Source organism: Anser cygnoides, chromosome 1 (genome assembly GCF_040182565.1).
Source record: "Anser cygnoides isolate HZ-2024a breed goose chromosome 1, Taihu_goose_T2T_genome, whole genome shotgun sequence".
In the NCBI taxonomy this organism is placed as follows: Eukaryota; Metazoa; Chordata; class Aves; order Anseriformes; family Anatidae; genus Anser; species Anser cygnoides.
The window spans coordinates 138437228-138545000 of NC_089873.1; the positions used below are offsets into that span (position 1 = coordinate 138437228).

The 107773-nt window shown below is 41.1% G+C and overlaps 4 protein-coding genes across 11 annotated transcripts in view; 3 read left to right on the forward strand and 1 right to left on the reverse strand.

Annotated features, from left to right (window-relative positions):
- Positions 1-14645: 14645 nt before the first annotated feature.
- On the forward strand, positions 14646-49454 carry P2RY8 (P2Y receptor family member 8). 5 transcript variants are annotated; one of them, XR_001206941.3, is made up of 4 exons: positions 14646-14794; positions 16525-16588; positions 18319-18405; positions 20285-22399. XR_001206941.3 is itself a non-coding variant. In XM_013180719.3 (4 exons), the coding sequence occupies exon 4, from the start codon at positions 44478-44480 to the stop codon at positions 45549-45551; it is 1074 nt and encodes a 357-aa protein (XP_013036173.1). In that variant the 5' UTR covers positions 14666-14794; positions 16525-16588; positions 18319-18405; positions 44412-44477; the 3' UTR covers positions 45552-49454. The 5 variants fall into 5 exon arrangements, 4 of the variants coding, with proteins under 4 accessions (XP_013036175.1, XP_013036176.1, XP_013036173.1 ...); XM_013180719.3 differs by lacking the exon at positions 20285-22399 and adding an exon at positions 44412-49454 and having other exon boundaries at positions 14666-14794; XM_013180721.3 differs by lacking the exons at positions 18319-18405; positions 20285-22399 and adding an exon at positions 44412-49454 and having other exon boundaries at positions 14664-14794.
- Positions 49455-58231: 8777 nt separating this feature from the next.
- ASMTL (acetylserotonin O-methyltransferase like) lies at positions 58232-87363 on the forward strand. 2 transcript variants are annotated; one of them, XM_048081167.2, is made up of 13 exons: positions 58232-58590; positions 59707-59838; positions 61598-61645; positions 62257-62321; positions 64491-64552; positions 66608-66716; positions 71904-72330; positions 75295-75457; positions 76669-76853; positions 78840-78969; positions 80014-80157; positions 80699-80821; positions 86530-87363. In XM_048081167.2, exons 1-13 carry the CDS (start codon positions 58498-58500, stop codon positions 86742-86744), a joined length of 1896 nt encoding a protein of 631 aa, XP_047937124.2. In that variant the 5' UTR covers positions 58232-58497; the 3' UTR covers positions 86745-87363. The 2 variants fall into 2 exon arrangements, with proteins under 2 accessions (XP_047937124.2, XP_047937123.2); XM_048081166.2 differs by lacking the exon at positions 86530-87363 and adding an exon at positions 81847-83005.
- Positions 87364-89638: 2275 nt separating this feature from the next.
- On the forward strand, positions 89639-93204 carry SLC25A6 (solute carrier family 25 member 6). The gene is made up of 4 exons (XM_066983068.1): positions 89639-89833; positions 90635-91121; positions 91947-92087; positions 92563-93204. Exons 1-4 carry the CDS (start codon positions 89723-89725, stop codon positions 92718-92720), a joined length of 897 nt encoding a protein of 298 aa, XP_066839169.1. The 5' UTR covers positions 89639-89722; the 3' UTR covers positions 92721-93204.
- A 1258-nt stretch (positions 93205-94462) lies between these two features.
- The window catches only part of LOC136786937 (granulocyte-macrophage colony-stimulating factor receptor subunit alpha-like), a 23575-nt gene continuing 10264 nt past the window's right edge, over positions 94463-107773 (reverse strand). For 2 of the 3 annotated variants that reach the window (XM_066983033.1, XM_066983035.1), the window contains 10 exons: positions 106774-106891; positions 106471-106604; positions 105366-105486; positions 102078-102207; positions 101810-101985; positions 100483-100622; positions 98498-98536; positions 97961-98093; positions 97256-97349; positions 96178-96656 (listed from right to left, as the gene is read on the reverse strand). In XM_066983033.1, the coding sequence (XP_066839134.1) occupies positions 96470-96656; positions 97256-97349; positions 97961-98093; positions 98498-98536; positions 100483-100622; positions 101810-101985; positions 102078-102207; positions 105366-105486; positions 106471-106604; positions 106774-106891 (1272 nt within the window). In that variant the 3' untranslated portion in view covers positions 96178-96469. Of the gene's footprint in view, positions 95275-96177; positions 96657-97255; positions 97350-97960; positions 98094-98497; positions 98537-100482; positions 100623-101809; positions 101986-102077; positions 102208-105365; positions 105487-106470; positions 106605-106773; positions 106892-107773 lie in introns of those variants that run through there. The other variant, XM_066983039.1, reaches the window with a different exon arrangement.

Here is a 107773-nt window from a genome sequence, read left to right on the forward strand (position 1 = left end):
CTGCACCTAGCCAGAGCCTGGAAATGGGGAAGAAGCTGGGGGAATGGGGGTTAAGGAGAAAGATTTTGAAATCAGCAAATTTGATTTTCCTGAAGCTGACCTGGCACAAGTTACAACAACAGAGAAGCTCTCATAGCTCTTGGAATAGAGGCCGGGTCGGCAATCCCTCCCGCTGCTTCCCTTCCCTTCTCTGGGACAGGAATTGTCTTGTTTTGGCAGGAGCAGGAGGATGTTTTTGATGCCAGCTGTAGCTGTTCGGAAAGGACAGCACAGCTGATCTCGAAAGTGGGGTAGGCGGTGGTGTTTGCAGGGAAGGAGAATCCTGCTGCACATGGAAGTAAGGTTTTGGGGTTTCAGGCTCACAAAAGTGCATGCCTTCATACGAGGGAGGAAGGTGCCGTCAATCAAGGTTTCTATGTGTGTGATGAAGAAAATCAGCCTTCAATAGAATTAATTTAAATGCATTAATTGTAGCCCAATGAGCTGAAATTACTAACGTACTAGTGCTAATGTTTATCCTGTTTTCTCAAATTCTTTCTCATTTATAAGTTTTGGTATTCCCTAATGGTTCCTTGCTAGGGAACGCAAACTAACTGTGTCATAAAATTGCTGATTTAGAAAACATATTTCATTTTTTCCCATTGTTACAAAAAACAATACGTGAGGCTGAAACCTACAGGAAGCATCTCTTATCATTTCCAGCCACAGACTCATTAAAGACTCAGTGTCTCACATTTGCGGCTATGTTTCTCAAACCAGAAATTACAAACAAGTCATTGCACTTTAATAAACGGTGAGGTTGCCCCTCATCTATCTGTGTGGGAGTCAACATGGAAGGCGAATAATAACCCCCATATCTGAGGTGGACCAGGAGCAATATGCAGGGTAGGAAGACTGGTAGAAATCAGTTCGTGCTGTGGGAGCTGGGGAAGCACAAAATATTTTGATCTTGTGAAGTCTTACGGGTGCTCAGACACTTGGAAACACACCTGCCACCTAGCTGCCACTGCAGCTCAAGGTCCTTAAATTTCCCACCAAGGCCTTAAGATTAAAAATACTTCAACATCAGGTGGGGGAAAAGAAATCAAGCACAGAGAAAAGTTTCCTTCAGGTTCTAGCGGAGGTATTTTATTTTCACAAAGCCATAGGGTTGGACTGAATAGGAAACAAAGAACTCTCAAAAATGAATGTGTGTTTTGTTTTGGTTTAATCTGCTCTTTTTTCATTTGTCTGCTAGCTGATTCTTAGGCATTTCTTCAGCGCTTAATTGCTCAGTAAAGACCAAGGAAAATGCTGCTGCAGATGCTTTTGGACTGAATTTTACTCACTGTCAGCCAGATAGGCTTGTTGTTTCTCTGCCGCTGTTTTTTTTTTTTTTTTTAAAGGAACCTAAGTCATGTAGGAGAAGTAGCAGCTCAGAGAGGTCCAGCAGTGTGGCCATCTCAACTGGGATAGTTATTTGTGTTCTCAGCATCTTCATCGGTGCCACACAAATATACTGGGGCATCCCCCCAAAGGTCTTCAGATTCATATTCACACACCCGGGTGTATTTTACTGCAGTGATTGCTCCCACACCTGCTGCCAGTGAAAGAGCTGGGAGCCTGCTCAGTGACCTGCTCCATTGACCTCAGTGTAGGGTGAATAGGTTCAGGCTGGCATTTGGCTGCTGTTCTCAGGCCTGTAATATTTGTGGGTAACAGCACACAGCCTGTGGGAGAGTTTCAGTGGCCCTCAAGTGCTTGAGAACATCTGCACTTTTCGCTGCAGGAGCTTCACGTTATTGCAGAAGTCACCAGGAGGCACTGTTACCTCTGCCCGCACAAGTCCGCTCATCTGGCTGGAGGCACACTTCATACCTCGCTAACTTTGTAATAGCAGGAGGTGTGGCGGATGTAAAAACAGATCTCCTGGGGTGTGGGGTGGGTCCTTTTGGGGGGACAGGAGAAAAAAGGGAAATTCCACATTACTCATGGGGAGGAAGGGCAGGACATTCACCACTTTTGCTCAGGGAAGGTGTGCTTCTTACCCTCAGTTCCTCCCACCCTTCCCCTCCTCTTGCTGCAGTGGGGTGGTGAGCAGCAGGCAAGTCACCCCCACCTTCGGGCTGGCAACAGGAGGCAGCAGGGCAGAGCCGTCCTGCAAAAACAGGAGCTGAATGTTAGCCTGGGTGGTCTAAAGAGCAGAGATGGTCATTAGCAGGTTGTCCACCTTCGGTCTTGAGAATGACAGCTCCAGCACAAAGCAAGAGAGGCACTGCAAAAATATTCTAGTAGCGACCAAGTGCTTCCCCAGCGGGACCCCAGAGCTGGCTGGTGCTGGGGCTGCCCTATTCCCCCTCCACCACTTTTGCAGGTTGCAAAGCCATGTGCTCTTTGGTTGCAGGTGTGATAGCGAGGAGAAAGGCACGCTGCAGTGCTGGCCAGAGGTGCTCTGATAAAGAGTACAGAGACCCCCTTCCTGAGTAAGTAAGCAGGTTTTTACCCCCTTTAGGAAAACATGCCTTATCCAGAAAAGCATAATTTTAAATCCCACTAAAGTTAAGCAATTTAAACTTTGCGACCAGAATCCTGCTGGCAAGAACCTGACTGAGACGATGGAATTGGGAGAAGAGAGAGGAATAATTGAGTGGGGATAAAAACATATATTAATGTAAAAATTTATTTAATGGAACAGGTATTCTAAGTATTTAAGAGAGCACCTTATGTACCTTATGCATTATGTACGTATTGCTATTACAGCTGGGAACACTGCAGAAAATAACAAAAACAAATGAACAAACAAAAAGATTTATGGATGAAATGAAAAGGTTTCAGGTAACATGCTGCTTAAAATTATATAATTAAGCTTAAAATTATTCAGGTAAAGTTATGGTTCATGTTATCTGTTAATGTTATAAACATTAATTATGGTAAAATTAAAATTAAGCTTAAAATTATTCAGGTAATATGTCAGATAACTTGCTGCTTAAAAGCATACAGTTTTTTTCTTGTTATTATTATTTATTTATTTATTTAATAAAGCAGGTTTATTCTTTACCCATTCAGCCTTCTTTCTTAAAAAAGACCTTCTTACTTAAAGGAGCAATTTCAGGAGAGGTCACCAACCCCATCCGTGGCAGCAGCATTACGTCGCAGGACAGGGAGCACATGCTGGGCACTGCACCTCCCCACCAGCCCCATCTACCAGTGGGCCTTCATAGCAGCCCCCTGCCTTGGCCTCCCCTGTGAAACTCTCCCTTCACATGAACAGCACAACCCTACCTTTTCATCTTGTCTGCTGCCTCCACAACGTAACCAGTTCTTTAGCAGCACTCTTTGTCACCCTGTGGCTGCTGTCTTCTGCGGAAACCAGCCGTGCTCCATTTTAGGCCTCAGGCAGCAGCCTCCAGCACTGGTGACAGCTGGGGCTCGCCACCAAATTCTGCAAGCCAATAAGATGTTTAGCACGGCTCTGCTGAGGCACGTCTTCAAATTTTGGCTTCCACTTATGGAAATGCACCTCACTTTTCCGTGCACAAATGGCGAGCAGCAACTGGCTTAGAGGTGTTACCCCAAACTGTGTCTTCCTCGAGGTATGCTGCTTGCCCTGGAGATGCTGCAGTGGCTCACAGGCCTTTTTGTGCTTTCTCCCCCCAACTATCAGTGGCATCACAACTATTCAAAAACTTCTGACTGAAAACTTCTTACTTCCCCCCTCGTTTGGCGAAACCAAGCAGAGCTCTCGTGCTTTCAAACTGGTTTTCTGTAAGATTTTTATGGTGTGCTATATGCATGATATAGTGATAACGGTAATCCAGTTAGCCTATAGGGCCAAACTGAAGAGTTTGTTTGGGGTTATATAGGCTTTTGTTGGCATCAAACAGTCTCCATTGTGGCTTTGATCCCATTTTTATTGTTGTGTTGCAAAGAGTTTCAACAAAAGGCACAAATGAAGATCTGCAGATGCATTCCTGAGACATGCAATGGAAATGAAGATATGCCAGGAACTTCCTGAGAGAATTGCAGAACTGAAAATACACTTAATCTGGAATAGATACACATTGCAGTTTTATTTGGGACCTGAAAAGACTGCTATTTTAGAGCTCAGATTGCAAAAAACACAGAAAAGTGTATGCTGCGCTTTGCCAGAACATGATTGCAACTTCTTCAGGAGACAATTGTTGTCACTAAAAACAGCTCAGTGTGGACAGCAAAAAAAGCTGACCTGATGGGGAATCAGAACGTTATATCATAGGAATGGCTCTGACTTAGAAAAGCAAGATGTACATCAGTGCAGGGGCCCTGCGCTCTGCTCTGTACCACACTGCTTGGGCTTAAAGAAATTCTTCTAAAGCTTCTTTCCTGTTTGCACCATTAAAGGAAATGACAGAAGACAATACAATAAGCATTCGGTCATGCAGCAAAGGAATATCTGGACTGAGATCAATGTGCATTGTTGCCTGGGTCAAGGATAAGTACAGATGAGTTGACAGAGTCCGCAGTTAAAAAAACTGAATGGCAAGAAGGCCCACAGATTAGCTTTAAACTGTCTGCGTATGCTTGGTTTCCTCTTTGTGATTAGTATTTGCATTGTTGGTACATTTGGTGTTAGCACGTTACATGTACATTGTCTAATAGTGTCGTGGCTTTTGTCAGCCGTTTATGGGCACAGCCCATCACGTAACGTGGCCCCTGATGTCTGAAAAACACGGCAAAGCTTGGCACAGCCAAAAACTAGCCTGGTGCTCTGCACCTCCAGGTGCCGGCCTGGCTGCTCATGGCTCGGCCTTGCTCTGTCCCCGCTGATGAGGAAAGCTGGCTGTGAAAGCAGCCCTGCAGGCAGTGGCAGCACCCATGGGAGCCCAGGCTGCCCCCGTGGAAGCCCAAGGCTTGCCATGGCTGGAGCACCTGAGCCAGCGGGCTTTCATGTGGGGCCGCCGCTCCTCTGGAAACACGCAGCTGAGAGGACACCTGGCCCAGCGAGCACCCGGCACGGCTCTCCTCCCCCAGCTGCCTGCCACTTGCATAAAGGCCTCCCGAGCTGTCCTGCTTCCTTCCTCGCCTCTTTCCCCTCCCCGTGGTGCTCGCTGCAAGCCCGGACATGCTGCACGGGTGTCCAACAGCAGCTCCGGCCTGCGGAGAGTGGAAGAGGCCCACACCACCCCGCTCGCACCCTGCCCCAGTCTGAGCCCTGCTCCATGGTCTCTGCCACCTCCGCTGCCCAGCGGGTGACCTGCTGCGGGATGCCACCCCGTCCCAACAGCACTCCTGGCCATCAGACTGCTCAGGGAGAGCCCATGCATGAGCGGGGCTGTTCCTCGAGTCCCCCCCAAGAACCTTCGCTGCTCTGCGCAGGAGGGTTTTGCAAGCTCATCCCTGCAAGCCAATGTGGACTTAAGGAATAAAATCATAGCCACGTGTAAGGGGAATTAATTATAGAATACCTCCCGGAGCTGCAACAAAATTATCCCAGCCTTCACAGAACCAGGAACAGCATTTCACCCTCACTTTTTTCATCCGGTGGTCTTGCAGGAATAATCACAAGACTAAGAGTGCTGACCGATGCTTGTGTTGTAGAACTAGGATCCAGATTTCTGATTTGGGCTGCGATACCGAGCCCTTTGGAAACGCACAGCACCAAATCTCATTTGATCTCCCATTCAACTTCCTTTCTGTGAGAAAGAACGCTAAATCTTTCTGTATCTTGGTGAAAGGATTTCTTAGCAAATGTGCGGCTGGAAGTATCAAAAGCTTTTCTGGCTGTAACTGCCATAGAATTAATAATTAACAAGCAGTAAAATCATCTGCTATATTTCCCCCCTTTTATTTTTCTTAAAAAGAAAGAAAACAACAGTTTTCTGTTGAGACAGTGATGACACCTTTAAGCAACGGTGCATGATAAATTAAGAAACTGGGTGGAGTGCTTCCTTCCTGTTACCCGTTTGTAATCAGTGAGAAGTAAGAGACAAGCAGGGTATCTTACATAACATCTGAAATACAGACTTTTTACACTGAAAGAAGGGGGTCTCTCACCTCCAAGGCTTAGCTCTGGGCCTAATCCTGAATCTTCTTAAATGCTTAGGTGACTCCCGCCTGCCTCGGCATGTGGGATCATTGGCTCTGGACCTGATAACTCAGGTTTTGATTTCTCTTCTTACTCTGTAGGCAGGCTTTCTTCTTGCACACCAGTCACACCTAGTGTTGAGGGTTGAAGTAAGCACATCTTTGGGTGTGTTTTCACAGCAGCCAAGACTTGAAAGCATCTACTCATCCAGACACAGGGGAATGTATTTTCCCGGCAACCATGTGATACAAAATGCAGTCAGAAAGAAATGGAAAACTAGAGGAATCCTACCTCTCTGTAAAAGATAGCTACAACCTCATGTTTCAGCAAACGGTGATCTGGAGATGGTGGGTACTCCAAAACATCTACTTGACAGATTCCAATTTGTTACATCCTACACCACAAGGACAAAACCAAAAACCAAACAAAAAAAACCCTCCCAAACAGGTGCAAAACACAACTGAAACATGTAATTGTAAAAAAAAAAAAAAGGCATTAAAACCCTATTAGTTTTAACCACAGTCACAGAGTCATAGAATCATACCATCACTAGGGTTGGAAAAGACCTCCAAGATCATCTGGTCCAACCATCCCCCTACCACTAAACCATCCCCCTACCACTAAACTATCACCCACTAAACCACGTCCCTAAGCACCACATCCAGCCTTTCTTTAAACACCCCCAGGGACAGTGACACCACCACCACCCTGGGCAACCCATTCCAATGCCTGACTGCTCTTTCTGAGAAGAAATGTCACCTAATTTCCAACCGAAACCTCCTCTGGTGCAACTTGAGGCACTTGAGGCCATTCTCTCTAGTCCTATCACTAATTATCTGCAAGAAGAGGGTGACTCCCAGCTCACCACAACTTCCTTTCAGGTAGTAGTAGAGAGCAATAAGTCAAATATGTTGCTTCCATAAGGTGCATGTATCAACCTTTTCAGGAGCTGGCCATTTTCTTGCCTGTTTTGTCCAAGAGGTAGAGTTTGCGGCCACAAGGAATTGAGAAGGTGAGCAGCTTGAGGAAAGACCTTCCCCTTTGCTCTTCCTTCATATATCCAGCAGCTTGGTTAATTGGGAAGCAGGCGGGCAGGAAGCATTGGTTTCCTGCCAGCCTACCCACCAGTCAGTCAATTGTCTGGGTTGGTTGAGGTGTGGCAGGAAACAAGCCTTGCTTGCGGCTAGGGCAACGGAGCTCCCTTAATGACCACCACAGATTTTCTGGAACCTTTATGTGTCTAGTAACATAGATTTTGACTAAAGCTTTTCTACTATTGACCTCAGTTGATCAGTTCCCATGTGTCTCCCACCACACACCCTGAAACTGAGTCCCTGTAACATACCCATCTGGGAAAACATTGGCTGAAGTGGTCCTATTGGCAGTTCCTGGGAACTGTGGGGCAAAGGACCAAGACAAAGTCCAGTTCTAGGGCACCACTCAATTGCCTCAACTGCAAGAGTGTAGAGGGACCACCAGACCACTGCCTTCTGCAGAACCACAGATACTTGTCTCTTGATCTGACTCACTCTTTGGGAGGGCTTCAGAGAAATGAGTAAGTGGTTGTGTAACCAGAGAGCATCCCATCTACCTAATCTAGGGGGCCCAGCTCAAACCCATGCATGGAGAATGGCAACAAGTGAGTACGTTTTCCTCCAACCCTAATCAGCTGAGCTCCTGATGACTCCGCTTGCCTCTGCCTGGGAGAGAGCTGCCCCTGCAAAATAGTGGACTGAGATTTGGATCTTGCTGCCTTCCAGCCCTCCTTCCCCAGAAATAACACTTGAGGTGTTCAGTCCTGAGTTCAGTCCTTAATCTGCAATTTAAATATGTCTTTAACAAAGAAAAATGACAAACAGAATTGGATTTTATGTGACTGGTGGGAAAACACCTCCAAACATTAAATACAAAGGAAGAAATTCTGATTCCTTTTCTTTTTTTCTGTCTTTTTGTTGTTGTTGTTTCTGTTTAGTGTGTTCAGTGGCTCTTTTACACTGCCAGGAAAAAGTAAGGGAGACACATATGGGGATGATACCCTGAAATAGCAATAATAGCGAGAGGAAGTCACTTTTAAAGTTTTACTGAGCGTCAGGATTATCAAACTGAAATCTGCCTAGTAGGGGTTAGTCAGGCCAGCAATTAGTCAGCAACATGTAATTTTCTAAACGATTTCAAATGCAGTTATTAGTTTTCTTGAAGCTGAGTCAACTCAGGCTAAGGCTGTAGCCAGTTTGTGCTGTGCAGGTGGTTTTATTCACAGACAGCTTATGTACTGATACACTTCTCTGCAGTCTGCAATAGAGGCAACTGTGCTGGTCATGCTGGAGCAAGAAAAACCTTTCACAAGGATAAATTTCTCCCAGACTTCACGTTACATTCTCACAGCAGTGACTCTGGTGTTTCCAGCTCTGCACTGTGATTTGGTTTTACCAGATGCTCTTCTAAACAAGTCAGAGAGTTTTTCATGACAAGGGAAGGGGAACAAGGAGCAGAAAACATGGGCCAAAAACATAGTCTCCGTGATGTCAGAGGAAACCTTGTGCAAGATTTCGTGTGCTGTCTCTGTTGTAGGTGGTCGTGACATTGTGAGGTTTCTGCATATCAGGGCCATGGATTCAGCATGCATCAGATGCATCAGATGCATGCTGTGAGGCCATTAGCAGAGCAGGGAGAAGCTTACATCTTAAGACTGCAAAAAATATTGATTTATTGAAAGGGTAGTCAAAACCTTAAAATCCTCATTATACTAGGGTCAGGGATAAACATTTCAAGATTTTTCAGTGAATCAAGAGGTGCACATTTTATTTTGAGCCAATGAAAACTTTATCTTCAGTCCAAACACATCTTTATGTTAAAGATTTTTTTTTCTAAGTAGTCAGTGCTACAGGGACCCTGTGAGGTGGCAGCCACAGGACTGGAAGCAGAGGTCTGGTGCTTCACAAAGGGAGCTTTAGTTTCAACTGCAAGAAACTGAAGCACCTTTTGCTACTCAACCCAAACATCGCTTCCCTCCCAGGAACAGTCACCAGTCACCAGGCTGCAGATCCATTCTGCATGGAGAATAGTTTAATATTTTGTACAACACAGACCAGGAAAGATGATGAATTCTGCATCTGAACTTGTGCTTTGATGCATGCCACAGTACTTCTGACGAGCCTGGGTCCTTAGCCCTGTTTTTCTCTCATTCCTGATTTGCAAGCTATGGCCCCTGCCTATTCCTGCCAAAGAGATCTTTCTCCTTTCCCCTACTCTCCTGCTTTGCCCTCCTCCTCGCACACCATAGACTATTCACTCCCCTCTGCCATCTATCATCACTCTCCCTCTCTCTCTTCCAGCCTTTCTCACATTTCTTCCTGCAATAAGGTCTCACTCACCTCTTCCCACTCTCCTTCCACACAGCACAGGAAAACTTAAAAGAAAAATATAAGCAGGAGTCTCATTTGGAGAATGCCTCCAGTTTTGCATAGAAACCAAGGGACAAGTTTGAGTGTGCTTGGAGAAGAAGAGACTGAATGTCTCAAAGTCTTGAGATAGTTCAGTTCTGGGGTGTAGCCAGGACATTCACCTCAATGTAAAAAGCAAGATATATTTCTGGATGAGATGGAACAGATGTAGTTGGAGAGATCCTGGCTTCAAACTACATTGCAGTCCAGTAGCTGAAAACCTCCCACAAGAAATGCAACACCCTTTTCAAGCAAAGCAAAGACCTATACCATATACTACTACTATTGTTACTGAATTAGGCAGTACTCATTTCCTATGACAGAAATTTCCTATGCACACAAATGTCAGATTGAAAGCACTGAAATGATTCACTTTGGCTTTGAGTTTTTTCCCTTCATTTTCTATTGGGCAGAATTGCATGAACGTGCATTTTGGAGAATGAATAACCAACAGTTGAAACAGTTTGACACTATGAAAGCCTTGCAGTTGGACAAGGAAACAGGTCATATCTCCTTGTGCAAGGCAAAAGTGTTAGGCAGGTTTTATCTCCCATCATACACCTGATCACGTACATAGCACATTGGGATGCTGAATCTAGGTTTAGAAGAAATGGGCCAAGATTGTTTGCTTATTTTCTGGAGAGTTAGGATGAGTGTCTTCTTTCTGGGGAGCTCCATAGATTGTGGCATGATAGCACTGAAATGGATAGCTGAGGTCTGAAGTTTCGCTGGATGTGTAAGGGCATCATAGTACAGCCAGCTCAATGGCATAGGCAAAAATGAGATTTGGCACCTGGACGATGAGGGCTGAAATAATGTATTCTGTTCTTGTCAGTGCTGGCATCACAACTTGGTTCCAAGCTCTGGTGGGTGGGTGTTAAGGAGTGTGGAGATACCAGGATGGCTGTGGGGAGGGCCTCTCCTCCTTCTCTTGACTGGTCACCTGCTTTTCTTCCATCCCTGTGAAGAGCTTACCTTGCTGTGGGACATTTCGTGCCCTGGCAATCTTGCCTGCCTAGAATGTACAAAAATGTTTATGTCTTGGAGACTTGCCCAGACCTCCTAGCGCTGGACGACAAAGAAGCAGAAGTCTCACAGAATAATCTTCTGCTTTCTTTCCCTTCTGCTATGATACAGAAGGGACATCTGTTCTGCTTGTCCCCTTCCCACAGTTGTGGGACTTGTTCTGTCAGCTTCCCTCGCTCCCACCACCTCCCTTCACTTCCCTTCCCTCTCTGCTCCTCCTTGCTGTACAGATTCACCTTCCTACCTCCTCACTCCCAGCACACAGGACTTCTTCCTCATGGTTGCCCATCTACCACCACTCTGTTCACACTCCCACATTGCACAGACCTCCACGCACACATACCGCCTGCACAACCTCTCTTTGCCTCCTAACGCACCTAGAACCAAGATGAGGAACCCTTTAGGAAGAGTGCAATGACAGCTTGCCTCTCCTATTTTTATTGCATCACAGCTAGCATCATGCCACATGCTCCAATGGTCAGGCCTTCCTCTGTTCATGCTGACTGCCAGGCTGGGTCTGTCAGAGGGACCCAAAGCGGGTACAGAATTACCCTGTAACTGCACATTTGCTCCTCTGGGAATAAATAACCACATTTAGCCTTAGTGCAGCTCCCCAAGACCATTTATTTTTTTTCTGCTTTTGTGCAAGTTGTCGGTATGTCTTGAGGCCAGAGAGCCCTCAGTGCCTTGTGTAACTCCTCACTCCACTTCATATGGGCACCAGGAGCCAGGGGCACATTCAGGTCACCCTCAAGACTGGCATGGATTCACGCTAGAGGAAGATCTTTGCAGTGGCTCTATAATTAGGAGCTTTCTAACATCACTTAAAAGAAAAAAAAAAAAAACTTTAATTACCAGCGTACTCCTAGATGACTTACAGTAGCAAAATCACAACCCATTCTCCCAGGAGAATGTAGTCAAAGTGCAGATTCATACCAACAGAGGAAGGAACACAAATATTCATAAACTGCTTGAGATGGCTCCAGGGAAGACTCACAAGATGAACTCTTGACCCTACTGAGCTCAGTAAGAAACTGACTATGGGCTTGCAAAGGGCCACAACTTCACTCAAAGGAAACCAACCAACCTATAAAAATCCATAGCATCACTCATAATCATTCTGAAAGACGTGATCGGTTTTCAGGGTAATGCTTTCTTAGCACTTAATTGCTTTCTCAGGAAATCTGAAAGTGGGCAAATGGGTCCTATCATATGGATTATCCTGAAACAACAATTATATTACCCATTATATCATATAATACTACAGTACAACTACATTTTGTACTTTTTATCAAAAGTAAATGCTGATTTATTTATTTATTATTTTCGGAAAGTTCCTTTAGGGGGTGAAGGTTCTTTAAAACAGGTAGTGAATTAAAGTTATAAAATCTGAAATATCTGTAGACTAAAGGATCAAAAAGTGGAAATGGAGCTCTATTTCTAAACTGCCATGTTTGAGCTGAAAGAAGACTTGTTAAAAAATAACAACCTAGGAAAAAGAACAAATTTCATTAGCTTTTAGGATGCCTGATTCAATATTTTTGTATGCTTTGAGGTTATGAGACTGAAACTCCTTCCTGTTTACCTGTAGGCCCATGGTGAGAAGCGAGTCCGGCAGCTGACACAGACTGACAGTTGATTCAGTTTTTGTATGTGAAAGTGAGAGGAGTCAAGGCAAGAAGAACTTGAGTCTCTGTCCTCTAACTGTGTTTTATATAAAACTCCCAGATGCTTCTGCATGTGAAGCAGTATAATAAGTAGCCCTAGCTTGAGGAATCACCTGAAGGTTTTGTCCTTATTTATTTATTTATTTATTTTTCCCAAAAAAGAACCTAAACACTCACTTACAACGAAAACAATGAGTATCCCCATTAGTTCTGAGTGTGAAAGGATTAACATCTAGGGCAGATCAAGATCAAGAGATCAAGAGCCTTGCAGGAGCATCCACCTTGAGTCATTATTACTGGACATAATCTGAAGGATTTTATTTGTTGGTTTTATAAAATGCTGAATTTATTAAAAATTATGCAAATGTATATATATAGCAAAAGGAACTCTTTCTGGCTGTTAAAACTCTCAGAGAAAGGGCCTTCCAAATGTCTGTTTATTGCCTATATTCAAGGTGTCTTGAACGAGTAGCTCTGGTGCAGAAATCCAGAGTGCAAGCGCTCAGGGCCAGGAGAGACAACCCTAGCCCTGCCTCAGACAGCCCAAAAACAGGTCTCTCCACAAGCTCAGAGGCTTTCAGGCTGCAGGCTGAGGTACCAGCCTCTGCTGCTTTCTGTGGGAGGGAGGAAGCGCCCACGGTGTTTGCCTGCTTGGGGGAACCTAAACCCTGTCCAACACGAGTGCAGCACTGCTCTCAGCACCAGGCACAGGAGCTGTGAGCAGCGCTGGGGAGTGTTCTCAGCCACAGTCACCCACAGTACTGGTGGGAAGAGTGGAAGATACTGAAGTCTGAACATTTTCTGGGTCCCTGCTCCCATGTTTGGGGATAATTCCCTAAGCGCACAGCTGGGATGTATACCTTTCCCAGCCTTTTTGCTGAAGCTCAACTACTCTGCAAAGAGGAATCCAAGATCTGAGTGACAGTATCTTGCAAGTATTAATAATCTAAGAAGAAACACATTTCATGGAAACCACCATCCACGAAGAGCTGGACAATGCTGAGCACTGATCCTTGTTACTGAAGTCATTGATAGATGTAGTTCATACAACGCATCTCCCGTGGAAAATTCCCAGAGCACAGTCTTGCTGACACTTTGAATCTTGTTTTGTGTGTTCAGCCTTGCTGAGAAGCTCGGACTAGACCCACTTCTGTAGTTCCTGTGGACTTTTGACACATTTTAGACAGGACACTCTTTGCCCTCGGAGCAGCACCCAAACCTGAGCCTCATCCTCAGCAACCTGTCTTCCCTCCTTGTTTCCCCTCCCCTCCTGGTGCCCCCAAAAAGGTGTGAGCATCCTGTTCAGGAGAGGGAGAGAGACTTGTCCCTCCCCTACACCTCCTACTCCATGAAAAGATGCAGTTTGCAGGTTCAGACATTGTTTTGTGGGCTGCACAAAACACGGATTTAGTCTGTGTCAAAGACAAGCCAAAACCCAGGCCATTCCAGCTGGGCTCTGTAGCTCTGAAAATGTCGTACAAAAGGGCATGCTGGGGACATTTCTATTCTTTTCCTCTACCAACATCCCAAGTGCAGGAGTGATGTTTCCCTCCCCCATAAGGTTTTTTAAAATAAAACACACATGTGCCTAGGTGAGAAGACTTCAGAGCTGTGGAAGGCACATACATGTGTGCATGTCCAGGACTTGTTTACTAAATCATACGAAAAGGAGAATGGTACAAAACCCAGGTCTGTGTTCAGCGTTGCCATCCAGACTGTTGGAAATGTTTTCTTCCTTGAACTGCTGCTTTTGGGTGGGAGGAATTCATTCTGGGGTGCTGATCTCCCCTACGCCTGTGTGCAGAGAGCCCGAGTGCCAGCACGGATTCAGCATGGAAGTGCCAGTTCCCCAAAGGCAGCTGTGCACCTGGTGGGACTGACCTTCACAACTTCCAGGCCAATGGCTTTATGTGATGCTCAGGCTCAGAAATGCCTCAGTTGAACGGGTACATCCAGCAAAGGAACAGCCTTTTAGGGGCAGAAGGTTTTTATGTGCACGGGACCTAACTCCTGATGTTCCAGCATTCCCAGCTTTCACCCAAAGAACCTACGTGCCAAGAAGTATTTCAGACCACATATGCACCAAATGCCTGTCCAGACTATAATAGCTGCTGCTCTCTAAATAACATTTTTTTTCTTGCTCTGCTGGGAGACACATCCCAAGTCATGTTGAGAATATTGCTCTAAGCATCTTCTAAAACTGAGAACTAGCTGCTCAAGCCATTACTTAGTCATTTCTATGTTTCGCCACATAAGCTTCACACAACAGTAAAATGTACTTTGTCACAGTTATGCAGAAGACGCTGCAAATTCTCTCTTCCATGGAGGAGATCAGAGTCATCTTCTCTGGCCACCTGCATGTTCTCAGTGTGAAACAGAAATTGTGTGTAAAGTATGGCATTAGTTACCAAACTGCAGTGGAAGGATAAGATTTTTTTAAATTTTTTTTATTGTACTTGAAAAAGTGAAGACATTAGTGAGGAAGGAGTTAATCATTGCAAAATACAAGGTCATTTCCTGAGCCCTGTGGTTGGATGAATGCAAACTTTCAACTATTTCTAATTCTTCTCTGTCATTTAAGAGGCTTTCAAGGTGCACTGTACATCCCAGATCAGGTAAGGACTGCAGATTTTCACTTCTTGATTGTTTTTTTTCAAAATTGCTTTTTAGTGGAGTCAGTCTCAGCCAGGACTGATTTGTTCACCCTCCTATTATTTATATCTGAAGGGAGAACAAAGTTCATTGAATCCAAGAGCTGCATGTATGTCTTTGTCCCAGATGACTGTGGGCATTACAAATAAAGTTAGAACTGTATGGGTTAATAACAGAGCAGATATAACGAAGAAGGTATGTTACTACTAGTCAGAGGTCAGAATAATCACAGCAAATACTGCAGTAGAAGACAAAGAAGACTCTTACCGCCAGTTTAAGGAGTTCAGTTTGCAAACCATGATCAAAATAAGGATTCTCAGGTGTACAGTTTGCTTTAGTACGGAGGGCAGTGATAATCGTAGCGTGTCCTCAAAGGTCTTTTTTAAAAAGAGGAAGAGTGAGCTGCTACATGCTGTAAGAAAAACAAAACCAGATAATTTTGGACCAGTTTTATTCATAAAACTGGACCTGATACTTATCTTTAGCTATTGCAGAGTCACATATTATAGTCATCCTGAGACTGTTCCTGAGGTTTGCAGCAACTGAATGTACGCACAGAAGTGAGGGTGGAAGCATATCATAAAAAGATATAATTTCATCAGGGTCTTTTGATGCATAAAAACTGAGCTCAGACAGAGCGGCACCAGAAGGAAGTCTCGCAGCAGAGTGCACTCTTGCATACTGCATTTGTTGTCTCTTAATAGACAGGGAGAGAGAGTATTTGTGTGAACGTTTTTTTTTAATAGTTCAGACACAAACATAAAATAGCCTTCCGCATGGCAGTTATTGTAATAACGGGCTGTCACCAGGTCACCCTGCAGAAAGTGATGAGGATCCCTGGGTGAAGTCATATACTGGAGATTCATTTTTCTGGCATTTGTTTTTTATTTCTTTAATTATTTTTGCTTGTAATCAGTTTTAATGTTTGGAGATTAGCTCCGCAACCGTGCCTCATGTTTGGTATAAACGCTTTCTTGATTTTATGCATAGTGGTTGGGAGAATCTATTTAAGGTTTTCAAGGCATTTGTTTTATTTGGAAATATAAGTCCCATCAACTTTTGGACTTCATTCCTAAATCACTGGCACCCTACTTGTGAGATGGTAGCACTTGGCCTTCAGTAATGAAATTCACCCTTCAAATACCCTATGGAGCAGAGATTTGTCACTGAACCCAGATGAACCCAAAGCCAGCTGACACCAGGCTTGTGCCCAGGGTTTCCCAGCTCCCTAGTGCAGGTGATCTGAACCCTAGCTCTTCCATGGTGAACACAGCCAGGGAGCATGTCAGCATGCTGCTGGGGAAGAGACTACAACATGGGGAGAAACATCTGCATCAACCTTAGCCTGATCAGTTTGAGTATTGATGCTAAGCATTTTGCTGTTCCTTAGATTTGTGTTTGACCTTAGCTGGTAAATAGTTGTCATCTATGCTGAAGCGTGTTGCTATTAATACTGCGGCTTGCTAGATGAAAGCTGGCCGAGGTATGCCTACCCATCCTGCAGTTGCATTTCCCACTTATTGCCCAGGCATAGCTCAAGTGAAAGTACACACCAGCTTTGTGGGGGGAGAGCAAACTGAACCCAGGACTTCCCTATCACCAACAGCAGTTTACCCACTGCTTCTGCCTGCAGTTTTCAACATCCCTTCAGGCGCATTTATTGAAAATGTTTTATTCACCTTCTGTCTTTCAGGGTGGATTTGGTTTCATCCCTGATGCATCTGCCTGGGCAGACAAATTGTCTCTCTCTGATGACTGTAAGTGTAGAAAATAGGATGTTGGCTTAGGTGGTTTAAAATGTTTGCTCTCAGCATTCTCTCCAGCTTCAGCATCTTTGTTTGGTGTGGGAAAAGGCTGTACTCCTCCCGCTCTCTGTCGGAAGGAGGCATACCTCGTGTGTAGCAGCATAGCAGGATGGAAAAGAAACAAAACCTAGAAAACCCATTCATTGTATGGTAAGCGTGGTCTCTCCTGGTAGCTGCTGCCTTCTGGCTGAGTGGCTAGAGGGTAGAAACCAGCATCCCACAACCCAGCCCTACGATGTTACTGTGTGGTGGGCTCCCTCTCTCCTGCTTGAAAGCGCAGAGACACACAGTGCATTTAAGTGATGTAGTGGTGTTTTGCATGCCTACTGCAGCCTAATAATTCCACTTCATATTTGCATAGTTTCCACCTTGAAAGCTGTTTTGAAGCAGAAGTCCAGAATGCTTCACCATTGACAACAAATGTTTGCAAAGTCTCAAAATGGGCAGAAGGACCTTTTTGACATCTGACATATTTTTCTGACGCCATTCTTATGTTTTTCACAGTGTACATGATGAGCTTTAAAATGGAGTTCTTCTCTGAAAAATGATTTTGTAGAAATAAGAGGCCCTTGATTTGTGCCTGAAAAATTTCTGGATAAAATGTACTCATGTTATAAGTAAATATTATTGGGACTTTGCTTTGGTCTTTTTTTCTCTTACTGCCAGCATCTCGTATTCTGATTGGAACTGGAAAGTCAAGTTGGTGTGCCTCTTGGGCTTACTATTTGTACACAGGAGACCTGAGAGGAACTTCTCACCCGACCATTAGGGTTGTGATTTTTAAATAGGTTTAAAATGGGAAGTATAATTTTTTTTTCTTGTCTATATTTTGTTGTTAACCAAAGAGAAATATCCCACAGGGTTAATTTTCTTCATCCTTGGAATCTGGTGTTGTCAATTTGATCTGGTCTCTTCTCACACAATTTTCGTAGGAAACCTTCAGTCCTTACTGAAAGTTTCCGTTGGTACTCATATGTATGCTGAGTATTTAACTAAAGCTAAAAACTAAAGCTCTCAGAAAGAGAAAGAGAGCGAGAGAGAGATCCTGTATACTCTTCATGTAACTATATGTATATATATTTAATGGATGTTAGCCATTATTGATATCCTAAAAGAGAGATTCTGCATTTTTGCTCGCAGACTGAGGAAGAACCAAGTGTTCTCCAAGCTGGGGCAATGCATCTATGAGCTTGTTCATCAAAAGCATTAGGTTTTTGTCATGTTTTTACACTACTGTATGAGGAATTTTTGTTCAACAGCTGTTAAATTGAAAATAATTTTATACTCAGGCCCTTGGTCTCCCAATTCCTCATTAGGTCTTGAAATAATGAGAGATACTCTGCACCGGTACAGTGCATATGTGGATATGTGATGAAGCAGCTAGGGTAACTTACTACCTGCGTCTTATTCATGCTGCTCCTGATTCAATAAGAAAAGAAAATATAAAGTCACCAAAAATATGTGCTCTTTTATCTTCTCTTCTTCTTCAGATGTGGATATTGTACATCGTTAGCAATCTAGCACAGGTATGTTTCACAGCTAGCGAACCGTGTTTTACAACTAAGAAAGGCAGCATTATCAGTACTTGCCACTGTTCGGCATCTTTAGATGTGCTCTTTTTAAATATATATTTTTTAGAAGCAGCTGACTCTTAAAAGATTTTTCTTTGGTCCTTTCTGCAGCTCTTACTCAGAGAGGAAATCTGATCTGCTACAGCACGGAAACTTCAGTGGTGACCATGGCTAGACAAATTCCTTAGGGAGCTGCCTGTAAGTCTGATCAACATTTGAGATGAAACGTGTTGCATTTTCTTTGGCAGGATGTTACATGCAGAGTTTAGATATGTGAGGCAATTTCTGAGGCAATAAGGGAATATTCAGGAACACAAGTCTCTGCTGTTAGGTTAGTAAGCACAGAGAAAGGAATCCTCTTGTAAAGACTGTCATTGGTTTTTGTTGTTGTTGTTAGTAGCGGTGGTGGTGGTAGGTTTGTTTGTTTGTTTGTTTAACTACAAGTTTGAAAATATATAGTTAGTTGTTGAGATTGTCTAAATTGTGCTCAACAGAAGTTCTGTTATCCCAGGATCATGGACACACTGAGCAGACTCCATTTCTGTGCTACAGTGGTTCAGCAGCTGAAGGCCTGGAGAAGCCTTTCGTGCTTTTATTATTTCTCCTTGTGACAGTCAGTCGGTGTGGAAACAAAGGGAAATCCTCCTGGAGTGCGGGGGGAGGGCAAGATAGGAAACTGTGGACAGGCAGGAACAGAAATGCTGAGGGGAAAAAAAAAAAAAAAAAGGAAAAAAAAAGAAACAAAAAGAAACAAAAAAAGAAACAAAAAAGAAAAAACACCACAGGAAGAGAACTGGCAGTCCAGTCCAGGTAGATGAGAACAGAGACATGTCTGGACGGCAGCTAATGGAGGGAAAGATAGACTTTGGGTTGCGTGTTACAAATGATGTAAGTGGGTTGTAGAGGACAGCAAAACGTGATCCTGCCAGCTCATTTCCTCAAAGACTCTAGAGAAAAACCTGAAATATCCATGCCTCTGTAACCTAAAAATAAAACTTCAAGGCAAAGTACGTTTGCCTACACCCTCTAGTGGTCTAGCCAGAAAAGGCGTTTTTACCTGATGCGGTTAGTAATTCTGCTCTACATCCATGTGCTGGGACCAGTCCTACTCTGGTCCTCAGCTGATCTGACACATCTGTAATAACAACTGTTCCCTGAAACAGGATGGCTACACCCAAACTCCTTTTCAGGAATGGTCTTTGGTCTATGATAACTCCTAAGTTGCACAAGTTGCTTGAGAGAGCATTAGTTGGTGTGAATCAAAGCTGTGCCAGAACTGTAACCGCAGAAGGAAGTGAATTTCATGGCCTGAACCCAGGCTCTGACAGTGTTTAATTTACTAATATTGACTTAGCCTTAGTGCCGTAACAGCTCCCTTCCCTGCATGTGGAAGATGGCACAGCCCTTGGTCATCTAAGTGTAGATACTACAAAATTCTTTGACACACAAAAAAATCAGCCATCTGCTCATTCAGAGGGAGACTATTGCCTGAGAAAACCCTGATATGCTTGATGCTGGAGGACACATGCTGACTGAGAGGGAGAACTGCAGGAAAAGACAGAGTAGTTTTATGATTTTGGTGCTTGAGTTGTCTTGGGAGACCAGATTCTGCCTGAGAGTCTTGTGTGATGCTGAGAAAAGAGCATCTCCATAACAAATAGATGCAGAAAAATGTCTGAAATGGATCTGAGGTGGAACTTCAGAGCTTCAGCCCCAGCTGGGGACAATTCTCAGACAGCCACTGACTATAATCCCCTAAGAACTGCTTCTAACATAAAGTAGCAGTACTCAAGGTACTTAAAGACGAGTATAAAGCAGATATCTATTTGCAATTATGGAGCAATTGGGTTTTGACAGGACTGAGAGAGTTGGCCTCATGCCAGTAAGGAGCATGCTTAAAGTACATCAGTAAGATTGGATTTCCTTAAAAATACAAGTACTTTCTTTTCAAGCACGTGTAACTCCTCTTCTAGAGCACTCCCCTAGGAGAAAGATCACGCACATTTAGTGCTCTCTTTGGAAAGTATTCAAAGTCTTAACCACTTCCTTCCTTGAAAGTATGCTAACTACTACACAGGTCTGATTTGCACCCGACTTGTTGAAGCTGCAGCTTTGATGGAAGATGAAGCAATGGCCATTGGACAAAAGAGGAGCAGACACCTGAAATACAGTTCATCTAGAAGGCAAAATATCTATCCTCTAGTCTTGTCTTCAAAGACACTATTTCACTTTCAGTAGTCATTGGATAACCCCAAAGGCCAATCTAAAGTGTAAAGATCAGGCTATGTCCGCTCCCTTATGGATGACTGCCCCTGTGTTTAGGCTAGGCTAGGCTAGGGAATCTTTTGCTGTTGTGCATGTTGTGCATTTTTTCCTAAGCTACCATGTCAATAATTTCTTTATTGCCTATCTTTGATACGATATATGGGTAGTACCCAGCCGTTTTGTGGTTAAAAAAATCTCTTGATCAGATAATAATTTCCATGGTCAGACTTGGGAGGCCCTATTTCCTGACTGTAACCACTAGTCTGTCATTTAGAAAGGGAAGGGAAGTGTTTTTCTTCTATCAATCATCTTAAAAGATTATAGAAAATCATATTTAGTCCTCAGAAAGAAAAGGAAACAGGGAACATTTATAAAAGGAGACTTCACAAGCTGACCGAAGGCTTTAGGTGTCCCAGTAGTCATCCTGAAGAAGAGAGAGCGTTCTGGGAAACTCACTAAGATTTTTTTCCAAGTTTTCACATTTCCAAGAGCCATCCATAGTCTCCCCTAGATGAGTGCTAAGTTCATACTATTCCTCATCGTTTTGCTGACTATTTCAGATCTCATTTTGAGACACCTAACTCTTCATTGGTGCCTTAATCTTTGTGATTCTCATCTCATAGATCACGAAATCTTTTTTCAAATTTGGCTTTAAAGAGTTAAACTTTCAGAAAGGGCCACCAGTTCCGAGTTCCTCATTTTTAAACATGTATTAAAAGACACCTGGGTCTTTCTTGCAGAAGTATTGAGCACTTATAGATCTAGGTGTAGTCAACAGAAACGTGGCTTTGAAACAATACAATTTTATGTAACGTCAGGTGCTCTGAGAACTCAGGTACTCAGATCTTAGGCAACCTAGGGTGCCTCAGGCTCTCCATTGCCTACTTTCCTGTTTGCAATACGGTTAAATAATTTTCCAATTAGAGAAAGGCTTAAAAGAAGAAATTTGCAGGTCTTCTGGGAGCACTTTGCTTCAACATTGCATGCCACAGAAATGCTGAGAAATAAATTATTTGCTTGGCATTCAACAAGGGGTTGAACAACGCACTGTCCATAGGGTATAGTGTCATTCTTCTAACAATGAGGAGAACAAAGTCTAAAGCTTTCTGGTGGGGTATTTTGCCTTTGGAGAATTGCTGGGAGGGCACCAGTTCCAACACAGATATGATGGAAATGGGCAGGCTTAAACTTGCCCGTTTTCCATGCACCTGACTTGTAAAGTTTCTTGGCAGCTGGGCTGATTAGCTCTCTTCAGGTTATCGACTTCCAGCATTTAACTAACAGGATCACTAAACTACAAAGCAACCAGGGGAACCTGCCAATGAAATTCTGACTCCCGGGTTCTTCAGCAGTTTATTTGCTGTTAGAGTAATAACCTGCCTAAGCTGTATGATCATTATGAGTATTTTGACAAGGAAGGGAAAGAAAAGACATTTTCATAAGGGACACCTTCCCATGTCCTCAATCTCAGGTCACTGCAAAGATGACAACCTCAATTATTCAGTACTTAAATAATCAGTGTGATGATCAGTGCTGTTATGGTCATTAGAAATACATTGTTAGTCAAAAAGTTTGCAGCTTTTTCATGAGTGCAGCTAGCACAAGTTGGTTGCTAATATAAGAGTATGAGATGGCATTGAATAGGAGCAAGATCAAGCCCTTTGTTTGAACTAAACTCTGCTTTACACATTGCATACAATGTCTCTTTAGGAACCTAAATCATGACATAAATCTTTACATACTTATCAAACAACATTTCTGGAACCTTCTCTTTCATAAGATCTGCCTTCTCAGTCACAAGTTTCTCCTGCAGGTTATAAAGATACTGTTAACGCCTCTAAGAGGAGGAAGAATGAAGTTTCCTGTTAAGTGTCTGTTTTTAATGATCTCAGCAACTCTGCTGTATCAATACATTACCTTAAAATATGGTCTCGGTGGATAAAATAGCCTCACAAACTCATCACATTTCAGGTTCAGTCTATATTAAAAGTTTGAGATTTTAAATAATTTTTACGTTTGAAAGTTTTTTTTCAGCTTTTTTAATCAAATGTTTTCCATCAACAATACGTCTCAGATAAGCCAACAGGACAATGTGCAGTTTTACATGTTATAGAAACACAGAATCATAGACTGGCTTGGGTTGGAAGGGACCTCAAACACAATATAGTTCCAACCCCCCTGCCAGGGGCAGGGATGCCACTGACTAGATCAGGTGGCCCAGGGCCTCATCTAACCTGGCCTTGAACACCTCCAGGGATGGGGCATCCACAGCTTCTCTGGGCAACCTGTTCCAGCGCCTCACCACCCTCTGAGTGAAGAATTTCCTTCTAACCTGTAATATAAATCTCCCCTCTTTTAGTTAAAAAACATTCCCCCTTGTCTTGTCATTATCTGATTGAGCAAAGAGTCGCTCTCCATCTTTTTTATAAGTCCCCTTTAAGTACTGAAAGGCTGCAATGAGGTCACCCCAGAGCCTTCTCTTCTGTAGGCTGAACATCCCCAGCTCTCTCAGCCTTTCTTCATAGGAGAGGTGCTCCGGCCCTCTGATCATCTTTGTGGCCCCCTTCTGGACGTGTTCTAACAGGTCCATATCCTTCTTGTGCTGGGGGCCCCAGACCTGGATGCAGGACTCCAGGTGGGGCCTCACAAGGGCAGAGCAGAGGGGCACAATCACCTCCCTCGACATGCTGGCCATTCCTTTTAGTGCAGCCCAGGATGCAGTTGGCCTTCTGGGCTGCAAGTGTGCACTGCCGGATCCTGTCAAGCTTTTCATTCACCGGAACCCCCAAGTCCTTCCCTGCAGGGCAGCTCTCAATGAGTTCTTCTCCCATTCTGTGCTCATGCCTGGGATTGCCCCGACCCAGGTGCAGCACCTTGCACTTTGACTTGTTGAACCTCATGAGGTTCACGTGGGCCCAAATCTTAAGCTTGTCCATGTCCCTTTGGGTGGCATCACTTCCTTCTGTTGTATCAACTGCACCACTCAGCTTGGTGTCATCTGCAAACTTGCTGAGGGTGCACTTGATCCCACTGTCTGTGTCACTGGTAAAGATATTAAACAGTACAGGTCCCAGGACAGATCCCTTGAGGGACACCACTTGTCACCAGCCTCCACTTGGACACAGGGCCATTGACCACCACTCTCTGGGTGTGACCTTCAATCCAATTCCTTATCCATTGAATGGTCCACCCATCAAATCCATATCTATCCAATTTGGAGACCAAGATGTCATGTGGGACTGTGTCAAAGGCCTTGCAGAAGTCCAGGTAGATGACATTGGTCAGTCTTCCCATGTCAAGTGTTGCAGTCACTCCATTATAGAAGGCCACCAGACTGGTTGGGCACGATTTGCCCTTGGTGAAGCCATTCTGGCTGTCTCAGATCATCTCTTTGTCTTGCATGTGCATTGACATTGCTTCCAGGAGGATATTCTCCATGATCTTGCCAGGCACAGAAGTGAGGCTCACTGGTCTGTAGTTCCCCATGTCCTCCTTTCTACCCTTTTTAAAAATGGGAGTGATGTTTCCCTTTTTCCAGTCACCAGGGACTTCGCCTGACTGCCAGGACTTTTCAAATATCATGGAGAGAGGCTTGGCAACTTCATCAGAAAATTCCTTCAGGACACTGGGATGCATGGCATTGGGCCCCATAGACTTGTACTTGTTTCATTTCATCAGCTGGTCTTGAACCTTCTCTTTGCTTACAGTGGGTGGGACATATAGCGGGCTGATATGTTTGACTCACTTATCTATTCCCACCAATGTCTGTGGGCTCTCTTGCATGACTACATGTACCCCTGCATGAGAAAAGGAAGAGATCAGAGAGTCAGAGATCATAACTGATCTGGATATCAATAGTGTAGATGGTTGATCTACCCAGACCTTGAGAATGTATACACTGAGTACTGAGGGGGGTGGATCTTCGGCACATCCCATTATTTTCTGCTGCAGTACTGCAAAACGAAAACACTTTGGAGTGTCTCACAGCAGCGCTTGGGTATCCCTTTGTTGTAGGGGAAATGTCATCAGGTGGAAAGATTATTGCTGTGTCAGAAAGCTGGAGGAGAGAAGAGAAAAAAATGGACTGCAGAAATATTGGCTCCTTTGGTTGTGCCTGTGCTTCTGGTTGCTCTAACTTGGCTCTGGGACTAGTACAATCATGAGTGTAGGAGGAAAAACAGGCCGGCAGAGACATTTTTACTGTGTTCTAAAGAACATGGGAACACCTGGGGATTTGACTTCCTTGGGTTTGAAGTCAAAAAGGTAGTGCTGCAGCTTCTTGCCATTGCCACCAATTTCACAGTTCAGATTAACCTGCTAGTCTGCAGGAACTGTACACACTCCTCTGCCCTCCCCTGCCTGAGCAAAGAAAAAAGGGCTTACCTTCTGTCTATCATCAGCTTATACATTTGCAGTGTACCTAAAAAAAAAAAAAAAGGAAAAGAAAGAAAAAAAAATCATAATTAAGGGTTTTGTTCACAAAGAACTGGACAGAAATTCAAGGGGTCTTGGCCCATTCATACATTGCATCTGTCACGTGTTGAGTCAAGTGGGATCTAGCAAAGGATTTCCAGGCCATTTTTTGTGATCATATTAAATACTCTGCCATTTATTCCGAACTATGCTTCTATTTCTTGATCCCAGGCTGCAAAAAGGATGTTGAGAAGATTTTTGAGCAGTTAGCATGTGAGTCCCAGAGACAAATGCCCCAAAGGGGCGAGTGCTGTGTTCAACAAGTCCTGTGGTGGTTCTGTGAGCAGAAGAAAATGATAGTTTATTTTCTTCATACAATTCTGTGATTTATGGTGGATTACTAGATAGCTGTCTACAACCTTCTCCTCCTGAGCTATTACAGCTATGACACACAGGAAGCCTATACAGTTGCAGAAACCAGTCAAAAGAACACTTTTTGTGGAAGTGTAAATGTCTGAATCTCAGACTTTCATCCAATTGGCAAGATATTTTAATGCAATGCACAGAAACTTAGTTAATCTTGGGACCTACACCCTTCATCAACTTTGCCTGGAATTAACCAACATGCTTACATTTATTGAAGGTGATTCAGAAAATACAGACTTGTGAACATAGCCCAAAGCCTCTTTTCAAACAGAAGTGAACAGCAGCTGGCCCCAGTAGCTGTTTGCTTGCCATTTATTTTCTTGCTTCTAAGTTATTGATAATGTTAACAAGTAAAATTGTTTGATGCCTGGGCTGGCTGACAGTCACCCGGGACCCACATCTAACACACTGAAGAAGGGAATCTACCCTTTTGGATTCTCCCACATCACATCCTTCCCCTAAAAATGAGGCCACGTGCCTATCCACAAACCTTATTCATCAGCTAAGAAGGTGTACTGAAAAAACAGAGTCTTTCACTTTCAGGCATGAGCAGCCTACGCTGTTCCTGTGAACTGCATTTATTCATTGGCTCGTATGAGGTATTGCATGGCCTAGTGTCTTGGTGTGCCTTCTCCCTTTTGGTCCACGATGGTCCACAAAGCCCTGGACCTCACCTCCCAGATCAGCAGCCCAGTGCTGATGTGACCTTTTACTTTCTTCTGAGAAGAACATGAGCATCAGAGCCTCCCCTGAAATACTTTCAGTCTGTGCTGTTTGTGTCAACATTAGTGTCTAAATGTTCTCCTCCCCAAGAGAAATGTGCTGTAGAGATTATCTTGTGGGTGCTTATTTCCTTTGAGATCGAAGCTGAATTCTCTTGATTTGTAGCTATCAAAGGCGGTGAAGATAGACAACTATCAGTGATGCCGTTAAATAAAAATCACTTCTGATTGTTTACAGACTGTTAGGCACTGGCTTATTGTTCCATGTACAAGTGTTAAATAGGATTGTGCAGAAGCAGAAAGTTAAGGTTGTGGCAGTTAAACTATTAAATATCTTTGAAGATTGGGATTAAATATTTCCAAATCTTTAATTTTATTCCCATTTATTTTGCTTCTGAAATAAATTAGTTCTAAACTCTCAGTCCTTTCCTACAAACCCTCACACAGGAGCAACATGTTGCTGTAGATTTTGGCAATGCCATATATACAGACAACGACACTTTTCTGAATGCTCTTCTTCAAGACACAGTGACTTTGGTATCAGAAAAGTTTTTTCTAGGTCAGTACTACAAAAACTACACCGCTGCTGTATCCCTGCTGTCAATGATGAGAAATGACAAGAGTATTTCCCCAGTGGAGAGAAAGCCAAATATAGCATAATTTTAAAGAAGTCAGCGTAGCATTGTTAGATCAAAATAATATATTATGAAAATGTTCTTTGAAAGAAGTTTGCATTTCTCTCTTTCATGTTGATAGTTCAGCTGCCTTTTGTAGTAAGTCTCAAGGTGAAATACTTTACTATATTTATTTTCTTCCATATTCTTTTCATCTAACCCATCTCAAATTAAATATCTGAGTACAAAAAAGTGGCACTACCCTACAATGGAAGGCTTTGGAAACCAGCCTCTTCTCAAAATTACAAATGGTGCCTTTAGTTTTCAACCTGGCTGGGTGAGAAACTTGTGCTTGTTCTTTGGCTAACTGCAGTTCCCATTTCCAATGTTGCCATTAGACTTTCCACTCCTTCTTAATGCCCCCACTCCTAGAAAAATAAATAAATAAATAAATAAATAAAAGAAGACCTACTTTGGTGCTCTTCTGTGTTGTTTATATACTCTGTTTAAAATGTTATCAAGTTCTTTCACAGGTTTTGTATGCTTAAGAGCAGATTGTTTCAACCACTACTTCCTTATTTCTCCTCCCTTCCTCTTAACTCTTTAATATACAAGCTGTTAGATACTCTTGCCTTTCTTTTTTTTTCTTTTTTTCTTTTTCTTTTTTTTTTTTCTATGAATAAGTGGATCTATAGATCTCCCCAGCCATCCGGGAGTATGAAAATCATGCAATTTTTCATCTAGCTTCTCATCAGAAAAGCATGAAGGAGTTGAAAAGATGACAGCAGTTTGGGAGGAGTGGAATTTTGTCAGGCTTTATCTGCCAAGAGCCTTATGTTCTTCTCATTCATCCTTCTAATAGTGTTTTATTTTGTCAAGCCTACCTTGCTTATTGCATCAAAATTATCAAGATTGCTTGCCTGCTACCATCACACAACACTAAAAATTACCTGATCATCTGCTACCCTGCCCTTTACTGTGATGCATCTGTATACCCACTGATATGAATTAGTCACACCAGCCGTGACAGGATGTCACGAGAAATAGTTGAGAACGAGGTGTTTGTAAACTACTCCATTTATATCCTGTGAGCCTAGTTCTGTAAAAAAAAAAAAAAAAAAAAAAAAAAGCATTAGGTTGGCCTCAGAAATGAGGCCTCACATTGTACCTCCATGAGCACAGCTTTCATTTTTATGCCCATAGGGTGGCGGGGAACAGCTTTCTAGGTACCTCCCCTGAGTAAGTGCCCCTCTTATCCATGGCAAGGTTAGTTATTGCAGCAGGCAAATGTTGTAAAGTGTAAATATAGGATCTTTATATGGTCCTCCTCCCATGCTGGCTTGCAGGGAAGGATACATAAAGGATCTCAGCAAGAGAAGTAGAGCAAGCAGATCTATAAACATGTGTACCTGTAGCCCTGTGAGCAGTCTCATCAGCCTGCTCTAAACCACTGAATAAATCAGGCATGCTTGTGCAACAAGAAACAGCCCTACTTCACGCCTGCCTGTCAGAAGGGAAAGAAACACAAATGCTCAGCCTGGTAATTGGGAGTAAAGGCATCATACCTAACTTCCAGGCTTACTTCTAGGATTGAATTTGTACCAGTTTGCATGCTGCAACTGGGGTATAGCCTGAATGGGTGAGAAAGAAAAACTGTAGTATTTTGTTCGGTACCTAAAGGGAGAAGGTGTCCTACGCATAGTTCCTATTTCAATCCAATTCTATGTTTTATATGAAGTGACTAATAGAAGATCTTACTGTTTCGTGGGAGGTGTAGATTCAAACTTCATTTATCTGAAGAGAGAAATAAATTCATATCTCCCACATCCCTATTGAGTGATATTTGAGGATTATGGGCAGTACTGTTGTTTCTGTTTTCCATCCTTCAAGGGATTTTTTTTTTTGCAATAAAACCAATGCAAGCATCTCAGTCCAGGGGAAATTTCAGTTGCAATACATGGCTGTAGCTGGAGGTCTCCTTGAAACCCTCAGCAAAGTGTTGAAAGCTGCAGCTTTCTCAGGGACCAAGATGTTTCCTGTTGTCTAGCTTGCTTACTGCGCGGTGTCCTGGTTTTCTGGATCTCATTCTAAAATGCCTGATTGTGAATCGACAAGGTATGGGACATCTCAGCTGGGGACTTGGAGACTCCTGGGCAGGCAGGTGTCTCTGTCTACTCGTGCTTCTACAACCTTGGGTATAGGAGGTGCAGATGGTGGGTGTGCTAGGCTCTCTCTGTGGATTTGCATTCTGCATTAGTGCCTCTTGATACTTGTTGCTTTCCTGTGTCTGTCTTTCTTTATGATCGAGCAAAACTAACCACAATCTCTTTTTACACCCAGTTTCTAAAGAAAGTCTTTTAACTGGTTTTCAGCTGAAATTCGGGGTACTGCAGCTTTCTTGAGCTTGTCTTGTACCAAAAAAAAAAAAAAAGGCATTAGAAATCCTTTGTACAAAGTCAGACTCTGGCTTTTGTTACAGTAGGTACTAATTACTACGAGAACCAGAAAATTGAGTTGCACCTTGCACCTTGCAGATATTTTTCCCTTTAGAATATTCTGGTATTATTATAATTTGGGTGAAAGAAAATCGCTACTTACACAGCAAGGATTTTCTATTTTGATAATTGATTTGGGGTGTCTCCTTATTTGTGTATCACAATTTAAGGTACAAGGAAATGCTTATTTTGAAAAAAATAAATCTGAACACAGTTTTGACAAATGCAGTCTCTTGAATATTTCTGGAGCGGGGCATTCAAAAAATGTCTCAAAAACTCACTATGATTCAAGACATTTCCATCATAAGTTTTGATTAATCAAGCTTACAGCTTTGTTTTAAGAAGTCACTGAAAGGTTTTCAAACATTATAGTGTAAGAGAGCTTGATGCCTTGTTTGAAAAAAGGTATCAAGCAAGTGAAAGAGATAACACTGGAATTCAAAACAGTTTGATTAGCATTCTCAAAGACCTATTTACAGTCCGTCTATGAAATCTCAGCAGAGTTCCAGTTCTTAATTCTCTATCTCTTGCTATTCCAAAGAGACATTTTCCCAAAATGAAGTCTACAACATTTTCATCTCCGTATTGACATGGCTTTCTGCATGAGTGATAATGAGGAAGCTCAGCATGGGTGTTGGCTTCGGCCCATTGCATCCTAGCACTTAACCGTGGAAGTGCTCTTAGGCCAACTTTAGCATCTTTTCCAACTATTGTTTGAATGAATAAAATTGCTGCAGGTTCTTAAAGAAAGAAAGAAAGAAAGAAAAAGTCTATAAGTACAAGACAAAGAAACACCCCACCTTTAATTAAATCAAAAATAGCTATTTTGACTCTGCTTCTGTCAGATTATGAATTTGAGCATAGCAAGCAAGAACAAGGCAAGAATGAAGTATGGTCCTATTATTCTTGAAGACTGCAGAAATTATTATTTCATTTACAATTAAAATACAAAGAGTTGTTGGCATGGAGTTGGCATGTGACGTGACCTAAAAATAGGGCACTAGTATAAACACATGTTCAGCCAAAAAAGTTGTCTGTCTTGTGATTACTGTGACCATTTCAAAATATTTCCTGTTGTGATTGTATAACCTTTAAAAAGAAAGGATAGGTTTTAACTGATGAATTGCTAGATTTCTCCTCTTTCTACTAGTACTAAAAAAAAAAAAAAGTTTTCTTCTATGTTAAAAAGACAGGCAAACAAAACTAAACAGCAAACCATGTTTTTGCATAGGGTATTCTATAACGGAATGTAACAGAATGCTATAAAAGCTATCAGTCTATAAGCAAATAACTTTCATGTGCACCTTATAGTATGTCTCAGAGGCAACGTCTACAGAGATGGTGTGGGAGTGCTGGGAGGTTTTGAACCGAGGAAGCTTCTTTTGAATTATTATTATTTTTTTTTTTTTGTAATTTTTAAAAAAGAGTTTCAGAGAACTGAAAGAGGAACCTGCACTGAGCAGCACGTCCTAGCTTGTACAAAACTTTCCCCACAACATGTGATGAAAAATCTTTTATCACTGTGCTCTTATCTTTGCTGTCTGAGATGTTCGAGCACTGTCTTTGCTCACCTGCGTGGCCGGATGGATGGTACTAGAAGGGGCCATAAGAATTTGTTTTCCCTTTGTAGGCTCTTTTATGAATATCTAATTTTCAAACTTTACTTAACAAGAAAATTTATATATTTTAAAGCTTAAAACTCTGCTTTCTGTTTCTTCCTCCCTGTGTACATGTGTTTATGACAGTCAGGCAGAGCAAGAGACAAAAATGCGCACAAGAAAAAAAAATACTAAAGCTGCTTTCCTGAAATTTATATCGCCTTTATACTTTTATAAGAGACTCTTGCTGAGATATTTAAAATAAAAGGGACCTGGAGCCGTTTCCTTCAGCTCCCTGAATGACTTTCAGAACACTGCCTTTTTCCACCACTTGCCTGCCAAACCACAGTGAAAGCCCCGCGTGCGGCGATGCTGGGTGACTATCACAGGCACGGATGACTCCATCTCGCACGCCCCACCAGGCCTCCCTGTTGCATGCCTGCTGCCACACGGAGACTTGTGTAGAAACCCTGCCACGGCCCTGGGTAATTTCAGCAGGGCTGGGCAGCTCTGTGGGAAAACCCAGGGACGGTTCCATGTCCCGTGAGCTTCCCATGAGCAAGCACGAGCCACGGTCCTGAAACAGAGCTGGGAACGAAGCCATAGAAAAAAATTAAATGACTTCCAATTCTCCCAGAAAGAGAAGTGAGGAAGTTGTTGGTGCTGGTCTTCCCAAATGCATTTGCAGCAGAAGGAGGGTGGGCTGTGTTTTGAGAGCATGGTCCTGTCTCTGCTCCCATGATGTAGAGGGCATCCTCGGGGTTTCAGGAAAGAAGGAGGCTGCTGAGAAGAGGGCTGTGAACAGGCTGCAGCCACTGCCAAAGCACCAGGGGCCAGGCAGTGAAGGAGCTGCCAGTGGCAATTCTCTTTTGAGACCCATGCCTCTACAACAGAGTGAAAAAGGGAACGAAAACCTTTCGATAGGGAAGCCCTCACGAGAGTCCAGGTTTAAAGCTTGCAGTTTTATTCTACCAAGTCTCATTTCTTGTCAGATATTTCCATGCATTCTGCATTTCTCTGGGGACAGCAAGCTGTATTTTTATGTTAAATCAAAAGGAAAAGTCTTTGGTCACTGGAACGTGGCTCTGCACTGCTAATGCATGACAGCTCCAGCTGGTGCAGGTTTCGGTTGTGCTAGGTAACTTCTCCCCACGGATTCCCAAGCACAGAGCAGCAGCAGCTGGTTCGGGCCCTGGGCTGTTGCGATCAGGCAGGTCGTGTGCCATTTCCCTGAGGAGAAGGCCTGGTAACGTGGCACAGGCCAGTCCTGGCCAGGTGATCTCCATGCCAGGGGATGGCCCCAGGCACACGGGGGCATCCTGATGGGGATGCAGGAGACCCCAGGTCAGGGCTCCTGCCACTAAGGGGGCTCAGGAGGACAGAGAGAAGCCTGAATCACCAGCTGCTGACCTCCTCTGGGAAGGAGCTCCCCGCTGCTGGTGCCTGCACACGGGGGTCATGCCTCTGTGCACTTGTCCAGTCTATTCAGGGGCAACTGAAGGGTTTTGCTATTTCCATGGTTTTTGAGCTCGCAGCCTTCTTTCTCTCCTAAGCACATTGCTGCCACATTTAACCATCCTCGTTATGTGATTGATGGTACAGTCCAAGAAGTTATAGCCTTCCTATTTAGGTATTTCACTCTGTTAAACTCCGCATCATTTGTTGATGCAGCTGAATTGTCTGTTGGATGTGACACACAGCTTCCTGCAATACAATTGCACCAATCCTTCAGAGGCGCGACCTACTCTGGCAGTGCTGTGTCAGCGTGTGTCCTGGCCACACAATTTCCAGTGGCTACCTTCATTCATCAGACTTCTCAGATGGCCGAATGAGGTCAGGTTGCCACCTGTAAGATGGAGCAATCGCCCTCAGCATTTTCACACTCTTCACATACCTGTATAGACAGAAGTATTTGGGGTTTGTTCTGGCTGTTTTACGTGATCTGCTTCAAACGCTGTAGAAGCTGTTTGTCTGGTTCCTTCCTGGGTTTTATTAATATCTTTTCCTGTCCTTTCTTCTAAGAATACAGAGGATTTAATAACATTCCCACCCCAGAGTATGTGTCATCCTGAACCATATGCTTTTCTGTGCCAGTTGGCTTTCTTTAGTCTTCAGTTTAAAAACTGTAACCTTAACTTTTAGCAACAGAAGCCTTGCCTGTTTTGGTTTAGGTTGAACGATGTTTTCCTGTATAGGACCCATCTGTGTCAAAGTTTTCCTTTATTCTTTGTACATTCATATCAGTTTCCTATGCATCAGTTTCCAGTCATACATTGACACTCCAGGAATGTGATGATATTTCAAAGCATGTCACTTAGAGGTCTCTAGGGGTCCTAACAACCCACATTTTGCCTCCAAAGCACCATCTCCTACTGCTCTATTGTTATTAGTGTCTAAGCAGATCATAATTGTACTAGTCTTCGAAACTACCTTGGAGTTTTATCATTAGATATCCCATGAATTCCAGTGTCTTCACCTCTGGCACACAGTTTTCACTGTATGATTGCTTTCATTTCATTTCAAGATTTATCATTTCAGAGCTTAGTATCCAAATAGCTGAAATTTCAACTGTAGTTCTGAAAATAATTCTAAACACAAAAGACTGTTATCAACTGTAGATATACAATGAAATGAGAAAATAATAGCATACATTATTACCTATTACTGTACAATATATCATATATGATATATAATAGTGTGTATCTATTTATATGATGAATCAGTAACACAGGCTAAAATTCTTGCACTTGGGGTGTTGATTATGGGATTAATAGATATTTCAATTTGTGGTACCAGTAGAAATAGATATTTATCTCCTATCTATCTCATATAAATGATTAATATATAATATTAGATCAGTATATAACCATATGTTATCATAATAATATTACATACATAATATATATTTTATAAAATGGACAAATAAGAATACTTGTCGTCATAACAGCTTCCCACCTCTCCTTTACTTTGCTGGTGTACCCTGTCCTGAGGCCCTTCCTGTATCAGAATTACACCAAGGCTGGTCTCACCTCACACTGACGTGTGCTACTTGCTTGTGGTCAGCATATAAAAGATCTCTCTGCTGGATTTATTTACCTTAAGTGTGTGGGCAAGCAGACAAGTCATGGCAGAGACAAAGCAGGGCATAACCAGGGCATACTACCAAGTGCATTGGCTGTGGTATAGCATGGACTATGGTATCATAAAGAATACGTCTTCTCACACGGTAACCTGGAGCTGTTCCACAGCGCTTCACTGCAGAAGGGTAGGCAAGCTCCTGTGCCTCTACGGCTGCAGTCAAATACATAGAGTAGCTGATATGATAAGGATTCACACCTTCACTTACACTGCAAGAAAGTGTTTTCTTGACCATGCCCTTAAAGAGCAGATTACAGTTGAATGTAGCAGAAGAGATTTTGAGATACAGACTGTCTGTTTACAAATTGAATACCCAGAATTAACTCTATCAATCAGAGCTAAATGCCAGGGTTATAAAAACTACTGTTAAGACAATAATTTTTAGTACACTGGTCAATAAATAACAACCTTCAAAGCAGAATATCTTCATCCTCATTATTTTTTCTCAACATTGCAAAACTCGGGCAATGATTCGTATGGCAACTATGGTCCAGATATCTCAGGGCATATTGCTAGCGGTAAAAGGGAACTCAAGTAAAGCCAATAGCAAGCTCTTGCAATGTATTGTCTGCTGATAAGAGTACAGGCTGGTCACCCCCACACCCCAAATTATCTACAGAGTGTAATGTTTGACTCCGACTCCTGCCTGTGATTATTTCACATAAAACTTATGTATAATTACATGCCGGCATATATCTTGATTAAAATTAGGCTACTTATATACTTCTCAGTGCAGGAAGGCTGTGTTAGACAAGAAGAATCCTTGGAAGAATCCAATTTTTACTTTATTTATGCATTTATGCATTTTATGCATTAAATTTTACTTTATTTATGCATTTAAGTTACCGAAATGCAGTGGCATTTTGAGGAGAACAAAGACTGAGCAGAAGGACACTTGCAGCTTAGTTCAGCTGAAAAGACCTGAACTTCCACCTACTGTCTCACCTGCATTCGAGGACTTTCAGAAGAATAAAACAATAGCAGATGTGGTTTCAGGGTGCTATTCCTGTCGTACCTCTGTGTGTTAGTGTGAAAGCATACGTAGTTACAAAGAAAATGAGCAAGAAGAGGAGCTTTTGTTAGAAATCTTTCTATTATTTTTTTTCCCCCATTTTATGATCTTCAATTCTTGTACGTTACCAGTCCTACCTCTAACTGGTATCAAATTAAGAAGTCAGGAAAAAAGTGTGAAGTCAGGAAAAAAAAAAACAACAAAAAAGCACCTGCTCTTGGCTGTGTCTTTTTCCTTTGTGTGCACATATAACGCTGCTTTTAAAAGTAGGTCATGCAGTCTGTAGGCTCCTGTAGTTAGCTGAGTCTGGGATTCCTGTAACCTGTGCACAGTGCCTTTTGGGTATATCTGCTTAGTGCTATTCAGGGACACACGAATTTGTTCTTTGTCCTGTGCCAATCACAAGCAGCACAGCTGCAGTTATCAATGTTTGATATAAGCCAAGAGCTTTTGCAGAGAAGCCAGCTTTCAGTTCTTTCAGCGTGTGAATGAACGCACTGAGTTTGCATGAGCAGGGTGAGCTGGCTTCTCCCTGCTGAGCAAAGAGCCCTGAGGTGCTGTGCACACAAAGCTGCCTCAGACTGTGATGATGGGAGTTACATGGATACAAGGCTTTCAGGACTGTTCACAAGATAAGTGAATCCTGTTCTGGGCTCCGTAGTAGTCATGCAAGTGCCCTAAATTGCTCCTCACATAATATGACCATAACTGAGAAGCAGAATCATCCAGGGTGGCTCATGATAATAGCTTTAATGCTACTGACTGCTGAGGGCAAAGCTGAAAAAAGCAAAGAATCATTCTGCAGCAGAGAATTGCAACCATTTGTAAGGCCATGGGTGACTGAACATCACTCAGAAGAAATACAGTGATATAGCCGAGTAGTACAGAGATGATTCAGGGCTCACACTCTGAGCTGTGACAATGAGCAGTAAGAGAAACTGTGCAAAGGAAAGAGTTGTGACAGTGCAGGAACTCTTTTGGAGGTGAGCCCCAACCACTGCTCCCTTCAGGCAAGGCAAAAAAGCATTGCCCAAAGTGCTAGGGAATTAGGAAATCTCCAGGTTCCTCCACACTTTCACATCACTGCTTCCTGGCCCTTCGGCAGCCCAGACACACCTCTCCTGCTGGAATACGTGTGAGCACCTATTTTCAGTGGTATTGACAAGGGGTCCGGAGGAATTAGCAGACACAATTAAGAGCAGTTCCAACAAAAGAGCTTCCAACAACCTAGTTTTTGTATCAAAGCCTTTTGGTAGGTCATGGGTTGATAGAAAGTGACGCTTATTCTTTCTGTAGATCTAGCTCTTCTTGCCCACTCAGGAGCAGAGAATCACACTTGAGAGAAAACAGACAAATGCATGTTAGTTTAACTTCTACAGAGGCCCTCGTGTCATGCATTTTTCAGCCAAGACTGTTTCTACTGGTCCTGATGTGTTAACCACTTCTAGCTGAAGTGTGAGCCAGGAGAATGCCCAGTCTGTCAGGAGTTCACCATCAGTACATTGCAGAAGGAAACATCTGGGGAGAAAGCAAAGCAGTCAGTCTTGCAGGTGAGCTGTCAATAAAGGCTAAACAACCTGTGCTGAGCAATTACAGCAGTGAGACCAGCAGGAGACAAAATAATTTTTCTCCTGAGTCCCAGCTGTGTCATCTTTGCTACACAAAAACACAGACATGCTTACATAAAGCCGGCTGTAGCTTTTGAAACACAGGTGGAAGATGGAGGGTAAAATCATGCATTAGGTCCTATTCTGTACCACTTCATTTTCACGTGGAAGCTGGCCAGGTCGCTTTAAAGTGGCCCCTGAGTGATCCAAGTGTAAAAGGGGACAATTATGTTCTAGGGGACCAATATAGACTTTGACAAAATCCAGGCAATTAAAGGCCTCCAGGAAACCAGGATCTGAATCAACGGGACGTTCAAAATGAGTTGGATTCAAATTCAACCTTCTGCCTTTACAAGGAAATTGACTACATATGAGCCTGCTACAGTCACTGGAGATCCACCCAGTATAGTCAGTGGCATTTAGACTTTCCAACTCACCCTAAAATAGACCCTGAGATTTCTACAGATGCTTCTCTACAGCTGTAGCAAGGACCAGGGAAGCAAGATGCCAGCTACACTCAAATCCTGCTACTTAATGCTTCTCTCTGGGAAGAGAGTTGGGATGTTCATAAAGATCTTAGCAAGAGGAACAATGGTTCAGCCTGCATTTAGAGTTACCAGTCGTTAGGGATCCTGATGTGGCTTTCTGGGACGTGCCTCTGTATTTATCTAGGAGGCAATATCATGTTTTGTACATACTGAGCCCAACTAGTGGAAGGAGGCCTGTCTGGAGATAGTGTGGATGCTTAGCCAAAGAGTTTTGACTCATCACTAACAAGATCATCTCCAAGTTCTGACACAATACCTTATATTAACCCTTTGTTCTAAAAAAACATGTCCCAGATACCATGCCAAGTTATCCTTTCAGCTACACCTGCAAAACATGGTTGAGTGGCCTGGTTTTGTACTCCAGTGTATGTTAAATCAATCAACAGCTACAGGCTCTCATATCCTTAACGCAACTGCAAGAGAAAGCAACGTATGAGGGTTGTTCTTTTTTTTTTCTTTTTTTTTTTTTTTTCAGTGTGTGTGTGTGTGTTTTAATCTGTAAAGATAATCTTCAAAAACATGCATACAGCTCTACCTCAATTCCTTTGTGGACTGAACAGGAGAGGAAACATTCAATAAGAGTTTCACAGAAGAGAGAGATGAAAAGATAGAAAGTACATATTTCGAGCAGAATATATATATAATATATAATATATATAAGTAGAATATTTATTTATTTACTGTAAAATGCCAATCATACCACACAGATTCAATATAAGACCATAGAGTTTTCAGAAGACTGAAGGATCCTCTGGGAACCTGTCATATTGTTTATCACAAATGGCCTCTGCCATTAAGCTTTGATTCTTTTCCTGGCGTTTGAGGTCAGAAGGGAAAAGGTCGACTGCTTTTTCCTCTGACTTTCAAAAGGACTATGTGAAGTAACTGCAGACTGGAATCTATTGTCTGTCAATCCTGGACATAGGCAATATTTAAAAGATGCAAAGTTATAAAGGAAATCAGTTCATGTACTATTTAAATTTAGACTTTATTTGGCAGTTTTTGTGGTCAAAGTTTATAAAAATATCACCATTTTGTTGTAACTCAGTATTACTTAACAATATTTTAGGGGCAAGCTACCTGCAGGAGGGCCCTATGGCACAGGGTAACTCCATGCTACCGGACACCCATCAGAGTGTGGTTTTTTTGCAAGCTGGTTGTCCATCGCCACGTACCCCGGGTAGCCACCTGACAAAAAGTGGAGACTAATGATGTCAAGTTCCCTGACAGGCATCAGCAATTTTTCAGTAACTGCTTGCATGCATGCTTTTGCTCCATGATAAGTGCAAGGTAGCGCTATTTCATCAAGAAGCGAGTTGCCTTGTGCTGTTGGGTAATAAGAGCACGCACATGGAGTGTGACCACAGAGGAGTGTGAGTCCTGTAGGAATTAATTCCTGAACTGTTGTATTGAATCCTTATAAAGGGCTGTTATAACTTTGCTAATATAAGATAATTATATTAAAATATCAGCCTTAAATAAAAATAAGCTTACAAAGTCTGTGTCTATGGGAAAGATGAACATACATATTATATGCTAGCACTCTCTAATAGGCAGAAATTATAGGACTACTTTTCTTCAGTTTTGAATAAAGCTGCTTTCATCTAGATTGATACAGTTAAAAAGCTCTACAGGCACATATTTCTCCAGTACACTAAACCTGGTAACTTTTCTACATTTTTTCACTTTAAAAATAGAGGGATTTTCACCTCTCAATGTGAAATACTTGTGGAGAGAAGACACTCATGTTTTACCTTGCCCTAACTATTTGAGGTCAGAACTATAACCACCATAGGGCTTGCTTTGACCAAATGTACTTAAATAAAGACTGAAGTTTGTCTCTGCAAGAGGTTTTTTTTGTGTGTGTGTGTTTTTTTTTTTTTAAATATCAATATAGAGATTCTGAAGTCACTCTTTCGGTGTAAAAATAAGTCATCATTTTCAGTGAAGGCATAGATATGGTTTTCTTATGTACTTTATCTGAATAATCTTCAGTGAAAAATATGAAGATTTGTTTGTCTTAAACTAAATGACATAGAAGGTCAGGAATATTGCAGCTAGTTAGATGTTTTCAGCTTTGTTTGCTCAGAAATACAGATCAGTACTTGCACACACAAGTGCATAAAGGTGCTCATTTCCTGAAAGTATTCATTTTTAAAAGAAGATAAGTGAAAGATTAATGTGAAATAATGCCATTGTGATAACATAGCTACAGACTCAGCAACATTTAGCGATTGCGAGAATGATGCTCTGAACAAAACAACCGAAACAAAGAAAAAAAAAAAAGAAAAAAAAAAAAAGAACTCAGCAAAAAGAACAGGGAAGGGAAGGCCCAATTCAAAGAGGTTTCTTAGAACACTTATGTTCACATCTTGACTGGGTGAAGGAAACCCTTGGCTTGTAGAGATGTAACACTAAAAGTTAAAATTTCCACAAAAGTTTATTGAAAGGGTGAGAAAGAACATCCAAACAAAACCTTTGGCCTCTTTCAGCAAAGCCCACCCTCGGCGTAGGGAGTGCGCAGTCAGCGATGCACTTATTGACATTCCTCGGCTGGGGGAACGTGAACATTTACAGAAATAAGTGTTTCTCTGAATCACATCAGTAACGCTTGGGGAGCAAGATCTAAAATGTGTTAAAAAAGGAACTTCTTCTTGTTCCTCATATTGAAACCCTTTTCTCTATCTAAATATCAAAGTGTTTGTCATTTTTCTCACAACTCAGAATGCTATCCCTTTGCCTTCCTTGCTTGTTCTTTTCTTCATACGCAGTGTATAAAGGAAATTGTTTGTTTTCTACACTGGTCTAATATTCTGTCATCTGACCAGCAATTCAGATGGTCCATGAGAGGCTGAATCCCCAGAAGGAATATTGCACATAGAGAATTCCAAAGTTTTCAGCAGTTTTAGCTAAATTTAGTGAGAAATAAACTGTTCTAACACTTTAGCTCTCATTTCAGTTTTATAAGTCATAAGAAGAGCAAGAAAAAATTTCAATTTTTTTGCCAAAAATGTACTGTCTTGATAAAAATAAAATACATTCTTTAGTCACATTTGCTTTGATTAAAAACAGCTAATATGACTTTCTTAAGTGCTTAGAATAAAATCTCTGCTTTCATTTTATTTCATTCTGAATACATTTGCAATTGAGTTCAGCATTTCATGTTTGTATGTTTGTTTTCCTGTAGTCTGAAGTATGCTGTCCTACATTCTTCAACTGGAATAGTGTCTTTCTAAAAGTGCAAAGATATCAAAGGATTCAGGAAATTAGACTTATTTATTCTAGACAACAGAGCTTTAACAGACAGAGAACCAAAATAATGAAACAGAATAGGCTTTGGAAGGCTTTCTGTTGCAATGAATGTTTTGAAATTTATTTTTCCATCTCAAATCACAAACTTTTTATAAAATGGTATTTCTGTTTTTCAGTCAACTCACAGGCTTTTCAGTCTTGTTCACAGGTGCACTTGACATTGATAACAGGAAAAGAATAGATGTGAGAAAGGAAATATATCAGTTTTATTTAGTAGTCTCCTAAAAAAAAAGGTTGACACATTTCTGTTTTTACTCTTCCATGACAAAGAAATAAGTCAGTCATCTTCTCTTCTGCTTTTTTAATCTTTCTATTTCAGTATACCTTCTACTGTTTTAATCGCCATGTTTTGTCCACTAAAGGGAAAGGAATCACCATCCCTGTCAAAAGAGGCACTAAGCAGCTGTCACCTTAGCTTATGGTTATAGCTCAGAAAGAAACTGACGTTACTGAAGTTCCAAGTGAGCTTTCTGTGTAGAGTGACATGAGTGACAGGGTATGAAGAAGAGCGAAAAAATCCTCCCTGGATTTAGTGAGGGTTGCTCCAGAAGATGCAGGTGCTCTTAGTACCTAATATTGAACTGAAATACATCTGCTCACTAAATGTTCTAGAAATGAGGCAGGCAGAAGAGCTTAACATTTCTCTCTCTATGTCAAAATCTCTAGGACCAATGTAATTGGCAATAAGACTGGACTTTCTCACTTAAAGAATCCTTACTGAGTCTTTCTTTCAGTCTATCTATATGTTCATTTGTCATAGTACAGATCTGGCTGTTGCTAAAATAAAAGCAAAACAATGTCTTTATTACAGGGATATTTATATAGAAAGAAATGTATTTTTACAGTTTATGTAAACATAGCTGAGGGTTGATATTTTAAAATTATTCTACAGGAAAATTTCTTTTGCAGTGTATCATGCAAGATCCACAGATTTGAATTGTGTTGTAGGCCTGAAATTGCAAGAAAGCAACTCACAAATGTATGGCAAATCTAATTCTAATGCTTATAAAAAAATACTTTCTCACTTTATTTATGACATTTTCAACTAAAACCACAAGTGATAGACAGATGCTGTGGTTGCGGTGGAGGAAGGACTTAAAAGTACCCTGAACGAGATAGAAACATAAATACAGTGCTAACTAAACCCAAATAAAAACAGTAATGGGAGAGCTGAAGAACTTTGAAATGCTATGTTGTGAGTCCAGCAGCTTAATCTGGCCATTTAAAAGGCAAAGTATCAAAAGTAAGTGTGACAGTGCAGGGATTTCTGCTGGCCCAGGCTTTCACAAGCAAGGAATTCAACAATAGAGCCCCAGAAAGATTTGGCAAAAGGAAAGGCAAAGAGGGAGTGATGATTATCTATACTCCACATCTTCCTATGATGTGAAACACGTTGTGAATTTGCAAGTCTTGTGTGCTCTGCATGCTCCCTCCTCCCCTGCAGAAGACGCTAGGGAACTATTCACTCCTTGTGATGGACATCTTCTTTTGCTCCTTGTGAAGGACATCTTCCTTACCAAAAACCATGCCAAGGGGACCCACCCTCTTTGGAGAGCTCTTGTAGGCATCTAAACACAAAGCCCAGAACTTTAAAGTCCAGGCACCCTGCTCAAGAGGTGCCTAAATGTGGGAGGCACTTGTGTTTTACTGACAGTTCTGCTCCATAAACATGTAAAATCTACCTTTAGGCAGGCCACAAATCCTGACACTGTTTTGCATATTTCTTATCAGCATGTGCTATCTGAAAAAGCAAATTCAGAAGTTGATTTCAGAAGATACCTTTGTGATTAGCCCTAAGACAAAACTCAGTGTAAGAGATATTGAACAGCTTTATGCCTAGTGCGATAGATTTAATGCAGGTTTTCACCCATACTCCCACCTCCCAAGTACAGAGTAGCTGTAGGAATAGCAATCTAGAGGTGAGATCTCTCAGTCCCTGAGAGCAAATATCTTTCACTTGCAAAGGCTTATTATTAAGGCTCTGTAGTTACTTTGGTATACATAAAACCTTTGTTCTGGGAAATGCAGGGTTACTAGGCACAAATGGGTGTCACTTGAAACAGATTTCTGAGGCAATAATGGGTTCATGAATAGATGTTTACTATGGTATGTCACAGATAGAAGAGCTGAAATAGATAGCATTACCTTTTTTCAAGAGCTTAGTGTCAGTTAAGTGCCTTTCCAAGTTCCCCTGAAAACTGAAGAGTTAGTTTCATTCTTGATATCGTTCCACCAACAAGGACAGAATTTCATCTGGAATGGATTTGGCTCAAAGGGTTTTTTGCAGTTGTGATCATGTGATGTGCTTATTACTCAGAACATGTTTGTTCTGTGCCATGTGCATGATATATTCAGAACACGTCTCTGACATCTTTGCTATTCCTACTTTCTTGTGCCTTTTTCTGTGTTTCCAATAGTTCAGCTAGAAACCCCCTGAAAGACTGGCAACATTAGTAAACATTACCTGCTTGATGCTGACTCTATTTCTGAATATTTTCAGCTGACATTTGAAGTACTATATCTTACTGATGAAATCAAGAAATAACAGAAATAAGTCTACACCAAGCTTCTTACTGCTATAGCTGCTTTTTTTTGGCCTTTTTTTTTTTTCTTTTTGGATCTGCACTCAGTTTATTTTTAGGGTTGAATATTTCTTTCCTGCACTGCAGCCATCAATAGAGACTTCATCTTTGCCAGGTCTCAAGAATCATCAACAGTTATTTTGTGAAAGTCATTTGATAAGAGCTTCTGTCAGAAACCTAAGCTTTTGTCAGAATGGTAGTAGCCAGCCAGAGATATAAGGACTGAAGGCTGATCACCTCTCTGAGGGGCAGATCTGCTACGCTGCTCCCTGGCTATGACTACAGTTAAATTAAAGGTCTTATTTAACTGGATGTGAGGTTAAATGACACCGAATGACTTGTGCCTATGTTTTTAGAAACTAGCCTCTCTTGTGGCAAGTGTTTCTTGGAGAGATAAAACAGTGGAGATGATCAGAGTCCATGAGTAATACTGTGTGCTTGTACTCACTCTCTGGTCCTCTTTATTAATCAGCATAGATGTGCCCACAGTTACCAGCTGGCTTGGCCTAGAATCCTTTTCAAGTCCACAGTTCCACTCTTCATAGAATTTACTAATCATCAATTATCTGCCTTTCACATCATTCATTGCCACTTCTTCACTTTTTTTGACCCTCTACTTTTGTTAAATTGCATTCCTGCATGCATGTAGTGCTTTGAGGCATGAGTTCCTGTTTGCATCTGCTAAATGCTGCTACACTGTGTAAAATAAATAAGCTAAACCATAAGAGACTGTGTCTGCCAAGAAAGGTCTATATAGGCCAGACAGTGAAAGCATGGTTTTGTTTTGCAGACGGCAAAACTGAAACTCATTTTGCAGAATTATAGGTGACTTGAATAAGCAGTTTCAAACTGTAAAAAACAAAACAAAACAAAACAAAAAACAGCATTTACTTGGAATGGATCTCTGTTTAGTTGGACAAAAAGAAATCAGAAAATATTCTATATTACAAGAGAGCAAGGTCTTGGCATCTCGAGTATATAGGATGGGTTTAGCTCTTGGGAAACTTACGGCATAGTGTTCTCATGCAGACATTCATTTCATTTCAATTTGTGATGTGATCTTCTGTGTGCCACAATAACAAAACAATAAGGTATGATAACGTGTAGTCTGCAAAAAATATATCAGAAAGCCTCTCAGTAGGGAAAAAGTAGCTGTTCAAAGCTAGAAAGAAATGAGACAGGTAAAACACTACAATGATTTGGAGGGAGGAGGCATTTGTCAGGAGAACATTTTAATTGATTCAATTCATTCAGAAATAATGTCAAACTACACAGGCCTTTTTCTTATTAAATTAATATAGAATGATAGAACTATAGAGTGGTTTCGGTTGGAAGGGACCTTAAAGACCATCCAGTTCCAACCCTCTGCCATGGGCAGGTGGACACCTCCCACTAGATCAGGTTGCACAAGAAGCATGTTTGTAATTTGTTTTAACACATTGCTTTTCTTTCTCTTGACTTTTGCCCTCTAGGTTTGGAAGCCAAGAGTTCATGATATGATCCAGCTGGCTTATAGATCAACAACCACCTTGTGAATAATGGTTGAAAACGGATCCCACCTGGACAATGAAACACTTGCAATGCTCCAGAATAGAGCTATCTCCGTCACCCTCCCAGTGGTGTATACACTGGTGGCTATCATCAGTATCCCTGGCAACTTGTTCTCCCTTTGGGTGCTCTGCTTGCATATCAAACCCAAAACGCCTTCTGTTATCTTCATGATCAACCTGAGCATCACAGATCTCATGCTGGCCTTCTGCTTTCCCTTCCAAATATCTTATCACATCCAGAGCAATCATTGGATCTTTGGCAAGATTCTTTGCAGCCTTGTGACTGTGATGTTCTACTCCAACATGTATTCTTCCATACTGACCATGACCTGTATCAGCATTGAGCGGTACATGGGTGTGGTATATCCCATGAAGTTGGTCAAGTGGAGAAGAAAAAGATATGCCTTCGGTGCCTGTATGGTAATGTGGCTTTTCTTGCTACTAGCTTTTTATCCACTGGAAAGCACAGATCTGACCTATGAAGTGAAAGAACTGGGGATTATAACCTGTTTTGATGTTCTCAAGTGGGATATGCTGCCCAACTTTGCAGCCTGGGTGGCCTTTCTCCTCACGCTATTTGTTGTGCTCTTCCTGATCCCTTTCATTGTAACAGTTGGATGCTACATCGGCATCATTCGGAAGCTTATTCAGACATCAAACAGATACGGTAACAGGCAGAAGACTAGATCCATATACCTGGCGATTATAGTCCTTTCGGTGTTTGTCACTTGCTTCGCCCCCAATAACTTTATCCTATTTGCGCATATGATCGTCCGCCTGTTTTACAAGAGGAGTTTGTACCCTGCCTACAAGCTCACCTTGTGCCTCAGTTGCCTCAACAACTGCATAGATCCCTTCATTTACTACTTTGCCTCTAAAGAATTTTACCAGAAATTGATGCAAGTGTTTCGCCCTAAAGTACTGCTCAGTGACAGCTTGGAAACCAGAAGGGAAAGCTTATTTTCTGGCAGGACCATGTCAGCCAGGTCGATGTCAAGTGGACCTATGGATGGGTTAGAGGGAGTAACAGTCTATTTGCAAAGGCAGGAAAGTGTTTTCTAGCCTTAGACTTCCCCAGCAGAAAGGCACCTGTGAGTTCCATGAGTAGAGACAGAAAATATTTCTTTTTGAATGTCTACCCTCAAAGTAACATGCTCTAGTGACAGAAGTCAAACCATATGCATATTGTGCATGCTACTTGAGTAAGTGACTACTTTCTGATAAGAAGTGGAAGCACAAAAGGAACTGAGTTTATTCAAAAAGCCCCTGAAGCAAACCCAGTGTAGATAATTAAGGGTTGGCCTGGAATTAGTCCAAGGGATAAGTTTAGAACAAGAATTACTTTCAAGTTGTATAATCTCAGTGTTACCCAATGCTTGAGATCCTCAGTGAATGTGAAATATTACTGTATATGAGTTATAGCATACATTGAAATGGGATTTTGGGAAGGGGAGTTATTTTTCTAAGCAATGTGCTGTGTTTTTTTTTTTGGGGGGGGTGTTTTTTGTTTTTTTTTAATGTATTGCTTTACTGTTCGGTTGCATTTCTATAAATGAGTAAACATAGCTTGTCATTTTACCATCAATGCATAATGCATAGCCACTGTGAATTCACCGCAACACTCACCCGTTTATCTGAATCAAACCACACTAACCTTTGAAAAGGTTAGACTGAGTGATATTATTTATTTCAGTTTTATACAGAAAAATATCTCATGCTATGAAAGAAAATCTAGCATTTGTTTCTAGTTCTAAGCTGGTTTTACCTAGAACTAACAGTGTTTGAGACAACTTCAGCTGCTGCATGGCTTATATTTTCATTTCCTGAAGGTATTAATTTCTCAGGATAGTGGGCAGAAATTGGTTTAAGAAAACAGGTTTCCCACATTGACCTACTACAGTAATAATGCTTCTGGTGTTAGATTGGTATCAACAAGTTGTTTTAACCAAATGACTATAGACTGTATGTGGAAGCACCACCCCCTCAGCAGACAATTTAGCTTTACGTAGTGTGAGGATATGCATATCTTCCTTATGGTACTGGTGTGGATTATTAATCAGACCTTCTGCAGGATATATGAGAATTTGACCACAGTGATTCTGTGCAAGCAGAAGCTGTCTGAACACCCACCCTTATGGCCAGATATCAGAAACGTACTTCTTTCAAACAGGCAAACAGAAAGCAGAAAAAAATGAAAGCAAGGTTTGATAGTGGGAGATGTACCAAGTGTCCTGGAAAGAGGCTGTAACTATAATCAGGTTGATAGTGCAGTCATGTGCTTGGGATTTCTCTCGGAAATATCCTTCTCTGGCTTGTTTGCATATATTGTGTGATGTGATGTTTTTCTTCTCACATCTCAGCAACTGCCCCGGTGCTTGGAAAGACAACTGCGACAGAATACATCCTGGGGACAGAGAAAGACAAAGTTTTTCCCGTTGTATTTTCAGCTTTTTATCTATGTTTGGATCTCAGGAGAGTAAAAAAAAAACAAAACAAAATCCACCTGACAGAGCCAGACAAGCTTCCCTTCACAAGCAAGATGAAGCTATTTGTTTCCTTTTGCTACATTGCAAGCTGGATGGTGCTATATTAGTGAGCTGGAGGCTTTCTTTGACATTGTGGATGGTTGGTTCAGACACCACATTTCGTCTCCCTTGAGCAGTGGCTGCCAGCTGTACTGATTTCTGAGCTCCTGCAGCTAAGTAGCTAAGTAAAAGACATCACCCATGGCTCCTATTATCTATTTGGCTCCTTTTTTTTTTTTTTTCCTTGTATGACATCATTTAAAGCCATTTTTCTACCACTAAGTATCATGAATTTCATTGCTGTAGAGGCTGGATACCCACAAATTCAATTGTGAGATATTTGTACATCCTACCCTCTGCTAAAGTATCATCAGTTATTCGCGCAGGATAAAAGTGAGTGGACCTAGTGCTACCTTTCAAAAGCCATGTGAGATGTTCTGTGCATTTCATAGCATTAGATTTAAGTGATCTGCAGATTTTCTGCCCATCAGGTCAGCTTTAGCCACAAGTAGTCCATCAAAACTTTCCCATCAAGCCTCATGGAAGCTAGGCTGCATTAGGCTGTGTGCCAGGTGCAGTGAGATGGGCTTAGAACTACAAATCACCTCACAGATTCTGAAAGAGAGGAGCCTGTACAAGTCAGGGGCTCTGAGCTCCCATGTCAGCTCTGGAACATCCTCCAAAATATCTGCTTGCACCAGGATATAAGCTTCTGGCAGGAAATGTGAGCTGTTAGCTTGGGTAGGAAGAACACGAGTGTTGAGGTGAAGGTATGAGATACGAGATTCCCGCTTCCTTGATAGACAAGATCCAGGATAGAGGAGGAGGTAAAAGGAAGAAGGATAACTTTATGTGTTTAAAGCAAAAAACAACCAACCAACCAACCATAACAAACAAACAAACAAAACAATACTGCTTGCTTGCTTGGGACTTCAGTGTCCAAATCCAGCTCATTCAGTGCCATTTTCTTTGAACATGCCCTACACAGTTGCCTGTTCTACCCCTCCAAAGAAAGAAATAATATTAATAAAAATACATACAAAATATACCACAGTACATTACATAAAGCATTACATACATCTCAGTTGTTTGGATATGTGCCTCTGTTTACCTACACTGTCTGAAAAAATCACAGGCTGGGATTTTCCTGAGTTGTCCCATATCCATCAGGTGGAAATTCAGTTACTTTATTTATGTTTTTCAAATCTGTGTATTAATTTAGCAGTGCATTGCTTTGCCTGGCTGTTCAAATCCCCCTTCCATCCCCTTTCACAGAACTCCAGCTTTCTCACTACCAAAACTGTTTTTCGCATTTTATGGTGTCAGAAACTGTTTTGGAGGTTATACTAAAATCCCGTTCTCTCACCCCTTTTTTTTTTTTTTTCCTTCTGCAAATATTCTTCTTTGTTACTTCCCCTAGCTTTAATGCAGATTTTCACTCTGTTCTATTTTGAACCTAATCTTCAAGCACTCAGTGCATCCTGAAATGTGCTGAAACATGCCTCAACTGTAACTGACATCAAACAGAGCTGAAAAAGCAAAGACTTTGCACTTTGGACATCAGCAACTATATTTTGAAAAATACTGAATTGCTCCTTTTGCAACAGAGAAAAGATGCTCACAACCAACTGACAATTTTCTCTCCAGCCTCACACAGCTCTCCATAGCACGTAATTCCTTTTTCAATGGTGCCTAAAAAGGAATAGAAGGGATGTCCCATTCTTTGCACCATTGTATAAGCCAGTCTCAAATTAGCTCAGATGAGGCAAAATTCCAATTCGTGTTACCGGGATTGTTTCTTGAGAAAGAAATACAATCTTTGATTGCTTCTTCCACATATCTTTTGAGTCTGATGGTGTATACTGTGAAGTTTTAGAGGGGTGTTTTAAGAGAGGAGAATAAATTCTTTTTAAAAGTAGCCCAATTAACTGTTCTTCAACACTTGAAACATGTCCTCATGGGACACCATGAGGTCGCAAGACTGCTACCTTGTTCAGTGGATGTGAGCTTAAATGCATTTATATATATATAAACATATATACAAACATACACATAAATGGAGGTTGCCATTTGAGAGGTTATCAAAAAGTTCTTGTCTATACTGCCTTCAGTTTGGGAAATGTGGGTTCTGTATGACATGCTTACTTGATTGCCTCTGTGGTAGTAATTTTACTGAGAAGAAGACACGAATGTACAGGCTTCTGTTCTGTTTTTGTTGTTGATGGTGGTGGCGGTGGTTGTTTTATATATATATATGTATATTTTATTTGTGTAACAATTTAACCTATGAATGTCCTTTGACTTTTGTACATAAAGAAAGAAACCATGAAAAGGAAAGGATTTAAGATTTGTTTGCACCTGTCATGTGTGAGCTACTTCTCAACTTAGAACAGGGCAGGGAGATCAAGTTATAAAATAAAATGAATCAATTTCCCATTGCTATTTCGTCTCTCTCTCTATATATTTCAATTTCAGTGCTTTTCTCTAGGGGGCCAGCAGGCCAAGTCCCATTGCACCACCCAACTGGCAGCAGGCAGCAGGGGGCACTGGGGCAGCCCCAACCCCAAGCCCCAGCCCCAAGCACTTCCCTGGGGACAGGGACAGGTTGGGACATGGGCCTGCTGGGTGGACCCCGCTGGGCAAGGGCCATGGCCAGGCCTGGCTGCGGGGAGCTGGGCCCAGCCCTGCTGTGGCCTCGCTAGGGCAGGGGCTGGTGGTCCCAGGGTGATGTGGGGTCCTGGTCCCAGGGCAGAGTGGGTCAGGCCTCTAGAGATGTTCAGGGCTGTGAGGACGCTCAGGACGTGACGCCCTGATAGAAACCTTCCCTAGACCGACTGTGCTTCATTTGGGGTTCAGGATCTGTGTGGGTGTGTCTATGCTGACAAATGAAAGAGGGCCGGAGATTGTCTTGAATTCACTTGGTAATTTTTTGTCTGTTTTCTCAGTTCAAAGTATTTGAAATAAGATGAGGTCTACATCACTGCCCACCAGAGTAGGGCTTCTATAAGGTGATGTTTAAGGTATATGCTACATGCCTAAAGGTATGTATGATAGCATGAACATTTGAGGGAGAAACTCAGTGTTGGTAAGCATGAAGTGATGAACATGGGCAAATCCAGTCACAGCTTTGCATACAAAATGATGTGCTTGGTAGTGACCACTATACATCACAGTACATAATTTGAAGCATTAGCTCAGTGACAGTGGAAAGAAAGCAAGTAAAACATTGCAAGTTGTTAGGAGTTTGGAAAAAAATAAACAAAACACTATCATGCTTGCTGGGTAGCAGCAAGAAGAGGTTAAAAATTTTTAGATGTCATTAATATTGTAGATTTTTAAGGGCCCAGAATGAAAATTCTAATATATGATGACTCTCACAAGAATGATCAGGATATAAGCTTTGGTTACTGTACTCTAGTAATTAAATCCATCCTGAAAAAAAAAAAAAATGAGGAACTCATTATTGGAATAAATTGTGTACCGCTTTTCCTCAATTATGCTGCAGTTTATAGGATTAAAAGGAGTCAGTGAGAACAAAATTTCAGTCATGCTATTCATCTTGATATATTCTTCTGGACTACAATCATTCTGGGTTAAATATTTGCATATGTGTTCTCTTGTCAAACCTAGAAAGTATAATTATGGAGAACATAATAAAGTAGAGGATAGTGCTCTGCTGAAATATTTTTTTAAAAGCTTTCTTTCTTCATTTGAGAAAAAACCTGTCTGAAGTCTGGACTCCTATTTAACTCTCAGTCTTTCATGATTTGCTTGCAAGTCTTATTACTTTTAATTTTTAATCTTTAAGTCTAAACAACTGGAGATATGTTATCAAATGAAGAGACTCTCAGGCCTCTTAAAGAAGTTCAGAGCTGTCAGCCAGAATACCATTCATGATTTCAGCATAAATACCTCAGCCACCTGCTTGACTATCTTGACTCACGATGATGTCCTGCAGACAGTCTTTTTCTTTTTCAGGAAGCTTTTTTTCTTCTGCAGAAATTTTCAGGACTGTAACTATCATGGTTCTGTTTCCCCAGTTCTTGCATCAATGTCTACATGACCTGGCTCTGGTATACCAGCATTATGTGGATACAGAAAGTAAAGTGTGCATGTTGTCCTGCTGGGAGTTACTAGGGCTAAGCTTTTCCTGGTATCTTCATATCCTTAACTGCTGCTGCTGGAACATAGGTGAGCTACCAGAAAAAATAGGGAAGTGTTTTATGGAGTACTTCCAATTGAAGGAAACTCCAAGGTTTGACTTCACTGCTGTGTATCTTAAAGGCTTTGTCAAAGAAGTAAGAGCAACAGACTTCAGGGAGGTATTAACAGATTCAAGCTGGAGATAGGATGGGGCTGAAGAAGTAACCTCTGTGGAAGCTGGGGGAAGAAATACAGTAAGTGAGAGTTTGGAAAAAGATGCAGAAAGTTGGTGTCTGCAGGAAACCATCCACAGTTAGAGAATGTCTGTAAATAGTTTTCTTCATAAACAGCCAATTTCATTTTAGAAACATGGAGCCCTTTCAGTGTGAAAGCTTGAATCGTCAGCAGCGCTCCAGATTCTTGCTACAAGGAAAGGAATGTGATTAACAGATAAATAAACCACTGCCTAGGCACAGAGTAAACGTCTCATGGAAAAACGCAGGTCTCTGGAAATGTGGGCTTGCCAGGCACAAAAAGTGAAACTCATCTGATCGAAACTAGATATTAAGTGTTACTGTAGGTGTCTTAGTGCTTGGCAGCATTCAGGTCGACTGCCTGCTCTGATTCCTAAGTCTCTGTGATAGCTGCAGTGGCTGTTGACTGCATTCAGACATCCAGATGTTAGTAGACTTCCATATTACCATTGAAGCCCACCACAAAAGCAACGTTGGTATTCCAGGCCTGTTACCTTCTGCTTCTTGACAGTTTTCTTCTAATTCTGCCAATTTCATGCTTCTAATGGGAGCTTGTTCATCTGATAGAAAGCCATGTGCTGGGAAATAATACTCCTGGGGACCTCAGCAAATGCTTAAATAGAATGCAGGTCTCCCTCACCTTGTCAAACCTGGATGGCTTCACAAAATAAATGCAAATACATCAGTTAAGTTACTGGAAACCTCTTCCCACTGTTTACCTCTACAGAGACTCTATACAACCTTCTCAATTCGAAACTCTCTAGGGAGGTGCACTGGCCTTTTCTTCTTCAAAAAGTTTCCGCAGTGCAACACCGATTTTCTCAGCTCCTACTTATTGCCCACGGGTTGACATTTTTCCTTTCCCTATTTCACGCTGCTTTCCATAGTATATGCAGAATGCATCAGTTTCTTACCACTTAGTATTAGTGTTCTTTAATGAATAATGCAAATCACTGTACACTTTTACCTAAAATGTCAATATACCTGGACTTTTGTAACAAGGCAACTGTTTCTATATACTGCTGCTAAAATCAAGCCTTTAAAGGAGTAAAAAATAAGATACAGTGCAGCAGACAACCTTTCTTTAATCGATAAATCTGAATAGATAAAGAAGATAAAAGACAAAAATAAACCCTTCAACCTAACAATATTTAATCTAGGTTTTGTTATAATACACTTTAATTTTTCATATTCAATAAAGGTATTTGACTCCCAGAGTGGAATTACTCCTGTTCTTACAGTCATGCAAATCTGTTGAAGGGGACTGAAGCCCTGTTACAAACATATCTTAGCACCTATTAATATCTTTATGATGCCCCTTTATAGTTCCAATCTCGTTTATGCATTAACTTTCCAGATATCACTAGACCTATTGACATTAACTTTGTGTCAGATTACCCCTATATGCACACACACACACACACACACAAGCATACACAGTTAATATTAAGCAGTCCTTGTACTTCAGACTAGGACTTCGAGTGTTTGTGGTGCTTGGTTTCTGTCCTTACCAGTTACAGGTCTCTACAGCTATTTGAAAATTATAGTATGCTGGCAAAACCTTAGAAAAAAACGTGGGACGTACTGCCCTCTTGTGGAGATTTGTATAGTGAACATATTAAGAGCTCCACAAAACGTGCTTGACCTTGGAGTCTCAGTTGGGAAATCATTTTCTGGAAGAGGTGGTATTCCAGCTGAGCCAATAAACCTCTTTTCTGCATCTTACCTTCATTTAACTACCTTTGCACCGTTGTCGTTCCAGTAGCCATTATACTGTACAAGGAGAAGAGAAACATCTGTTTTTCATATATAGACAAATATATGTGTACATGTGTTTAATACAGACACACAAACATATGTAGTGTGCACATGCTGTGCATATAATATATGCATTATGTACACACATTTTCTGAAAATATTATATCGTCCTTTTTTTTTTTTTTTAGAATAAACTATCTAGAAAAAGTGTTCTTTATAGTCTGATATGCTATTTATTTTTCTCTAGAGCTTATACAAACATTAACAGGAATGAGATTGAAGAAATGCTGATATTAGATGTGGAACTACCAGAGCCATTAGATGTGGAACTACCACCAACAAGCCATGCAACTTTAAGAGAGACTCAGGGATTTGAAATAAACCTCTGCCCCACAAGCACACAAAAAACTAGGGATGCTGTCAGCAAACAGTGAACCCCCTGTCCCAGTGATTACAGGGTTATTAGGCACTGCCATGTCTTCTCCTCTGATGTTGGTTGGTGGCCTTGGGATAACAGGAGAGAGAAAGCAAGCTGCAGATCAGAGAAGTTTCTCAGTGACAGATGCTGGGCTGTGGCAACAGCTGTGAAAGACAGCACTGGAAGCATGCACAACTGTGTTGCTGCTTCTGTATCATGTAAACTGGGACGTGTCTGCAGCACACTGTTTCTTCCCTGAAGGAGCACAAGCTGGAAGGAAGCATTCCTTTCTTATTTCAGCCTGGTGTTGCTGCCACGGAGCTGGCTGGCAGCTAATCCTTGTGGACAGCAAAGGGACAAAGCCTGTCATTCTGTGCTCCTCTCACTGGGATGCTGTTGTGTTCCCAGTGGGATTTCTTCAAGGCTCTAGGTTTTTCCCCAGTACAATACCTTCTCTGTGCCAGAGGCCAAATGCAACCAGTTAGTCTTAATCACTGACATCCCTTTTCTAGTTCTTGTAAAGAGTTTCCTTGCACTATTTAAGTATGCTGGTCAAAGATGCTTCGCCAAGGCTTGGGTGACAATTTCTGTGTTGAAAAAGTGCCTTGTGAGTGGCCAGCATGCCCCAGGGCTATGACTGATGTAGGTGCTTCTCCTTGTCTCATGAAATGGGCACGGAGCTGCCTCAGAGATGGTTGCTGTTCCTTTGGTATGAGATACACTACACTCCTCCAGCAACTGGGAAGTTTCTTCATAGGCAAGGCTTAATGCCATTTGATAACTATGTGGGATGAATGTCATGAAATGAACTATGTGTTAAAACATTTAGAGACATTACATAATATAAAACCTATGTATGTAACAAAATAATGTTTAATCTGACTTTCCGTGGTTTCCTCAAAAGCTTATTATATGCTTATAATACCACATTACTTCAGATAAAAAGGGAATTATGTGATCATGTAGGCACACCAAGATTTTGCTGAACTTCAAAGTTTGATAGAAGAGAACAAAGAAGTATTTAGGCCTGAGCTGAAGAAAACTGAATTGATATAAGTTCTTAAAAATGCACTATGAGAACACAGAGATGGCAAAGTGAAAGAAATCTAGGCTTCCCACTCTGAAAATACTCCCTCAGTCTGGAACAATGACTCTTTAAAATCTTAGGCTTTTCCAATAGAATTTCCGCCGTACTCTACAGGAAGCAAGGACAAAATAATTTGAAAGTCAGCGTGTTTTACCTATCTTGCAAAAATCTGAATTCATTAAAAATCTAGAATACCCCTTCAGAATCCAAAAATCTAGTTGAAGATGTAGACTAATCATAACAGATACTGTATTATATGAAATGGGAAACTCACTACCATAGCATAGTTCAGATGAAATAGCTAGCTAAATACAGTTGTATGCAAAAATATTATAATAAAACATTATGCAGGTAATGTTGAATGATTTGATTGTTATTTTTAAACAGAGGAGAATCCCTGGAGCTGATGATTAACTGGTGAAACAGAATACATCTTTAAATCCCTACAGTAGCAGAAACAAGAGTTATTACTTTGTGAACTGTGTAGATATGTTGGACTACAGCAAGGATTTCAATGCCAGAAAGAGGCTTCTGAAAAATTAAGACTGCACTCTCAGAATTAATGAGGTTGTCCTAGAAAAGCCAAGTTGCCTTGTGAAAGATGAAATGTTCATTTGCTTCATCGCAACATCCCTAGGATTCTCTACATTCTTTGCAATGGAAATGCATTGCTCCCCAAGCAATTTGATCTTGTGCTGGTACAGATGACTGAGCCAAACAATAGATCCAGGTTGAAATACATACACTTATTGTGATATACATAAATGTAGGTATGAGAATTTGATTAGTACAGTGTTCTCTACATGCTTTGAGTTATTACTCTTATGGCTGTAGTATAAATACGTATGCAGAAAAGCAGAGAAGTCCAGAACAAAAATATTAAAGAAAGGTCTCTACAGTTCAGAGCTCTAACTGTTACTTTGCTGTTGCTCAAAATACACCCGGTATTTGAAAAAGTCAACAGTTTCATAACCAACCTTGGACAAGCTAATCTTTGACTAGCATGGTCAGCCAAGACAGAAACTTTTCTGATAACTGCTGTTGTCATTGATCTTCACCTCGGTTGGCTCACTGCAGCCTCACACTTGCTTTGCCCAACTCTTGCAAAGTTGCTGTAGACTAATTAAAAATAATTACTTGTCAAATCTCTCTAAAATGTGATAGCTTACTTGATGATTTCCAGCTTGCTCACAAAGGGTACTTTGAACTTCACCACATTTAGACCAGTATAAACCACATACAGGTAAATGAAAACATGCATTTTAGCAGCTTCGTGTTTTTATCTTTTAAATAAACTAATTCAGCTCTTTGTCATGTTTGTCAGAATAACAGACTTACTAATTACCAGTCTTCAAACTAATAATTAAAAAAGCCACATTCTCATTGTTTTCATATTAAAAAAGTTCTTTGTACCAATCTCCATTTTTGGACATTGTCTGAACTTTCAAGGGAAAGACTGTAGAAATTATCCATTTTCCCTTATTTATTTATTTATTTATTTGTTTAACTTTCATAAAGTTCTTTGTGCAAATCAGAGGAGCAGTATGTAAGCAGAATTCAGTCAAGGGAGGTAAGTCATGCTTGTCTTACACTTGAGTTAATTGGGCTCCTCAAGCAGGAGGAATGATGTATGTTGCATATATCCTTATAACCTCTATAAATTAATAGAGACAGCAGATTTGTATTTCATTATTATCTATCAAAACAAGCTGGAAGGAACAGAAGGCATTCTTTCTGTCAGGGTTGTTCTTTATATAAATACATGCATCGGATGGAAGGCACACCATCATTACTTCACATTTATAGTGGTGAAAGTACACTAGAAGACTGAATAAAATGAAGAGAAATAGAAGAAAATCAGGACTGTTATTGGATTGTTATGGAAAACTTTGCATTATCATCTTAATCCTCTGGAGTGTATGAATTAAGTTTATCAAACTTGCTTAGACACATAGCAATTCAGTGTATAAAAAGATGACTTCAGATAAGAATTATGTTCCAAATCCTTGCAAAATCCATACAAGTGCAATTTCCCTTTCTTTGGTTCATATTGCCGTCATAATGAAGAGGTACATAAATTAAGCTTTAGGGTTACGTTAAACTCAGCCATTAGAGGTAGTGCCATAGTATTTTTTTCCAGAGGACTAATTCCAAATCTTTGACCTGTGTGTACCAGAAGACATGCATTTCTGTGACTCGATGAGATTCTTGTCCCTTTATTCAATCAAAAATTATAATGGTATCATATGAAGGATACTCAGGATTCTATTTCTGTGGTATCTTCTTGTTTGCAAGGATAAATGTCACGTTTCACCGGCCTGAGAAAAGAGCAAAGAATTAGATCTGACAAGCTCTGTGACAAGCAGAGACTGCTCCTCTCCCTGTTTCACACTTGCCTTTTCTTTTTAGTCACTTCTCCAGCTATCCCAGAACTATTTCAGCATTATGGATTTGATGAGGATGTTAACATTTACTTAAATCCTCTTGCATAATAAGGACAGCAATCTACATTCACAGTTGTATTTAATCTAAGCATTTTATTTCCTTTTTCATTTTAGCGTAATTTCCCTAGGTTCTTAATATTTATGATTATTTGAACAAAAATGTCTCTGAAGACAAATTTCAGTCCTGATCTCAAGTCACTGCTGCCCATAAATGCGTCTGGTCTCAAAGAGGGTCACGGGACAGAGGCACTTGGAAGGAGTCAAGGCATGTGAGGTGGTGAGTTATAGCCACCAAACCTCACGCTGGCCTAGCCAGTGAGTAGGGTAAGTATCTTGAGAGCCAGGAGTGTGCCTCTGTGAGTGTGGCACAACTCGGGGAGGTGGCTGCTGGAGGAACCAGGAGCTCCAGGCCAACTGCCAGAGGGTCCACGGGGCCTGGAGGTCAACTGGGAGACCCGTTTGTGTATGTGCCAGGGTGGGGGAAGATGTGTGTGTGCGCCTGCTTATCTGCACCTGCAACTGGAGTGGGACTGCAGCTTGGAGGCTCAGGTGCCAGCAGCTTGAGAGACCTGGGGATTTGGGGAGCGAGTTAATGCATAGACTGGGTGTCTAAGGTCAGATCCTGCAGGGGCTCGCACTGCATATACGTAAGTAGGTAGGTATGTGTATACGTACACATATTTCCCACTAACAGACCTTCATCCTGACCAGCCAGAGGGGAGAAGAGGCGGAGGCCGCTGGTGTTTGTGTGGGTGCTGAGGCTGCCTGCTGGTGCTGCTCTACGTGGCTGGCCACGTGTGTACGTATGGCATGAGATGGATGTCAAGAGACCGCAAACTACTATTGCTATGACTAGACTGCTATGACTTTTTAATGCTAGAATACATAGTTCACTCTTTTTCTATCCAGCTGAAAATACGTAGCGCCATACCATTTGCAAGTTTTGGGGAATATATCTGAGCTTTTATACTAAGCCTTCTTTTTTTTTTTTTCTTCACACAAAAGGCTAAAGAGGAGACATCCTATCCGCTGAGATACGCATCAAATCCGGTGACGATAACATCTCACTTTTCTGCAAACCAAACCAAACCAGACCAAAACCGACAACACCTCTTTGCCAAACACCTCCCTCGAGAACTACCGGCGGGGGGGGGGGGCAGAGGCCGCTAGACGCGGTCGCTGCCTCGCCCTGCTGCGCTGCCGCCTGCCTCCCAACGGCTCCGACCCACCGCCGACAAACCCGCGCCGCCCGCTCCGGGCCTCCCTGGCCGCGGCTCCGCCCCGCCGCCATTATAAGGCCGCCCCGCCGCCTGCCCCTAAGCCGAGCCGTGCCGTGCCGAGGCCGGGGGGGAGGCGGACGTGCGGTGCTGGCCGCGGCCATGGCGTTGAACCCGGTGCTGGGGAAGCTGGTCAGCAAGAGGGTGGTGCTGGCCAGCGCCTCGCCGCGCCGCCAGGAGATCCTCACCAACGTGGTGAGTGCCGCGCCGGCCATACCTGCGCTGCCCGTCCCCTTCCTGCCATTCCCCTCCCGGGAGGAGGCCCGGCGGTGCCCGAGGGGCTGGGGGGGGGGGGGGGGAGGTCAGTTTACACGTGAATGCCTGAGAAAATAAACTTTAGTGTTGTTGTTTCTCTTTGCGATCACGGTTTTCTTCTTAGGGTTTCTCTATAAGCAAGCGCATGTGTGTCGGTTGGTTTATATGCAGATTGATACGCGTGTGGATTAAGGCATTCTGCTGAAAGGGAGGTGATCCAGCAAGTGGAAGGCTGGCTCTGACTCATAAATGCCTGCGTAACTACTTCTGGCATGTCACAGAAAAGTTTGGGAGGCCTTACTGTGGGCCGAAATAATTAAGAAATGGCCTACCGTTTCCCTTACCTCATGGGGTTAGTGCTAGGTGTGTGCAGCGAGGGGAATACGGTCAGTGTCACTTTTTGTTCTCGCACACAGCGATGAAGAAGCTGTATCCCCTCTTTCAGAGCATTTGGCCCATGGGGCACACACCGACTTCACCAGTCTGGCTGCAGGAGGCTTTTGAATGGCACTTCAGTGCGTGCATTGTAACGCGTCTAATAGATTGCACGGAGTCATTCTTGTAGGAGAAGGTAGAACATAAATGTGAAGAAAGTATGTTTTTGCAAAATACAAAGATGTAGAGAAGCACAGGGGTTCAAACGTGTGCCCAGCTATTAGAAGCATAGTGTCTCTGCTGGGTGTAGGAGGTGTACATGTGCAATCTGGAGGCAGGAAGCAGGGAGAGTTGTTGTTATTTTGACAAAACCACAGATAAGTGGCACTTGGTTTCTACTTATCACGTGTATAATAACACATAAACTGCAGGTGGTAAAGATCCTGTAAGCATGCACAACTGTTGCACAAGTGCCATGGATAGATTCAGTGAAAACGCCAATGGTGGAATAGGGAAAAAGAATATAAGCATACCAGTTCAGAAGTTATTTCTGGTGAGGCTTTTTATTCTGGACTACTTACAAATCGTATGAAAAGGCAAAACCCTATAATAGAAGCAATTTATTATTTTTTTTTTTAACAACATGAGACTGACTGTATTGCTTTCCTTTTTTTGTTACAGGGTCTGCGGTTTGAGGTAGTTCCATCTTGGTTTAAAGAGACACTTGAAAAGTCGTCTTTTGCAGCCCCTTATGAATATGCCATAGAAACTGCAAAACAGAAGGCTCTGGAAGTAGCAAACAGAATGCACGTAGTAAGTTACCAGCTATTTCTGCAGTGAGATTTTCATCTTTAAATGGTGTGTGTTACAGTGACTTAATTTGCATGTACTACTGAGGTGGCCTGTGAGTGCTTTTTCCCCACTTAAAGGAAATGGATATTTTCTGTCATTTGCGAGAGATGACATCCCTGAAATTTACTCACCTACTCAAAAGAAGGTCCAATGCCTGCAGTTCAGGCTTTTGACAAGCAGACATAGCTCGTATATTTTGCCAGAAGCGTACCTGCTTTGGCTTGGGATACATAATTGATAGTTCCTTTCAGCAGTCAGGTTTGTGACTACATCTTATCCTGAAAGTTGCTTATCACAGGTATTAGTTGACTGAATCCAGTGCTTTGCTGTAGCTTTCATTGAAAAGTAGTTCAGTTGAAGAGTTGTGACAAGGGAATGGTTAAGAATTGATGAGTATAAAGATGCTGGAAGTAAGCAGAAAAACAAGGCATTCAGCTATAAAGCATTCTGGAGAAGGAGACTGACGTTCATTTTAAGAGTGGGAAGCTGACTTGATTTCAGGTTTTGTAGGTAAGGCAACAATTTTGAATCTTAAGTATTGCCAAAACTGGTGATCCAACTTTTAAAAGTAGCATATCTGATTTCTGCCCTTGTCTGTAAGCGGTGTGAGCACATAAGGCTGTTCTTTACCAGAACGTTTTCAGCAGTCTAGCTGATGAGATCCTACAAAATGTACTGTAATATCTTAATACAAGCCCTAAAAGAGAGGAGTATATTTGTTGAACCTATACTGATGTCAGAAAGGGAGTGTCAGATGCTTTAAACCAACAATGTTGCCAGATGTCACCATTCTTCAAAGCAAATATTGCATGATCTTCAATGTAAATCGTTATCCAGGTTTCTGCCTACTTCTTTTCAGAGAATGGTGTTCAGAGAATACATTAGGACTGTATTTTCAATGCAAACCTACGAACTAACTTACATTGGGCTTTCATTGCAAAATATGCTGGTGATAATGCTAATTCAGTGGATTTCAAAATGCTTCATTACAAAGAATTTTTTTTTAATGATAGCTGGAATTAGTTCTAGTTAATGCACATCAACAGCGTATCTGCAGAATTGCTACCCTACAAACTTTTTAATATAATGGTCAGAGTTACAGACAAGTTTCTTGTCCACATGTGTTAAATCATAGCTGTGTACCTCATTAACATGCAAGTGAATCAAAAGTCATCTGTAAGACAAGTTACAATTTAAAGCCAAGAAAGGTCTAGAAGGAATCTTTATATACCCCTTCGTAGTTCCCTAAAACGGGCTGTGTATGTTTCCTTTTGAGAGAGAGAAGCAAAGCGTAGCTAAAGGAAAAAAAAATAGTCAGCAATACTTGGCTTAGAAAAATGATTCTAAAGGGTTTCAACTCTGGCTCCAGTACACGGGCTGCTTCCTTTAAAGGAATTCTAACTGCCACCTTGAAGATCAAGTTGAGCTTTGAGAATGCAGTTAGATCTTTCCTGGATGCGTTTGTTCATCAGTAATGTGTTTTGGCGAAGTTGTAACCTGCTAACAGTCTGCTCAGGCCTCCTTTTTTTCCTTCACTTTCATGGTGATATAAATGATTACTGTTTTGTAGAAAATGCAAAAGGAGAAAATGTCATGTTTTCAGGTCTGTGTAGTCCAACCTGTAAACTGGTCAACTTAAGTTTTCTAACCTCAGGTTTTTAAGGGGTTTTGTTCTTTCTTCCTGTTTTGAGAAATATATTCTTTCTTTATGCCTTTGCAGAAGCACCTGAGAACACCTGATGTTGTGATAGGAGCAGACACTATTGTGGTAAGAGGTCTTATATGCTTTATCATTGTTTTAATTTTTGTCAAGTGTAGAAAATCTTTAGGTTTGAAGTTGGAAAATGATTTTCACTGAAAAGTTACACCAGAAAGATGATGTGTTTTGAGGGTTTTGTAGATGTTTTTCATTTTTTCGTAAACGAAGCAATTTTTGGTATCTTGGGTGCTAGGAACATTGGTACTGTTTTTCCAGAGACGCTAGTATTGCTTAACGGTTGCCTTTGATCCTCTGTAATATGGATTCCTGTGCAATAGAAATTCTGTTCCCAGGTGACTTACTGTCAAGAAATCCAGATCATGTGAACTGTTTAATGTTGTGCCTCACGGGGGGCGCGACTTTAAGCCTGTCACCTCTGCTGAGACAGTAAACAGTGAAGGTCAGGGGAAGTTGAATTACCTTTTGGAGAGCTTTTTCCGCTGGAGGGTAGCGGTGCTTGACAGTAAGTTAACAGTTCTACCAAAGTATCTGTGCTTCTTGCTCTGCTCGGTAGGCTTATTTTGAAGGCTTGTCTGAAATCATTGTTTAAATCTTTTCTTTTCTGGCCTCAGTTTCAAGAAAAGTAAGAAGACAGCTCGGTATCTCTCTTTCTGTTTTAGACCGTGGATGAGCAGATCCTGGAGAAACCAGTGGATAAGCAAGATGCATATAGGATGTTGTCAAGGTTCGTGCTTTCAAATAAGATTCCAAATATGTCTATTAAATTGTTTTTACAGGAGCTTTATGGGTTCCTAGGTGCATATCAAGAACTCTGGCTACAAATCTTTCAAGCATTTTTAAATATCATGTCAGTTCTGCCACTAAAAGTTAGATGTGCTTTTATCTTACCCACAACTGGTTATTCCTGGTGCTTCACCGCAGGGAGCAGATAAGAGATGTAACCGTTCTGTTTTCACTTCAGTTAGTTTCCAGAGTCACTTATCACAAGACTTTCTGTATACTTCAGTTGGTACAGGAAGGGAAGATAGGGAGAGATACCATGTTGGGAAAGAGGACAGAAGTGTTTTGAGGCTTGAAGTTTAATGAAAAAGAATTGCATGTATGAGAAGAGTACATAGTGATGTGTGTTCATTGTTTTAAATTGTGCTACCTTGTTTCCTTTCAAAGGAAATGTCCAATGTCCTTTAGTTTAAATGTTTTTAGATAAATAATTTGCTACTTACTTTCCAATGAGAATGTGGATATTGATTATTTTTTATGTTCAGAGCTAATACTGTCAATAGAGAATTTATTAGAGAATGGTTGAGGTTGGAAGAGACCTCTGAAAGGTCATCTTACCTAACACCTCTGCTCAAGCAGGGTCACATAATGAAACTAATTATAAGAATGTGTTGAAAAGTAACTCCCATTCATGGCACGTTTTGCAGTTTTCATCCAACCCAGATGCTGGCTTTTTGGATTTTCAGTTTAACTGAGGAAAAAATCTCTTCCATCATTGTTTTCAATGGATGGGCTGGCAATTTTTAGGCTTCTGTGTTTTGTTTTTTTTTTCCTGAAGGATACTTTTCTGTTTTAGGTGAATGGTATCTTGTAGGATTTTTTTCTTCCTTTAAGAAATACCAACTGAATAAAACTAATCACCTTTCAGAAAAGACTGAGATGTGACGAATCCACTAGTCAGTCACTCCCATCTTGTATGGGGGGGGGAAAACACAAAATGTCTTCCACTTGATCCAGGTGTTTACGTTTTAACTCAGGAGTCTGCTAGGGAGAATATAAGGGGCTTGGTGGTTTTTTTGGCGTTTAGCTCTCTAAGTCTATTTTAGATTTATTTTTTTTTTCCACTGATGAGTTAAGCTGATTTTTATACTTTGTAGCATGTTACTAACTTAATGGCAGTAGTTTTTCCTCTCTTTCCAGTATCTGACAGCAGCGTATGTTATTAGTAGGAGATTCCCAAAGGAGTCTGTCTGGCAAGAGGTTTCTCATCACTTTGTTTTTGCTAAAATCATGCCAAGCTTGGTTAGTTCAAAAATAGTACTTTTTTCTTAAGAGCTTAGTCTACTGTTGCACACAAATGTCTGTTTTTCTTGAAAGTACAGCTGTTCATTCTCTTAATCGTGTACATGAAATGCACTTAAAATTAATTTAACTCCTGTTAATTGTGTTCTATATAACTGGAAAAAATAGGAAAGATAAAAACACATGTATCCAAGGTGTCAGGCTAAAATTTTTCACTCATGGTTTCATTTTAAAATTAATTATGTTAAATCCTGTGGGGTTTATTAAGAGCGAGATGCTCCTGGTCACATCAAATTATAGCTTGGCCATGAGACTATTCCTTAATTAGTCTCTTCAAAAATGTAAGTTTTCCTAGCATTCATTGTACTTCCGTTGCTTTTACATTTTAAAAAAAACTTAAAGCCCGCACAATTAATCAGCCACAGTGTGGCACTCTAGAGCCACTATGAGAGATCATACTGGCTCAGGATTTCCATGCCAGCTGTCAGCTCAGCTGAGAGTTGGGCTGGGTAAGAGTGAGCATGAACTGTCTTCCTGTACACTCTGCTTTTGTTACTCTAGCTTGCTGTGGGATCCCTGGGGGCCAGGTGTCTGGATGAAATCCATACAAAAGCTTGTTTAGCCCAAGCTTTGTCACCTTTGGGAACAACATAACTGAATGTCTTCAACTTTTTTGTTTGGCTTGTTTTGTTAATGCCTTTTCACTTATATTGAAATAAATAAAATGAATTTGTTTAGGATACGTGTCAGAGCCATCAAGGGATATATTTACATGATGGTCTGTTGCACAGGCTGTGGTAACATAATTATGTAGAATATTTTTACATCTGATGGGTTTCATTAAACTGTTTCTTAATGTTTTCCCTGACAGGCTGAGTGGGAAAGAACACAGTGTTTTCACAGGAGTGGCTATTATACACTGCAGCAGTAAAGGTACCTGGGTCATTTTATTAAAACTCAGTATTTTCATGAGCAATTATTTACATAAGGACTTGTACAGGTGAAGAAACAGGGTGGAAGTTTTTCATATATAGTCTGAATTGGCTTCCTGCTCAAGATGAAAATTACTATATTGATATGTAAATAAAAAACTCACAACAGCCATCCTTCTTATTGCATTCAGTGTTCACACTGGAGGGAAGAAGACAAAATACAATAGACTATAAAAAAAATCTCTGAAAAGCTATGAGGCTAACTAAAAGACCAGTGTAAACTTGTGTGAATACTCTATATGAAGTTCAAATAAGGTACTACAGACTGTGGGACTGAACAGAATCTGATTCACACTAACTTTGATATACTTCCCTTTTCAGAAAATAAGGGAAACAAAAGTCTATTTTTAGGAGTTGAGTAAAATATTAGCTTAGTGCCTCAGTCTTGATTGAACTGTAAAGAGCAATACATCTGTATTATTTATTGGATAATTTCTTCAGTAAACATTTTTTGAGCACTCTAATATTAAAATTTGAGGAGTGTGTGGTTAAGGGATTTCCTCCGATAATTATGTCAAGACTTCATTAGCGAATATTTTGTCAGGGTCAAGATCTCGTCCAAAACTTCATTCGTCTTTCTGTTGACAAATTCTTTGCAACTTTATTTTTTTATTAGAATGGTTGTTCTTAGCTCTTGTAACAGAAATAAGGTCAGTGTTTCCAATACCCTTATCAATATTTCTACAGTAGAAGGAGTAGCTGCTGGAAAAGAAATAAAATGTTGTCAAGTCGTATCTGTAAGTAATGTAGGAAGAATAATAATGCCTTTCATTGTTTAAGAAGAAAATACAATTGCACACACTTGCAGTAGTGATGCTAATGACAGCTTGTCTCATCTGAAGCTTACAAATTTAAGCCATGGTATATTCAAATGAATAAAAATACCTTAAGTCAGCGTATTCCTCAAGTGATTCAATGGAAGAGTTTTCTAGAGTACATTTTTAGTTTTAATTATAATGCTGTTGATAAGTGCCCCATAGATGTTAGATGAAATTTTCATCTTGAGCTGATAGTTTCACGTATTAATATGGAACGACATCCATAGGAAGAGAGACTACTAACACTTCTTAAAATTTCTTCTGTGTGATTGTTTTTCATTTCTTAAACCATCAGCAGTTGGATAATATTCTTCTTGTGGTCTGTACTGCAGATCTTCCTCTTTCCTCCCCAAAAATGTCCACGCTACCGGAATACAGACTAATGATTTGCACAGCAGTAGTGGGAGATATTACTTTCCTTTTATAGGAAAAGAATGAATTAATAATAGTCATTTTTGTAAGGCTGCTTTCTTTTGCACATATTTTGGAGCAGCCTTACTCTGCAGTTTTACCAGGCTTACAGTGTACCTGTGCAACACAATGTTGGGGCCCACATGCAGGTGTGCAATATTTTATAGCACCTTTGACACTGTTACAACCACTTCCAGATATAGAGAGCTGAAATATTCCTCTTATATCTTGAGAGATGATATGAAAATTGTATTGATGGTTGCAGACAGCACTGCTGAATGCCTGAGTGCAGTACAGATGCAGCAGCACATTCAGGCATGTATAACAGCTGTAATTTTATCTATGATGTGTTATGAGTTGTTTGACAACAGTTACAACAGTTACAAAATTAGAAGGGTGTTTGCAGACTTCATTCTTGTTGCTGGATGTATGTGCTAGCAGTTTATAGATAGTTCTGCAAAAGCATTAACTTGTGTGTTGTGCACAGAGAGAGCAGCCTGTTAGCTTGAAGATAGGACTACAAAGATAGAAAATGTTAGATTTTACAGCTTTCAGCTTTTACTAAAAATGATGAGTATGTGCAGGGAGAGGTAAACAGATAAGTTCACTGTCCCTAAAGAGCATTATTAACCATTTTATAGCTGTAATATTTTTTTCTAGCAAAAATCTCAAATTAATATGAGGTGAAATGGAACCTATGTTGTTCTCTAAGCTACTATTTTCATGTTAAAAATTTCTGTTTCTAATGAAACTTTTTCCTTTCTTAGGTAATCAGCTAGAGACAGAAATCACTGATTTCTATGAAGAAACTAAAGTAAAATTTTCAGACCTTTCTGAAGAGCTGTTATGGGAGTACATTCATAGCGGGGAGCCTATGTAAGTAAGACCCTGAAGCTAGCTATCAAAATGTACTTGAGAGTAGGTCTGAGGGTATGTTGCTAGCCTCTGGCATAAAGCATTTTGCCTAGTGTTCTGTAGAGTTTTGCTGCTTCACATGATATAGCATAGGTGATGCAGTGTGGATATTCTGTCCTTGTCTAGAACTGTAATTCCTCCAGGTAAACTGAACTACCTTTATAGCACACTAATAAATTTGAAAAGTGAAGACTGAAACATTCTGGGTTTTATCAAGCACTCATACAATATTCAGGTACCTCTCTGTTAACTGAAGCATTCAGGAAGCTTGGATACCTGAGAAAATGGATAGTTCTCATAAAATAGGTGAATGGAATGCCTGTTGTATAATCAAGGTATTGAAGAACTTTATTGAAAGAAGCTAGAACTTGGCTTATTTAGCCTATCAAAAAAAGGAAACAGAGGCATACGATTGATCTAGGTTCACACTGCTCTCATAGCAAGAAACACCAACTTAATTTTCACCTTATTCTTGTGGCCAGCTTAAAATTAAGGCATAAGAACACGTCTTTTGGCTTATGGCTTTTCTCTACCTTTGCAATGTAATGGCCAATTACAGACAATGTTGATTCCACAGAAGAAATGGGAGTGAGAATAGAGTGCCTAACTGCTTTTAAGGTGAAGTTGACTGGACTGATTAAAAGAGAAGTAGTTATTTAGAGACAACAAGGGAATGATCGTGATGTTACTGAACTTGCTTTTCCCTTTCATTAGCTGCAGCTTAGTGAAGGCAAATCAGGTCATGGTTAGCACTGTGGACTGTGTATCTTGTGATCTTAAGTGGACTTTTGGCTCTGAAGCTTCAACTCTGACTGTGTAAGAGTATCAATGGGAGTGTTTTTATGCACTCATTTGTGGCATAAATATAGTCATGTCCTGCTAAGGAAGGAGGAACCAGTGTAGACTTTGGATTTAAGTGCATGTGTGTAAATGAGGCGTGCTCCTCGAACATGTAAGGTGCCCAACTTATTAAAGAGCCTGGAATTAATTTGGATTATACAGAGAAAAATCATTTTGGCAAGAATATGGTTTATAACAAATTCCTAGTTAGATTTTTGGAAGGCTATCCTTAGTATGCAGTTGATTTAAAGGGCAAATGACTGGATTTTTAGGAAGAATGTAAGGTCAAAGTATTCTGAATGTTCTCATTATTTCCTCTGGAAGGTGAGCTTTAGCAGTGCTGTGATACATCAGAATGGCTCATGAGCAGCACTGAGTAATTCAGTTTATTTTGTTAATAGTGTGCGATGGCATAAGTTTGAAGGACCAGCGGTTGAGTATCTTTCATTTTCTCCAGAGCAGAAGTCACTTGGTCTTAATTCATATGATCAAGAGGACAGGAAGCATTTGCTCTGGGATTGTAAGGGAACAGCTAATGTAGTGCCTTGTAAATATTGTAAAACAGTAAGAAGTCTTTTGTATGTGTTTTGTTTTTGTTGCTCCTCCTTAGCCACCCATACAAGTTACATGATTAAGTTCCTCTAGGATTGTTTTTTTTACTATTACAATTCAAGTAAACCATTTCATTATCTTACAATGAGGACTTAATTTCATAAAATCATATAAGACTGCATGAAAAATTAAAAATTTAGCTAATTTTTGCTGTTGAGGATTGGATTGAGTTGTCCTTTTAATATCAAGAACAAAAGTGACATGTGATACTTTAAATTCAGTCACAGGTGACATGGGCTAATTCTAAATGTACATATCTGCCTTAAACTATGAACAAGGGAGGAGGGAAAAAGCACTATCTCAAGGCAGACCGTGAGGTTATTAAAAAAAAAAAAAACCACACACAAAAAAAAAAAACTCTAGCATGTTGTCTGCAGAAAGATAGCTTTTCACTTTGTTTCACTCCTGTTCTTCTTTCCAAACAAGGCTTTTTATTTTTTTTTATTTCTTTTGCATATTGGAAGGGCTTATCTTACTCTTCTTTCTGTCAGAAGAGGGCTGGACTGTAGTGATCCTAATTTATTTTGCGCTTGTGTAATGAGTGGGCTTGATTTCTGTCAGCCTCTTTGAGCAAGCTGTTTATTTTGCAATCTTTCCCATGTGGAAAAAGTTGTTAATATCCTGGGCAGTTTTTGATAGCTCTGCTTGAATGGTGAAATGAAAGTAAAGGGCTCCGGCACTTGGGGAAGAGGTGTTCAGAGTCTGGAGCTCTACGGTTTCAGACTTAACTATAAAGTAATAAAAAATAGAATATATATGTCCAAGTCTCTTCCCTTGTGTGATTTCTCCAAGAGTTATTTCCCCCAAAGCTATAGAATGTAGAAGCAAATGTATCTTCCAGGCTTTGCAAATAATTATGGTCTCCCAGCACAAGTTAGCAAGCACATAGCTAAATGTTTTCAGCTTCTGTGAGCTGAAAAAAATCTTAAAATCTTGCAGGCATGGTGTTACAGAAATAAGGGAAGCTGTATTCTTATGCTAGAATTAACTTATAATCTTGGTTTTACTCAATAACATTGCTACAGTTGACTCCTCTCTCTGTGAAAGCTGTTGAACATTCACCAGAATCCATTAACAGATCTTTTTCTTGCACCTGCCCACCCCTGCTTCTTTGCAAGCTCCTTGCAAATGGAAACACATCTTTGACTTGTTCCTCGCTGTCAGTATGTTGACTTTGCTTTTCTCAAGAGATAAGAGAATGAATTCTGCTTTTCTGCTTTTCACTGGTGTCAATTCTTGTTTGCTCTACAAAACTACTACATATTTAAAGGAACTACAGGTGGGACTTGTATGATTTGTGGATGTGTGTAGATAACTAATATTGGATATTAGTCTCATAGTCTCAACTGTCTCATACGTGATAAAAATACAAGAAATTAGTGTACAGCTTCTGACCTATTTTAAATGTTGCCTTCACTGAAGATGAACTTGTTCTTTTCTGTCTATTATTGTTCAGTCACTAGCTCAGTGTCCAATGTGGTTGAAATTTGCCTGTATTTCAAATAATGTGAATATACAGGCCAAGACACATGTAACTGTCATACATGCATTCTTGCCTTTGGAAATCAACCCACAACCCAACCAAACATCTCTCTTCATCTGTAGCACCAGTAGTACTTGTCAGTGCAGCATTGTTTTATTTGATTGCTTGCTTTATTTGGACAACTCAGATGTAGTGTATGTGGACATATTATTTTGTGGCATAAGTAAAGTTAAAATTCTACAGATAACAAAGGAAATGTGTTTTAATGTTGCACTTTTGTTACCTCTGATTCACTTTTCATAACGCTTTCTCCTCCACTGTTTCTCCTCCACTTGTTTCATATGTTGTATGGTATTTGTTTTTTATTGTTTTTATTTTTTATAATTTTTTTGATTGCTGGATGTTGCACACATACTTGTTGAAGTCACGGTTTTCCCTAGAAAGGTCAGTTGCTGAAAAATGTTTTGGCTACAGCCATGATCTTATAGCTTGTCAAGAGGTCTTTAAAGTGAGTTATTTTTTAATACAAATACACATTATTCTAAATGAAGTCTCTCTTACTAGCATAGCACTAACTTTATCATGTTACAGAAGCCAGTCACATTAGCCAGAGCTATTTATAAGAGCTGTATATATACTGATGTTTTTTCAGAATTTTTGGTATGGAAGACACTAGCTTAAAAATCAATGGAGCTGTTACTAACTGCATAGCCTTACATCTTTGGGCTAGGAGCTGTAGTAGAGAATCACCTGGATGTGGTGTCAGAATGTAAAGTTCTGTTTAAAAATAAATAAGGTGACAAATGGTGTTAATATCCTTTCTAAGAGCATGATACCACTGCTTTTGATGCTCAGTTTTTTTTTGCCTACTTGTCAGCATATACCCAAATGACTTCATTCTACTGGAGTACTACTTCATTTTAAAAATAAAAGCAATATATTTAGTGATGAGAGTATTCCTAGCTTAGATGATGTAAGTCTTCAGTATCTTATAAAACAAAGAATACTTTGAACAAGGGAAAAACTATACAGTGGTGCTTAAAATGCAAGATTAAATCCTATTCCCTTGTTTATAATAATTCAGAATCCCATTTGCTGGGATACTGACTCCTTTGCTTTTATTTAGGAGACTACCTGAAAGGCTCTCCAGAAGTAAGCTCTAAATTTAGAGAACTTGTTCTCATGAAATCTAGGATGAAAAGTAAATTATCTTTTGTGTAGTAGCCTTCTTTCAAAAGCAGTTTGTAATTGCCTGCTATCCAGAGTTAATAGATCTGAGACTGACTGACCTTTGGTTTCAAAGGTTGCTTACTTAGGCTTTCAGACTCTGGTGTTATCGTATAGTGAATGTACTTCTACCTTGTTCCTTAGATGTGAACAGTAAAAATGTTGGGTCTGTTATAGCTTATCTGGTTGTATGCATTTCCATTCTGCACAGTGGAATTTGCATAATTACACATGAAGACAAATTAGATTCCCAAGGTTACTTTCTGTGGAACACATACCTGTGCCAAATTACTAGTATTATCGTGACGTTTAAGAGCACCTTGCATACAACTCTGCATTTCAGAACTGCACAGAAATTAGGCTGAGTGAAATAGCAGTGGATTTTATATCTGATTAGGACTTTTTTGATGAAGAGCAATCTATCCTCCTGATCTTCATTTTAGATATTCCTGTGACTGAGAGCCACAAGACGTGTACTACAATTGTTAGAGTTCCAGGATGTCCTCTTCAGTGTGAGCTCCTTTTTGGAGCTAACGTATACCTAAAGGCCCTTCAGCCACTTGTGGAGTAGGGCTAGGGTTGGTACGCAGCTGGGTGACAGCGTTGGTCTCAGTAACACTTGCTGTTACCTTTTCCTTGGTAGCCAGGACATGGAGAGCGCTGGGTGAGCGATGGCAATGCAGTTTGACTGCAGTCAGAGGATGTACTTCCATCTTCTGTAGCTATGGCACTTGGACTGTCTGAAGCTTGAGGACCTTAGGCCATCCACCCTTAGAAAAAAATGTAAATCACAATGTAAATATAAGGATTGATAACTTTCAGTGTTGAGCCTAACTGGTAGCTTTAATCCACCTCTAACTTGAGTACACTAGTCTTTATTCCAGACTCTGCTGTATTAGTGATTATGTGTTCTGTGCTACCTTTACTGTTAACCATGGTCTTAACCTTAACTTCATAGGTCTCAGTTGTTGTCTTCTCTCCCCCAGGGACAAGGCTGGTGGATATGGAATCCAGGCCCTTGGTGGGATGTTAGTTGAATATGTCCACGGAGACTTCTTGAACGTGGTGGGATTTCCTCTGAATCACTTCTGCAAAAAGCTAGCAGAGTTGTACTATCCACCCCCCAAACATACTGTACAGCATATAAAGCATGACTCTGTCCCTTCTGTGGACACTTTTGAGAACCTAAGTGATGGAGAAAGTGAATCATCAAATTTCACAGAGCATAAAGGTGCTAATAAGTTGGACAGCAGTGGGATGTGTCCCTCAAGACCAGTTTACAACTGTGAGAACGGCTCTAGTGTCAGAACTGGCTTTACGGTACCTTTGGGAAATCAGAATGGAGTGTCAGAAAGTGCAGCAAAACTTCCATCTAAAATTCTAGACCTGATGGATGGTTTTAAAGCTTCAAAGGTAAGGAAAAAATAAAACTACTTTGCTAATGGATACGATTGTTTTGTTGGACTTGCATATAGCGGGTAATATATATAGCTTATATAGCAGGTAATGTGAAATACTTGAGTTGGGATAAGAATAATAATTAGTTTAAAAGGACCAGTGAAGTACCAGAGGATCTAAGCTGAAAATTCTGGTACAACATAAATAATGCTTTCTGGTATTGACTCTTATCTGTTCTATGAAACTTCAACTACCCATGTGATAAAAATCTTTATCTCTTGATTTGAAATGAAAAAAATCTGCGGAACTTTTTTTACTTTTGTTCTTGTAAGATTGGCCTTGGGTATGAATGGTGAAACTGCTTCCAGAGTGTCTGACAACAGTATCCCTTTGCCTCCTATATGTGTCTTTTGTCATGCTAATTAAATGCAACTTACGGAAATCATAACTCATCTTTCGTTAGCTACAACAGTGATTCAGGCTCTGGTGCATGTTGTAATTGCCTCCCAATTACAAAATAACAGTAAATTCAGAAATGTATTTATGCAAACTATACTCCAATATTGAAGTGGAATGTTATAGGGAAACTTCAAAAGACTTTAAGTAAGAATTTACCACTGAATATTTTGATGTTTTCATTATTTTTTGTACTGATTTTAAGACCAGAATCAAGTAGTAAGTTACCTTTAGATATACTACAAAGAAGACATCTTATGTGGTTAACTTACCAAATTCATTTAAAATATATGCAATGCTCGTTACAGTTTTTCCTTTTTAACTTTTAATGGTTAGTATTAGAATTTTTTGAAAGATAGCATTTTTTATTCCTATTACGGAAGTAACTTTTTGTACCCTGTTTCATGTTGAAGGTAAAATCTCCATGCAATGTCTGATAAAGACATAGGCTACAAACTGAAGGTTAGGTGCTCTGTGTAGCAGCCAAGTGTGGAGGGAAATGAGTAGCTGGACATTTTAAGTGCTACCAAGTTTTCTACTCAGCTCCAGTAAAGCGAAGGAGAAATCAGTCATTCTAAGTAGATCGCTGATCTCAATCAAGCTGTTCATGTTTCAAGAAGAGGTTGGAAAAAAAAATGCTCAAGTGGCAGTGAAATGACAAACCTGAACCTAAAGATACATTAAAAAATAAACTCTTTAGGGGGCTGGCCTGTGGAAAGAAACACTCAGAACAGTCAACAGTGGTTCTGTTGAAAGAGCAGGAAGCTGTGCTCCAAATCTGAAGGAAAACTACAGTGCAGTCACTACAGATCTGTAGGCATGTTGCTTGCAGGCATGCAAAGGGGGCATGTTTTGATGTACTTGAATGTGAGATGATGCTTAGTATTTTTTTCAAGTTAAGTGCAAAATAAGAATCATAACCATTTTGTTGTTGCATATTATGTACACTAGTCACTGTGATGATGCTTAATTCAGTTTTGTGCAGTAAAAGTTGGTGGCAACTGTAAACAGAAGCAGGAGCTCTCCTTTCCCCCTAATCCAGTGTAAAATCATAGTATGCAGTGCTGAATTTCATGTTGAGCTAGTGGGACTTTGGTTTCCTGTGGCTTGGATCTTTGTAAAATGAACTACCAGTTGTGGTGGACTGTTTCTACAACTTGACAAATTCTACCTTCTCTCTTTCCCCTTGTAGAATACTGATAAGAGCACGAAAGCATTCAGCTTCATAAAAGCTCAAGATCTATTTTGTTTTCATCCTTGAGTGTTGTTTTAAGGCTTTTGTAAAGCAGACTGAAATTTCCTACAGAGGAAGATGATGTTGCCACTTATTTTACTGTGAACACCTGCTGCTGCAGAACAGGAGGGGATCAGGTTTAAAGCATGTTCTCAAACGTAACATTCTGAATTTGCATAGTTCAATCTTTACTCAGACCTTTAAGGATTTTTTGGACTAAGCATTACAGAATGATAGAAGAATGATTTGTATCAACTAAGTTTTTGACTCTTTCCACATTCTCATTCCTCTTGTAATTTCCAGATCATATTAGTCCAAAGATTAGGCAGATCTTGGAAGGCAAATGCTTGCAGCGTAGATGTAATTGACTCAGTATAGTGAAAGCCTGGATTCTAGTAAATCCCAATTCTACATTCTAATTAGAACAGAGAAAAACATAAAAATAGGAAGATAAAATATATAATTACACAGTAGCAGACTTTCTCAAAGTTAATCTCCTGTTTCTCCACTTGTTTTTTATTAAATAGAATGTCAATCCGTTTTTCTTGACTGCCTTGAACTTAAGTGCATCATAGTTGCCTACAGTTGCAAAGAAATAGATTCAGTGATTGCTGCCTGTGCTTCCATTCTTGTGCTCCATATATGTTCCTTGGTTTTAGGTGCAGAATTGCACATAAATTTCAAATGGAGAGGTGTACATAGTCACATATCATTAACATTCCTTTCTGGTCTGGTTAGCATATTTGTAAAAGTTTGGTTAAGCTTTTCAGCCTAAACAGCTTCATTGACCATGGGTTTTTCCTTTACTGTCATGCAGTAACTGTTCTGTCTTCCCCAATTCCGTATATATACATCTTAAGGTGTGTATGTGGTATGGTTGTGCTTTGGAGTTTTACTCCTTTTTCTACTTACTTTTTATTAAGCAAAGAACAGTCTTGTAACTGAAGCAGCTACACTGCCCTAATGAAATTTTCAAATTCCTTATGGGCATCAGTTCAGATGGTTAAGCACGTCTGACTTAGGTTGCATTCCAGAATAGTTCCTTTCTCTCTCAGACACGTATCTATCCTAAATACTGTTACTTGGCTAAGGCATTGAAACTTCTCTGAGAGGGAAGGAAACCTGTCATAACAGTTTTTGGGAGTTTTGTTACCCTACGCTCCATTTAAATAACACCAATAATGTAGAATAATACTTCTAGAATGTCTGTGGCAAAAGATGTAGTTCCTTTGTTTCTTGATTGCAGTCTCTTAAATGCAGCATGACAACACTTTTTTTCCTACGTATAGGCGCTGTTTGTAGCCTCTAAGCTGAAGATGTTTGATTATTTGAAAAATAAAGGTCCTCTGAAGGCTGTGGATGTTGCAAATGAGGTTGGAACCTCAGTGTGTGGAACAGAAAGACTCCTTGATGCCTGTGTGGCTCTTGGATTGCTGGAGAAGACATCACAAGGTGACTCTGCCCATTCACCTACCTTTCTTTTTAAATAAAAAGGGGTGAGTGAGGAGACTGGGGGTGTAAGGGGAAAAAGATCAAAACGATCAAACAATGCTGCTTAACTTCTAGTCAAGGGAGAAGGGTTCTCTCTCTTCCCTCCACTCCTGTGTGCCCCCCCCAACTGCATGTAGCGCTGAAAGATGTAAAGCACTAGAAGAGATGTTTCCAAGGTTACAAGAACTGACCTGATATTGTAGGTAACTTGGATTTGAGGTGGGGGGGTTGGATTGTTGCTTCTTTCCATTCATCATTAGCAGCTAGAATTGCTAGAATTGTTTGGGAACAGGCATTATTTAATGAAATCACCAGATGTCCTTTGAGGACTGTATTCAGAGAGCAAAAACAATTATTTCTGAATTCTAATAGATTTCATGGGCAGTCCCAGGGAGCAGTGTAAAAGCTCAGATGTATCATCTAAAATAATGACCCCTTAATCTCACTTTCTTGCTGCAGCCATGAAGAGTCACAAACCTGAGCAGAGAATCAGGAATTTTGAGAGCTCTGAAATCTGTCCTTCTTCATGTACAGCTTCTTAAATTTTAGTGTCCCTAACCAGTAGAGTGCTTGAAGGTGTATGTATGTGAGAGTCAGTAATAGGATTAACTTTTTCAGCCTGCACTCTGTATTTATAAGTTTCCATATGAATCATCTACATGGTACGATCAAGGGCCGAGAAAAGAAAATAAGAGGCTTTCAACTCTGTTAGTGGACAAGACCAAGAAGAAAGCCCTAAAGGCAGAACAAAAATACAGTCAGGAAAGAGGAACTTCTGGTGGTTTCCCCCTGAATATCAGGTATATAATTGAAATACTTTTATTATATATATATAAAATAATCTCAATTATATACCTGATATTATATATATATATGTGTGTGTGTGTGATTATATATATATATATATATATATATATATATGCTTATCTGTATCCTTCAGCACCTACATTCTTTTTAACAAGGAAGTCCCTAGTTCATTCTTTCTTTAAGAATGAGGAGACCTTTAGAACTGTTCCGTAGAAATCTTTGCACAAAAAACAAAACCCCTAAGATGCCAAGATCAGGTTTTCCTACATCTTTAACAGCTGTACAGGGTAAAATGGCTTCAGACACTAGCAGACAGTTGTGAAGTGCTGAAACAAAACTGGTTACAGTTGTTTTCCTCCATTAAGGCTACAGTAATACAGATTCAGCAAATATTTACCTGACATCAGATGGTGAATACTCACTTCATGGCTACATTATCCACTCTAACGATCATCTCTGGCCTCTCTTTACAAACCTGGAGTCTGCTGTTAGAGAGGGAAGCAGGCAGAACCATCGAGCCTTTGGAAGGAAAGCAGAGGATTTATTTAAGGTAACGTAAACTCTTAGTGTGTCAAAACTAGCTGTGAAAAGCCAAGGAATAACTGATCTAGAGGAAAATTGAGACTGGGTTGTTTAAGAAAGTTGGTGAATCTTAGAAATGCTAGAAATACAGTGGAACTCACTAGTCAGACTTATGTTCCCTGCAGCTTTAACAGCACAGGCTTTAGGCTCTAAAGTGCTGGAGCAATCACAGAATGTACTGGGAAATTCTGAGTGCTGACAAAAATTGACTGAAGTTTTGCCCATCCAGCTAATATATTCAGAGCAACCCTGGAGCCTGTCTTACTGACTGCTGTGTGGCCTTTTAATAACAAATAGCAGGTAGTACCTTATGCATACGCTCCTTCCATACTGAGTGCTGACTGCTTGTTACTGATGTGCATCCAGTGCAATCTGTGCTGGCTGCATATTCAAAGCTATTTTCAAACTACTTGTGTTGATGCAGTAGAGGAGGGATCCAGTCTAATTTATTTAGGTTTGTAGTTTCGTATATGCTTCAAGTTAGTATACATTGCCATTAAAAATTGTAATCCTTGCCTTTGTTTCCATCTCTAAATTCATTTCCTAATGCTAGCCTATGTGGATCTGTTCAGACTGGGAAATCGCTTAGGGTTTTAACTAGCCTAACTTGTCAGTTATCCACCTGTTGAAGCAGGCTGAGTGCATAAATGTGCCTGTTTAAGGAGAGGAGTGGTAGAGTGAGGAGGAGAGTATGTCAGGATTTACCTCTGAAAGCAGTAGTTCAGACAGCATCCTGAAGTTCTTGATTTGTACTCAAGTTCCAGATGCTGATGAAGCCAGTCTTCTGAAGAAAATGTCTACATCCCTCATGTATAGTTGATGGAAGAAATAAGGGCCTCGGAAGACTTAAGGTCCTGTTAGTCTAATGTTAGTGTCTAAGTTACTGATGGACAGAAGCTCCTTTAGGAATACTTTACGGACTATTTTAAAGGGATTTTAGATATTTGAGGACAACTGCTGCAATAGGTGCTTCAGTCTATGTGTGAATTAGGTGCTTTAACATAAGTGAACTGGATCTCATCCTGTGTTAATCTGGATTATCACCTTGAGTTTTCTCTGATGTTAGTGGCAGGAGTCCCTACCAATTCAGGTCTGGGCTTCCATTTGTGTATAGGATAGTGTGTCCAAGCGGAGCAGGTGGGCTGCCTATGGCACTGTACATATCACAGCCTGGAGATCCTTCCACATCATGGTAGCTGTAAAGTGAGACGAAACCAATGAGGCCTGTAGGAAGGTGAGACAAATTCATGCTTTAAGCATCATTTCGAAGCTTGAGGAACAAGTTTCTGGTACTGAGTACTTTTTTGTCAAGTAATTCTTAATAAATAAATGTTATGAGCTTGAATGTTTTTGTCTTAAGCTATGGCCTGCTCATCTAATCATTTTCCCATTATGGGAGAATAAAAGATTTAAATGAAAGAAATTTGAGTATATCAGGAAGAACAAACATTTTTAGGAGACTGGCAGGGAAAAAATCAATTTTTTTTTTTTTCAGAAGTTTTAATGTCTGGAGACATCTTGCTGTGGAGAAAAGCTGTTAGTGAATGTATATCAAAGGCATAGTGTTGCTTTAAAAACAGTTCAGATTACCTCTTCTTGCTATGCTACCTCAGCTTCAGTGGACAAAAGTGTTGAATTTAACAGCACGTGAGACATCACCAAAACTGGGTACAAACTGGCTAAGAGTATGTCCTTTGAGACATCCTACAAAAGATGTGTGACAATTCTGGAGAGGATGCAGAAATCTGCTTGCTGCTACAATGAAGCAGCTTGTCACCAGTAAGGGATTTGGATGAGCAACTAGTCAATGGTGCTTTAGCTGATCTTTTAATTTCAGAATTCTCATGTTAATCATGCATAAGGGCACCTGCTACCTTGGCTGAACATAATCTCAACATTCCTAAGTAATGAAAATAAATGCCAATGACTGTTTTTGTTTGTTTTTCCTTCTTAGGACTATTATCACAGCCAGGAGGTGAAGCAGCGTTTTATGGCTGCCATGCACAGCATTGCCCACCTGACAGCACGAGATCTGGCTACAGCATTTGATCTTTCACAGTTTAAGTCTACGTGTGATTTAGGAGGTACGGTCTGTAATTGAGCTTGCGTGCAAATTACAGGGGAAAAAAAGCTTGATTTCAGTTCCATATTTTGTTGCTTAAAACACACACGTTTTTCCACTTGAATGCAGTAAAATGGTCTATTACTTTTATTTTTCTGGTGTTGTAATTGTGTCAGAATTAAAGGACTGAGTGCAGTTAACTGAAAGCGAAGTTCCTTAAATGATACTGGAGTAACATAAAATAAGTGAACATTTGTCATTAGTTACATGCTGACACACAGCTCGACAAAGAAAATGAGGTTTGTGGCTTAGCTGATTTTGATTTTTGAAAACTCCCTTTCAGTTTTTGTGTGTCAGGCTTGAAACACTGTACTGCTAGTACAAAAACTTTGGATTATCTTAGAATGGATTGAATTGTGGTTTTAGTGTTTTTATTTTTTTTCTCCAATTAATATCTAAGATGACCACCAAAGTGTTAAATACTGATGATAGAGCTGAAGAAACTCTCCTTGTTAGTGTCCTTTTATGCTGTTCTTGGAGTGGCAAAAAGGGGATGTTACTATACAGCAAAAAGGTCCAATGTAGGAAAAAACTTAGTGCCAGGTGAGGTGGACAACATGTCAGAGGAATTAACAGAATGCTGGTAAAACCTCTGCCACTTGTGCAGAGACTTCAAGACCTTACCACCTTTCCTATGCTGGAGAGTACTTATCAAACTTCACACATCAGTGCTTTATGTCTCATAAATAGTTCTAGTGTACTTCATCCACAAATTACAAGTCCATTAGTGGTGGTGTTTTAAAAAAAAAAAAAGGCACAAACAGGTAGTGGTATCAAAGGTCGTATTGTCAATCCTATGACAGAGTAAGGAATAATGCATTACCCAAGCTTTAAGGCATTGTTCACTGAGAAGTGTTATTGACAGTGTTAATTTTAGAGCTTACTAGCTACCTCCAATTCTGAATTAATGTCTATTTCTTAATGTTACATAGAGCCTTGTCCTTAAAAACGTATGCAAATGTTGGGAGAAAAGATATGATTTTTGACTTTTTAAAACTTTCAACAGGTTGTACTGGAGCTTTGGCTCATGAATTAATACAAATATACCCAAATATGAAGGTCACAGTGTTTGACCTTCCAGAAGTCATTGCAAACATCTCTTACTTTCAGCCTTCAGAACAATGCGCAGCTCCAGTGACGTTTGTATCAGGTAAATGTAGCATGACTTTTCCTTATTTCTGTTATCCCGAAGCATAGAGCAGGCTCTTTTCCTGGTGAGAATGGTGTTCTGCCCTGCTCCAGTCCCAGATCTGTTTTAGTACAAGGCAGGGCGGGCGCACACATGCTAAATAGGGGCATTGTACTTCTCACTGGAGTCAACAAACTGGCTATCGCTGGAGAGTGGGGCTAAATAAGGAAGTGTGAATTAAAATGATTTTGTTACTCCTGGGAGTAGAGGCTTGCTGTATGTCCCTGTCTCAGGCTTTTCTTTTTTAGGCAGGATCAACATGGTGGTTACAAAAGACTTCAATCTGTCCTTCCTTGCTTTTGGCTTTCTCTCTATCTTTACATGTTACAGAATTCTTACCTGTGATCTGATTTACTCTTAAACTATCCTGAACTACAAATCAGTGTATTGCTACCCATGTTTGTTCATGTTTCTTACCTTACCCCTACTGAAGAAACTCCTAGTTCCATCTTGATGTTTTCATTTCCTTCTGCAGGAATGTACTAACTCTCCTTTTCAACAGGTGACTTCTTCAAGGATAACCTTCCAGAAGCAGATCTTTACATCCTTTCACGTGTTCTTCATGACTGGCCAGATGAAAAGATTCATATACTGCTAAGTAAAATATCAGCTGTTTGCAAACCAGGTATGTTTTTAATCTCATGCATCTACAGGTCCATGTTAATACACAGTGATAGTAAGTTCGTATTAAAAAATGCACGTTTTTGTCTAATCATAGCAGCCTATGCTTGAATGCTTATATTTTGCATTAAGTTTGCATATTTGCCTTTTTTATAAAAAAAAGAAAGAAACAAAGCTTCTAATAAAACTATATAAAGTAAGCCCTTACTGTAGTTGCAGATTTTGCTTGCAACTGCTTCATATCATCTCTCTGCCGTGCCCAACCTTTCTTGCAAAGACCTGTATCATCAAATACCAAAGTATGTGTTTCTATCCAAACATACAAGCAGGCCGACTAAAGTGGCTTCAAGTTAATCGAGGAGAGGCAGTTTGTTTTGTTAGTCAGTAGTGCCTACAGCAGTGGAGTTCAGTAATACTTTAGGTACAGATTTCTTGAGAAATATCTTGAGAAATATATACCTGGAGAAATACGAAGCACAAGTATCTTGTGCCTTCTCCTACATTGACAATATAAAAGATCAAAAGGGAAGACAAAAGCCAGAGGAAAAACCTGACTGCTGTATTCAACTGATTCCTTAATCTAAGGGGATTAACTGTAGCTATGAAGTTTGTTTCATAGGAGAACATTCCAAATGAGATCTAGGTTGCAAACATAATCCTGTTTATAAACTACAAAAGAAAACTGTGGATGACTGTCTTATCTTCTTATACAAAGACTGGGGGGTGACAAATGCTTAAAGGAGTTGCTTGGTTCAAATGGTAACAAGACTGAGTTTAAAAAAAAAACATAGGAAGTGGTCTGAACTTCACTGAAGTGGGGGCAGTGCTCAAAGCTCCCCCTTCCTCCTAACTAGGAGGAAGTTTTTCTCCAGGAAGAGATTACTGAAAATAAATTTATGATTGGCACTGAAGTCTGTGAAAACGCTGGTCTGAGGGGGGACCTATCTATAACTGTCTCTGAGCAAAACACTAAAAATGTGAAGCTAGAAATACTTTACTGAAGCACTTCTGGTTGTTTTGGCAATGCAGGAAGTGCCTTGCTAGTGGCAGAAATTGTGCTCGACGAGCAGAAGACACACCCTCCTAGAGCTGTACTACAGTCCCTCAGTATGACTGAAGGAAAGCAGAGAAGTGGCTCAGAATATAAACAGCTACTGGAGAAATATGGATTCACAAATACACAGTTTAAGATCACAGGAACCTTACTAGATGCTGTCCTGTGCTTCAAGAAGAATCTGTCACCTTAGTGTGTACAGAAATAACATGGGATGATTTTTTATAACATGCTGGTTGATGATGTCAGTTTAAGATCGTTTTGACCCTTTATGTGAAGCATAGTTGTTACAGGCTTTGAATAAAAAGTTGAACTGTTGTTTGTGCAGGAATGAGTTCTATGCTTTAAAAAGTATTTGGGGCAGATTGTACAAAAGTTTTTTCATACACAACTTTCAATTTGGCTAGTCTGCAGACTCTGTTAAACTTGGAGTTGATGTAGCTATATAGCAGCAAGTTAAAAATGACAAGCTTTCATGAGCTTCATTAATACCTGTTTTCTTGGGCCTTAAAGCTACAGAATTCTCCCTCTGCAGTGTATTCAGTGGTCACTACTCATTTTTATCAGAAATGTAGAAATAATAACGATACTCTATCAATATCAGGATGCTAGTCCTCTTTTTCACTTCTGTGGGGCTTTACTGAAAAGCAATTCAAGGATAACATTTTTAGGCATGTTTTTTTTGCCTTGGGCAAAAAGGAAAATAGAACAAAGCTCCAAACATGTTCCTACAAGAGCAGTAGTGTCACGAGCCTCAGCAGCCTCTAACCTCCAGCCATAATTATCTACCCCACAGGCTGCAGTTGAGAGCTGTTCCTATTGGTTCCTAACAGCTTTGTTTCTTCTGAATACAGTTCTACGGCTGCGTATGACTTCTGTCTCATTTCACATGAATCCTAGGCTTTATACATAAATTCTCTTATGGAAACTATGAATAGAAATTGTAGCAGCTTCTTCATGTTCCAGTCTTCAACTGGAGAATTATATTCTCTATCCCCTCTCGTCAAGTAACTCATCACTTATGTCACCACTCTTAATCTTTTTTTCCTGGTACTTCATTGGCATTTTTTAGACTTAAAATGTACTTCGTAGTGGAAGGTTTCCTGGAGATTAAAGTTGCTTTCCATAACTAGCTTTCTCCTCTATCAGTTGTGAGTTTCTTGCCATACGTCCTGCCACGTGTTTCTACAGCAATAATTCTGATGAGGCAGTGCCTATGTTGAATCACCGACCTCTGCAAATAAAAGTTTATGAGCAAGGTCAAGAGTTAAATCTACCTGGTCTTATTGATTAATCAGAAGTTACTTTGCTCTTCGAGCACTGAGTAAAGGAAAAGTGCTACAGTGATTTAGTTAATCATGAGAAACGTGTAGTACAGAGCATTTTAGCTGTACAAAATCAGGGAAATGCAGACTGCTTCCAGAGAGGGGTTTAAGTCTTAGCAGAAGCTTTTTATGCATGGAATTTGGCTGATCTAATCTGCATAGACGTTTAGAGATAAGATGTTGGCCTACTGAATAAATTTAAAACAGTTTTCTTTTCTGTATTCTAATGAAGTTTGCCATTATGCTTAACGGGTTTGTATCCTAAGACTCATTCCAGCAATGAGGTGTTTCTCACTTCATAGTTATTCATAACATTCATAATGCTGTTCTTTAGGCTGCTAGAAGCTGTTTGAGTCAGAACACTGTAATCCTAAAGTTGGCACACCTCTGTCACAGACTTAAACCTGTGCCTGTAAGTACTGTGTACTTGCTGACTATAAAACTTAAATAGCACATGCTTGGTTACCACACAGCCTCAGTGTACTCTGCGATTAAAGTGCAGCACTTTATATGCAGTGAGCCTTATTCCCTTGGGCATGGTGTCTGCGGTAAAGTACTACCGCAGCTCTGCTGGGCTCTTCATCAGATTTCCTTTTTGTAAAGTATTCTGAAGTATGAATGAAAGCTATTTATAATAAAATATTTTGCAAATAAACATTACTTATAAATATTAAATTAGTAAACATTAAATTAATACAGTGCTGTGTTGCTAGTGGGTTCAGGATCACTTTGCTAGCTACCTTTGCCTTAAAAAGGAGGCTAATACAAACTGTAGACAAATCTGCTTTGCTGAACAGTCTGAATGTAGTCTATATTCCTGGATGTCTCCAAACAAAATAGACTGTTCTATTTTAGAAGCTGGTCTTGCAGTGAGAAGAAAAGATGCAAGCTGAATTTTTACCTTCCCAAGTGGCTTGTATCATCCACACCCCTCAACTTTTACCATAGTCAGGAGACTGGGCAGAGCAAAGGAATACTCCTGAAAGAATTTAAGAGGAGGTGGCTGTGAGACCTTAACAAATGTGAGCAAGTCCAGTGGAAGTCACAAAGATGGCTTGGGGCTGCATTATGTGGCTTGTGAGGAGAGCCTTGAAGGAAACCTACCTCAGTCTAGAATAGGTGGTTTGAGGGGAAATCTGGCTTTTCACTGCCAAAGGGACAGATACCAAAAAGACAGAGCCAGGCTCTTCATTGTGGTGTGCAGTTGTGGAGTGAGAGAACATGGGCATAACTGGGGAGACTCTGACAGGAGATCAAGGGGAGGGGAAGGGAGAATTGTTCTAAGGATAATTAAGTGTTGGAGCAGGTTGCCCAGAGAGTCTGTGGATCTCTGTCCTTGGAGGTTTCAAGATCTGAGGACAATGCCCTGAACAAGCTGATCTGACTGGAGAGCTGCCCCGCTTTGAGCAGCGCTGGAGATCCGTGGTCCTTTTTGACCTAAGATGTTCTGTAATCATCTGGCATATTTCAGTCACCTGAGAAATCATAAACTCATCTTCTCTCATTAATGTTCAAACTCTGTTCTTCCGGAGAAGGCTGGTATTGTTTGCTGACTGGTGAAAGGGGTGGAGTTAATGGCGTTGCACTGAAATGATTTCCTGAGCAGTTGGTGTAAGAAAACTTGGGTCCGTTAACTAATGAAGTCATAAAGAATGAAGGAGCTAAGTTTTAAAATCCAAATAAATTGCTACCAATAAAGCTTGCAGGTTTTCTGTTGCTTCCTTGGCAAACAACATTCAGTGGTGCCTTCTTGAAGATGCTGTCTTGCCCACGTTCTTCTTTAACAAACAGTTTGGAGGAAATCTGATGCACAGGATTTTTTTTTTTTGAGGTGGAGAATCACGGGTTGAAAAAATAATAGATGAATGAGATAGATAATGGCTATTCTGTTTGTGTCCCCCTCTCAGGGTGTACAAAATTTGGACACTGTCTTCCAAAGTTGTACCACAGTGACTTAAAAATGACAGTCCTGCATCACTCTACCTAGCATTTGCTGTGTAATCTGAGACTGTAGTACTCAGCTCTCTGTTAAAGGCAAAGGAGAATCACACAAGAAGGGTGAGAGGGAACACAAACTACAGATTCTTGACAAATGGGGTTCATCTTTCTAGCCTGAGATACCTAAACATTAAGCATTCAAGTCATCTAGTCAGCTCAAGTTCCTATTGCTAGAGAACTGGTATTTTCAGTAGATGCATCATCTTAACTACCTATGAGAGGAAATTTCCTGGGTTTTGTATGGAAATTGATTATACATTTAATGGTGGATAGTCTGTAAGAAAGCTAACTGAAATGCATCTAATCTTTCGATGCCTGAATTCAGACAAGAATCCCATGGGAGAGAGAATGTAGGTTCAGTTCACCTCAGACGTGCTTGGCTAATTGTTTCTCTTTGTGAAGCACTTGTTCACCGCAGCGTAAGTGGCTTGAACTTGCCTTAAGGTAACTAATAATATGGTGATGATGTAGGGGACTCAATAAGCTTTCAGAAGGACTTCAATGACACCTGATAGTAACACAGATCTCATCCAGCAATTTTATTGTCAAGTCCTAATCTTTTCTCTACCAAGCTGCAGTGTTAAGCTTCATTTATTTTTTTGATTGATAAATGTCAGAAGTGTACTGACTGGAATGGCAAAAGGGATCGTCTTCATCATCAGAACACAGTTATTAATGTTGTGCAGCACTTAGTACTAAAATCACTGCAAAATGCTGGCATTTTGATCCAAGTTGGTGGCCTCCTATCTCTACTGTGCCAAGAGAAACTGCCATGTAAGATGCTGGTCCAAAAGACAGTAAGTAAAACGAGCATTGTTTTGTCAGTAATCCCCTTGCTCATGTCTTCCCTTTCATGGGTCTGCAGATAGAGGGAGGAAGAGGCTGTGTGAGCACGGAGTAATTCAAGTTTTGCTCTCCACCCTTGGTTGCTCCCACCAGGAGAACCTCAGTTTGTACAGAAATAACGTGCAATGTTGGCTGCTTCTGTAATACTTGCCATCCACCACTATTTCAGTATGAACGTGAAGCAGCATTGTATTCCAAATAATTGTAACTACTATACTTACCTTACTGTTTTCCGTAGCAGTCATACCAAGTCTACAGTAGCCCCCTCTTACCCTGCAAACATCTGTGACGTGTGTTGGATTTTCCTGTGTTTTTTATAATAGTAGGTTATCATTTAATATTGGGTTAGTCATTTAAAGTACAGCAAATGAATAAATGAAAAATAGAATCACCTGTGTCCTGTATTTTTTGCACCGTTACATATGGTAGCAGAAATTCTCTTCTTCGATAACGGAGTAGCATTGTTGCATGCATTTGTTTTTAAATTAGGCTGTGGGATTTTGCTGGCTGAAATGGTACTGGATGATGAGAAGAAGAACAGGAGCACAGCTTTGCTTCAGTCTTTGAACATGCTTGTGCAGACGGAGGGAAAGGAGAGAAGTGGCTCTGAATACCGAGGTTTACTGGAACAACACGGATTCACGAATGTGAAAATCAAATTGACAGGAAATCTGCTAGATGTAGTCTTCTGCATTAAGACATAGAAAAAGAAAGATTTACTAGTAAAATCTAGATCATGTTTGATGTCTTTAATTATGCAAGTATATTCTGTTTCCCATCAATATAAAAAAAGATGTAACTTTTTGAAGTTACTTTTAAAAAGGGAGAAGTGATTGCATTTATTTTAAACTCGAGTAAAGTTCAAAAATAAAGAATGTGCTGGCAACATTTGATGGCACTGATACCTACTGTAGTTGCACAACACTGGTAGTACGGTCAGAAACAGGCTCCAAACCAAGGGTATCAGCAGCCTTACAGTAGTATTGACGTTGCTGAGAAGTCAGTTTCTCTGTACTGGGTGCAATTCAAATAGTCCAACTTTTAGACTAGCGCACATTGATTGCTTTGTCCCCGCTTCAGGAGGTTAATGCAGGTATAACTTCAACACCATCCACTTTAATACCGTTTTTATTTTTATAGTCTCCACTGTAAATAAAGAACTATTATCCCATTTACTACTTGCCTGTAGCTGTGCATTCTACCTTTCCTACTATTATTTTTATACGCTTTTGTTTTCTTTGCATCTTTTTTCAGCATACTCTCTGCTAGTCACATTCTCTCCTGTTTCACAGTCCATGGTTTGATTAAATGTTTCAAATGCAATTTATAGTAGTTCCTCCTTATTTTTTGCTCACCTCTTTTCTTCATCGTCCCACAGCTGTGTGTATGCTCTTTACCTGGTAAGAAAGTGTGTGGGCACAGCAGGCTTCCAAGGGGGGGGTGGGCTGACTGCCACTATACAGACAGGGTGGAGCCTGAGATGCAGGAGGTGCCACTCCTCTGCCTCCCGTGAACGCTTTTGCCCCCGTTACCTATCTGTAACTGCGTCCCAGGATTCCTGTTCTTGTCCTTCCTCCTTCACAGCAGTGCTCCAGTTCAGCCCTGGGGCTTGTCTTCTCCTTAGTAATTACGTGAATGAAGATCATCACATTGCTGTGGTCTCCAGCCACAGGGCTCAGGATGTCATTTGTAAGCCTCAGGAAACTGAGGGCTGTGGAAACAGGTTGATCCTAAGGAAGCACATTGTTCTTCTCCTATCTACGTCCATTTACAAAGACGGGCTGGAAGGGCCATGACACCAAGTATTCCATAATAGACATTGTGTGTGTGTATGTGTGAAAATCAATGATAAAATTCACAATTGCTTCAGTGTAACTGAATTTATCACCACTGGCTTACCCTCTTTTCCCCTTCCTAAACTTGTTAAACACTGCTATCTTATAAAAATGCATTAAAGCATTCACCTGTGTAGCATGGAAGTGTTAACTGTTAAACAAAGTCAGGAAACAGCACTATTGCGATGGCATAGTCAAGACTGGAAATGGAAGAACTAGAGCAGAAGCTTGTCAAGAGCATCAAGACAGGCTCCTCTGCGTTCTGTGAGGTTTCTGGAATAGACAGCTGCATAAAAGCACAAGTTTCATTTTTTATTTTATTTTTTTTTCATCTCAGCTATAATTGGAGATGAGATGTGGGGGCACCTCATTTGGTTTAAGAACATCCTCTTCCTTTTTAGCCCTGCTTACCTTATGAGCTCTTATGAGAGCAGAATACGAGATTAGTTAAAGAACAGAAAAAAGGGAAAAAAAAACAGCACAGAAACAGGAGGAAAAGAATGATGTGAAAGAGAAAATGAGATTTCCCCCAGTCAGATGCATCTGATCTCCAAGGTGAACAGGACGGGACAACTATTGACTAAACAATTTCTTATCACAAAAGTTTCATACATTTCACTTTCATTTTGCAAACTGACAGCACCAGAGTTCCAAAGAGTGAAATTCTTTTCTAGCCAGTATAAAGTTTTATGGGGAAGTAAGTCCCAGCCTAGATAATTGCATGCACGCAGGGCATTGTGCTGAGAGGATTAATATTCAATTACAAGCTTTTTTTTTTTTTAATGAGAAAAATAGAACGGTTTAAGCTGCACGTGTCTCCCTGAGAACACGCACCACAGCTTTTCATTGCATGTATCCAACCTATGGTCCTGTTAACGCCGTGTTGGCAGAAGAGTCCCTTCGCTATCTCCGTATCATGGCTCAGGATATAAAATAGCATACAATTATCACAGAATCAGAGAATCACAGAACCATCTAGGTTGGAAGAGACCTCCAAGATCACCGAGTCCAACCTCTGACCTAACACTAACAAGTCCTACACTAAACCACATCACTAAGGGCTACATCTAAATGTCTTTTAAAGACCTCCAGGGATGGTGACTCAACCACCTCCCTGGGCAGCCCATTCCAGTGCCTAACAACCCTTTCAGTAAAGAAGTTCTTCCTAACATCCAACCTAAACCTCCCCTGGCGCAACTTTAGCCCGTTATACAATTTCCCTCGTATCTTTCGATGTGCAATACGCGGTGCAGTGACGTGCAGCACGCAGCATCGTTCCTCCCAGAGCAGAGACAAAGTCCGCGAGGTGGAAGCGCGCCCGGCGCACCCTGAGCTCCCTCAGCGCTGCCTGAGAGAGAAGCTCCGGTTCTCAGCTCCCGCAGGGCGCGCACACACCCGCCACCAGCGGTTTCGGACACCTCAGGCGCTGCAGCTTTGCGGTTCGCCAGCGAAGTCATCTGTGTAAGAACACGGTCGGCTTTATTTACGTTTGTAGGAAGCGTCCGCTAAAAGCGAGAGCGGTTACACAAAGCGCAAGGGAACTAACGCCCCCCGGCTAGGCGCAGCCCCTGGGCCCCGCCGGGCCGACGCGGCGCTGCGCTACTGGCGCCGCGGGGGGGGCGTGAGGGGGGAGCAACGGCCGCGACGGCCGCCCTCAGCCGGCGAGGCCCCGCCCCTCCCGCGGCGAGGCCCCGCCCCCGATCGCGGCTCGCCCAATGGGGCGCGAGGCGCGGGGCGTGGCCGGCGGGGGCCCGGCATTTAGCTCATGCGCGGCGGCGGCGCCGCCCTTTCGGCGCGAGCGGCGGCGGCGTCGGTTCTCCCCCCTTCCCCCGGTGCCAGGCGCGGCCATGGCGGAGCAGGCCATCTCCTTCCTCAAGGACTTCCTGGCGGGCGGCGTGGCCGCGGCCATCAGCAAGACGGCGGTGGCGCCCATCGAGCGGGTCAAGCTCCTGCTGCAGGTCGGCGGCGCGGCCGGGCCCGGTGACCTTCCCTCCCTCCCTCCCTCCCTCCCTCCTTCCTTCCTTCCTTCCCTCCGCGGGCCTCAGGCGGTTGGCAGCGGGGGGGGGTGGAAGGGAGGGGGCAGGAGGCGGCCGTTGCCCGCACGAGACAAAGGGGGCTGCCGGCCCCTGGGGGGGGAAGAGGGGTGGTCACGTGGGCGGTGGTCGCGCGCGGCGGCGGCGGGGAAGCCGGTTCCGCTACGCGGGGGCGGGGCGGGGCCGGGGGAGGGGGCGGCGCGCGCTGTCACTTCCTCGCGCCGAGGGCGCCGGGGCGCGTAGCGGAGGACGGCCGCGCGCCGCCATCTTGGCGGCCCTCACGTGACGGCGCGCCCCGGCCGCCCATTGGCCGGTGCCGGCGGCGGGGCGGGGCGGGGCCTGGCGTGACCTGGGCGGGGCGGCCCGGCGCCGCAAGGTGACTCGCGTGACCTTCGCGGCCGTTAACGGGACCCCGGCGGCCGTTAGCCGCCCCCCAGCAGCGCTGACACCCCTTCGGGCAGCCCCTCGGCGGGGGGACTCGGCCGTCGCGCACTGACGTCGGTTTTCAGTCTTAATATTCATGCCGACCCGGAATCTTAAGGTTTTTTGGAAGCTTGTTATCAGGGCAGGCTTACTGAGGTAACCAGAGACTCGGTTTCTATATCCAACTGCTGTCAGGCGTTCTGGGCTAGCAGCTCTTCCTGTTACGCTCCAAACAGGCTTAAACCAAGGTGCAGTGCAGGCCTGCCAAGGCATAAAGTCAAAAACACGTACTTGTATTTGCAGGTGCAACACGCAAGTAAACAAATTGCTGCCGATAAGCAGTACAAGGGCATCATCGATTGCGTAGTGCGTATTCCAAAGGAGCAAGGAGTGCTGTCCTTCTGGCGAGGAAATTTGGCGAATGTCATCAGATACTTCCCAACTCAAGCTCTCAACTTCGCCTTCAAGGATAAGTATAAGCAGGTGTTCCTGGGAGGAGTAGACAAGCACACTCAGTTCTGGAGGTATTTTGCTGGTAACCTGGCCTCTGGTGGTGCAGCTGGAGCCACTTCCCTCTGCTTTGTCTACCCCTTGGATTTTGCAAGAACCCGTTTGGCCGCCGATGTTGGAAAAGCTGGTGCAGACAGAGAATTCTCTGGTCTAGGGGACTGTCTAGTCAAAATCACCAAGTCTGACGGTCTGCGTGGCTTGTACCAAGGGTTCAATGTCTCTGTCCAGGGCATCATCATCTATAGAGCTGCCTACTTTGGAATCTACGATACAGCAAAAGGTAAAATTTCAGGAGGGAGTTGATGACCTATTTGCAGAATTGTATTGCCTGTTTACGTCTGTTCTTGCATGTCACTTTGTTTGTTGTATCTATAGCTTACATAAGTGTGGGGGCAGAACGGGGTGTCTTGGTCAGCATTAGTGTGATGTGCCAGTGACACTGTTCAAAGCAAATCTTCATCATGTATTGATAGTGCAGGCTGCTTTTGAATTTTCCTGTTGTTTTTCTGACCATTAAAAACCATCAGGTTTTCCTTATGGCAGTAATGTTTGTTGGTAACCATATGCAAATATTTTAAGTTCAGTTTTGCTCACTGACTTGCTGTAGTTACATTAGACCAATTCGTGTGTGCTTAGCAGAATTGGTTTGAGCAGTGCTTTCAGAAAGCATTTGTTTAAGCTTGACTTCTGGGTTTGGAAATCATTGGCATGTATAGTTCATTAAAATTTATAGGGACAATGAGTTATTCTAGTGACACTTATTTCTGTAAGCATTTAGGAAATGATTAAAACACTTACTGTGCCAGTCTGAAAGGATCTTGGTGCCTAAATTTCATAGAATCATAGAATATCCCGAGTTGGAAGGGACCCATAAGGATCATCAAGTCCAATTCCATATTTTGATTATTGAGAATAAAATACTGTGGGTTTCCTTGATTTTTTTTCTATATGGCCGAAGTATGCTTCAAGTGTATCAAGTGTCTTGTTGCAACTTAAATCATAGCTTTACAGTGTTTTATAAAAGCTTTTCCAGTGAAGTAGCTGTTGTGCAGTGAATTGGAGGAGGATGTGGAGGATAAAAAGCTAATTAGTTTCTTTATTGCAGGCATGCTGCCAGATCCCAGAAATACTCACATTGTTATCAGCTGGATGATTGCACAGACAGTGACAGCTGTGGCTGGTGTGGTTTCCTACCCTTTTGATACAGTGCGGCGTAGGATGATGATGCAGTCGGGACGCAAAGGAGGTAGGCTGTTACTCTGTGTAGTTCTTTACGCAGCGCTAACAAGATGGAGTTGCTAACGGTCATCCCTCAGCACTTCTAGTTCCTTGTTCCATAAATCTCTGTTTTGTTATGTTTAAGCGGTATGAGGCAGTTCAGTAAGGCTCACAACTTGTGGTGTTTGTGAGGAATTATGCTGAGGACTTTCCTTTGTGGAATATGAATTGCGTAAATGGGCTGGCTGTTTACAGTGACAAGCTAAGTGAAAGCAATTAGTTGACAGTATAGATGCCGTAAGAACACTTAAGATTGTTTTGTGACATAACTTTTAATAACTAGGCAGGCAGGTAGCAAGATTTTCTGTTGCCTGAACTAGCACTGTGGTAGTCATAAAGCAAGGTATGAGACATAAAGTAGCTGGAGAAGTGAAATGGCAGTTGCTGGAGACACCTGAGATACAATTACAGGAGCTAAAAATCACTTTGCTCTTTTTCTACAGCTGATATCATGTACTCTGGAACGATTGACTGCTGGCGGAAGATTGCAAGGGATGAGGGAGGAAAGGCGTTCTTCAAGGGTGCATGGTCTAATGTTCTCCGAGGCATGGGGGGAGCTTTCGTGCTTGTGCTGTATGATGAATTCAAGAAAGTCATTTAAGCAGCCTAACTAGAATTTGAAATCAAGTTGAGCAGATCATGTAGAATAACTACCATTATGGACCATTGACCTTCAAGAAATTCCTGTGAGTCTTATTTATCAGAGCCAGATGATATTTGTAGATGGGGCTAGAAACTGACATACAGAACTGATCCATTTCACGGTAACCTGTGTGAAGACACTGAATCTGGCAGTTCAGTGTGGTGACTTGTTTCAGCAATGAGAAATCAGCGTCACTGGTTCAGGGTCCAAAGTGGCTGGGTCCAAGTTAGGTAGAAAAGCATTGTATGCCCATGGATCAGTCCCCAGTTTCAAGTCCTATCTTTTTTAGGACCATAAAATTGTCTTTGAAAGTACTTGCTAACAAATCATTCTTTTCCACTTGTACTGAAGCACTATGTACCATTTTGCACAGCTGAACATCTAGCAATTTTGTTCTTAAATTGGGGCATTCTGCTGTAAAACAATAAACATACTTACTCTGTCTGTGTTGAAATTATTACATCAAAGCTTTGGGAAAGCCTCTTTTCTTTGGAAACTTGTTTCGGATAATGGTTCATCTGATACACTTACACTGCACTATAACAGAATAAGCTTGATTTTATTACAATGATTGAATGTGAGAACTTTGAGGAAAAGCATAGGTTGTACTAGTAGAAACCACTCCCATTCTTTGTGCCTGATTGTGTATGATGGGCTGCTGCAAGTGGCTTTTTGCATGATTCTTAAAAATTGATTTGCAGCTTTTCATGTGATATAAAATGAGGGTTTTTTTTTGTTGTAGCACTACAAGAACCCAAAGTTCCAAGGGCAGTCAAAAAGTGATGCTCTTGCCCTTGGTGAAACAACTTAAAATGGAATACGTATGTTCTTTAAGTTAATATAGAAAGCAACACATGACATTCATGCAAAAACCCAGGAACCCAGTGAAATGCCTTTAACGTTTGAGTGACCTATCGTATTGTTGCTGCTATTTGGAAATGCTGATCATGCCACTGAAGAGTGTGCTTGGCCTGATCTCTAGCAGTGGTCAGTACCTCTGGGGAAGATGGATTTAATCCGAAATGAAGCTCAGTTTTAGAGGTGCGGTTGTTAGAGTATGTGACAGGGAACATGCATGATCCTGTGTAGCTTTAAAATAGAGGTAAAGGTAGGTCAGCCTTCAATAATAACTGAATAATGTCTACTTTCAAGGATTCTCTGAAGGCTAAAAACAGGTAGTACATTATGTCAAATGGCAGTATGGGGAATTAAATCTGTGATCTTCATGTGTGTGTATATAATCTTGCTTTTGTACTCCGTAATCTACAAGGATGTGGGGAGACCAGTAAAGGAAGACAAGGTGTTCATCTTCCAGTCATGTTCTTAAGAACTAGCCCTGTATCTGAAAGAAACGGTGTCATTGTATGAGTCATTGAAGGCTGGCTGAGCTGAGGTTTTTTTTGTGCCTTCTGAGGTTGCTACTCAAGATGAGGTATTTAAATTTACTACATGGCTTTGTCTGATTATTTGGCTCCAACATGATGTTCCTTGGCACAAGCACTGCTTTCAACATCGTTATATGAATGTAAGTACATTACATAGCTACTTTGTACACAGGCTAATGGCAAACTTTATGTACCTACTGCAGGTGTTTTTTTAATCTTGTTCAGTAATGGTAGCTCTCTCGTGATGTGAGCAGGTCATTTGATGTTGACCTTGCCAATCAAGCTGCTGTTTCAGTTGTAATTATATTGATTGGGGGGGGGGGGGGGGGGGGCAGGGGAAAAGGTTGTCTGTATAAATATGTTGCGTAGGTTTACTTTCTACATCAGTGGCTTGAAAGGTAGAGATAAAGCACCTTGCATAACCTTGCTGTGAGTGCATGGTGGCCTAGCTTTGTGAGGAAGAACCAAGCGTGACAATTACTTGAGCAGTTCTTGAACAGGGGGATGACAAATCTCATCCCCCCACTACAGAATTTGTTTTTAACCAGAGGAAATAGGAAAATAAATCAATGTAAATGTGGGTTGTTCTGTAAGTGGAACTGCAATTAGCTATGCTGTGCATTTCAGCATGTACTACTCGGTGTTCATTTTTCTAGTATATCGCTTCCCTTAGTCATGCAGCAGCAATTTTCAATGTGATTATGCAGTGTGGGAACATAAGAGGCAAACAATAAATGACTTTTAAAAAAAGCATTTGTTTTCTGCCTTATTGAAGCACTTATTTGGTAAAATGTGTTTATTTTGAAAAATACATTTAACAGAAAAAGATCTGGAATTTTACACATACATACAAAAAAGCAGGAATCTAAATCTAAGGCCTCTATTTTAGAAAGCTTCCTATTCCATTCTTTTGTTGTTTTTTTGTTTGTTTTTAATGGGGGAAAATTTCAAGGTGTTCATTTCTAGTCTGTACTGTGAAGAACACCTTAAATGCTTGTAGATTGTCATGATGCATGATTTTGTGTTGAAGAATCCAAGTCTGTTTTCTTTTTAGAAAGTTAGGTCATCTCTTCAACCATAGTTACTTCCTTAGTTCAGCTTAGACTGGATGGAAACATGTTCTCTGTCTAAGAGAGAGACATTCATTAGCCTTTAACTTGCAATAAGCTACAGATATACTGTTGTTGAGCAGAGAACATTCAGAAATATTAGACACACCTGCTTTCAAAGGCATACTGGTTTTGCTATTCTGATGCGTAAGAAATGCTTGTAGTTGCAGGGGATAAACATAGAAGGACAAAGTGAAGGAAGATTACTAAAATAAAATGAAGGATCCCAGGAACATAAATGGTCTGAACTGAGTAGAATCTTACCCAAATCAAATGGGAAAGCAAGCACTCTTTAAACATAAATGTGAAGGAAGCAAGTGCAAACTTGGTGCAGAGTCTAGGGTTATAAACCATGAGTTTTTTCAATGATCTAGGGGAAAGCTGTGTCAAGAAGCAGGACAAACAATGAGAAGATATGAAAAGGTCATTACAGGAAGCAGGGACAAAGTTAGGAAATACAGGCATCAGAAAGCTGAAGCAAAGGACCACCGGAAGTTTAAAAAGAGTTCATAAATGTATTAGACCTAAATGCCAGGAATAGTCCTGGTATTCAATGGGGAAGTTCTCCTGAGAACACATTTTTGCTTTATCCTTTTTGAAGGTTTACATCATTCAAGCATCTTTACCATTGATTGTCTTTGGGAAGAAGAGATGAAACTAATTTTTAAGACTAAAATAGGCAAAGAAGAGTCTAGAAGGTGTTTAGCAGGTAAGAGACTGGAAAAAAGACTTTCACAGGGTTGGCAGCTGTGAACTTGAACTTTGGCAATTACTACTGATCAGCTGCTGCCTGCATGGAGGTGCCCATGCCACGGTTTATGAAACCACATCCACAAAGATAACCTGGGGTCTGGGTGTTGTGTTATTCCAGTAATACAAGTACAGGGATTTTGAGGTTTAGCATAAACGTCCAGATGGAGGGTCTGCAAGATTTAAGGACTGCTTGCTACTTTACTAGCAAATACCAATTTATAATTTGGTAGACTGTGAACTGCTGTTCTGTAGCCAGATAGGAAATGAGACACCAGGCTTTTGTAACTTATGGATGAGGAAACTCATCCAAGTTGCATTGCTATCTACCTTATATTAAAGTCAAAGATGATACCTGTCATCTTTAGGGCAATGTGCTGGTATACAGTTACCCAAACAGGAGTTTCAATAACCATAGCTTTGAGGAGCCTTTGTAAAGGCTTGAAAGAAAACTTCTCACTTCTCAAAGCTTTATTGAAAAAGGTGTTGCCTGTTGAAACATTGTAGGCAATAAATAAGCAAAAAAATAAATAAATGCAAATTTGACTAAATAAATGAGAAAGCATACCTGGATATTTTCATTATGTGATATGTTAAATTTGTCTCTTGGTTGTGGAATAGGAGGAAATATTCTTTTGAAACTGCAATACCTTTGGATACAAAAAGGGATTGAGAATAAATGAAAATACTGGTAAATACTGGTAATATAACACAAGCATTGTGTTGTACCTTAAGGATGTTATTTATTGCTCTACAAATCACTAAGTGAGAAGAAGGAAAATATTTTGAGTGTAGACTGGTGGGTAACTTCTTACACCGATCGCTTGGGTAACTTAAGCTTACTTTGTGACTAAAGCTACACTAAATAATTTATTAAACTGATTTTCAGTAACTCACCTGGTGTAAGTAACTTTCTTCCACCACTATGTGAGAAATTTTATCAAAGGACACATTCATTTATACTGTTTCCTTGTTGTCTTGCACTATGTGAAGTCAATGATTTTAAAGTAATGTTGATGTTAAATGCTTAAAAAAAGACCTTTTTTTTTTTTTTCCAGGGTCTGCTCACATCAGTCACTAACTTTATCAGTCTTTCCCCCTTTTTCACTTGTGATTTTGTGTGCCACAGTGCCATCCCAAGCAATACTGGTAATAACACTTCATGATATCGATAATCAGATTCTCCAAGTTTATAGAGGTAGGAAGAATGCGTTTCACAGAAATACCTACGTTAATAAAATTGATTTACCTTTTGCAAAGAAAAAAAAGGAGCAGTGTCACTAAGATTGTTCCAAGTACTATCAGAAGTAAAAGCACAACAATGAAGTAATCTTTTTCTTGACCTGAAAAATCGAAGGGAGAAATATCCTAGTATGCGCAAAATCTACTTTTGTGACTGTCAGTAATTAACTCCAATTTCACCTTAACTTCTTGAATAATCCAAAGGATTTCAACTTGGCATCTTACTTAAAACATTTTAAAACAAGTTGAACATATAAACTGTAGAGATCAATTACAAAAAAAATCCAGAGAAGGAGAAAGTCGCAGGATGAAGAGCAGAGGTAGTGGTGGAACTAAAAAAATAATGTTTAGGAAATGATGAAAAGGGTTCAGAAGGAAGAGGATGATTGTGATAAAAACTTCAAGAACTTAAAGGGAGTCTCAGAGCTCGAGACAGATGACTGTTTGGGTCTATCTCAGCCAGTTCCTATAACCCTGGCATCTGACTAATAGCTGTCTTCACAATCACAACTGGTCACAGGCTGGTATCAGCCTCCATTTCACAGTATTTGAGCACCTCCTCTATGTTAATAGTTTCTACCGTGTTCCTTCCACATCACTGGGTAAGAATCAAGATTTAGTCATATATATGAGTTCGAGAGAGAAAGGTTTGCAAACATTGTAATACCAAAAAAAAAAAAAAAGTATGAAGAAAAATATTCCATGGGCTTACCAAACTCTATTGGTTCACTCCATTCCCCCCAGCTTCTGTTTACACTACATACGCTTCTTCCACGTGCTCTGATTTTCAGAACGTATTGTTTTTTCACATTATAATTTTTGAATTCGTATGTATATTTGTCTACCTAAAATCAAAGCATTTAGATGGTGTATTTCATTCCAGAAGCAAATATTAATAAAATTTGGGGTTTAATTTCCTGATATGGGTTTTGTAAAAAGAAAAAAAAAAAAAAAAAAAACTAATTTGTATGATTTTGTAGGTACATGGTTGTTAAGTGTTCTTTTCTCCAAATTTTAAACTCTTATACATTAGTTCATCCTACCACTGAGTGTTTCTGTTTTGAAGTTTAAAGTTGTTAAGAGAGATATTAAGAAACTTGCATATGAAGATACCACAGGAAAGTATCTTCCTGAGTTCTTATGTTGATGCAAAACCTATAGTTCCAGAAATAACTAATGTTCTGTATAATAGTAATTTACATGCTAAAGAGGGCAGAAGTGCAAATACGTATAGGGTAAGAATACTTACTGTTACAGGAGGATCTTTTTTATCTTTTTCAAGCTCATCCTGCAAAACAAAGACAAATCTTCATTTTTATGATTTTCTTGTCAAGTAATCATGTTTTTCCCTCTTTTGTTCTCTGTTTATCACTTATAAAGATCATAAGTAATTTTAAACTGAAAAGTCCAAATGGAGATTCTGCTCCAGTAACATCTCAGAATATGGCATTTCATTCAGAGTTTTGGCTTCCTCCTTTTCATTTTAGAAAAGGAAGAAAACATGAATTTGGTACAGGTACTATAAGGTAGCTGATTAGGAAGGGTGCCCTCCTAGATCTGATGCTTGTGAACAGAGGTCTTGTGGGTGAAGTGGCAATTGGTGGACTTGTTGGCCATAGTGACCATGAAGTAATCGAGTTTAAAATCTTTGGCAATCTTTATATACAACCTCTAAACATAGCAGATCTGGAAGCTGTCTTTTCAGCTGTCTTCTTGATAACACAGGGCACAAAATTGATGTGAACAGCAAATTTCTTCTCCTTCCAATCAAATTCTGTTAGACAAATACTCATGAATGTATTTTCTATTAGACAAATACTCACGCATTCCATACCGTCAAAATTTACTTAACGAGAATCAAATATTTTCTATGACAAAAGAGGCTGAAAATTTTGAAATATTTAAGACAGAAACAAAAAAGCATAAGCATAAAAATTAGGAAATGATATCACCAGCAGTGGTTTTAGTAAGGATCCCAGAAAGCATTGAAAAGGTGAGCTCCTGGAAATGTTTATAACATGTAACGTCAGAAGGAGAGTTGGCATTATGGAAAAGTGAATCCCACCCATTCCTACTGCTACAGATAAAAGAAGAGCTAACATACGTTTCTTTAAAATAAATGTTGAGAATATTGTTTTAGTCTTATTTCTTTTTGATCTTGTGAAATTTTTCTGAGATCTGTGGAGGAGGATCGGATGCCTCAGCCTCTTGTCTGTTGTACTTGATGGATACCAGACATACTTCACCTGTGGTAAATTGGCATGCTCTGTATTGCCCTGCGTTTTTCTTGTGGTTACCATGGTAAATTGGTAGTGCTCTGCCTATACAGTAAGATAATTCCCAGCTCGCTTTTGGTATGTACATATTTACATCAGAGTTAGCCGTCTTACATTCCTCTTATAACCAATGGAAAGAAAGAAGCATTTTAAGGACACAATTTGTCACATACCTTAGGAGGTGAAAAATACCACATCTGACTGCACAGAGAGCAGAGGATAACTTACTGAAAAGTAAATGCATCCTTTGCAGATGTCTGCCCTGGGCCTGTATTAACTTTCCCCTGAGTCGCTAGTATCTCTTTTTTTTTTTTTTTGGAGGAATATATTTTTTCAGTAGCTTCTGATTTCAAAAAGTAGGTTCAGAAAGAAAGAGATGGGTTGTGCAGAAAGATGAGGATTGGGTTGTCTTAACCAGAAGAAGGACGGTGTCTGAGAGAAAACTGTCAAAGAGTGTGACATCATGGGGGAGATGGTGGAGGAGACAGGGAAAAACAGCCCCATGTGTTGAAACTGAGAGGCAGCTGTGAGCTTTCCAGCATGTGCAAAATGCCATCAGGGTGGCTGAAGCTGAGGTACCCTGTGAAGCAGGTTGAGCATGTGGGGCCCTGGCCTGGGCTGGAGGCTGGTGCCAAGGAAGGAATCTCATTTTGGATCACCGGGCTGCAATCGTACGGTCATCTCCTGTGAGATGAGCTCATGGAGGACAGCATCTCAGGTGCTCTCCTAGTCTTTGGACAGAGAACCTTCATAACGGTTCCCTTCTCTCCTCTGTTTTTCTGCTATGTCGATCTCTTTAGTTTGAAATAAGTTCACGAGCAGTGGGAAGTTAGAGCAGGAGGACACTACACAGCTTATGAGACAGAAGTTAATAAGTAAAGGCAAGAGAATATTGCATGCTATGTAAATACATGTAGCTAGGTATGGTGCCAACTTCAAACCAAGAAACTGTTTTTACCTTTTTTCGTATGTTAATTTCATACTCAAAGCAATGTTCAGATTTCCAATAACTTGTAAGGGGTTTTTGCCATGTAATTATGCAATCTTCTAGATCGCTAGTACAGTTGACACTGACATTTAATGGAGCAGTGAATCTTTCTGGAGTGGAATGAAATGAAACAATTAATGTAGACATGGTCTGTAATCAACTACAACTCTTTCATAGTAAAATGCACGTAAAACTGATGCAGCTTATATACAGCTGTGCGCTACTGATGGTAACAAATGTTACCTGGTAAACAGAAGTAAAATACAGAGCAAAACTAGAGAATCTAGTCCTGCAGCTGTTGGACATTGAAGTAACTGAAGTTCATGTAAAAAAGTGTATGAAGGATTTTGCGTAATTCAATCATACAGTCTGCAGTGCACAATTTTCTTCTACATCTAAATTTCACATTGACAATGCAAGTCTCTATAGGAAAAAAAGATGGTCCTTTTATCCAGGTGGTGGTATTCAGGTAGAAGATCGAGTCATCTGAATCTGAGTGCCTACAATACAGCTGTCCAAGGGTGACCTGGGTGTCTAACTGCTACAGTCAGCAGAGACCTCATCAGTAGTGCCCACAGTGCCTGCAAGGCCCCCTGTGGAGCAGGCGTGCTCAGCTGAACAGCTCTGGCTTTCCAGCCTGCACTGACTGCAGGCAGGAGTCAGTTGCTTGAACTGTCCTGTGCTGTGGATTTCAGACCACACAGAACACCCAGAAAGACCCTGGTCTCTCACAAGTCCTGAGCACAACTGCAAGCCTTGTGGATGTCTGAAGGTGTCTTGTGTGGAACCAGAAGCAAGTTTTAGAGAACTGAATCTTGTCGCCAATCTTTATTGGAGCTTGACCACCTAGCTTGCATGTAGGTAGTCACATTTAACTAATACAGTCTTAACATGCCATTTGAATCCTCCCTCTGGCTTTAGGACATATTGCTCTTGCAGCTCTCAGAGATGTGTGCATTATTGGGATGGTGAAATGAGCCCACCAGAAAGCTGACTTTGAAAGTTGTTAACCATTGCATTTCATCACTTGGATCCCATGGATTTGTTCGCACTGTTCTCAAAGCTGCTATTGTAGTCTCTATGTCTGTTCAGTTTAGTAAATTTTGGAAATATATCTTGTCAGCTCTCAAGAACCAAGTTTGTACCACTGTGTAGAAACCTGTAGTAGTTGTGCACTTTTGTTTTCTTCTTCTTTTTTTTTCTCTAGAGAGAAATCCCCCCCCCTTTTTTTCTTTTCTTTTTTTTTTTTTTTTAATACAGCAGTAATATAATAAAATAAAGTTGTCTGTGTACTTACCAATTGTATACAGTTTTATGTAGTCATCATAGAACTGGATCTGGGAATCTTTGCTAGACCCATTCACCAGGAAATAAGCAGTTTCGTCTTTAATCATCACATTTTGGAATCTGCATCCTATGTGCATGCCATTTTCACCTTTAATGTAAAGCTCACATTCTGTCTTGTTCTCATCACTGTATATGACAAGGTATTTGAGAAAAAGGTGGGCAGAGTGATGTGTTGAGTGAGAATTCAGACTTCCCAAGACTCAAGCAGGCTTACTTACCTTGAATTCTTCCAGTAGAGAAAATATTGGGTATCTTCTGGAGCATTCCTGCCTGGCTGCCAAGTGCAGTTCATGAGAGAAACATTATAAATCACACAGGAGAAGTTTTCAATGGCTGACCCCTTCATGCCTGCAAACACAGCAATCTCTGTTAGGAGCAAGGACTGTGTGACTGCTCCAAGATAGAGGGATGTATCCACATAGCAGTGGATGTAATCTTTCTAGATTTTAGTAAGACCTTTGCTACCATCCTTCTCGGCATCCTTCTGGATAAATTGTCCAGCTGTGAGTTGAACAGGTTCATGCTGCACTGGGTGATGAACTGACCCAATGTCAGAGCTCAAAGGGTTGCAGTGAATGGGGCTACATCTGGCTGGTCGACAGCCATTAGTGGTGTTCCCTCAGTTCTAGGGCTGGTGTTGTTCAACATTTATATCCATGATCTGGATGCAGGAGTGGAATGCATCCTCAGTAAGTTTGCTGGTGACGCTAAACTGGGAAGTGTTATCTCTCTGGAGGGATGAGAGGCCTTGCAGAAGGATGTAGATAGGTTGGAGCATTGGGTGACCAGCAACAGCATGTAGTTCAACAAAGGTAAATGTTTGGTGCTGCACCAGGGATGGAGTAATGCCAGACACAGGCACAGACTGGGAGCCGAATGGCTGAGGAGCACCTCAGCAGAAAGGGCCCTGGGGGTGCTGGTGACAGCAGGCTCAGCACAAACCAGCAGTGTGCCCTGGCAGCCAGATGGCAAACCACATTTTGGGGTGCATTAAACACAGCATAGCCAGCTGGTCAAAAGTGGTGGTTCTCCTACTGGATTTAGTGTTGGTGCGGCCTCACCTCGAGTAGTACGTGCAGCTCTCGGCTCCACAATATATAAAGGCTGTTAAGGAACTTGAGATGTTATTATATTCCAAGTATTTATATTATATATTTTATAATATATATATTAACATATATATTATAAATTCAAGTATTTATATTATATGTTTCAAGAGACCTAATTGCTCTCTACAACTACCTGAAAGGAAGGTGTGGATAGCTGGGGGTTGGCCTCTTCTCGCAGATAACTAGCGATAGGACTGGAGGGAATGGCCTCAAGTTGTGCAAGGGGAGGTTCAGGTTGGAAATCAGGAGACATTTCTTCTCAGAAAGAGCAGTCAGGCATTGAAATACGTTGCCCGGGAAGGTGGTGGAGTCACCGTCCCTGGGGGTGTTTAAGGAAAGGTTGGACGTGGTGCTCTGGGACATGGTTTAGTGGGTGGCATTGGTGGTAGGGGGGTGGTTGGACCAGATAGTCTTGGAGGTCTTTTCCAACCCTAATGATTCTATGAAAACATCCAGAGGAGGGCAGCAAAGCTGGTAGAAGGGCTGGAAGGCACGTCTCGTGGGGAGAGGCTGAGGACACCTGGGCTGCCCAGCCTGGAGAAAGGAGGCCGAGAGGCGACCTCAGCGCTCTCTGCAGCACCCTGAGGAGGGGAAGCGCAGAGGGAGGTGCCGGTCTCTGCTCCCTGGGCACCGGTGACAGGACACACGGGAACGGCACAGAGCTGTGCTGGGGGGGTCAGGCTGGGCATTAGGGAAACCTCTTTACCATGAGGGTGGTCAAACCCTGGAACAGGTTTCCTAGAGAGGTGGTTGCTGCCCCGTGCCTGTCAGTGTTCAAGAGGCATTTGGACAATGTCCTCAGTAATGTGCTTTAACTTTTGGTTAGCTTCAAAGTGGTCAGGCAGTTGGACTTGATCATCTTTCAAGGTCACTTCCATCTGAACTGTTCTGTTCTGTTCTGTCTTGGCACATGCTTGGATGTGCTAGTTACACCTGCATCTCCAGTCAATTATTGCTTAGGTTAGCAGTGACAGTTGAGAGAAAACTGGACTCTCACTGTATTTTGCCTACCTCTGAACTGTGAGACTTGGGAGAGGAGAGCATTCACATTGGTAAAGCAAAGCACATTGGCTTTTAACACCATCCTTGGTGCTACAGAGAGAAGTATTTCTCATTCTGTGACCAACACTCGGGAACCCTCTCCTGAGGTGCCTCCTGATCAAACTGCCCACTCACTAGAGCTTTCCACCTTGACGTTGGAGAGAGCAACTTTGTCCCTTTCGTGGAGCACTTTCAAGTGGGGATCTCGTTTCTTTGGAGGCTCCCTCATGGCTGCACTGTGCAGGCATGCTCGGCCTCCTTCTCCCTTCTCCTTCAGCCAATTCTCTGCTTGCTTCTGCGGTGTGCCCCAACTTCAGCAAAAGCCTTCCTCCACTTCTGCTTCCGACCCCTTCCAGTGCCCCATGTTGAGGGCGCCTCAGGAAGCAGTGGGGATTCCCTTGGGGAACCTGCACATGTGGATGTGAGGAAGAGCACCAAGAGCAAGAGGTTTTAAAAGGCAGAGTCCTGTCTTCACTCTGACCGGCACCATGAGAAAGTTTCCTCTGTGGAGTCCCCAGGAAAAGATGAACAGGGCAGTGCCTTCTCCGCTCAGATATGAGCAGGCTGCTAATTGCATCCTCTCTGTCAGATCTGAAGTATCCCAGCTACACACAGCTGCAGAAGCACTGGTGACTGCACGATTTTAATGGAGAAAACCAAGTTCAGAAGGAAGGGGAAAATGGGCCATAAAGACTCCAGGTTTGGATTTGTGAATCTTGGATCTGCCTAAATCGCACTTTGATTAACTCACAAATGGGACAGATGCAGAATATTTCCACTTGTGAACAGTTGCCTTAGCACAATGGGTGCATGCCAGCTGCGGGAACCCTACCGTGTGTGTGAGCCAGGGCCAGATTAGATTACTATGTTCAGTTTGACCCCATCTGCTTATCACCAGCATTTCCTTTCCTCTCCTCCTCCCATTTTATGGGTTTCACTGATCTCTAGACTGTGCCTTTTGCTAGCACTGTGGTTTGGCTTCTGACAAACCCAACACAGTCCAGCAGAAAAACATTTAATAAAGATGCAGGCACGACGATTCAAACTCATAGCAGCCAGAACAGTCACTTGAATCCAGTCCTAAGAACACTGTAATATGGTGGCATTTTGAAGCCCTAGCAAGAAAAATAATAATGCAGTTACCGATACATTTTTAGTAATAACTCGCTTGCAGAAGTGCAGAACAGTCATTAGAGAGCAAATAATTTTAACAGATTTGAAAAGAAACAAAGAAACAAACATTTTTTTTAATACTAAAGATTAGTTAATTACTATGTAAGGAATTGTTTTCTATGGCACTGTTTACCTTTAAAAGAATGCAAAAGGAGAAAACCTTACCCAGATCATAAGCATTACCTTCAGGGATAAATTGGCAATGTTTTAAGATGTTCATGTCTGGTACTCCAATGGTAAAGTTTATCCCTCTGTGCAAAGGTAGACTATCTTCTATTGAAAACCTGCATTTTCTGTTCTCCACCTGAAAAGCAACAAGTTGATACCTTATTTGTCTGTTTTTCCTCTGCTGTGTTAGATGGCACTGGCTCTGAAAGTGATAGTCAGCAACAAGTCCTATGGCTAAAATCTAGTGTGTATATATATCTGTGCATATTTCAGTCTCAGGAGCTAACTTCCTCTTTTAACACTTGAGGGTAATGGAGAATGAAGCTGTCATTGAACACGTAAGTACACAAAAAGCTTTCTATACTAGTGTGTGACTATTAGAGAAGGCTAATATTACCCCATAAGAGAAGATGGTGACTAAACTGGGAAACCAAAATAGAATTTAACCAGAGGATCCTGGTTAAATAGAAGTCCTCAGCTAGTCTCGCCAGGGGTTAAGAAAGGTGTCTATGGCATTAAGCTTATAGTCTTCAATAATATTGTGGTGTTATTGTAGTACGTATTTCCAATTAAGCATCTCCTTTTCTGTGCTAAATAAGCCCTCCCTCTCTCCTCCTCCCCCTCCACCCAATCACCTTTTCTGCTGGGAGAATGTGAGCTTATAACAACATGTCCTAGAGGCAAGATCCAGTTTACTGAGAAACAGGTGAAGACCTTGAGATGTTGAACATCAATATAGTATTCGGGGAATTCACTTTTCATCTGAAGAATATTTTCCTCTCTAAATTATCTAGGCACCTCACTTAGTCTCTCAACCCCTTTTTTCAGCATCTACATTCCTTCTCATACTTCATAGTAGCTGCAGCTCAGGCTATCATCTCCTATCCACTTTGGTGACAGAACTTTGGTTCTGTAGTGTGCACAAGGTACTTTTCTCCCAATGAATATGCCCTGGTGTCAGTGGTGGCTTTCCATAGCTCTTGACAGGTCAAGCCGTAGACTGCAAACAGTCACTTATCAGATTTTACCTCCAACTGATCCATTTTTTAAAGGTAAATGTAGTCTATAAGAGGTAAAGTAAAAGGTGCAATTTTTTTGTCTCAACGAATAGCAAGTGTACCGGCATCCTTCTACGTTCGTCACCGCTGGTCATCGTACAAATATAATGAGGGAAATTCTTGCTGCTCTCCCAGGACAGCTCCATTCTTCCCCAATTCCATGTCATGCTTGTGATAGGTGATTCTTGTGTCTCTGCTGAAAGGGTTAAAGAACAGGTTTCAGTAAGGACATGCTGTTATTATTGAGTAGAGAGGATAGTATCTGTCAAGCCTAAGATGACTATTGCCAGCTTAATTATAAATATCTCTAATAAATGAGGAAGTAAACCCTGTTTCTCAGACTATGTCTGCAAAATCATACTTACGCTCCATACACTGGAGGTCAGCATGCAAGGGATGAAATAGTGTCATACACCACCAAATCATGCAAATGAGTCCAAGAGTATCAAACATCTTTCCTTCTCTGGAAAGAGATAACGAAGCCTTCAGGGAAAAGAAAAACAAAATAATAATAATTAATAAAAGAGTGATAACAAAGAGCACTTTTTTTCTGCACAGCTTCATTTTCTTCATGGGAAGAGTGAAAGAACTTGTTTAATTTACCCCTAGAACATATTCTTTAGAAAAACCAAGCACAAGTTGTGCTTCAGGACTTCTGGTAGGCACCTATTCTTTGAAAGAACTGAATAGACTCAGTATCAGCTATTACAACACAGCAATTTGAGATGCAGACACCACAAACTCTAGTTATGACACATCCACTCAGTTTTCAGTGCAGAGACCATGACTTCGGCTTGCTGTTCTCCCAATATCTGTCCTAACCATACCATCAAAAAGTTGTGCGCTCTTGCTTCCTGATCCTGTGAATGACCCTGCCAATTTTCCTATGCAGCACTCCTGCTTCTGCTGCAAAGAGAACATCTACACCGGCTTTCAGCTCTTTGCTGAAGGCACCTTTTGGAAAGTGGACAAATGGGTTTTTGGCTGTGTCAGCCTATGGACGATTGACTCACTTCTCCGTGAGCGCTCTGTTAAAGCCAGCATCACCACCAAGACAAGTTCAAAGCATCTGCCTCCTCCTGTCTGTATCTGAGGTGTGCATGGAAAACACCCATGAGATATGAACTACCTAAGTAAAGCAGGAGGAGAAAGGCTCTGTCAGGTTTTGGAAGGAATGAAATACTGACCTGCTTACTTTATTTATTTATTTTTGACTGTGACAAATCTACAGTCTTGCTTGAAAAGCTTTTCAGGCTGATTTCAAGATTACACGTAGGAAAGCATTAATAATGCTTGGAGCATTTCCCTGAATCACTTTTTATATTTGTTGTTATTATTTTTAGAAGCAAAGGGTTTTCCTGTTTT

What these genes read in the sequence shown, in the direction of transcription:
- ASMTL (XM_048081166.2), top strand. Translation starts at nt 58,498, where the DNA reads ATGGCGTTGAACCCGGTGCTGGGGAAGCTGGTCAGCAAGAGGGTGGTG. An exon ending in AGGAGATCCTCACCAACGTG is followed by an intron (nt 58,591 to 59,706) that starts GTGAGTGCCGCG and finishes TTTTTGTTACAG; the next exon opens with GGTCTGCGGTTTGAGGTAGT. An exon ending in TAGCAAACAGAATGCACGTA is followed by an intron (nt 59,839 to 61,597) that starts GTAAGTTACCAG and finishes ATGCCTTTGCAG; the next exon opens with AAGCACCTGAGAACACCTGA.
- SLC25A6 (XM_066983068.1), top strand. Translation starts at nt 89,723, where the DNA reads ATGGCGGAGCAGGCCATCTCCTTCCTCAAGGACTTCCTGGCGGGCGGC. An exon ending in GGGTCAAGCTCCTGCTGCAG is followed by an intron (nt 89,834 to 90,634) that starts GTCGGCGGCGCG and finishes TTGTATTTGCAG; the next exon opens with GTGCAACACGCAAGTAAACA. An exon ending in GCAGTCGGGACGCAAAGGAG is followed by an intron (nt 92,088 to 92,562) that starts GTAGGCTGTTAC and finishes CTTTTTCTACAG; the next exon opens with CTGATATCATGTACTCTGGA.
- P2RY8 (XM_013180721.3), top strand. Translation starts at nt 44,478, where the DNA reads ATGGTTGAAAACGGATCCCACCTGGACAATGAAACACTTGCAATGCTC.